We start from the raw sequence: 106,030 nt of genomic DNA on the forward strand, positions 1-106,030 counted from the left end.
TTCAATTCCCTGATTACACAATTAAAAGGGTAAGACTTGATAATGCTGGTGAATTCACATCTCAAACATTCAATGATTATTGCATGTCTGTTGGAATCACAGTTGAGCATCCTGTTGCACACGTACATACACAGAATGGTTTAGCTGAATCTCTAATTAAGCGCCTTCAGCTTATTGCTAGACCATTAATGATGAGAACTAAGCTACCTATCTCTATATGGGGACATGCTATATTACATGCTGCATCATTAATTCGTGTTAGACCTAGTGCATATCATAAATACTCCCCATTACAATTAGCATTTGGTCAAGAACCAGATATTGCCCATCTTAGGGTTTTTGGTTGTGCTGTATACGTGCCAATTGCACCACCACAACGCACAAAAATGGGTCCTCAAAGAAGATTGGGAATATACGTTGGTTATGTGTCTGCATCCATAATTAGGTATCTTGAACCTTTAACAGGTGATGTTTTTACAGCACGTTTCGCCGATTGTCATTTTAATGAAGAAGAGTTCCCACCATTAGGGGGAGAAAATAAACAATCAGATAAAAATATTGCATGGTGTGAACCTTCATTATTGCATCTTGATCCTTGCACAAAACAATGTGAAACAGAAGTTCAAAAGATTGTGCATTTGCAAGCTGTTGCAAATCAATTACCTGATGCATTTACAGATACAAAAAGAGTGACTAAATCATATATACCAGCAGTTAATGCCCCTGCTAGAGTTGAGATTCCAAAAGAGAATTCTGAAAATAAAGTCGCTCATGAATCAAAGACACGCCAGAAGCGTGGAAGACCGATCGGTTCAAGAAATAAAAATCCTAGGAAAAGAAAAGGAGCAGAAAATCTCGATCATGCTAGCAAAGAGAAAGGTGTTCCTGAAGAAACACAAGATAAAGAAAATACTCCAGAAGAAGAAATAAATGAGGTTAACCAAGGCAATGCCCCAGAAGAGGATATGAATGTAATTAATCAAGACAGTACCCTAGAAGAGGACACAAATGAGAATAACGAAGAAATCTCGATTAATTACAATAATACAAAGATTGTTTGGAATCGAGACACAATGGAAAATATTGACGAAATTTTCTCTTATGCTGTTGCATGTGATATCATAAATGGAAATGAGGATCCCGAACCGAGATCGGTTATTGAATGTCAAAATAGACATGATTGGGATAAATGGAAAGACGCTATGCAAGCTGAATTAGATTCTCTTAACAAGAGAAGTGTGTTTGGACCTGTTGTCCTCACACCTAAAGATGTGAACCCGGTAGGTTACAAATGGGTCTTTATACGAAAACGAAATGAGAAAAATGAAATCACAAGATATAAAGCTAGACTTGTTGCTCAAGGCTTTTCTCAAAGACCTGGGATTGATTATGATGAAACATATTCTCCTGTCATGGATGCAATTATATTTCGATATTTGATCAGTCTTGCAGTTTCTAAGAAATTAGAAATGCGTCTCATGGATGTTGTAACAGCATACTTGTATGGATCGCTAGATAGCGATATTTATATTAAGGTCCCTGAAGGATTTAAAATGCCTGAAGCATTAAATAGAAAACCCAAAGAAATATATTCAATCAAATTGCAAAGATCTTTGTATGGGTTAAAACAATCAGGACGCATGTGGTATAATCGTTTAAGCGATTATTTGATAAATAAAGGCTATGTGAATAACCTTATTTGCCCATGCGTTTTTATCAAGAAATCAACATCCGGATTTGTGATTATAGCTGTCTATGTTGACGATTTAAATATTATTGGAACAGACAGTGAGATCAATGAAGCAAGTGTGTACTTAAAGGAAGAATTTGAAATGAAAGATCTTGGAAAAACCAAATATTGTCTTGGTTTACAAATTGAACATATGCACAATGGTGTATTAGTGCATCAGTCAAATTATATAGAAAAGTGTTGGACCTTAATTGATTCAATCTCTTCTATTTTGACCATGACAATTAACACCAAAGGTTCTAACACTCTAATTAAGTGTGTAGGAACCCCCCGGAACACTCGAAAAGCAAATCGGGCATCTCTAGCGACAATCGAATTTTTTCGATCACCAAGCTGTCCAGAGGAAGTTGGCGGGCGCCAACATTAGTTCGCGGGAGCGAACTTAATCAGACATGAATAGGGGCTGAAGCTCGCGAGTGCCAGATTCAACAAGTGTTGAGGGCGAAGTTGAGTTCGCGGGCGCGAAGTGTACCTCGCGGGCGCGAAGTTTAAATCTCAAAAAGTTGAGTTGCAACGGTCATTTATTACACCCAACGAGGTGCTGACACTTCAGCAGAGGACCGTTGAGAACTTTTTCCAAGGAGCCGTTCGCGGGCGCGAAGTTAAGTTGGCGGGCGCGAACCTAGTCTGGCAAGGCATTCTTGGAAAAGTTGATTTGTTACTCTTTTGCAACACACAAAAGGAGTAACGGGAAGAATTGTTTGGAGGCCTATATATATCATACTATTGTGTATGGAAAAGGGTTGACAACCAAAGCATTCAAACCTCTCAAGCAATCTTCAAATCTTGTGTGAAAAACCTTTGTAATTTGTTGGTTTAAGAGTGAACCCTAGAAACTCATGTTGTTGTTTGGTTTGTAGTTTTGCCTAGAAAAACTATAGGTTGTTGTTGTTAGTTGTTGGTTTGGGTTGAGCCTTTGAAAACCTAAGTTGGGAGTGAACTTGTAAAAACTCCAAGTTTAGTGGAAACCTCTAGTTTGAGGGAAGTGGATGTAGGTGAGTGTGTTAATCACCGAACCACTATAAATATTGTGTGTTCTTCCTTCTCAAACCTCCATTAATTTAGTTTTAATCAAATCCGTAATCCGCAAAAGTTTTTAGTGGCAACTATTCAACCCCCCCTTCTAGTTGCTATTGGGTTACAAAAAGATCTTAAAACGTTTTGGTATGGATAAAGCAAATCCTTTAAGTACTCCTATGGTTAATCGATCACTAAATGTTGAAACTGATCCATTTCGTCCTTGTGGAGAAAATGAGGATATTCTTGGTCCTGAAGTACCATATCTCAGTGCAATTGGAGCACTTATGTATCTCGCTAATTGCACTCGTCCTGACATATCCTTTTCTGTCAATTTATTGGCAAGATTCAGTTCAGCTCCCACGAAGAGACATTGGAATGGAATCAAACATATATTACGTTATCTTCGTGGAAGCACTGATCTTGGTTTATTTTATTCTAACGATTCAAATCTAGAATTGATTGGTTATGCAGATGCAGGTTATTTGTCTGATCCTCATAAGGTTAAGTCTCAAACTGGATATGTATTTACAAGTGGAGGTACTGCAATTTCTTGGCGGTCACAGAAACAAACAATTGTAGCCACTTCCTCAAATCATGCTGAACTTATTGCATTACATGAAGCAAGTAGGGAATGTGTGTGGCTCAAATCAATAACACAACACATTCAAGAATCTTGTGGTTTTCCAGTCTATAAGAGTCCAACTGTTCTATACGAAGATAATGCTGCATGTATAGCACAAATCAAGGAAGGATACGTCAAGAGTGACAGAACCAAACATATACCTCCAAAATTCTTTTCATACACTCAAGAACTCATAAAGAATCAAGAAATTGACATCCAATATGTTCAATCAAATAACAATTCATCTGATCTCTTCACGAAGTCACTTCCTACAGCAATATTTAGAAAACATGTTCATAATATTGGAATGCGTCATCTGCGAAATACATGAAGGATTATCTATGTTGCAATGAGGGGGAGAAATTACGCACTGCACTCTTTTTCCCTAACTAAAGTTTTTATCCCATTGGGTTTTTCTTTAGTGAGGTTTTTAATGAGGCAGTACGACATAGCGTACTTTGGAACAAACATTTTGTCATCCAAGGGGGAGTGTTATGAATATAATGTGAATATGGTGTATGACAAAATTACCTATCCAATTAGGTGAAAAAATTTCAACCCTCCATTTTTGACATGCATGTAAATGCATTAATTACATGGTGGGTGAAATTGCCTATAAATAGGTTTCCATCCATGTAAATTTTACAATTGAAAATACTCATCAAAGAAGTAAAATTCCTCCCAAATATTTGCTCTCTTGTTGCATTATTGTGATCACTAATTATTAATTAGTTTAGTCTATAAACATTATTTATATTATCATTAAATTTATAACAAATATGATATTTATTTGTTGACATAAATGGTGGTGTGAGTGGTGAGGTGAAAAGTAGGATTGTTTTTTCATGTGTTGTTCGAGTTCTTAGGGATTTGATGACTTAAAGGGTACGGTTTGAATGTTGAAATATGTTTGCATGATTTAGTCAATTTGTCGGGCTACTTATTTATTTATTTATTTATTCAGGTGGTGTAGTTTTCTTTCTTATTCTTTTTGTTTTTCAATGTTTGATCTCTCCTCAACATATCCCAAAATCTTACTTAAATTATACATAGATCATGCTATAAATTATCATACATTATATTAATTAAAATTTAAATTAATAATATTAATAATATCACTTTATTGACATCATTGGATTTTAGTGTGTGTGTGTATGCAAATACATCATTGGACATAGCTTATAAAATTAAAACTCTTTATTAATAATATCCTTTAATTCAAAATCCATAAACTTTAATGTTCTTTTAGAGTAGTGATGTATATCTGATCAAAAAAAAAAAAGAGTAGTGATGTATATCTTTTATTTTACATAATTATTATTTTAAAATACTGAAGTTTACATGCACATTATAATATTTAAGGTGTAAATATTTCATATTAATTATTTTATATTTAGCCTAATCATCCAACAACCGTTCACCTTTTTGAATTTTTTTGTCTATATTTTAAACTTTCAAAATGTCAATTTTATCTTATTTCTTAATTTTTGTTTAGTTTCTTTTGTACCCATTTTTCAAAGTGTCCACTCTAAAAAAATTCAAATTTATCCTTCATGTATTAAGAACTAAAAATTGACATTATATGTCAAATATTGAGGACATTTGAACCCTTTTCAAGCTAAAATCTCTAATTTGAAAAAATTAGTACAATCGAAATAGAATTGATGATTTTAAAAATTAAAAACATAAATAAAAAAAGTCGTAAATCTAAAATATTTTAGAAGGATTAATCCTTTATATTCTATTTTTTAAACTTGTAACATGACAAAAAAAAATCAAATTCTATTGTTGTTTTGTGCTATTTATCAAATATATATAAAAAAAATGGAACCAAACAAGCACTTTTTAATCATGAAAAATATACTTGCTTGCTATGTATATATAAATTTTTGCAATTCTCTATATCCAATATTATAAATCAGTATCTATTGCATGTCAAATATTTATAATTCAAACTATTTATACATTGACGCGTATATTTGAATTACATAAATAAGTATTTGAAGTATTGTGCAAAGAATGAGGAGTAAGATAAATAAGTATTTTTTTGACCAAAACAAAAAGTGCAAGGACTTGCCTTCCTAACTATAACTACTCAACCTAATTCCCACGCACCAAAACATCCTTTTCCCACTCAGCTATATGCCTCTGACCATTTACAATTTACAAGCTGCATTGTCGGCAATTAGGAGTCACCGGACATTTTATAACATAGGGAATGAGCCAAAATATTAATTGTCGATTAAAAATCAGGCAATTTGAAAATTTATCAAATTTTAATAAAGAATAATGCTAATATATAACAACATTTTTAACCCATCTTTTGTTACCGCCTGACGTGTCAATCAAAAAGTGGATTGATTAAATTCTATTTTTGAGATATACACTTTAGAATGGAAATTGAACGATCCACTGATGGTACCTGCTCGTTTTCCTCTCCTAGCATGCGATATTTTTACTTTTATTTGTGAGTAAAATATTCATGAGATTCAATTCTGTAATCAATTAAATATCTTCTATAATTCGCCATCTTTTTCTACATTCTGTAGCCTCCAAAAGTAGAAGAATTGGATTGTTTACTAGTCTGGATAGTTGCCATAAACAGATGCACAAATTTTCACTTCAAGATGGTTAGGTGTGGTCTAATCTTTTTTGGCTTAATATATAGTTTGACCCCTGAACTTATACCCTTTTACCCATCTAACCTCTAAACTTAACGTCTCACCTATCGAACCTCTGAACTTGTTAAATAATCCGATTTGACCCCTGAACTTGATAAATTTGTAAATATTGAACCCTTCGTGTCCACCTGTCACTTGAAACATTCTAGAAAAAATTGTGTACGGAGGGGTTCAATGTTTACGTATTTATCAAGTTCGGGGGTCAAATCGGGTTATTTAACAAGTTCAGGGGTTCGATAGGTGAGACGTTAAGTTTAGGGGTTAAATGGGTAAAAGGGTACAAGTTCAGGGGTCAAACTATGTATTCAGCCAATCTTTTTTAGTGGGATGATGCATGATGATGGGATATGAGCTTTTGTGTTAGGAATTAGGACTAATTTCAAGTTGAATTTCATTAAAAAAGATAGCTACCTTTATTTGGAGAAAAAGAGAATTGAAGTAATTGACTATACATAGGATTGTTAATTAAAATATTTGGAAATAATTGACCAAGATTAGTAAGATCAACTATAATAATAACACCTAATTAGTAAAATAACCTAATTCAGTTTCATGAGATTATGCTATCCACTTCTCAAATAAATATAGTTCTAACGAGTCAAAGCTTAAAACTTTTTTTTAATTGAAAATCGGATTTGTCAAATAAAATTATAAACTATATGTATTTTATAATTTTAACATGAACTTTAATTTTTACAATTCACCAATTAAAAACATTGATCAATTTGACAATGTGAACATCAAAATCCGTCTTACCATGTCTGTTTTTTGGGTTTTTGATATTTTTGTTCCCCCTTTTAAGAGGAAATTCTAATTTTGTGCCCCAAACCATAAAAATTCTATTTTTGTGCCTGGGGACCCACCAGCCCGCAATGGGCAATTGCCAGCCCGCAATTGCTCATTGCGGGCTGGACTAATCCAGCTGATTAACAAATTAGAGAAAATTAGCCCACATACGGGCTTAACCCATTTTATTCTCAAAATTACAGCCCTGAGTTTTATTATTGAGAAATACGATGGTCATCTTTTTTCTTGTAAATATAACTTTTATTCTCTCAATATTATACTTTTTCAATTTGACAATTACGATTACAAGAAATTGGAAAGGATTTTCATGTCTTTCATTTTAAATTGATTTCACCGAGATTCTCGGCAAATATTTCTCCAATAATTTTAAATTTGTAAACCCTCATTCAAACCAACTGCTATTGTCTCAAGCCAATCCTCTTCGTTCAAACCAATATTTCTCCATTATTTTTTGCCGCCAACCAACTTCTATTGTCTCAAGCCCGCCGGCGTTCGTGAAACTACGCCAATCACCGATAGATTTGAAGTTGATGTCGTTCATGAAGAGGAAACAATTCTTGCCGTGGATTTCCAAGCTGCTGTAAGTCTTGAAGGAGCTGCTTTTCGTCGATATGGGTCTTGGTCGTTCGTCCTCTTTTCGCCGGTAGTCTTTCTTGTTCGAAACCAAAAAAATTAGGATTTCTTGAGTATTTTGGGGAATTCAAGATTCTGATAATGAGATGGCTGTTCGTCCTCTTTTCGTCGTTATTTTTTATATTGCAATTTTATTCTGTCAAACTGATAAAAAAACGATGAACGAAGGCGGTTTGAGTTGAACGAAGAAAGCAGTCGTTGGAGTGGGACGAAGATAGGCGAACGATGAACGAAAACGAACGATGAACGAAGGCGCGGTGGATGGCAGCTGTTGTCTTTTTTTTGTAATTGCGATATTAGCAATGATGTAAAAATAATTAAGGTTAACTATATGTTTTCTAATAGTTAATTAACAGTTAACTAACTTTGTATGATTTTTTATATAAAACATGAATATAAATTGATAATTACTTTTTTTTAGTTGCAGTTAACTAATATGTGACTAATAGTTAATTAACAGTTATTTTTATACGTATGATTATTTTTAAAATAATTAGAGGGTGATTATATGTTTTCTAACGGTTAACTATTAGTTAACTATATTTGTTTTGGTTATCTAAAACATGAATACATAATGTTAATTATCTTTTTTTATTAGTTATAATTAACTAATAAGTGACTACTGGTTAACTGACAGTTAACTAATTTGGTGTACTGTTAATTTTAGGATATATTATTGTTAGATTTATCTAAAAATGATTTTATGATGTTAATAGTTTTTTTATCTAAAAACCCATTAGTTAACTATTAGTTAACTAGCCACTGTTAATGGAATAATTACTTTTATTAAAAATTATAACAATTTCTAAATATAAATAAATCACTCAAAACTATTTAAAATAACTTTATTATTCTTAAATTTATAGATGACAAAAATAATTTCAATTTGGAAGATTTTATTTTAATTCAAGAAAAAACTTACCCGCTTAGAATGATGCGTTTATGATTGTCTTCTTTTGCTGGAAATTTATAGTTCGACAGTTTGGTTGAGTTTATGAATTTCTTCTTTTGCTGGAAATTATATTTTTTGTCAAATCAAATCAGTTATTTAAAGAATCCTTTAATCTCCTATTTTCATGGTATTTTATTAGCATTTAAGGATTTTAAAAGATCTAGAGTTATCATATCAGAATCTTTCCATAATACAATCATTCCATAACAGTTCCTATAATTAAGCATTTTAATAGATTCAGCACCTTTCCTATTCACCTATAATTTCCACCGTATTTTTTATATATACTAAACCTATTTGTGTAATTTATAATCTTTAAATTAATGTTGTCAACTTTTTTTTTGTCCACAGTAAATATCTAAATAAGTTTGCCTATGTTGGGTACTTGTTAATTTTTCTCAACAAATTAATCAACTGGATTAGTATATAAAGCAGCCCGCAATTACCAATTGCGGGCTGCTTTATGTTATTGTTTGGGGACTCTCCCCAAGAAATAGACCTGACATTTTCATAACATAAAATTTATACAATCTATGCCTAACCTTACATTAGTAAGACAAATAAAAAATAATGCCAATAATAATAACTCTACATTTACAAAAGCTGACCTGTAAATGGTATCCAATTGGTTAATTATTGTTCAACAATATAATTCGTACAATTGAATGCAAATCCTAAGAATTAATATTATAAGTCTTCCCATCACTGCATCGCTTTCAAATTTTTACGATAAAAATAAATCATTTTTACGATAAAAATAAATGTGGGTAATTAAATCCACAATTTCAAAATCGCTTTTAATTTTCTAAAATGTGTCTCACTCTGAAAAATTATTTAAGTGGGTAACTAAAATATGGGTGATTATTTTTTTTTAAATCCACATTTAAAAAAAAATTAATAAGCATTTTTACGACAAAAATAAATTACGACTGTTTTATGTCTAATATGAAAAGCGATTTTAACCGTGTCGGGCGTTTTTCCGTCTAATATGAAAGTGATAAAAAATAAATTAATAGTGTATCGCACAAAAGTTTTAAAAAATCATACATAACAATTAAAAGTAACCGTAAAATTATATGTAATAATCTTAATATTTATAAATTTCAGAATTAATTACTGATTAAAAATAATTTTATTTTTAAAAAAGTAAAGAGTTGTTCTTCATTCAAGCATTTTTATAGAAGAATAAAATTAGAAAGAAAAATGACATTGATGGGAAGGCTTAAAATATTTGTAGTACAGGAGCCACTTGTGGCTGCTTCTTGCCTTATCGCCGGTGTTGGTTAGTCTTTAGCTCTCTCATCCTCTTTTATCTTTTATCACTTTATACGATCTTAATTTTTACATTTTATGCAATTCTCGGCGGATTTGTAATTACCAATTGTTTTTTTTGTGTTTTATGAATTTAGCAGCGTTGTAGTAGTTCTTACATTTTGATGATATTCTAGAAATTTTATTTTTTAAAATGTGTCTCACTCTGAAAGATTATTTAAGTGGGTACTAAAATGTGGGTAATTAATTTTTTTTTTCAAAATCCACATTTAAAAAAATAATAATAAGCATTTTTACGATAAAAATAAATTACGAGTGTTTTATGTCTAATATGAAAAGTTTATTAAAATTTAATATGTAAATAAATTAGACATAAAACACTCATAATTTATTTTTATCGTAAAAAAGATTATTAAATTTTTTTAAAATATGGATGTAAAAAAAATAATAATTACCCACATTTTAATTACCCACTTAAATAATCTTTCAGAGAGACACATTTTAAAAAATTAAAAGCGATTTTGAAATTGTGGATTTAATTACCCACATTTATTTTTATCGTAAAAATAATTTATTTTTATTGTAAAAATTTGAAAACGATGCAGTGATGATAAGGCTTAAAATATTATTTCTTAAGGTTTGCATTCAATTGTACGAATTATATTGTTGAATAATAAGTAACCAGTTGGATGCCATTTACAAGTCAGCTCTTGTAAATTTAGAGTTATTATTATTGGCATTATTTTTTTATTTATCTTACTTATGTAAGGTTGGGCATAGATTACGAAAATGTCAGGTCTATTTCTTGGGGGAGAGAGTTACCCCAAACAAAAATATAAAGCAGCCCGCAATTGGTAATTGCGGGCTGCTTTATATACTAATCCGGCTGATTAATTTTTTAATCAGCCGGACTAATCCAGCCCGTAATGAGCAATTACGGGCTGGCACTAGCCCGCAATTGTTTATTGCGGGCTGGTGGGTCCCCAGGCATAAAAATAGAATTTTTGTGGCCTGAGGCACAAAATTAGAATTTTCTCTTAGAAGGGGGAATAAAAATATCAAAAACCCCTGTTTTTTTGATTCCCTGCCGGAAAAAAAATAAATTCTACAAGTGATTCAAACTGTAGAAAAACAAAAGTTCACGTCAAATTATTAAAATAAAATATTCGTATTGAAATTGGAAAACACGTTATAGTTTATAAATAAAATTATTTGAATTTAAACCATTAAGAAACCTAGACAGCCTAAAGGAATAAAATTAAGCAGAAGCAGCGGCACAAGACTAGAATATTGCATTTAATGCGGCATCAATTACTCAGTCTACGGTCCAAATTGCCACAAAACCTACACAATACAATTCAAGTTCAAACCATGTCTCTTGCCTTTACAAAAGAATGCAATCATGGCGGTATGGAGATGGCATTTGACAAATTCACTACAACTTTACAGCGAAAAGTAATAAATTAGAATAAAATTTTCAAACTTAGCCCATCAAAACTTAGCAGACTAGTCTACTTTCGTACCTCTTGCTGAAAAACTCCGTTATTGCATTTCCGTATTCTTCCTTCCATTAAGATTTATTTGTGTCATTTTAATAGATTTAAATTTCACGAACCACTAACACATACGATCCTTACACTTTATCACTACCTGATTGAGCCATACCAATTAACAATCAGTGCACAAGATTAATGACTGTTAGCAAATTGTTGTATTAGACTATTAGTAAAAAGATTATCTGCAAATACAATTGTAATTGTAACATTCACTCCGAGTTGCAACTCTATCACGAATTTTAAGAGTTGGTGATGTCATTCACGGATTATTATTATTATTTTGCAATTTTCTCACCATTTTGAGTTCTGGTTAATTTATGCTGACCTGGCAACCAAACTTGGAGGCAACGTAAGGAATAATTCGACTGCCACATTGGTATTAAATTCACCATAATTCAAAATGGTGATAGAATTATAAAAAATATGAGTTTGTAAATGACACCGCCAGGTTTTAAAATTGATGATGTCCTTACCAGGAAACTGCTATCTTGTCATACTTCCAGCAAATGTATCCACTCCAACAGCTATACACTGTCAGCAAGAAATCAAGAGTCACAATTTTGCTTAATCATCACGAAAACAAACTATATCGTCTAAAGTTTGAAACTGGCTTTTGCTAATCAAAGAGAAGTACACGAATTTAAACCAAGAAGACACATGCCTAGCCTAGCTTCCGAGCGCGACTTTTCTGATACATCGCCATTAACAGACTAAAAGTAGAGCTCAGTGATAATTTACACTGCGTTTTGCAACAAACAAGCTGGAGTGTCATGATAGGTGAAATAATATTACAAAGGGGACTGTCATGTCCATTGATATCTTCAAGGCATTCGGACTTGTCATGCCAGACAATTTCTATAGCATTCCCACCCAGACTTGTACAACTACAATCATTACTCATAAAATTTTGAATTCGGCACCATCCATTCATCATGTTAATTTAACCAAGCCAAGAAATCTCCAATATGAAGTGTGGATCAGGGGAAGAAGCACCACCATCTCTTCTTAGAGGATTATTGTGTGATTCAAGATCCAGTGAAATGTGATAAGATGAAGGAAAAAACGGAAAGAAAACAGAAACCGAATTCAGTGTATTATGAGACAAAATTCTTCAAATGCGTTTGTTAGGAATTACTTTTTCAAAAAAGACTACTAATTCGTATATTCATGATGGCTAGAATTTAAAGATGATTTACCGTGAAAATCACCTGAAATATTAGTTACAAATTACAAAATCCATGTCAGCCTAAACCACTGAGCTGTATTTCTGTCCAGAAACACTGGAGGATCAAAATTTCAATCCATTCTGAAATTGGAGAAAGAAAAGCAAACACAAGTTAAGCAACTTCATTTCATATAGATGGGCAAGATTGATCAAGCATGTAAAAATTAGAAAATACATATTAAAACATAGAACAATGCTAATTTTTTGACACAGACAAGTAAATTTCCATGCAACCACAACATAAAATTTCATAACCACTCCGATTACTATTGTCCCAAAGCATTAAGATACAAATCCTCCAATCTATCAGAAAAAAATTAGCATATATTTTGCAAGCTACTCTAATTTTACCTTTAGAGTGGCAACTACTGCAAACTCCAGTTGAGACGGCCAAAGTAATCATTTGACGGTACATCTTCCCTCATATTAAGAGTGACGGCGGAACTTGGCAGCAAATGTCAATAAGCACTAATCATGTGGAGAAAAATGCAAACTTCCTCCATAATGTTCTCCAACAGATGCCTGAAGATTTGAGTTTGCAAAAAAAAGACAAAAGGTTAGAAATTTAGCCATGTCTCACAAAGGACCCATGCCTATAAAATGAAGGCAATAAGGACGGCTAGGGTCACACAGTTGCAGAGTGAGTAAAAGTGTGGCCTCTTCATGTATTCTGATTCGTGTGATTGATAAATATACAATTGATTGATATATATATATATATTATATTACTTTGCAAGCAGATGAAAATTGATAGGTTGATGAAAGCAATTGTTACACACATTCAAGAATAAATGAAGTTACTACCACTAAGACAAGATATAATTTTATGTCAAAGCATAGTTTTAAGATGCCAGCAATCATACTATATCCTTATTCATAATGTCCATAAAATAACACAGCCACAATGATCATTGTTTCCACAAGTGCAAAGATGCACACCCATTTGATAAATTTAAAATTAAAAGGGGAAAGGATATGCTGACCTGAAGGTACGGGAAGACGATATCATACACTTGCACAAAGAACTTGGACTTTTTTGTTAACCTGAGGTAAAATAAAGCTTTAATCAAGTGAATTGGATAGAAAGAGAGAGAGAGGATCTCAAAAGGTATTATTACAAACCTCCTGAGAAGACGAAAACAAATGTAGATCTCTTCAATATCAGATTCTATCTTTAAGTTAATATACTGCTTGAGAAGTTCACAGACGTAATTTCTAGCTTCATCATCCCAACTATCATTATTATTTTCAATAGGATGACACATAGATTTAGAATTTGTGTGCTGCAGAAGAGAAGATAAATTCCCAGTTGAACCCAATGTGTCATATATCTCGGACATTTTGTGTAGTATCAAGTAATTAGTAGCCTTGAACTTGCCAACCCACCGCGGGGGATTTCCATTCCAAAGATCATTATTTAGATGAGAGTCCATGGGTATAGCTTCATTCTCAGTGATGTTTAATAATTCCTGAGGATTTTCTATAAGAGGAATCGTAGATGGATTTGAATTCAACTCCTTTCTACGGTGTGCAGGCAGCAGTCCAAGAATGTCAGCTTTCAATTCTTCAGGCAATTGTTGTAACACTGACGTATCAACCTGACTTAGAGATAAAGGCATTAAATCATTGTTACCAGGGCCCATTGTTTGAATGGACTCGTTGTAGGACCCAACAGCAAACCTAGGTGCTGCTGACAGTGTTTCCTCAACCATACTATGCGTTTCCTGAAAATATATACAAATGCACGACTCGTGAAAATGGAAACAACTTGCATGCCTTCCATTTTACAAAGGATAAAATGACCTTCAAGTGGCAGAACAAACTAGAGAAGAGAAATAGCACTAAGGCCAATGCAGAACATACTGATAATAAAACAAAGCCTAATGACTCAAAAAAAATCCAAATTTTTGTGACTTTTATCAATTACAACCAAAAAAATTTAAGTATTTTAATTAGAGTCTGATATGAAAAATCGTATTTCAATCGTAGTCAAGTCCACTCAATTGAATCAATTGAGTCTAATTTTACTTAAGTAGCAGCTATTGAATGATTGTTTTTTCTCGTATTTTCCTTTTTCTTGATTCAATTAGGCAAACTTGGCCACAATAAGAAAACATTCAAAAGCTGATATGATTCAATTGAATGAATTTAGCTAAAATAAAAAAAATCAAAGCAGGTTGTAATTGACAAAATTAATAATTTGGTTAATAATTAATAAAAGCACCAATGTCGATTTTCTAGGTCATTAGTCATAAAATAAAAGATATTACCTTCTTTCCCATCGCAGTTGGTTTTTGCGGGATAATATTGGATGCAAGAGGTTCCTCATTACAGCATGTTGCACCTGAGCGAAAAAATCCATGAGACACAGGTAGAATAGTTTTACAATAGCTATGCATGTGGTAAGACTGGTCACCTTCTTCTTGTTTATTCAAAGGGATGAATGAAGAACTGCTGCTAGTTTCACGTTTGCCTTTATTTTGAGCAATGAAATCGATTAATTTCCCTCCATAAATACCATTTAGTTCTGAAAAGACTTCTGGAGGAAGACTCTTAATTACACTCATATCAAGATCAGAAATGGGTGGTGGAGCTGGAACATAATTAAAAGAAGCTTCAATGTTAGAAAATATAGTTCACTTGATCAGAAACTCGAATCTGGTGAGAGTATAATTACCTGAGGTTCTTTGTAACCCAGGATCTGAAAAACAAAATAGTGCAATTCAAAATCATTAAAATGATAACAAAAAATCAAGGTAATGTCAAACACTACGTGCATCATGGGTTTAGCCCTATTTTGCATGACTTTATGAAGAACCAAGTGCGTCATAATAGTTTCAGGAGGCATGCACTCACAATCCATCACCCAGAAGGCCAGAACTAGGAAATACATTACAAGTTCTTTACTTGCCTGTATCAAACTCCACTTCATGCTTTATGTTTAGATATAATTATTGAATGTTGCAACTTCTAAATAAGCTAGTTCAGCAGAAATCTCCATTTAAAATTACAAATTACCTGAATTAGCTCTTTCATGAGATATGCTGCTGATACTATGTCGTTTCTTTGGTATTGCTGAGGCAGAGGTGAGCCATGACCTTAAAGTATTTCTTTCAAGCCCTTGAAACCAAGACAATTTTGATCCAATTTGCATGTCATAACCATGAGAGGAGTCACAACTAGAAAGCATAATCTACTTCATAAATAAGCAACTTACACGCAGATTTTATGACGAAACATTTTAATTATGCAAATGGAAATAGGACATCTGGTAACAATACTGTTGGATTAATTCAAAACTGTACAGAAGATACCTCTACTAGTGTCGGCATTTTCAAGTTTGGAGACTTGCAAGCCTACACCGCGAATGTCGGTCACATCTATGTGAATTAATCAAAATGTCAGCATCAATCTTCGAAGTGCTATTTTATAAAGTTAAAAAACTGTAAACGGTAAATCTGCTCAAAAAGAAAAGACATTGGACCAATTACACGATCCAATAAGAGGGCTTAATCATGCTAACTACACTATTTAGAGATATTGCTTATAGCCATAATAAAGTAGAAAGTGAAAAAACAGAACTGAAAAATTTAACTGGAAATCCATTATTCCTGTAAGTACTAAATTCTTTAAATTTCTGTCCAGAAATTCTCTTAGTTAGATTAAATTAAATTAGACTGGCTCCTCAGCTATCAATGCTATTTACAAAAAAAAAAAAAAAGCCAAGCTGATCAAACTTCTATTAGTTGTTAGCTTGTTCTTCGTTAAATTTTACAATTTAAAAGTGTTACTTTCAGGTTCCATCACTATATAAACATATCAACCATACTGTGAAGAGGTCAGGCCATCAAGTAAAGAAATAGGCAATATTTTCAACTTGACCGAGCTGACTTACCCAAATTGAAAAAACCAAAAAGTTGCTTTGTAATTCTTTGAAGAACCTCAACATCATCAGTAGCAATTGGAACCTATCAAATCATCAACATCCTCTATTACATACCCTAACATCAAAATACTTTTATCTTCATGTATGTGTTTTGCGCGTGTGCAGGTGCACTGCAAAAAGATGTGATATGGTTCAAACTTACCGTCATCGAGTGACAGAGATTCTCACAGTCCCCGCAACCCATATACTTTATAGGCTCCCCAGCATCATTTCTTCTCTTCTTTATCTAAATTATTTGACCCGCCATCACAATTAATTCTTGTCGTAAGAAATAAGAACTGCTCTAAAAGAAGCAAAGCAGTTCAAGGAACAAAAAGATATACCAAAAGGGACTCACTGAATCCAACAAACTGACTCAAATATTTTATTATTATATTTTCTGATAAGTACAAAAGGAGATGTTGTGGAATTAGGCAATACCTTGAGGGTAAAAGTCCGACCATGCACTCCACATCCCTGTAAGCGTAACGAAACTTCCTTGCAAAGGTTTAGGAGGAAATGTTGACACTGGATAATCAATTAATTACTTCTTTAGTTATTCAGTTTTCAAATAAAGTGAGAAGAAAAATAACAGCAAACCAAGATTCTAAGTTCACACAAATACCAACATCTTGCAAATTCTTGAACCTCACACCCCAATTTACTTCAGCACCTATAGACTTGCTTTCCTGTATTTGCATACATCATAACTGCTTCGAGAAAAGGATATGTACGCTAAAATAGAGTGATGACAACAAAAACATGCAATATCAGTTCTTCTTCGCAAACCTGAATCACTCCAACCAGCCGGTTGTCTATTCCTCTGCTATAATTCCAAAGCATTTCTCCAGTTTTCATGCCAAAATCCTTTTGAAGAGAGTCCTAACAATTGTATGAAGACACGTGCAGTAAGATTCTTAAGAATTTCCATATGGCAATTTATAATAATGCAAAATATAACTAGATGGAAAATTCAAATTTGTGAAGCATCTTTTCAGTTTTAACATGAATGGGCCAGAAGAGCAACCAAGGCATCAACAGTAAGATAGCAGACAATCCCTCACTAGATAATTCAAAGAGACAACCCAAAATACATGAATGAATAATATAATTAGAAATCTGCATGATCACTTATGAGCAGATTCTACCAAATATAAATCAAAACAGTACCGCCAGATCAGATAGACACATATCAGACAACAACCATTGCTTATATATTGAAGAAAATGTATTCCATAACACTCATTTGATTTCATTTACTGTCATGCTAAATATTGCTGGGGTCATAATGCTAGTAATTTAATATAATAGAGAGCTTGCTTGGTTATTTTGCTATAAACATGTTCCCTACAAAAGCACTAATAGAAAACCAAGTAGAGAAGAAAAACAAAGATGCAATGAACTTATATCAAAATTATTTCAATCATCTCATAGAACTTATAAAATATAAAATAAATTAGATATGAAAATTAAAATACATAAGAAAGAAGTGTGGTCATCACAGTTGTATCAATAGAAATATTTCCATCTCTGCACAGAAATTAAAAAGAAAAATCAGACTACTACTGGCTCTGACCTTAGAGAATAGACGCAATTGTCCACAAGTCTGAACATTTTTCTTCTTCAACTTCTCCTCCAAAACACGCCCTATTCCTGGAAGTGTCTTAATTGGAAGCTCATGCAAAAACTCATCCACCTGAGATAATATGCTAGTTAGTAAAATAAAATAGAACACAAAAAGGTTCCAATATTCACATACATGATGAGTCTTAAGTGCAATTAGATCAGCAGAACATCTAAGCTACCTTTGCTTCTCATTCAAGTCAGTTTTTGATATATTGAAGTACTTGGCAAGTTTTATGCAATGAAAATGTGACACAGGGTCACAGTCAACAATAGTTCCTTCACAATTTATGTATGGAACATTTTTTATAAAATGAGAACTAATGAAAAATGTAAGATTTCTACCCAGCCAATTCCTCTAAATAGAAGAAGCAAATCACATATATACAGGCATCTCATAATTCTAGTAATGCTAAATCAGAAAAAGAAAAAAAAAAGAAAAATTGAAGTCAACAAACAAGGATCCCATCAAATATATGTGTCCAAAATGAAGAAAAAGAAAATGAATCTCAAGAAAATGATCTGTCACATTATTGACAAATGCTATTATACACAGATTTTAGTCATGAAAATCTAAGATAGTGCACTCCAATGTAGTATCCGCAAGCATACCCTTTCTGGAGGGATATAACATTGACCGTTAGGTTTAGCAGCTCTAGTGGCAAGGCGAGACAACAGTATATTTCTAGCTATTCCAGCACCTGCAGTACATCCTGTCATCTCAAAAATTTCTTTTCTTATGGTTGATGCTAATAGTTCAGGATCTCCCCCTGACGAATCCGTGATATCTAAAAAAGCTTCATCACAGCTCACTGCCTGTGATCAAATTAGCGGAATAGCCAAGCAAAAATTCAGTTAAAACAATAAAAACAAAAGAATCAGCTTCAGTGAGTATACCTGCACTTTGTCACAGTGCTTGTGCAACACATCATAAAACTGATCAGCTACCTGAGAATTAGGCAACATTCATAAGACAGTAGAAAGAAGAAAAAAGAACACATTTGCCTCTCATAAATTAAAAAATGAGCACTTAAAGTGCATGAACTACCTCTTCATAAGCTTGAAAATTGTATGGAAGTATGATAAGGTGAGGACAAAGAGCTTTGGCATCTCTTACAAATATTCCAGCCTTAACACCTGCATAATAGAGCCAGTATATCTCTTGAATATATTGATATAAAATACATGCATAGCGGAAAAGATTAAATGCTGCTAAAGAGAAATTAGTCATCACGAAACCAACCATAAGATCGGGCAGGATAGTTAGCAGATGAAATTTCAGCAGTTCCTTTTGGATTGTCAGAATGGCATACAGCTACAGGCTTATCTTGTAACTCAGGATGGTTCCTAATAAGTACTGATACAAAAAAACAGTCCTGTAACGTGCATCATATCAGTATCTTTCAGCTAATGGAAAAAAAGGGGAAATAATATAACACAACTATTAGATCTCTTTTAATAAAGAATGCCAGGCAATTATATATAGATCAAGAATAGTACCATGTCAACATGCATAATTGATGTCTTCTGAGAATTATCATAAGCCTCAACAGACATGCTTCCGCACCTAAAATCACTGGACAGACGGGGAAAACGCTTGCGATACCGATTTCTCCAGGTTCCTATAAAGTGCAATCGCGAACTCTGCTTAAACCAAAACTTGATCAGCATATCGTACAAATGGTACCAGTATTCAAAACATAAAGACAAAATAATAAAACAATTTGCATGATGCCAAATTATTGACCAAAAAGCAATCTAGTAACTATGACAAATTAAAAAGAAAGTCCCAGAAATGGTACCACACTCAAAAGCATATATCTAAAAACATTCGCATGATGCCCACATATACAGACTGTGACCTAGCAACTATGATAAGTTACCAAGATATTAAATTAATAAAAAAGAGTAATTGCCAGTAAAAATGACTAATTTGTAGACAAAAAATAAAAGCATAAGTACCTTAAAGTAGTTCTTCACAAAATGGGGATCCTCAAGAGTTGAATGACGTGGATTAGAAGGTCCAGCAACCGCTGGACTTGGTGACTTTTTAATGCTGTGATCATCGTAGTCGTAGCTGCTGACTGACACGGGGAATTTATGGGGACTAGACTGAAGTTCATCCTTTGCACTGTTTTCATCTTCAGTGTTACTAGGGTCTTCAATCCTTAGCTCTGAGGATTTTGCACTGCTGCTGCTATGTTCCTGAAAGGCACAATCAGCATGATCAAATTGTTTATCTATTTGCTCTCCATCTTTCGTAGAATCACTATCACAAGGTAAGTTAGCATCTTGTGATGTGCCACCCTTCAAAGTTGCGTCCATATTTAAATCATCAGCAACTGCTTTGTTCTTCGTGGAAAAGAATACTGACAACTTTGGTTGATTATTAGCAAGCTGATCAAGTTGATAAGGAACCCCTAGAAACAGCAAGAAAGATAAATTACACCTCATTTCAATTATACTTAAGCACTTCCCCCTCCTTTTTGGCAATGTATTTTAATATTTCACGAACTTACAACTCAAAAGTTTATTAGCAGCTACAGAATCCACAATCCATGCAGGTTTAACAACAGGCAGCCCACCACTGAAAGACCTGCATTACAATCACCAACAAACAAAATTAAAACATAACATGCAAATCTATCTATTAACCAAACAAAGCTAACAAAATATTATAAACCTGATGTTTTTAATTTTGCTATCAGGAAGATTACTACATATAATATGCGTAACACGACGCCTAGAAAAATAATTCTCAAATCTCCCACCATACTCCAACATAAATCCTCGAAGTTCCTGAAACAAAAACTCGAAATATCAGTCAAACAAAAAAAACCATAACTTAACAATGATATAATATCTCCATATAGCAATAAATTAAAAGTAAAAAGATAATTATAAACTACTAAACCTGGACAGATGGAATCGTAAAACCGTCAACAAAAATCGAGACTCCATTAAATATTGAAGCAGACGAAGAATTTGAAGCTGCAGCAGTAAACTGATTTTGAAGCTTCCTATTCTTCACTTCCATATAACTGACACACACAAACTAATCATCAAATTCATAATTTCATCCATGATATCAATTAACTCAATTAAAATCAATTTAATAACATATTAATACAGATAAAATTTAACAAATTATCAAAATTATGCTAGATTTATAGTAACTAAAAAATTGAGAGGGAAATTAATTACCTGCCGAAGTCGGAGAACGGAGAGCTTCGAAATGAGGAACGAGAGGCGGAGAGCGAACTGGAGCCCCAAGCCATGCCTAGGGTTTTCTGTTTGCTATTTTTGCCGTTGTTGTTACTAGTGGAATTGGAATTGTTGAGGCTACGCTTTGATTTTTGGCCGGAATTAGCTGATCGGGAAGAATCGCGGCTCATTTTTTGTTTTCCGGCGAGAAAGCGCGAAATAAAAAGAGTGCTGGAGAAGGAAGATTGTACTATTGTAGCGTTTCTTCTTGCAGTTCTTTAAAAATGAAGCGGCAAAATTAAAATTTTAGTATATATCGTATTATTAGCGACAGTAGTTTCATGTTTTGGCGGCGTTGTATTATTTTCGTAGCTTCCGTTATGAACAACACCTCACTTTACCCACTCAACTTGACATAAAGTATCAAAAACATCCAAAACTCTAAAATATAATCAATTTTATCCTAAATTTGGCAAAACCGGCTCAAATACTCCCTTTATGCTGACGTGGCACTTAATTAGAGAGTGAGATTTATAAAATTCATAATTAATTTAATCACACTTAAATACTAATTAAATTCTAATTAAAATCAGATTAAAACAATTAAAACAAATTAAACTAAAGATCTTTTTAAACCCTTTTAAAAAAAATTATTTTTATAAAAGTGTTTTCTTCATTTCTTCAACAGATTGGTCGAAAAATTTTCCGGCCAATCTGTTGAAGAAAAGTTAGGTCTGTTGAAAAAGAACAGACCCAACATTATATCTGTCAAACGAGTAGTAGATCTGCTCCTCGTTTGCTCTTCAGCCTTAATTATAATAAATCACTCCTTCGGCGAGGAGGAGCTCTGCTCCTCTTCTTAGGCGAAAAGTAGCTCCTCCTTGCAAGAGAACAAAATATTAAAAAAATATAAAATGCTCCTCTATATTTTTAATATTAATTTTGATATATAAACTTTTAAAATAAAAAGCATTAAATTGTATTAATTTAAAATGTTAAAAAGATTAAAATCATTTTAAATTTTTTGCCATTAAAAACCACTTAAGAAAAAAACTACCATCAAAATCGGAGAGTTTGTCTCACTCTCTTAGGTGAAAGTGAGATGGGGGGTTTTATACCAATTTTGCCAATTTTATATAAAAGTAATCCATTTTTTTTTTTGCTTTGAACTTTCTTAATACTTTGTATCGAGTTGAAAGGATAAAATGATTTTTTGTTCATTATGTTATATATTCCTTCTCCCCTTACTAATGCTCTAAGCGATTCGAGATGCTCACGACCAATTTGACATTCGGCTCAATAAAATATCGTTTTATATCCGTTCGTAATTTAAACGAAGCAAGCTCAAATTTAATTTTATATTTATTACTTTAAATGAGTAGAACATGTGAGAAAAGTAATTTTTTTATTTGAATAATAATAATTGATAGAGGATGAAAATATAAGTTGAATCATTTTTCTTCATTCACTTTATAGGTAGAAAAAATCTATCTCTAATTAAAATAAAAAGATTATACTATATGTTCTTTTATCTTTATTAAATTTTAATAATCTTAAATTTACTCTTACAAATCTCAAATAAATAAAAATCAAAACATCGATTAAATTTACTCATAATTTTCAATAAAAAAATCAATTAGTGATTTTTTCATCTTTTTAAATTTTGCTTTTTGTAAAGATTATCAAAACAATTATTTTTTGTACAAAAAATCTTTATTTATATTAATTAAAAATTATTACATCTTAGTCCTTTTTTAAAAAATTAGGCTGTGATTAATTCAGTTTGCCCATTGAAACATGACCATTACACATCCCTAATCGAGATCTCTGAATAAAAGAAAAAAAGTTTTTTTCATTTAATTCCAATCTCTGCTGGTACTATTTTGTTTTATTTTAGTCACAACAAAGATAATAACATAGCAATAATAGATGTAACTATAAATATAAAATTATATAACAAAATGCTGGAACTATATTCCTTCGGCATATGCTTAGAATATTTGTAGGAATATGATGCTCACGATTCAATAACAAGTAGGCACAACAGGGAGCTATATGATTTTGAGCGGTTCAATTAATTAAATAATTTTTCAATTAATAGTGCCAAATAATTAAGAGGAAAATTTGAGGTATTATCTATAGTAAATAAAATACATTATAAAATTAAATTAAAGTAATAAATAAGAACATCAATATCAATTCATAATGTTTAATAGAATTAGCGTCATGGTAACGCATGTTATCCAAAATGCATTTATATACTAAAGTCAAATTTTAATACCTAACCTTATCAAACATCAATACAATCAATTCAAGCTAGCAAAATCAAGAAAATCAAATATCTCTATGTTAAGTCAAATTAATCAAGAACTCTTAACAGAGATTTTGAAAAGATTACCACCAAAATTGCTTATACAATTCAAATCTGTTTCCAAATCATGGCGCTCTTTAATCACAAATCCAATTTTCATTTCTATTCACACTAAACACATTCTTGAAAACACCACAAACAAAACTTCAATTCTTAGGCATTATTCTTGGAGTAACAAGAAAGAGATTTACACAATTCAAGAAAGCAATCAAGAACTTGGTTTTCCATTCAAGAGTTACTCGCGATTCTTCGATGTAATCGGTTCTTGTAACGGAGTTCTTTGTCTTTCGGATACTTATCATGTCTTTAATCATAAAATCATTTTATGGAATCCGACGATAAGAAAATATGTGATCGTGCCGGTACCTTGCATAAGTTCTGATCAAATCTTTATGTTTGTTCTTGGATTCGGGTTTGATCCGAAGAGTAATGAGTACAAATTGGTGAGAATCGTCTATCGGATGAGCAATAATGGGCGTAACGTAGACATTAGGCCTCGAGTTGAAGTATATGAGCTAAGCAAGAATGCTTGGAGATCAAGTAACAGTTTAACTGCTCCTAAGTATGTGATATCTGAATTATCACTTCAGGTTTTTCTTAATGGTGCTGTGCATTGGATCGGCTATAATCCGAGGCAAGCGGGAAGTGATTTTCGCGATCCAGGAGTAGTTTTGTTCGACTTGAGCAAAGAAATGTTCGAGGAAATGATGCTGCCGGATAGTTTACGCGGGTTATCCGTGTTAGATTTGTCAATTCTTGCTTATGGAAAATTACTTTCTCTAGTAGAGTACACTCGTAATTCTCCGAGCCAATGGATGCGATACGGAAGCTGCTCGATTTGGGTCATGAAAGAGTACGGAAATGTTGAATCTTGGAGTAAGCAATTCACCATTGATCTACAAGCTGGAGTAGGGAAGTTATTAGGCATTAAGAATGATGAAGTAATGCTAATGGTGGAGAGTGATGGAGAATTGGTTTCATATGATAGTAAAAATCAGTCAATTAATCATATTGGAACCAAAGGTATTGTTAAGTCCTTTCGTTTAGAGGCTTACGTTGAGACTCTCGAGTTGCTCGAATTCAACAGTCGAACGGAAAAATGAGAAGCCACCGGAGCAAGAAACAGCTTCTTGATTATGTTATCATGAATTTGAAAATTATTTTGCTCTAGAGATCAGTTTCATAGGATATAGCAAGCTTTTGGTGTTCTTACATTAACTAATCAAGTAATATGTACATGTTTTCTATGTTGCATAGAAACTTCTTTATTTTAAATAGGTTTTCATTTTTTTCACATTCATAAATGCTTTTGATCTCCAAAATTCTAGTTTAAACATTAAAAAAAATACCATTTAATTGTTCTGTTTCGACGTTTCTCTTTCCGTGTTACATACTGGCATGTTTTACCATCAAATGAAGCTCTATCTTTCTCCATTTATAGGCTCGATTTTTCATATTTCATTTTTAGAAGTGCTTTTAAAATTCCAAAACTATATTTAAAACTTATTTGGATATTTTTCATTTCAGCATTTTCATTTTTGTGATGCATTTCATGTTTTACCATCGAACTCCCAATATTAAATTATAATATTTATATCACTAGACTATGCCTGCAGGACTATATTACCAATTTTTAATTGTCATTATTATAGCAACATTTTTGCAATACCAACAAAGAAAATGAACCATAATTGACTTTTTCCAGCCCAATAATGAGAAAGATTCCAAATTTGACTAAATAAAACTTGATGTAAACACGTTTTATTTTGCCATCACTGATTTTTCCCTTTATTCAACCCCTACTTAATATTTATCTATCAACAATTTTATATAAAAAAATTCTTAAAAAAGCTACAGCAAATCAATTCTCTTTAAACTCATCAAGCAATCAAGAATGTCAGATCATATTCCTCAAGAAGTCCTGACAGAAATTTTCTTGAGGCTGCCCGTAAGATCGATCTTACGATGCAGGTGCGTATGCAAATTATGGTACTCTTTAATCTCGAATCCAAATTTCATTTTCTTGCATTCCAAGCAAATTACTTATAGCAAGAACAACAACACTGGCTATTTACTTATGAGGCATTACTCGAGGACTAACAAAAAAGAAAGCTTCACTTTACACTTAGACGATGATGATTTATTTAGTCACGAGTACCAAAATCTCGATTTTCCATTACGAAGTAGTTGGGATTATTTTGAGATTGTTGGTTCTTGTAATGGAATTTTATGTTTGACTGATAATCATTCACATATGTTGAAACGAATAGTTCTTTGGAATCCTTCGATAGGATTATCGGTAACACTTCCGCTTCAGCGAATTCGCTACCGAGTTCTAAATGTTGTTCTCGGGTTTGGATACGATTCAAGGACTAACGATTATAAGGTAATCAGAATTGTGTATAATAATTCCACTACTAATAATAGTTTATTGACAGAAGTTGAAATTTTTGAACTACGTCATGGGAAATGGAGAATCAATAGTCTTAAATCAGTTCCGACTTATGTCGTATCGAAATACTCATCACAGGTCGTATTGGAAGGAGCGATTCATTGGGTGGGATATTACAGTCCTGAAAAACTAACTATAGCAGTTTTTCTCGTGCACGATGAAGAGTTTAAAGAATTCAAAGTGCCGGATGAAATATCCGGGACCAGCGTGCAACATTTATCGGTCATGTTATGCGGCGAACTCCTTTCTATCATACAATACAAGAAAAGAAGAAATCATTTAGGGTATGAAAGTTGTTGTATTTGGATAATGAATGAATACGGTGCCGATGATTCATGGACGAAATTGTTCAACGTTTTCATCGGCGGCGTCGAAGGATTAGGGAAGGTATTAGGGCTTAGAAACAATTTTGAAGTTCTGGTAGTAAGGGAAAATGGAGAATTGATTTCATATGATCCTTGGAATCTAAGCATCAAATGTTTGGGAATATATGGTGAATCATGCTCTTTTTATGCAGCTAAATACATGGAGAGTTTGGTTTTATTGAAGAAATAATTGCAGCAATGCAATTATTTAAAAATTATACACAATGCAAAAGAAAATGGACAAACAGATATATGCATACACACAACTGAAAAAAAATAAAAAAATTGTGCTCAATGTTGATCATTCTTCTCATATACTATTATGTTTTGACTTAATAGTCCATTGGGTGAAATATTTCAAGGCTTAATTTATTCAAAAATCCTTATACTATCGCCTTTTATTTTACGTGATCCTTATAAAAAATTTACAGTTTTTGCTTGAAACTATCTGTTTTGTAATTCCGTCCAGAAAAAGACCATGTATACACAAAATTAACAATAAAGAGATCTTTTAAAACCAAAATATCTAGTAAAAGCCAAGCAAAATAAAAATTAGATTTAGTCAATGTGATGGATAAATAATTGTGAGAGTGGTCTATCATAAACTCTCACATTAGTGAACTCCATAAACCTAATTTATTAGTGTAGACCATTCTCACAAAAGTAAGATTTATAAAAACCAGTTGAATTTAATCGATCAAACGATTCAATAGTTCATCAATTCATATAATTTTTTCCGATTCAAAACGCTTGAACTACAATTTTAGTTTTTAAAAGGAACCAAACCAGACTGACATTCGATTCACAATCGAACCAGTTAAATCTGCCGATCCGGTACGATGCAATGAATATAACAAAGAAGCCAACTAGCCTTTTACTTAAAATGGCACTAACAGCTGGTCAAAGCTTAGAAACTTTACAAGTGAATGTCATGCTAAAAGGCCATTCTAGTCCCTACCAAAAACAAGTTAAGAAATAAAGATTCCTTCTTTCTTTCTAACTTTTCTTAGATTACCTTACTACATCTAATCTAAACCAAAAAAGGGTTTCAATTAATCCTTTTTACCTACACTTTTTTTTTCCGGGTAATTTTCATTGGCAGTCCCTCAATTATCATTTTCTTCCACCGTAGGCCATAAACTTTAATTCATAAGTATATTCTCCTCGATTTCTATTTTATATTAGTATTGTCCCTGACGTCACTCCAACTCTATTTCCGTCAAAATTTAATGATGTGACAAACATTTAAAAAGTCCAAATGGAACGGTACTTTTTTAATTAAAGTCATTCAATATGACTTTTAGCCCTTCAATTGTCCGTCACGGCATTAAATTTTGACGAAAACAGAGAATCAAAGACAATACAAATAGAAAATAAAAATTGAGAGAATACAATAATGGATTAAAGCTTAGGGACTATAGTGGGATAAAAGCTAAAGTTGAGTGACTATCGATGAAAATTACCCCTTGTTTTTTCTTTTTGTTTTTTATCCTTTTGATCAAAATTATATGATAGATGCATACTGGAGTTTCACTGCTTTGTTGATGAAGATGGTGAGAAATTGTTGACCATTGCCGGTGACCAGTAATCGGCACCGTTGCTGCTTGCCACGTGTATGGTGTATTCCACTGGAACCAAACATAATCCTCTGCTCCTCAATTCCTTTGCCAATTCTTCTCCATTTTTTTCACCCTCCTACAATTTATTTACCACAAGAAAACAACAAAAACGAACCAATTTTAGCAATATAGTACATCTCAGAGACTTTTTCACCATGGTCAAATTTCTACAGTAGGAACTATCAAAACCTTACTCTGATGCTTTAATACTACAAAACCGAACTGATTGAATTAGCGGTTAATTCGGTTAAATCGATAAAAACAGAAAGTCATAATTAAAATAAAGAAAAAAATAACAAAATTGTTAATTCAGTCAACCAAATTTTAAAAACTCTTAACCGTAATCGATCATTTTTTTCTATTTACCGAACCGTTCAAACTAACCAAATTAACCAAAACTGTAACCGAGCTTAATCAAATAGATCAATTAATCTGTTTTAAGTGACTATTTGCTCACTTCTATACCAAATCCGGTGGAACGCACAGAACTAAAGACAACAATAATTTTTTATAGAAATAAATTGAAAATAAATGTATTTTTTAATATTAAAAGCAAAACGCTAAAATATAAAACTCGGAAAATTACGGCGCCATATAGGATTATGTGATGATGTGGAGGCTCATAATTGTAGGTAGTACTTACAGGGTGGTGCTGCAGGTAAGGAGAGCACAGCACCTGAAGCTGGTCTTGTAAAAATTTGATGTATCCCATTGCTTCATGTAGTACTGATGCTGTATCACTCTGCAAATTTTTCAATTATTTTCACCACCAACAAAAATCCAAACTTTGTTCAACAATTATATGTAGTACGATATTTATTTTACCATCAATTTTTTTATTTTATATACTTGTGTGTATATGTATTCTTAATGAAATTGGAATCTTATTGAAACCAAAAAGATTTGTGATTAGTAAACATAATCTTGATTCATTATAAAATGGTAAGAACATGGGGTTAAATATTTATATGATCACCAAATTATACATTTCACAAGATATTTACCGATATTTTATTTATTATATTTTACTTATCAAACTTTTATTTTGCTTACAAAGAGAGGTAATTAATACTCGGTTAATCCGATCCAAAATAGCTTACATGGTTGACGAATTGTTTACGTGGCAAAGTTGGATACTGAACAATCCATCGGCTACGTACCACGCAAATAATTATTAGCCGGAATTGATTGGATAACCTTATGTTATTGGAAAAGTAAAAATTTGATCATCAAAATGAAATAAATGAAACGTTAGTAACCGTTTTATAAAAAATTATATAGTTCGGTAGCCGTAAAAATATTTAACCCTAAAAACATGGGTACCTTGCCATAAGGTGATACAAGCTGTTGTAATGCAGTGATTCTTTCTCCTAGTTTCGCTTTCCTTGCCTATATCAGATCATTATAAACAAGTTGAACACAAAAATATCAGACAGTAGTAAAAAAAAAACAACATGCAACAAAAAAGTTTTTAAACCATTCAAAATATAAAAAAAAAAAATCAAAGTTGAAATTAAAACCTTTGGCTGGGCAGTAGAAATGGGATTATCCATTTTGGTCTTTTTACTACTTCTCTGAGCTTTGGCTATGGTGTTACTCTTAGTTTTGCCCTGCACTGTAATATCTTGCCCTGTCCCATTCCTTTTCCTCTGCAAACAGTTGAAAATCTTGAATTATTCAGTACTACGCAAGATAGTACGATAACAAAAAAGTGTTCAAACAACAGTTAAAAAATACAGTTTTTTTAAGTTTCAAAAGGGTTTCATACGAGTTTCATAATAGTTTCAGATGAGTTTCAAATGAGAAATGACTCACGTTAGATTTAAACTCAGCAGCAGAATTGATATTAATGACATTGATGGTATTATTAGCAGAAGAAGCAGAAGAAGAGTCACTGCATGTAACTCCAGATTTCAAAGGATTATTATTTAGCAACACAACATTATTTTTTTTATCATCACGATCAGTTTTTTGATGATCATAATGATGACCAAACTGATCATCATAACCTCCAAAACAAAGCATTTTAGGAAACTTTACAGACGAGTCATGATCAAAACACTGAGTTGGGCCCACATGATCATGATCGTTAGATAACAGTAACTGAGAGAAACCACAGTGGTCCCGTTCTTCACTATCCGCCATTAAAACCAGAGAAAAGAAGGTAAAAAAAGTTAAAAATAAGTTTAATGTGGTTATGAAGTGGGTTTGAGAAGAGAGGTGAATTTGGAGTAAATTCCGAGGGAATAATGAAGAGTGTGCTTTGGATAATGGGGTGGTGATTTTGTGTTTCGCGGTCAAAGTTTATTACCGGACCCAAGAAAACCGTGGTTGAGTCATTCGAAGTAGTTTTGGTTGGTTCAATTTTGAGGTTCGATGAGGATCAGTATTTTGAACCAAACTCCAATTACAAACTAATTTTATAGTACTACTAGTTTGGTTGGACTAGACTGGTTTATTGTTCTAGCTTCATTTTTAAAATTAATTAACTAAAATGTGATAAAAAAAAGATTAACTAAAATGTTGATTTTAATCAAAATAAATCTATTAACTTAAATTGATTAATCCTGTCTAGCCAATCGACTATCGCTTATTAGCGACAATTTATAATTATTCACTAATTTTAGCTTAGTTTTTTTTACTCTCAAATTATAGGCATTTTTTTGGTGCCTTGCTTACCAAAGAGTTCTGTCGGTAACGTTGTTTGTTGGTAATGTCGTAGGTGATTATTCATTTAAATGAAATTGATATATTTTCATTGGTAAATTCCAATAATTCTGTATTATTTCACAATGACTACTAAACTTTCACTGATCTTATATAGCTTACAAGACTATTCTATTAATTTTTTTTTGACATGATACATTAGATATTCTAGACAAGTTAGTTATAGGACAATAGTTTTAAATTTTTCACTTTCGGACTAATCTTTTTTAAAATAGATAAATCTCTTATCATTGATTGATTTTTAGATGACATTGATGTCCACGTATCGTACAACTGTTCCTTTTTAACTAAGTTGAGTATTTTTTTTCAAAAAAGCTTACAATATTGTATGTATATGTTATCGTTAGTCATGCAATTTTGCAAATAAAATTGTTGTTATTCTTTGTCATGCTATCACTACTTTAAAAATTGATCTATAAAATCTAAAAGAACATATTCATTTTCATAACAGAAAAAAATTAATTTTCTCATTTCAAGGTGACAGACTAGTATTTTTAACTAAAATTATATTAATTATTTACAAAAAAAAGTTAAAATTATTTTAAAAAGTTTACTAAACAGTTTTCTGAAGAAAGCATCCTCGCGAAAGGAGCGTCGGCTAAGCAGTCAAAATCCACAGGATACAATAAAGACTCGATGTTTATTAAAGTCTCAGCTTACAAGATCATGAGTAACACTGGAGTGTTTATCCCACACAACCGTTGCGCCACGTCATTTTTACAACAAGTCAATGAAGATTTGCGGTAGGTAATTTTTTAATTATCACTTATTTTTTTGTCATTAATTTTTTCACATGATTAGTGCATGATTGGTTTGTTGCACGAATGACATGGAGAAACGATTATATCCAATAATTATTCGTAACACTGTCTTAGCTGGCAATAACAATAAAGTTGATATACATGTTTGCCACGTGGCCTCACAAAGGTATTACAAGAGTCCTATTCTGTGAAGAATAATGGAGAAAAACAAGTGAAGAGGAGTTCACCTTTCCGACATGTACTTGGTGTAAGTGATGGGACTTTCACTTTTTTCTATGTTTTCGAAAAGTGAGTCTTCTCTTTTCCCTTCTTTCTTTCTTCAGAAAATTTCTCTATTTCTTTATTTTTTTCTTTTTAGTTTGGACTTTAGTGTAATTTTTTTCTATGTAATTTTTTTATTTTATTAATAACTCTTTTCTCCGATTTTTAATTGTTAATTTTGTTTTTTTTATAATCAGAGAAGGAAAGCATTTGTGAGAAGAACTGGACTCACGACTTTGACAGTTTATTGTCTAACGCTTATCTCATTTAAGTTATAACTCGTTGATAATTGTTCATTTAGTTAAAATTGCACATATTTAAAAATAGACATTTTAGTCTAAATTACAAAAAATGCTAATATAATATACTAATTAATTAATATTTTATAAATTAGTTATAGCGTCATTTATTAAAAAGAGATAAAATTAAAAAATAATACTAATTCAAGTCATATTAAAATTTTAAATGAACAATTAATTATAGATAAATTCATTTGTCTACTTAGACGACTAAAAAATGGAGAGTAAATAACTCAAAATTAGGCTAATAGGCTAAAAAATCACCGTTTTTTTTTTCAATAGCATCTTGACTTTATAATTTCATCAATTTTATTCTTCTCGTATTTTTAACTTTCAATATCACCATTAATTGAAAAATTAGACAATTCCATTACTATAAAAATGTAAATATTTAAAACAACTACATTTAACAATCACATCATACTTTTGTTTAGGGGTGGGCATGGACCGGTTAACCCGTCCATGAGGGTAAAATATAAACCGGTCCATAGTAGTTCGGTTTTTAAAATTAAAAACCTAAACCTATTATTTAAACGGTTAACCATTTAAAACGGTTCGGTTTTTCAGTTTTGCGGTTTTTAACCATGTAGCCATTAAAAAAATAGATATAAAAAAGATAAAATTTATAGATAAAATTTTAAATATAGTCTAATAATTAAAATTTAATTTTTATTATTTTTAATTATTAAAATATAAATTTTATTTATTCCTATTTCAATTAGGTATATATATATTTTATTAAGAAAAATAAAGTTTTTTCAATATATATATATATATATATATATATAGTCCTAAAATAAAAATATATTGATAAATAATATATTTTTTAAATATTTTTTTTTGTTTAGAATTGTTATATATGTAGATTATAATATATATATATATATATATATATATATTATAAAAATATATATTATTTATAAACCGGTTAACCGGTTAACCGAGATTTCTAAAATTTCAAAACCTAAACCTAAACCATTAACCATAAAAATCAAAAATTAAAATCTAAACCTAAACTTTTGGACCGGTTAACCATATTTTTCGGTTTGGTTTTATAGTTTCGGTTCGGTTTTGCAGTTTGACCGGTTTTTTTGCCCACCCCTACTAGTTTTGTCTACTTGAACAAATTTAAAAAAGTTTTTCAATTTAAAAAAAAATAAAAAATTCCGATCCATCAAATATGATACATTTTGGCACCCCCGTATACTCACCATTTCACCTTTCATACTTCAAAGTATTAACGTTGCCTCACCTAAATACTAAATTTAAGTGTTAAGGGTTCTAGCCTGTGCTTCTCCACAGTCCACACTATGACCAAGTTGTTCACATTTCAAAGGATGTCTGTTAGGGAAGGAATAACTAGGACTTCAACCAAATCAAATCAATTTCTGAGTTATTCATAATTATTCAAAAAAAATAAACCCATTTAGTATCCATTTAAAGAAAAAACACTCCAAAACAAATTTAATATCACAAACTGTAAAACATAATAAAAACTCTGTTTTTCACTCATTGGAGCATTTTAACAAACACCTGGCGTGCAAAATATTCTCCTCTTCAAAACACTAACCACAGCATATCTTCTTCAACTCATCAGCAACTGATTCATTAACCGAATACTGCTCATAAAAAAATAATCAAAATCCAAAATAAATTTAACCATGAACACAGTGTCAAACAGACAATATATTTTACCAAAAAAAACAAGAAAATGACCTTGTTGAGGACCCAGATAGAGTGATTATAAGCTCGGCGAAAGTGCTCGTTGAGGGCAGTATCGTCATTTGCATCAACTTCCCTGAAGTTAACGAAGTTTTCGCGCGCGAATTTAGCGTAATAAGGCCTTGTGTCGGCCGGTAGTTGCCGTACTAGCCTGAGAACTCCGCCGTAAACTTTCAGTGCTTTCTGCATCTTTTGTTTTCTAACGACGGTCGTTTGCGGTTTGACTGAATATTTTTTGTGGCGGGAGGAGTGATTTTCCAGCTATAAAGATTTGATTAGTAGTATTAAAACTAAATTTAATTTTCTTTTTGAAATTTAAAATATTTAAATTTACATATTAGATGAAGGGAAGTTCTTACCTAGACCCGGTCCATAAAAAATTTATTATGAAAACATGCACGAGATACTAAAAATAGACGATTTTGCTAAAGTGCGAGTTGCTCTATTTGCAACGCGCCTAATAAATATGTTATTATTGCGAGTACGAATTTATTCGGACTACAATTATATTACAAAGTATTTAATTATTAAATCAACTTGATACTCGTAGTTCTTTAAATTTATGATGTTTATAAAAATATAGGATTTAAATGTATGTATGTATGTCAACAAACACTATAAATATATAATAAATATAGATTTTATTAAAGAACAATTATAATATTAGAAATCGTAAAAATAATTCTAAAATATAATTTATGAAAAGATTATATTAAAAAGGAAAATATAAATTATTTTAAAAGTCTTATTTTTATTTTATTTAATTATTGGTTGTCTAGAATATTTTCATGAACTAGAATATAATTTTAAATTTTAAATAATTAAAATTTAATTTCTTATTATAATAAGAGTAAAATATAATACATTCAATCATTTAGATTAATGTTTAGAAACAAAATATTTCATATATGTTGTATTTAAATTATATATTTATTTATGGGCTTTTTACACAATCAACCAACATTGGCTAAATCTTTACTTTTATACGGGTCAGATTTTCAGCTATCTAAACTACCATGTGCGGACACAATTCTTATTTTTATACGGATTGTATATATTCAACCCTAATAGTAGAGACATCATAATTTCACTTTTTCTCTCTCCTCATTATTCAATTCTCTCTTCCCCTCAACTCAATTTTCTCTCTCTTTACTTATGTTTCTTTCTTTCACTCTCAAGTCACCTCTTTTTTACCGTTTTCCGCCGTCTTCCGCTGAGCCGTCCTCTATTCCTCCGCTCCTCCGTCATCGTTCTCATCATCGTCTTCTTCGTCATCTTCGCCAACAATATCATCTCCTCTACTCGTCGTCGTCATCTATTTAAATTCAGATCTACAATTTATTCATTATTCTTCTTCTTCTTTTTTATTTTCAGATCTACAATTTTTTACTGTTTTTTCACGATTAAACATGTATACAGATTATATTTAAAGAATATAATGCTGATTTCATGTTATGTAAAATAAATTTATGATTATATGAAATAATTTTTTGTTATTTCTTCATTTTGTTTTTGTGTTTGGTTGTATTTCTGTATTTATTTATTCTGCAGCTCGTTTTTTTGATGATGGTTGATTACTGAATTATTATAATGTTACAGTGTTGTTGATTTGTTGTTGATTTTGTGTTGATAATCAGTTGGTATTCCTTGATTTTAACATCGGAAAAAAATTAATTTTTTTTGGCAAATTAGATAACTTTATCCGCAAAATAAACTAAATAAAATAAAATTTAATAGAGACTAGATAATTATATGTTAGCATTATCATGTTGACATGTTGTTGATTTCTTGTTGATATTTTATCGATTGTCACAATTTTTCAAAAAGTTATGTTTTATTTTATTCCTTATGTTGATTCGTTGTTGATTTATTGTTGACATTATTTTGATATGTATTTCAACTTTTTTTGATTTTCAATTTTATGTTGACATGTTGTTGATATACTGTTGATAACATGTTGATTTTTCAATCATTGAAAGAAAAATAAAGTTAGTCTTAAATTGATGTATTAATGAACTATTGATATGTTTTTGATAATATGTTGATTGTTTTTTACTTAAATCAATCAATATTCTCATTTTACAAACATCTTGACTAAATTAACATTAATTGTTGATTCTTTGTTGATTAATTGTTGATATTATTTTGATAAGTATTTTAAATTTTTTTGATTTTCAATTTTATGTTAACATGTTGTTGATATACTGTTGATAACATGTTGATTTTTCAATCATTAAAAGAAAAGCAAAGTTAGTCTTAAATTGCTGTATTGATGAGTTGTTGACATATTTTTGATAATATGTTGATTGTTTTTGGCTTAAATCAATCAATGTTCTCATTTTACAAACATCTTGACTATATTAGCATTAATTGTTGATATCATGTTGACATTATGTTGATAACTTGTTAATATGATAGTAGTAATTCTACTAAAGAACAATAAAGGTACAAAATGTTTAAAATAAATGAATCAGATAAAGATGTTAGCAGAGTAAGTAATCAAAACAATATGAAAAAACAACAACAATAATTCAAATGAAAAAATAAAATTATTCTTACATATAAAAATAAAAAAATATTAAATATACACCAGCACAACAGTTCACAAATAAAGAAATCTATTTCAAAATATATTTTTTCCTCAATTCTCTTTGCAGCTGCACAGTTTCTTCAAAATCACTTGTATAATTGTTTTGCATTCCACCTCTCATACCTAACTAAATTTCGACAAAGACGGTTATGATACAGTTTCATTTCATCTAACGAAAGTTTATTTCACAGACAATAATATCTTATTTGTCAATGTTAAAATAAAAAGAATCAGTAGATATCAACATAATATCAACATAAAATCAACAACACTGTAATATTACAATAATTCAGCAATCAATCATCATCAACAAATCGTTCTGCAGAATAAAAAAACGCAGAAATACAACAAAACACAAAAAAATGCAGAAATAACAGAATTTTATTATATAAAATCACAAAATTATTCTATATAACATGAAATAAGTATTAGATTCTTTAAAGATACTCGTTATACATGTTTAATGGTGAATCAACAGTAAAAGATAAACAAATTACAGATCTGAAAATAAAAAAAAAGAACAAAAAATTTCAGATCTAAAATTAAAAAGATAAAAAAAAGATGGCGCGGCGAGACAAAGGCGGAACGATGGAGGCGGAACGGTGGAGGCGGAACGGCGAAGGCAGAACGACGAAGGCAGAACGGCGGAACGGAGGAGGCGTAACGGCGAAGGCAGAATGGCGGAACGGAGGAGGCGGAACGACGGAAGCGAAGGAGCAGAAATCGTGAAAATTTTCTTTCACAGCTCAAAAGAAATCGTGGAGAAGAAGAATGATTGAGAGAAATAAGAAAAATCGTATAAAACAAAGAAATTTGAAGTACAAGTTATTAAAGTAAGAAAACGAGGTAGGTAAAGTAAAGATTTAACTTGTCCTGTATAAAAGTAAATGGGCTGCCAAAATCAATATTTTATATAAAAAGCCCTTTATTTATGGGTCAGCCCGGATGATACTTGGTTATCATAACATCTCAATGTTAACCCGGTCCAAAACGAACGGGCCTGGATGATACCAGGTCTGTACGAGGCCTAGATTTAGCTTTGGATATTTGATCGGAAGATTCATTTATTACAACCTCAACTTATCAACTTTGCCAGTAAAATCGGGACAAGAAAAAGAAAATCAAAGCGCCTATGTTATTTTATAGCACTATCATCGCTATCTTTATCTTCATCTTCTTGAAATTAAGGTTAAATTTTTACTCTTTTTAGTTTTAAGTTTAATTTCTGTGTTTTTTTTATGTTGTTTTATAATTTTTCTGCTAATTTTAAGCTGTGATGCTGATCATATGCGTGTTAGTATGAGTGTTAGTTATGGTGAAATTTAAAAGAATTATCTTTATTTAAAAAGTATGTTATGTTATTTAGCTAGACTATGGATTAAAAAGTTTGCTCTTTTAAATAATTATTGCTGTTAATGTATTATGTATGATGGTATTGGTAAGAATGATTTGATATGTGTTACCATGTGTGATGAAAGTTTGAGAATTTAATTATTGTTTGGTAATTGGATTATGTTACATTGATTCTGTGTTTGATAGCTTTTTCGATATGTTTTATTTTATGTAATATTTTTTATGGTTTTTCATAAGTTGTCTTTTAAGCTAGCTAAGTAGCACGAATACTTCATTCGATCAACTTTTTCTATTTCGAAAAGTGTTGGAAATTTGGCGCTTTGGACCGTTTTCAACTCAAGAAACCTTAAAATAGCATTGTTTCGTTGTGTGATGAAAGTTTGAAAATTTGATCATTGTTTGGTAATTGGATTTTGTTATGTATCGTGTTTGATAGCTTTTTCAGTATAATGTATGTATATTTTTATGGTTTTTCATTATTTGTCTTTTAGGCTAGCTAAGTAGCACGGGTACTTCATCCGACCAACCTTTCCCATTTTGAAAACATGTCGAAAAATTGGCTTTTCGGGCCGTTTTAACGTAATAAACCTCAAAATAACACTGTTTCGCTGTGTCCGTATTCAAGTGCCTAGTTTTCTCGTATACATGTTCGATGTCTCCGTATTCAATTGTCCAGTTTTCCCATATACGTGTCCGTGTTACATAGTTCATAAGTCAACTACTGAAAATTAGGCCATTATGATACTGCTATTGTCAGTGTCTAAAAAGTTCACCAATGCAAGAATGCTCCTCCACTATTGTACGGGGTAGGGGGAGGATGGATGCAATTTTATGCAGCCTCCCCATTACATATTTACGAAAAGGCTGTTTCCACGCCCCAACCTTGTAACCTTCAGGTCACTGAATGACTAAGGAGTAGCTTTACCACCACATCAAGGCTTGTCCTTCTGTTGTAGAAAAATTGATAGTTTTCCCTTTTAAACCGATATGATTAGCTGGAATGGATTACTAAGGAGACAAATGTTTGTTATAGCCATTGGTATCAAATCAACAATTAGGCTTTATCTGAAAATCTAAGGCAATTTTGTCATTCTAATGTGTGTCGTATTGCCTGCAGTATATTGATGTCATTGGTCATTGGCCATGTTAGCTGTGAGTATGTTTGGGAGTAGTATTGGAGGAAAGATGCAAACAGGTCTGTTAGGTTTTTGTGTGGTAATAATTATTTATTATCCTAGTTTAATTATGCTATAGGGGTTCCTACAATCTATCAAGCAATATTCCGATAAAAAAAATACATATATGAATGCCAAGACATTGTATATTTTGGTGTTCACATCAATATCTTTTTAATCAAAATATTGATCTGTATTCCAAATTGAAAAAAGTTGATTGTTCATGTCTGACGTTGTTATTATTTAATGTTCATGTTGTAATTGCAAAAAACGCTAACGTTCATGATTTAATTTACTTTTAGCCCTTTTTGAAACATCTAGGCAAAATAGAATAGGGAATGTAAAGATTGAAACAAAGTCGAGCATATTGAAAACAAAAGGAAGAAATGTTGATATACAAAACTAAGTTTTTAGCTTAAATTTCTATTGCTATGCTTCATTTTTGTGATTTGTACTGTTTCTCAGCCTTAGATTCTTGTTTTTAATTTTAATGAGTGAATATATTGTGCAATTGCTTATTCTTCAGTACAATCTTCGGATTAGATCACACTGTGTTCTAAAAGCACCTTAGTTGGATTGGAATTTATAAAGCTAGAAACGTAAAATGGCTGTGTAAACATTGGTGGGTATCAATTCTAATATTTCTGTTTTATGTGAGCAGAAATAATCTTTCCGAGTCGAGGGATCTTGAAGATTCTGAAATGAATACCTCTGAAGATTCTGAAATGAGTACCTCTGAAGATTCTGAAACCAGCGCCTCTCAAGACTCCGACCACATCGGCGACGAAAACTCCAAAGTTAAGATGTGTTTTTGTAACCATCCTGCTAAATTACGAGTCTCTCATACAATCAGAAACCCTTTTCGATTATTCTACAATTGCCACAAGTACTCCGATGTAAGTACATCATTCCTCGATCTGTAAAAACAAGCAAATTTTCTCGTCATTTATCCGTGCTGATTATATCATTTTTTGTTGCTACCAGAATTGCGGATTTTTCCAATGGGTCGATGAGCCAGAATTAACCGGCGATACACATGTTGACGAGCTAAATCTCATCCGCAATGAATGTATTCGATTACAGGGGAAACTTGAAGAAAGCGAACTGGAACGGAGTCACGATAGGCATGCTTGGGAAAGGGAGAAAGTCGAGCTAATGTCGAAATTCTCGACTATTCAAACTGAACTGGATGAAATCAAGAAAAGAATTGAATTTGCGAATGAGTCCGATCTTATGCCTCCAATCCATAAATTATCCGACACAGATGAAGACGATAATGTTATTGAGATTCATGCTATGTAAGGTAGAATTAGATTTCTGTTGCAGATGTAAAATCCTTTTTTGCTTTGCTTACAGAGTTTTTATTTCTCTTGTGAATATATTTAGTGTTACTATGCAAAATTCTATGAATATTGATTTTTAGGGAGATAGGTATGCAAATTTTGTCGAGAAATTTCAGTTCAGCTCCCTCTCTTTTTGGCATTACACTTGTACTGCATAAATATTGCTCCCGAGGCATTGATACTGCATAAATTTTAGAAATTTGAGTTCAACATTGCCATGCTTTCTAGACAAGCTTGGAGACTTATTAATTCGAAAGACTCTTTGATGTGTAGAATGTTTAGAGCTCGTTATTTCCCAAATAGTAGTTTCCTTGATGCTAAGTTGTGTTCTAATCCTAGTTTTGTTTGGAGGAGTATTTTTTCTACTCAACCGGTTATGAAATTGGGTGCTCGGGTTAGAATTGGAGATGGCAGGTATACTAGAATTCGGAAAGACCCTTGGTTTTCAGACGGAGATTCTGGCTTTCTTGTTTCTCAGCCTTTGTTAGGTATTGAAGATGCCATGGTCTGGCAACTGCTTTCTACTTCAGGTTTGGAGTGGGACTCTGATATTCTTCATGATGTTATCGAGCCTGTTGATCGAGCACGTATCTTAAGAGTGCCGTTTAGTAGAAGGGAGGTAAAGGACAGTTGGGTTTGGATTTTGGACGATAAATATCGGTTCTCGGCTAAAAGCATTTATAGAAGTTTGGTTGGAGAGTGCAGTGGCATCAGTAGCTCAGTTTGGTTTGGTCTAATATTTGGAGATTGGCAATTCCTCTCCATGTTAAAAATTTTCTATGGAGGATGGCCTCTGATTTCCTTCCTACTGCCGAGGGTCTTGCCTCTAAAAGAGTCTTCATCAACTCTAGCTGCCCGCTTTGTGTTGATGGTTTTGAAAATGCTGTTCATCTCCTTAGCTGCTGTTCCGTAGCTGCAGATTGTTGGAGAATGGCGTATCTGAGTTCCTTGGCTGGTTCGAACTTGGATGTTTTTTCTTGGTGCAAAAATTGTCTTCAAGATCTGGAGAAGGAGAAGAAGGAATTGGCAGCTATGGTGTGTTGGGGAATCTGGACAAACAGAAATAAGATGGTTTGGCATGGTGTCAAATCCAGTCCAGTGGATTTAGTTAACCAGGTTAGTAATCAGCTAGTAGCTTGGTCCGGAGTGAGAAGGAGGACGGTTTCAGATGTGTCCAGAATCATTGACAGAAATGATGGTTTGGTGAAGTGGAGGTCGCCGGCGACAGGTTGGATTAAGGCGAGCACAGATGCGGCGGTCTTTCAGCAGGGCGAAGGGATCGCTGTTGGTTGTATTGTGCGAGATTTGAAAGGAAATATCATTCAAACAAGACAGCAGCAGTTTCTTGGAGATTTCTATCCGAGATCAGCAGAGTTAATCGCAATTAGAGAAGCTCTAAGTTGGTTGAAGGATTGGCACAACGTGGTGATTTTGAGTCGGATGCAATGGATGTTGTTTTGGATATTAAATATCCAGTTCCTGCTATAGACGATATTATTCTCGAAGATTGTATTGATTTATCGAAGCAGTTACGTGATTTTTCTTTTTCTTTTGTAAGACGATTTACTAATCGAGCCGCGCATGTTCGAGTGCAAAATGCTCGTTCCTTGTCAGGTTATCGGATTTTGCTTTCAAACTTCCCCGAATATTTTACGATTGTAACTGATTCGGACATTGCTTAATAATATCACGAGTATTGATTATCAAAAAAACAAAATTAAAATTTGAGTTTGATTGAATTCGACTTGATTATATAAATGTTTCTAGTATAAAAATAAGAGTCAGTAAATTAGTTTAAACTCGATTAGGCTTGTGTGCTTGTCTAGTGCAGTATTTGATGTTCGAATTCGAGTAGTTCGAACTTTGGGTAGACTCAATTAATGTTTGATTGATTTTGAATATTTTTTAATTAATTTTGCAGAGCTCTTAAGTTGAATGGATTCAATTACACCTGTATGCATGGAATCAAATTCAACAATGGTCGGTTTGTGTATTGTATTTTTTTTAACAATTTGGTTCGGCTTGATTTTAAATTTGAAAAATAAAAATACTAAAAATTTCGAACTATATAATTATATCGTAATTTTTTAAAATTAATATTTTCAAAAAATAATACTACTTTCGTATGTGTTAAAATGCTAAAAATGTATTATACATTACAATTTAACGTAAATTCATTTATAAATTTAATATTTTTTACTTTATTTTTCTTTAAAACTTTTAAAAGAAATAATTGTACTTCTTTTCCATAAAATCAAAAATCATACCGAACCGAACATAATTCATAATTGTATCCAAAAATTTGATCCGGGTTTTATTTTCTTAAAAAACTGATCAATTTTGATTTTTTACTGCCGAACCGAACTAAATTAAGGTTTACACACCCCTAATTACACACATAATAATCCAAAGTAATTATTATTTCCTACAATAAGAGTTGGTAGAGACAAAATAGACAGTAGCTGGTAGATTTGTTCTTTATAGTACTATTTATGGAAGCTAATTAATAGAACCACTTTTACAAGTGGGAGCAAAAGAAAAAAAATCATCAATAAAATAAAACCAACAAACAAAAGTATATATGGTTAGATTAGGTGAAATGAAATGAATGGTGATAGTTTTAAAGGCAAGCATATCATGGGTCATATTATCCATAATTCTACATCTAAAAAATTAAAGTTTAAATTTGTAAAATCCTTATGAAATTAAAATGGAAGGCATAAAAAGAATTTCTTTTGATCCTTGTTCTTGTCTTGTTTTCTATTTTAAATTCCTCTAGTTTTATTTATTAATATTGAATACTTGTAATACTTCTAATTTTGTAGATATTAAGTTGCTTGTCATATAAAAGCATTAACATTGTGATTTCAAACATAAAAAAAAGGGGCTAATTCCATAAAAAATCACGAACTTTACACGAAATTTCATTTTAATTACGACTTTTAAAAGTTGTCATATAAAACCATGACCTTTCATTTCTTATTAAATATATCATCAATTATTTTCCGGTTTAGTTTTACCTTTCATTTTTTTCCAAATCAGCCGGATTCCGGTTGTCACGTCAGAAAAAATACACTTAAAATTAATTTTGTGATATATTTGAAAAAAAAAAATGAAACTTCATGATTTTATATGGCAACTTTTAAAAGTCGTGATTAAAATGAAACTTCATGTAAATATCATGATTTTTAATGGAATTAACCCAAAAAAAAAAAACAATTTAGATAACTAATGTCAATAAAATAGAAATGCACAGTCTGAATTTTAATAAAGTTAAAATAAGAAAACGAGCAAATTCTTATTCCATCACCTAATTGCGCCTCATTTTGTTTTCGTGTCAAATGGTTTAATATCTATAAAATTAAGAGTCAATTCTAATAAAATACTAAACGTTTACGAGTTTAGTTATAACCAGACCTTTCAAAATCAGCTAGTTGATCCCATTTTGGGATATTTGAAATCTTTTTTAGCCATTCGCGAAAAAATATCAAATTTTTTGTAATGAGTTAAACTAGCCAATTTTAATTGATTTTGCTAGAAAGGTTTCAAATATCCCCTATCATTCAAAATCGGCTATTTTAACTTATTCAGGAATGACAAATTTTTCGGTTTGATTCACAAATGGCTGAAAAGGATTTCAAAATCCCAAAATGGACTAAACTAACCGATTTTAAATTTTTTGGTTATAACTGACAAAACCCGTAAATGTTTGGTATTTTAGTGAAATTAACCCTAAAATTAATAGTAAATGACTCAATATTGACAGATGAAAATGGGGTTTTTTTCATAAACAACCAACATTTGGTAAATTATTACTTTTATACAGACAAGAGTTTTCAATATGAAAACTACTGTACACGCTGAAAAATATTACTTTTATACGGATCTATATATATAAAATATTACAAGTCAAATCCTCGTAAATGAATAATTTTCTCTCTCATCACAATTAATTTTTCTCTCCTCTCTCTCAAATCATCTCTTTCAGCTCGTGTTTGCTCCATCGTTTTCAGCCGCTATGTCCTCTGTTCCTCTGCTCCTCTATCATCGTTCTCATCATCGTCTCCGCCAACGCCATCATCTCATATGATCGTCGTCGTCATCAATTTTGATTTCAGATCTACAATTTATTCATTGTTCTTCTTTTTCTTTTTCTTTTTTATTTTCAGATCTACAAATTTTATACTGTTTTTTCACCATTAAACATGTATGAAGATTATATTTAGAGAATAGAATGTTAATTATATGTTATGTAAAATAAATTTGTGGTTTAATAAAATAATTTTTTGTTATTTCTGCATTTTTTGTGTTTGGTTGTATTTTTGTATTTTTTATTCTACAACACAATTTGTTGATGATGGTTTATTGCTGAATAATTATAATGTTACAGTGTTGTTGATTTTATGTTGATTTTGTGTTGATAATCAGTTGGTAATTGTTTGATTTTAACATTAAAAAATTTTATTCTAGAAAAATATTGGTAAATTAGATAATTTTGACCGTGAAATAAATTAAAAAAAATAAAACTTAACTGAAATTAGATAATGATATGTTAGCATTATCATGTTGACATGTTGTTGATTTCTTGTTGATATTTTATTAATTGTCACCGTTTTTTAAAACTATATGTTCTATTTTATTTTTTATGTTGATTCGTTGTTGATTTATTGTTGACATTATGTTGATAAGTATTTCAATTTTTTTTCATACTAAATTTTATGTTGACATGTTGTTGATTTGTTGTTGATTTATTGTTAACATTATGTTTATAAGTATTTCAACTCTTTTTCATATTCAATTTTATGTTGACACGTTGTTGACATAATGTTGATAACATGTTGATTTTTCAATCATTGAAAGAAAAATAAAGTTTAGTCTTAATTTGTTGTGTTGATGAGCTGTTGAAATGCTTTTGATAATATGTTGATTGTTTATGACTTAAATCAATCAATGTTCTCATTTTACAAATATCTTGACAAAATTAGCATTAATTGTTGATATCGTGTTGACATTATGTTGATAACTTGTTAATATGATAGTAGTAATACTACTAAAGAACAATAAAGGTACAAAATATTTAAAATAAATGAATCAGATAAAGAAATTATCAGAGTAAGCAATCAAAATAATATGAAAAAACAACAACAATAATTCAAATGAAAAAATAAAATTATTCTTACATATAAAAATAAAAATATATTAAATATACACCAACACAATAGTTCACAAAATATTAAAAGTTTATTTCACAGACAATATTATCTTATTTGTCAATGTTGAAATAAAAACAATCAGTTGATATCAACATAATATCAACATAAAATCAACAACACTGTAACATTATAATAATTCAGCAATCAATCATCATCAACAAATCGTTCTGCAGAAAAAAAAACACAGAAATGCAAAAAAATGCAGAAATAACAGAATTTTATTATATAAAATCACAAAATTATTCTATATAACATGAAATAAGTATTAGATTCTTTAAAGATACTCTTTATACATGTTTAATGGTGGATAAACAGTAAAAGATAAACAAATTACAGATCTGAAAATGAAAAAAAAAATCAGATCTAAAATTAAAAAGATAAAAAAAAGATGGCGCGGCGAGAGAAAGGCGGAACGATGGAGGCGAAACGGCGGAGGCGAAACGACGAAGGCGGAGGCAAAACGACGAAGGCGGAACGGCGAAGGCGGAGGCGGCGGAACGGCGGAGGCGAAACGGCGGAAACGAAGGAGCAGAAATCGTGAAAATTTTCTTTCACAGCTCAAAAGAAATCGTGTAGAAGAAGAATGATTGAGAGAAATAAGAAAAATCGTATAAAAGAAAAGAATTTAAAGTAGAAGTCATTAAAGTAAGGAAATGTGGTAGGTAAAGTAAAGATTTGGATTGGGCTGTATAAAAGAAAAGAGTGGCCGATTTCCTGTATTTCATATAAAAAGCCCATGAAAATGCAAGGAGTCAATGTCAAAATTCGGACAAATACAAAAATTTAAATATTCATTTTGCTTAAATAAAATTATAGATAAACGGAGCATAAACATGAGAGTAAATAACAGGATATTATAAGTGGTTGCTCTACAAACTTCTAATTACTGACTGTTTATAATTTTTATATATTATATATTTACTAATCGTTTCTATCTTTGAGTCAACATTTTTATCTTTTCTGTAATTTTTTCCAGGGAAATCGTCATTAAAAATTAATTAATTCAAAATATAATAAATTCAAAGTATTAAAAAAACAGTTTAATGATAAATTGTGAGATTATGAACTAAATTGCAAAGGATAATTGATTCTGATAGAGCCTATTAAAAAAATAAAATACAAAAATAGATTCCATTATTATATGATGATATTATGGGAGAATACAATTGGCTTAATACATAGTTTGACCCCTGAACTTGTACCCTTTTACCCATCTAACCCCCAAACTTAACGTCTCACCTATCGAACCCCTGAACTTGTTAAATAATCCGATTTGACCCCCGAACTTGATAAATACGTAAACATTGAACCCCTCCGTACACAATTTCTTCTAGAATGTTTCAAGTGACAGGTGGACACGAAGGGTTCAATATTTACATATTTATCAAGTTCAGGGGTCAAATCGGATTATTTAACAAGTTCAGAGGTTCGATAGGTGAGACGTTAAGTTTAAAGGTTAGATGGGTAAAAGGGTACAAGTTCAGGGGTCAAACTATATATTAAGCCGAATACAATTGGTGACATACAAAGGTATGGGGACATGCACGAGAAAATGAGCATCTCAGTCCCAGATTTGTTTGCTGTCTAACTTTTTACTGCAAAATCAGATTTCTGTTTCAGATCCACTTCTCACTTTAATGACAATTTCATTTTTCATTTTATATAATAGAAAATATCTTTATATAGATTATACAAAAGATGCATATGTATAGATCAACAAATTTAACGTTAAAATCACTAGTATTATTTTTCTATTTTTAGAAAATTTTACAAGCTGGATTATTTTATGTATTTAAATGCTCTCGGTTTATGTACGAATTTCTCGCTTATTAAAAAAGTATGTTTCTAGCGGAATGGGTGAGCAATGACTTCTTTTTCCTTAACTAGGAGTTTCGATTTCAAATCCTATGTGTAAAGAAATTTTATAAAATGATTGAAGAGTTTTATCCTATTCAATTCGATCCGAATTAATCAAGACAATAGTTTTAAATATCAAGCGATATTAACTAAAATTTAAACGAGATCTATTACAACAAAGGCCTTGTTTGTAGGCAGTGGCAGGAGAGGTGAACCAAGTTCACCATGTAGAATTATGAACCACTCATTTAATATTTGACACGTGACGTTATTATTTGTATGAACCGATTAATAAAAGACACAATTATTAATGATTATTTAATATATTTTATTTAGAATTAATGTCCCTTTTATTAATTGGTTCATATAAATAATTATGCCATCATATAAATAATTATGCCACGTGTCATGTATCAAATGGATGGTTTATAATCTTACTTGGTGGATTTGATTCACCTAAAAATTTCTCCAGTGGCGGAGTCGCATAAAGAAACCTTGTGCCCTCAAACTTTTCTTTTTGTTCATAGAAATCCTTTGATTTTTCTTAGATATGTTTATTAAGTTTACATTTTTTCTATTTGGCCCTCTAAAATCTAGTTTTGGCTCCACCATATGTAGGCGTAACTTCCTGTAAACGCAAAAGATTATCTATCTAATTATGCTCTTTTTTTTTAAAAAAAAAAAAAATCTGCTCAAAATAAACATTTGCAAAAGAAAATAAAATTAAAAAGTACCACAAATCTTTTGTAAAGTTATAAACTTTCCATCAATAAAAAAGCTATACTAATATTATTTAATCTTTGACGTCAAGCATGCAACAGAAACATGACTCGGCTCTGTAGCACATCTGATTATTTATTTAAATGAACAAAAAATCTCATTAATTAAGAATACTAGTATAAATATTAATTAATTATCCATCAACCTCATTAATAAAGACAGTGTCTAGTATCTCACGTGAAGATAGTACTACTATTATCAATATTTTTAAAACCGAATCGGACCAGCCGGTCAGACCAAATTAATCGAAGATGGATTAGCTACTGGGCCTGATTAGATCAAATATTTAAAAATAAAACATCAGTTATAAACAGGATTAAATTTTAAACTATAACATGCTATAAAATGACTTTTTTATTCTTTAGAATTTTCATATTACATGCTATATTAATTTTTAGATTTTTTGGAAAGTTTATTTTATAGGAATAATATTATTTTTGCATTTTTTTCACTTAATGAAATTTTGCATTACATGATTTTTCGTTTAAAAATTAATACTTAATTATTAAAAAAATTTAAAAATAATGCTATTTAATTATTTATTTTAGTTCAATTTATAGTACCACATAAAGTGATAATAATAAGTGAATAAATTTAAGGAGGAAATTGAAGCAATATATATATATTTTTTAAAAATAAACAAATAAAAAACTATCACGTCATATAATATAACAAAATGAAATAAGATAGGTGATTTAAATAGTATTTTTTGAAAATAAAATTAAAAAATTTGAGATAAACTAATTGAACCAATCAAATCGTACACCGCTTGAAAAACCGGTTCGATCTCTTATCCGGTTTTAAAAAAACATCTCTATTTACTATACAGATTCTGTCTGCGACTCTACAGCCGCGTTATCAGTTAATCAATTTAAAGTAATTAATTTTTTTTTAATTTCTTTCCAAAATCTTTTTAGATGCTTAATGGTCCTATCAAGTGGGCCCTACTTTCCGACACAACACACCGTTTGCATTGATTAGCTGCTTCATTTCACTTCACTTCCTCACTTGTTGTTGCCTTATTTAACTGAGAGATAGTTTAAGGAAGAAAACTTGAAATAATAGAGAGAAAAAATGGCGGATGAGGATGGAGAATGGGTGGTTGTGCGGCGGCCGGCGGAGAAAGATTGGTGGAAACCGACGGTGGATGACGGTGGTGATGATGATGATGATAGGCCATTGAAGGTTGTTTTCAGAGAGCCAGCTAAGCATTGGACTGATGCAATTCCGATTGGAAATGGTCGCATTGGTGCTATGATTTTTGGTGGCGTTTCTACTGAAACTCTTCGAATTAATGGTAACTTTAATAACCATATTTTTTAGAATTCTTAAAAGTTGAAGGAGAAGATTTTTTTTTTTTTAGAAAATTTGAGGGGGGCGGTTGCCACCTCAGCTGGTTCCTCCCCTGATTACCCAGATAGCAAAATTTGTTCCTTGGAATTGATACTATCAAAAAGCTTACAGCTCTTTGAATTAATATTTTAATGAAAAAGCTTCAAGCTTTTTGAATAATGTTGTTGTTTGTAGAACAATGTAGAAGATTAAGGTTAGTTTAATGTTCTTTTTGGTGTGTATTAGTAGAAAAATGTTTTAAGGTTTTTGTTTAGTATACTGTTGGATTACTTGCAAAGAGAAAAAAGAAGAATGGTTTTAGTTTGTAATTGAAGAGGCTAAATAATTGGTTGCAAATCGATACAACGATTGAAAATCCGGTGAAAATTGATAACATGGAAGCCGGATTTCCGGAAAGGTGTGTTTTGACGTGCGAGTGACCGCCAACTCCGGTTTTCGCATCATCATTTCCTATGGAATTTTCAATCGGTGTATCAATTTGCTAAGAAATGGTAGTTGGTGTATATATTTACTAACTTTTATAAAATGTGACTAAATTGCAAAAATATGTATAGTTCGTGAATTTATATATAAATAGCCCGCTCATTTTTTAGCCGAAGGGATGAAACAGTGGTTTTGCTTTTGTGAGTTACATTAGTTTAATTGTTTAAAGAATTATGTTTTTAATTTTCTTTTTCTGTCAAAAATTGGTAAAGAAGAATTTAAATCAATTGAATTATAGATTTTGTTGTATGGTTCTTGATGATGTTGTGGATATAATCATTATTATGTTCATTTCTTCTAACTCACCATATATTATCTGGATTCTTTTAGAGGATACTCTTTGGACCGGGATTCCTGGAAACTACACTAACCCCAATGCTCCCGAGGCACTAACACAGGTTAGAAAACTTGTCTATGATGGGAAATATGCAGAAGCCACTGCAGAAGCGGTCAAATTGTCATCCATCCCTTCCGAGGTATATATGAATTTACTAGCCGAAAGACCCATATTACCTTAATTCATGTTTGCCACGAAGAACAGGCCTTTTGTTGTTAGTAATGCTCACTGTTAAATCATTTTAATGCATTTATTTTGTTCAATTACAATAACAGTTCAGTTTTCTTTAATATTTTTATCTCTGACTGTTAATTTTGTTGTGAAGATCTATCAAGTACTTGGTGATATAAAACTAGAATTTGATGATTCCCATCTCAAATACGACGTAAAGACATATCACAGAGAACTGGACTTGAATACTGCCACAGCAAGAGTGAAGTACTCCATAGGTGATGTGGAATATACGAGAGAACATTTTGCTTCTAATCCTAATCAAGTGATTGTGACGAAGATTTCCGCAAGCAAATTGGGGTCGGTATCATTTATAGTGTCTTTAGACAGTGGGTTGCATCATCATTCATATGCAAAAGGTGAAACTCAGATATTTATTGAAGGCATTTGTCCTGGTGAAAGGGCTGCACCACAGCTGAACGAAAGTGATGAGCCCAAGGGTGTTAAGTTTACTGCAATTCTTAGTGTAAAGATCAGTGGGGCTAAAGGAAAGATAAATGTTTTGGATGACAGAAAACTGAAGATAGAAGGTTCAGATTGGGCGGTTTTAAGTCTAGTGGCTTCATCTTCATTTGATGGACCTTTCACGGTACCTAAAGAGTCCAAGAAGGATCCTAATTCAGCGTCCCTGCATGCATTAAGTTTAGTTGAAAGTTTATCCTATAGTGATTTGTATACACATCATTTGGATGATTATCAGGCTCTTTTTCATCGCGTCTCGTTGCAGCTTTCGAAAAGCGCAAAGAGCATATTAGGAAAAGGACCTCTGGGTGTGAAGAAACTTTCTAAAAATAATTTATTCTTCAAGGGGACCAAAGATGATACCATCTCTACTGCGGAGAGGGTCAAATCTTTTCGAAATGACGAAGATCCATCCTTGGTGGAACTTCTGTTCCAGTATGGCCGATATTTGCTTATTGCTTGTTCAAGGCCTCGAACTCAGGTGGCAAATCTACAGGGAATATGGAGTAAGGATAATGCGCCACCGTGGGAGTATGCTCTCTCTCCCTCTCTCATATTTGAAATCAATACATGTATGAGTGTATATATGTGTGCATGACTGCGAATGTATGAAAAGGAGATAGTACATATAAGTTCACACAGTGCATATGAGTTCGAATTTGTTACGTTGTTTACGTGTTGACATTGATTACTCCATGTGAATGATTTATGTGATTTTAGTGCCTAATGATCGACCTGTTTTTCTTTCCCTTTTATACAACTTCGAGGCTTGTGTATAAATTTCATTCCATCAGTAATCAGCACAAGTTGTTAAATCGTACATTATTTGTATATTGATGGTGATCTTTTTGACCCTTCTTCTATTACAATTTCAGCGGTGCTCAACATCTGAACATCAATCTACAAATGAATTACTGGCCTGCCCTTTCTTGCAATCTTCGTGAGTGTCAAGAACCATTGTTTGATTACATATCTTCTCTGTCAATCAATGGAAGTAAGACAGCAAAAGTAAGTTTTTATTCAATTCATATATAACAAATGAAGCTGTCCATAGGATTTTAATTGATAAGTTCAATTGATTAACTTCCCAATATGCAGTGTTCATAGTTTTCATTGCTTGTAGCTCTACTTAAGAATTTTAGAAGTGCAGGTGAACTATGAGGCAAATGGTTGGGTGGCTCATCAAGTGTCTGACTTATGGGCTAAAACATCTCCTGATCGAGGTGATGCTGTTTGGGCGCTATGGCCAATGGGTGGTGCTTGGCTTTGTACTCACTTATGGGAGCATTATACCTACACCATGGACAAAGTAAGATCCTAGTTATCACTAATTCATTATCTGCTTGTTTTTCGTAATAAAATAAGATATTAGTTGAACTCAAGCCATGCTACATCCATGAGTTTTTCTTCTTCTTTACAAGTAACAAACAACCTAATGTCGACTTAATGCCCTTGATTGAGTTTCCACATTTGTTCTTGGAAGTCTTGTTCTTGTATGTAGTTTATAGGGTTTTTTTGATGAATAATTTATAGGGATAAATGCTAATGAAATCATGAACTTTGCGTGTTTTACAATTAAAACACGAACTTTAAATCTTGGCAATCTGACCATGAACTATCAATTTTTGCAATTTGGAATGCAGAGCTATTTTCCGATCAAATATGCTGACGTGGACACGCTAAGTTAATCGAAAAATTACCCAGTGTTCTGAATTGCAAAAAATTGATAGTTTGTGTCTTACATAGCCAAAAATTAAATTTCGCGTTGCAATTGCACAATACACTAAAGTTCATTAATTTCTTTTGCAAGTAACCCTAATTTATACTTATAATATTTATTGCAAGTTTCTTATTAATGATTGTGAATGTATGCTTCACAACTAGGATTTTCTAAAAAATAAGGCATACCCTTTGTTGGAAGGATGTGCAACATTTCTGCTGGACTGGTTGATAGAAGGACCCGGAGGGTATCTTGAAACGAATCCATCAACTTCACCGGAACACATGTTTATCGCTCCAGATGGTAAACCTGCAAGTGTTAGCTATTCAACAACTATGGATGTGGAAATCATACAAGAAGTGTTCTCTGAAATTGTTTCTGCAGCTGAGGTTGTACCTTTATTTTCTGCTGAATATACATTTTAGTCCGTCCTTGTTGACTCCTAGTCCTTTTTTTAACTAATATACTTTTTACTTACAGATTTTAGGAAGAAAACAAGATGAACTTGTTCAAAAAGTCCTCGAGGCTCAACCGAGACTTAGACCTATAAAAGTTGCCAGAGATGGTTCCATCATGGAATGGGTACGCATCTTTGCTTAAGATATTTAACTAGAACTTAATGATCACTCATTAACTATTCACGTTATCCTATGCACTGGATATTATGAAATTTTAAATTTTTGGGGGTTGAAAAGTTCTGTTTATTTTCACAGGCTCAGGATTTTGAGGACCCGGAAATTCACCATCGACATGTTTCTCACCTCTTTGGCATATTCCCAGGCCATACAATAACTGTTGAGAAAACTCCAGACCTCTGTAAAGCTGCTGACTATACCCTTTATAAAAGAGGTGAATATCTAATAATTCTGTTCATAACTTGCATCTAATAATTCTGCACACAACTTATTGTTGTAACTTGTAAGTATTGACTATTGAGTGCATATTGTGTAATTGTTAAAAAAAAGATCTTAGAAATTTGACAAAAAGAGAACAAAAAAATGTCCGCTTTGACTTGATAAAATGACACATTATTGAGCTGTTTATCTTTATATTGCTGCTGTTGCAAACTTGCAATAAACACATTCGATTGAGAACTTATGCACTACTAAATTTCTAAAGTAGGTCTTGCATAAGGCTAGCACATTTGTATAAGTAATATGATGGTAGTTATTAGAAACCTATATTGCACGGAAACTTATGGAGTTCTACATTTCAGCATTTATTTGAATTTCCAGAAAGCTTAGAAAATTCAAAACTTAAAAGTTAAAATCTACTTTCGTAAAAATAATGTCAATTCGTTGTTTCCGGTTTTAGATTTTTTTTTTTCCGTGCAACATAGTTTGAAACTAGTTAGCTTTTCCATGTAGAGAAGCATTAATTTTTAAGTTTCTTGCACATTTTAATTGCTTTCTACGTAGCACTGACATTTCATTCAATCAACATTTTCTATTTCGAAAGCTTGTCGGAAACTTTTCGGAGACGGAACTTCATTTTTAAAATAGAAAACCTTAAAATAACAGTAGTGTCCATGTCTAAGTTGTTTTCCCGTATTCGTACCCTTTCTATATAGATTGCTTTAGATTCATTAGGATTTCATCAAAGGTAAATCCTGCCTAATCTCAAGTTCCTTTTATTAATATTTTCCAATAATGCTTATACAGGAGAGGAAGGTCCAGGATGGTCAAGCATGTGGAAAGCTGCACTATGGGCACGCCTACATAACAACGAGCACGCTTATCGGATGATCAAGCATTTGTTTGACCTGGTAGATCCAGATCGGGAAGGCGAGTATGAAGGAGGTCTATACAGTAACCTGTTCACATCACACCCTCCTTTCCAAATCGATGCGAACTTCGGGTAAGCATAATTTTTTGTAGTGATGATAAATAGATGGTACAGCTCGATATCTTGTGCATTAAGGCATCTTTTCGAGTATCATTGATTGTATGCTTTGCTTTAAAACATTATAATAATAATAATAGAAATAATTAAAATAATAGTATTGCAACACAAGAAACAATGTTGTGAAGAACATTGCCTTAGGTGATAAACAAGTTTCTGGTGACTTGCATTTAGGAGTATGCAAATGTCGAACCAAACTTAATAACATTATCAAACATAGTATAAATTTGATTCTGTTCGATTCAGTTTAATGTCATAAAAGAATTCTAATTTTTTTGGCTGGTTCAGTGTTGGAAGTAAAAAATATTTTAGCTCAAATTTGATACAAACCAAACCAAAAAAATCAATTGAACATATACTAGTTTGGTTTGGTTTGGTTTGGATGCAAAAATATAACCAAACTTATTAACAGAATCAAATAATATATATATTTTGTTTTGTTCGATACAATTTGATATTATAAAAAAATCTAATTTTCAGGTTGGTTCGGTTTTGAAAGTAAAAAAATGTCAATTAAATTTGATACAAACCAAACCAAAGCGAACAAAAATATCAACTGAACCGACTAGTTTGGTTTGAATTAATTTAAATCCTTTTAAATTCAGTTTGATTTGATTTACTAAATTAGTATTAATCAAAAATTTCAGTTCAGTTTAAAACGAATGCACATGCATACTTACATTTCAATCCATATTGCAACTTCTGGTTGCAGTTTTCCAGCAGCAATAGCAGAAATGTTGGTCCAGAGCACAGTAAAAGACCTATACTTACTCCCGGCTCTTCCTCGGGACAAATGGGCGAGCGGTTGTGTCAAAGGACTAAAGGCGCGAGGCGGAGTAACAGTCAACATATGCTGGAAAGAAGGCGATCTTCATGAAGTTGGTCTTTGGTCAAAAGAACATAACTCTGTTATTACTGGATTGCATTATAGAGGAATCACAGTGAATGCAAATATATCATCTGGTACAGTATACACGTTCAATCGACAGTTAAAATGCATAAAGACATACGCTTTATCTCGAGCAGCTTCGTGCTAGAAAAAGATGGTATTACACAAATGATTTTGTAATAATTCTGGAAAATGAACAAGGAGGTCTTCATTTATCTATCATTCTTTCATTGATCATTAATTACTCTCATTTTCGCTTATGCATTACACTGTAAGCACAATTCTGTTAAAATGGTTCAAAGATTTAATATCATTCAGTTATTGATTCGTATTCTGTGAATCTAAATATATCGACCCCAGTCCGAAAAGTGACTCGTGCCTGGACCTGTTACACGGTCTTTCTATATGACGTTTTATGTAGTTGTTTCTTCTCTAATTTAATTGGTGTGAACTTGAATCTAATGTAGATGATGTAGGATCAAAATTATGTATTATCTTTAAAGAAAAATGCTTAAAATTTTACAGTTTAAATATGAAAATGAAGTGTAAAGATGAATGACACTCATCAATGATATCCATTTCTCAGTTACTTTATAACAGACTAAGGGCCTGTTTGGTTCAGCTGTTTCTTATAGCTGATAGCTGGCTGTTGCTAATAGCTGTTGGCTGGTAGCTGATAGCTGATAGACTATATGTGTTTGGTGAAATTTGATTAGCAGTTGTTGTTTATATATAAAATGAGTGTAAAGGACATAATTTTTATGTTTATTTATTAATTTATAAATATATTATATTATATAATATTCAATAAAAATATTAAAAATTATTTTTTTATTACAAGGAACGTTTAGTTTAAACTTATTTAAATATTGTTTTTGATAAAATTATGATTTATTTTAAAAAATAATTAAGTTATAGTTTTGTTAATATAAATAAATAATATTAGATAATTTAAAAATAATTTAAAAATAATTTAAATAACTATTTAAATAACTATATATATATATATATATATATATTAAAAAACAATATATCCTAATAAGTAGTTTTATCTAAATAATTAAAAATATTGAAAAAGCTATCAGCTGTTGGCAAAAATCTCCAAAATGGAGCTTTTCAAAAAGATAGCTGTTGGAAGTTCAAAAAGCTCAAAAAAACTTTTAGAAAATTCTCACCAAACACTCTAGTGGAGCTATTTGAAAAGTAAAAGCTAAAAGCTCTACCAAAAAGCTGAACCAAACACCCACTAAAATACATGCAACTTTTAATGTAACACCTACGACTATTAGTAATGTTTTATTTTTTTTGTATTTAGAAGAAAGAAAAGAAATGTAAATTTTTAAATAGAATAAAGGGTGAACGTGGTCCTAAATTTATGATCTATAATCAAATAACTCATTTTTATCCACTTTTCTTAATTAAAGATAATAGTCGTTATTTTTAGGTCTATCAAGAACAAAATTGAACAGATTCACATGCTAATCTGACTAATTTTATCCCTAATTGAGGATTGTCCTGAATGACCTAAAAAAAGAAAGTATTATTTTTAATTGATTATAGTTGATCTCGAGTCACAAGTTTAAATCCCGCATTTAAAATATATGTCACATATCTAATAATTAGAATAATAGATTGTATATGGGTAATAATTAACTGTTATTTTAAGTTTATAATCCAATCAAAAAAAAAAAAACATCAAATACTTGGCGCTTTTTTCTTAACAGAAACTGAACAAAAACAAAAACGGACAACGGACAACAACAGAGACATACCACCAAAGCTTGAACTCCCTGTTTTTTCATTTTAATATCTCTATCCATTTTCTCTTACAATCACACTACTAGTAATAATGGAAGATACAGATTGGATTTTAGTAGAGAAACCCAACTGTACAGATTCTGAGAATTCAACTAACAGTAAGCCCTTAAAGATTACGTTTAACGAACCTGCCAAGCTCTGGACAGACTCGATTCCAATCGGAAACGGCAATCTGGGCGCTATGATATGGGGCGGCGCGCAATCTGAACTTATTCAGCTCAATGGTAACAACCCCTTTTCACAATTTTACTATTTAATTCAATTTTTTTTTGTTTTTTGTTTTTATAATTGGGGAGGAGAACGCTTGAACGCGCGAACTTAACAGAATGTTGCCTAGCGCTTATACTATTTGAGCTATAGCTTATCGGTAAATTTTATAACTTTGATTGATATGTTTTGCAGAAGATACTCTTTGGACTGGAATTCCAGGAAACTATACAAACCCTAATGCTCCTGAGGCATTATCAAAAGTCAGAAAGCTTGTTGATGATGGTCTGTATTTGGAAGCTACAGCTGCATCGGAAAAGTTGCTTGGCAATGCTGCAGATGTATGTATTTCGTTTACTCTATAGTTAGAATTGACAAAAGTCGAAAATTTTTGGAGTTTCTAGTTTGTTTTTAATGCATAAAGTTTAATTGCTCCAATAAGTTCATTATAAATTTATAGTGGTTTTAACTTTTAGATTTAATGTTTAAGGTTTATCAACTACTTGGAGATATCAAGATAGAATTTGATGATTCTCATCTTACATATTCTAAAGAAACATATCACAGAGAGCTGGATTTGGATACTGCAACAGCAAGAGTGAAGTATTCTGTTGGTGATGTAGAATTTACTAGGGAACATTTTGCATCTAATCCTGATGGTGTGATTGTTATGAAGATTTCCGGAAGCAAATCGGGGTCTTTATCTTTTACGCTATCTTTAGATAGCAAGTTAGATCATCATTGTTACATAAATGGCGGAAGTCGGATTATAATGGAAGGGAGTTGTCCTGAAAAAAGAATCCCTCCAAAAACAAGGGTGAATGAAGATGCAAAAGGAATTCGGTTTTCCGCTGTTCTTGATTTACGTATAAGTGATAACATAGGTGTCATACATGTTTTAGACCATGAGAAGTTGAAGGTTGATGGTGCAGATTGGGCATTGTTGCTTTTAGTGGCTTCATCTTCATTTGAAAGTCCATTTGTTCAGCCTTCAGATTCAATGAAAGATCCTACTTCTGAGTCGCTTGGTGCTTTAAAGTCAATAAAAAATCTGTCATATTCCAATCTATATGCACGCCACTTAAATGACTATCAGAATCTTTTTCGCCGTGTCTCATTGCAGCTCGGGAAAAGCATTAGTAGCTCCATCCTTATGCCTTTTGTAAATGCCTTCAATTTTCATGAGAACAAAGATGATGAGGTTCCAACTGTTGAGAGGATCAAATCATTTCAATATGATGAAGATCCATCCTTAGTTGAGCTCCTATTTCAGTTTGGTCGATATTTACTTATTTCTTGCTCACGGCCTGGAACTCAGGTGGCAAATCTGCAGGGAATATGGAACAAGGATCTTGAGCCGAAATGGGAGTAAGTTTCGTTTCCCGCTTCTTAAACTTTCTACTATATTGAAAGAAAGTATGGATTTTCTTTTTAGCAATTAAAGTTATGCTGAAAGTAAGTAATATTTTTCAGCTCTGCTCCTCACTTGAACATCAATCTTGAAATGAACTATTGGCTGTCGTTACCTTGCAACCTTAGCGAATGCCAGGAGCCGTTGTTTGATTTTATCAAGTCCCTCTCAGCCAATGGAAGTAAAACTGCACAAGTAAGAATAGTCTCTGCTTATATTTCATACTTGAAAGTAGTTGTGAATTCATTTAAGTTACTACTTTGTTTGGAAATATTAGATACTTCTGCCAACTTAAGCCTTAAAGTTTAACAACAGAGGCTTGAAAGTTATTAATTTGAGTGATTCGCAAAGTAACAGATTGACTAACAGATGACTAATAAAGTTAACGGTAAGGGTTAATTTGCACTCAAGTTGGAGACTACAAGGGGTTAGTTGCACCGCAAGTTACCATAAAGGGTTAAATATTCTTGGACTATGGCCATAATAAGGGATTATCGATATCTTTTATCAATATAATAGAAATCTAAAGTTCGCAATTATGTAGAATCTTTTTTGTGGAACTCTCATGTTCAAAAAACTAAGTTCCTTACGGAGCGGTTTGATCTTAAAGCAGCTATACTTGATTCTCTTTCACTATCCTGTTCGTAGTTAGTCTATGATAGTAGAACCTATGCGTTGGTCATATACGACTCTTTCTTATGATATTTTATTTTCGTTCGAAGTTCCTCATTTACTTGCAGAATGTTACAGGTAAATTATAAAGCAAATGGCTGGGTTGTACATCATAAATCTGACATATGGGCAAAATCATCAGCAGATAGAGGAGATCCTGTGTGGGCACTGTGGGCAATGGGTGGGGCATGGCTTTGTACCCATCTCTGGGAGCATTATAGCTATACAATGGACAAGGTGAGATGCTAAAGGTATATTAGTGGTTAGTACCAGTGATTGAATAATTAGATCGACCGGCCTGTTGAACCAGCTGAACCGGAAAATACTAGCTGTCCGGTCCATAAACCCCAACCGGAAATCTGGTCCAACTAGATCGGACCGCTAATAGATTCATGAATAACACCTTCTTATGGAACAATGATTACTTTATTCTTTTCTTTTTACCTGATACTATCTTGTCTGTAGATTTCTTACTCTCTATCCATAATTTTCTACACTATTAGGATTTTCTTGAAAGTGTTGCATACCCTCTGTTGGAAGGCTGTGTATCATTTTTGCTGGACTGGTTGGTTGAAGGTCATGAAGGATATTTAGAAACAAATCCATCAACATCTCCAGAACATATGTTTATTGCTCCAGATGGTAGGCCTGCCTGTGTAAGCTATTCATCCACCATGGACATGGCAATCATAAAAGAAGTTTTTTCTTCATACGTCTCTGCTTCCGAGGTAAAGCTCATAAACTGGCCTTCGTAATTGCTTTTTCGTGTTTCATCATTCATCAGATATTTACTTATGAACAGGTTTTGGACAAACAAAGTGATGTTCTTTCTCAGAAAGTCCGTATGGCTCTACCAAGGCTTCGTCCTACAAAAATATCTGAAGACTGTTCTATAATGGAATGGGTAAGTGAGTAGCATATCATAGTCTTAGGTGTTTTCGTCTGCTAAACTGCCGAACTTGAGCGGTAAATTTGTCTCTGGTGGGACAGGTACAAGATTTTACGGATCCTGATGTGCATCATCGACATCTTTCACATTTATTTGGCCTATTTCCGGGCCATACAATTACTCCTGATAAAAACCAAGATCTCTGTAAAGCTGCAGAGAATACCCTCCATAAACGAGGTTTGTCCATGTAACTAGAGTCGTTGTTGTGGTCTTGCAATATCTGCAGGTCTATTCTGCCATCAAACTGAAGCTTTAAAGACGCATGCTGAAGAGTTTATCGCTTAATGATCGTAGCTTCCCTAGTATAAATAATTTGCTTAGGAAGTTAGGATAGAATCTCCACAATGTTGGTACTCATATTTTTCTTCAATGAGCAGGAGAGAATGGTCCGGGATGGTCAACCGCATGGAAAACGGCGTTATGGGCACGTCTCTACAACAGCAAGCATGCTTATAAGATGGTTAAGCATATGATTAAGTTGGTAGATCCATATCATGAGGTAGCTTTTGAAGGTGGACTCTATAGCAACTTATTTGCAGCACACCCTCCTTTTCAGATTGATGCCAACTTTGGGTAATTTACTTTGCACTTTCAGTTACAATGTGTCGAACTAACTGTAACCACCAAAGCATTGGAAAACTCGAACAAAGCATAGACTTATATATCAGTATGTCTCCAGGACTTGCACGCTATAGGCAATTAATACCAAAATTAACTGCTTTTATCAATATGCACCCCTCATTTTATAACGGAAGGTGTAGATTGAGTAACTTGAGGGGATCCGAATCCTATAATTAAGCTTCTTAAGTTTGCAGAGCTACGATATCTATTTTAGTTCTTGTGAGTTCAAAAATTAGCAACCAACATTTGAGTTTCTGCAATATTTTGGTTTCAGTTTTACAGCATCAGTTGCAGAAATGTTAGTCCAGAGTACAATGCAGGATTTGTACTTGCTTCCTGCACTTCCAAGAGATAAATGGTCAAATGGATGTGTTAAAGGACTCAAGGCACGAGGCGGGTTGACAGTACGTATATGCTGGAAGCAAGGCGAGCTCCATGAAGTTGGTCTTTCCGTAAAGAATATAAGTTCGACTCATCGATTACATTATCGACGAAGAACAGTAACAACAAGCTTATATCCTGGAATACTCTATACGTTTGATGCACAGTTCATGTGTGTGAAGACTGCATCTTTGCCATAATTGGTCTTTCATTGGTAGAAGTACATGTTATAGTTTGATCAAAGTGTGTGAGAAATTCTAACATAAATTATGTCCAACTTGTCATCAGAAAACAAGGTTTATGCAAGTATTTTTCCTGTTTTCATGTATATATCAAATAAAATTGGGTCAATTGCTAATTAATACACAGAATTTATCCTAATTTGCAATTACAACACGAATTTTAAAAGTTGGCAAATTAGTATACCAACTTTTAGTTTTTGGTGTACAGAGTTTTTAACGAAATAAATAAATAATAATAAACAACTTTATCACGATAAATAGTAATTAAAGAATAAAAATTTATCATATGCTATTGGCTAATGTTCAGAAAAAACCTCCACCTTTTAGTCCCTTTTCGATTGCACCCTGACGTTGTAAAATCACCAAATATACCCAAATTCACAACTTTCGTTTTCAATTCCACCCTAACCTAATTTTTTTGACACAGTAGCAGCCATGTCAGCTCATTTTGCTTACTCATCCGCTGACATGGCTGCCACGGTGTCAAAAATGTCCTCAAATCTACAAACCTTAAAAATCATAACCTAAAACTAAAATCCTAAAAATCTAGGGATTTGTTTTACTCTTTGTACATTTTACCATCTTCTTTGTCTATTTTCTTCCCCTGCCTTCCATCAAACTCTTCTTCTTCTCCATTTCCTTCCACTTCTGAGTCCAGAATAATCACTTTTACCTCTTAACCCATCACCACCATAATAATCCACCATAACTATTTAACCCATCACCATGCCCATCATAACTATTTGACCCATCTCCTGGTTATAATTATAATCAAACCACGACTCATACACACCAAAATTCACAAACATTCCATCATTTTGATCATAACCCAGAAGCTGGCCTAAGAGCACCTAACTGAGATGAGTTTTTGGGAGTGGGTATGCTACATACGAACGATTTCACAGACGCTTCCTTCCGCCGCGTCCTCTCCTTTTGTCGAGCTTTGATTTTGATAAAATCTCTACCCCGTTAACTTTTTCTGCGATTAAATAACAACTGATCATTAAGCAATAGATAAAACTAAATTTGTTTCGTCGGAGGAAAAATGCTGACTTTGTGCATCGGAACTCAACGAGTCCTCCGAATTCAAAGAGCGATTCATCATGCTTCGGTGACCATCTTCTGTCCCTCCGTCATTGTCCTACGTGGCACAATCGGCACCGGAAAATTTGGTACTCCAGATCTGTGAACGATTCTATGCTGCTCGTAAACACGGTGAGCTGCACCGAGTCTCGGGCCGAAAATATCAGATTGGGATGAGCAGAGAGATGAGTGGTTAAAGAAGAACCCTAATTTCTCTAATTTTATTGGGCCAAATAAACCTAGGGTTTTGTTAGTTACATGATCTTCACTGAAACCGTGTGAGAATCCAGTTGGAAATCATTACTTGTTGAAATCAATTAAGAACAAAATTGATTATTTTGGACTCGGAAGTGGAAAAAAAATGGGGAAGAAGAGTTTGATGGAAGACATGTGAAGAGAGAGAGAGAGAAAAGATGATAAAATGTAAAAAGAGTCCCTAAATTTTTACTATTTAAGTTTTAAGTTGTGATTTTTTAAGTTTCGTAGATTTGAGGACATTTTTGACACCGTAGCAGCCATGTCAGCGGATGAGTAAGCAAAATGAGCTGACATGGCTGCTACTGTGTCAACAAAATTAGGTTAGGGTGGAATTGAAAACGAAAGGTGTGAATTTGGGTATATTTGGTGATTTTACAACGTCAGGGTGCAAACGAAAATAGGCTAAAAGGTGAAGGTTTTTTCTGAACATTAGTCTATGCTATTTAATTTCAAATTTGAAACCAATATAGAATAATGCTAAATATAGTACAAAATATAGTGTTGTATTGAAGTAAAACTTAAATGGTAAATCATAGAATTAATACCATATTTTAACATTTCATTGGAGATACTCTTACATCAATATTACATAAGACTACATTTTAAATTTGATTTTTCAGTAACTTCGTTAATTGATAATAGAAATTAGATTAAAACTAAATTTTTTTCTTTTTACTCATTCATGTTTAAATTAATATTTTTCCTATTTTTTTAATCAATTTAAAACAAATTTGAATAAAAAGTTAACATTGCTCTTAAATTTGTGACTCAAATTAAATAAGTAAATTTTAATATTTTTTGCATCAATTAAACCGAAAATTCGTGTTTTCAGGATCAAATAAGTCATTTTTAATTTTATCAGTCATTTAGGCTCCCAAAGTCCCTTAATTTACATCAAATAATCCTAAAATTATACACCTCAAAGTGGCCATATTGACCTAGAAATGCAAATTTAGGGTTCTAATTGACTCAAATGATCTTTTTAACCCTAGAAATAGGCTTAATCATTCAAAGATACTCCATTTTTTTGATATTTTTTCGTTTATAGCTATAACTTTTAAAATCTTCAATTCTAGCTCATTTTTTAATTTTCATTTTCAATTGTAGTCATTTGTCCAAATTGGAGTGAAAAAAAATTTTATATTACTTTATATTGTGTCAATTTGCGTTTTCATTACAGTAATTTTTAAAAATGAAGCAATATAAAAAATTTATTTGAACTTTTATTCACTTCAATTTAAACAAATGACTACAGTTACAAAACAAATTGATTACTAGGCTAAAATTAAAAAATTTAAAAGATGAAATCATAAAAAATTAAAATAAAAAAGATTTGCTATTTTTGAATGATTAGGCTCCGAAATATAAGTTTTTATATCTAATTTACATCAAAAAATTATAATATATTTATTTAATTTCGAGACACAAATTTGAGAGCGGTATTGACCATTTAATAAATTTATATTTGGTTTAATTCGATTTTTGATGGTAGAAATGAATTTCCCGCAAAACCTATTCCTTAAACCCTAACCATAAACCAGGCCACTCGTGTCTTCTTCTTCATCACATTTTCTAATTTTATCAAACAATTTTAGTTTCACGTGTGAAATTGGAATGGCTTGGCGCAGTACAGGATCGCTCTCACGAACTTTCATCTCCGCCGCCCGGGCTCCGTCTCGCATCTCTTCGGCGCCGCTCCCTCGCGTCCATCCATCACCAGCCGCCGCCTCTTCCCGCTTTCAGTCGCGTCGCGTCTCATTTGGTCCTTCTAGGTATATAATTCTTGAAAACTAATTTTAGGGTTTTATTGCTATAGATCTAATTGGTAATGTAGTGTTGAATAACATGTGAATTAAATGATTTTTAATTGCAATTTCAGTATAATAATATGTCTAGGAATTTAGCTGGGACAGTTTATTTGTGAAAAATGTAGTTATAATTATAAGTTTATCAAGCTTAAATAATCGGGCTCGATTTACTGGAGGATGTCTTTTTGATTGAATTATTGTTTAATTATTATCTTGTACTTAAGATGTTTTATTTGGTTTAACATTTTTGCTATATATAATGTTGTTTTTTCGATTTTGGTGTGTTTTTTTAGGAACTTGGGAGAAATTGGATGTCTGCAGTCATTTATGCCTTTGTATAGCACAGTAGGCACGAACAACCTCACTTCACGCCTCAATGCTAATTTGCGGGCTTTTTGCGAGCTGTCTCATGGTACCTTCTGCCGCACTTGTCCAGATCGCTAGTAGTCTCTTTGTGAGTCTTACTGTTTCTAGGGAAATAAAAAATGTAGGAGCAGATTTCTCTGAGTTGCTGTCTGTTATTTAAATCGTGAATAACTTCTTGCCAATAGAATACCCATGCCGTCTTTTGTCCCATTAAATTGTTAAATAAATGGCTGATTGATGTAACTAGAATCAAACTGGCTAGGTTTTCTTACTATTTATAAAAAAATTGTTAATGAGAAGAATTGGGATTGGGATTTATAGGCAATGGAAAAGACGGGTGATGCGCGTGGACTTTCAGTCAGCTAAAGGTGCAGATTGTTTCCAGAATTGTAGGTTTCATTTTTTTCCTCCATGTTTCTTGTTCTTGGAAAAAATAAAATTGCAATCGTGTTGAAGTATTAAATAAGAGTGTCAATATAGATCAGTGGATGTAGGTGCTGAGGCATTCAGTAAAATGCTATGTTTGTTTGACCGGATGTTACCGACTTATTGTGCTGAGAGTCTAACTTTCCTCGTGGTTTGATTTGTTTTGTTGAAGAAGTTAATTACTTATTTCTGCATGGAACACATTGGAATTTCAGAGTGAAGAAATTGTTTGCATAATGTTTTTAGATAGATGAATTTCATATTGTTTTTAAAGATTATTTATCTAGTCAAGATTATTTTATGTTCATGTTAATTACAGTTTGCACACTTCAAATCCTGTGTACTCTTGGTCTTTGTTTCCCTTTGAAAACTAGATTGTATTTGCTTGGGAAGAATTCTATTGCTATAAATACATTATGCTCATTAAGGCTTGCTCATGCAGGAAAACACATTGCTATGAATGCATATTTAGACATTTGTTTTAAGTTGATGCAATCTTAGAGCATATCCTTAGTACAATGCTGATATTTTAGCGAGTAAAAATCTTTTGCTGTGACTATTTAACTCATCACACTAGTCATGATTTGTTGAACAAACACTGAACTTACTCTCTTGTGTAATTTTATTAAACAGGAATTCCATATGATAGTATGAATGTCGTAGGTTTTAATTGAACTTGCTTATAAGAAACTGAGATCCATGCTGAAAAGGATGGACCTGTAAAGCAAAACAACCATTCAGTTTCTGCTTATTTTATATTTAGAAGCATCATTGCTTGATTCTGATTATGGTACAGAACTGAGTGCCTGTTTTAAATTCTGCTGTTTGAGGCTTACGAGATCGAATCTTGAAATGCCTACTGCTCGAATACAGTATTTTCAACACCATTTAAAAACACTTTCTTTTTTCACTTCTGATGAGACACCGAGCCAAGAAGATGTTAGCCAAGAAGATGTTAACCTTTTGGTCATGGTGTAGAATTGAGGGCCTGTTTATAATTCTGCTGTTTGAGGCTTATGAGATTCAATAGTGAAGTTCCTCCTACTGCTCGAATGCAGTATTTTCTACTGCATTTAAAAACACTTTTTTCCACTTCTGATGAGACACCAGGCTAAAAAGATACCTTTTGGTCACTATGTTCTGGTTACTCAACTTTCTGGCAACTCTATGGCCATCTTAAGTTCATACGGAGTATATGCTTATGAAATTTCTAATGCCTTGTATTATACTAGTTCTTTTTCGGAGGGTTTACAACTAGGCCTTTCTCATCCGGAACTCCAGTGATTTTGATCTATTTGTTCCATTTCTGCAGGTACCTGAAGTGCATTGGATCAGCCCCGCAAAGTTCATCAAGAGTGTCAATGAAGGCAGAAAGAGGGATGTTAGGTATTTTTTGTCTAGGAAATACTTCAATAAAGAATTGCTTTTTTGAAAATTTCAGAGTTACCTGCTTTTAGGATGACCAAATCAAAGGTTTTCTGTCTGGTATCTATAAGATTGTGCCAATAGATAATATATTTGCTGGGATTCTACAACTTTGTTTTCCATTAGCAAACTTTATCTTATTCTTTACTTTATAAAGTTTGATGGGTAATACCGACAAGTGCTTGTTGAGAATGCGGTTGCGAATTGATAGGAGGAATCTTGGTAAAAGCTTGTTACGTTGCTCGTGTTTCTGGAATTTTCGGTAACTGAAACTATAACGAAAAGAAGCTAACAAGCATTGTAGAGGTATAAGCAGCCATTTTTCAGCATATTGTATGATCTGCATTCATAGCCTTGCATATATTAAGAACGTATTCAGATGGGTTTCAAATATGTTTTCTTCTTTTCCAATATAGCTGTCTAGAAATACTGTCAAGCTAGAATTTGATTTTAAAGTCTAAAATTTTGACTTGAATATGGTTCGGATTTTATTTTATGAGGCTCGAATTCGATATGATATCTGAAAATAAATTTGACCTGGTTATTCATATCAAATTTTAGAATAAAAGTATGTACTATTATAATTATGTATAATTATAAAAGATAATTAGACAACTAATCAAATTTTGGATGCTTGCGGGTATAATGAGTCATTTATTTTGCATATCAAATTGATTTGATTTTCTTTTCTTGAAATTTATACTTCACAGTAAAGGGTTTCAAGATAGTCATGATATGCTAACACATTTGTCTAACATTAAAAATAGGCTAATAGTCTGAAAAAACCTCCACCTTTTAGCCCCTTTTCGATTGCACCCTGACCTTGTAAAATCGTCGATTGCACCCAAATTCGCACCTTTCACTTTCAATTGCACCCTTACATATCAAAATACACACCTTTTGATTTCAATTACACCCTCAAGCATCAAATTAACCTCTTTTTCAGTACTTTATATTTTAACTTATATTTTAAATGGTCCTCCACGTTATAATTATAACAAAAAAGCCCTCTTTCCTAAAATTTCAAAAATTAATAACATCCAATTAGACTAATAAAATTCACTAGCCATAAAACAATACCATCCACAAAATCAGAACTAACCCAGTATATTCAGCTAGAAACTAGACTGATCATTTCAAAACAAAATCAATAACCATTGAACAATCAACAAATTAAAGTTATTAACCATTCTAATTAAACACAAATAATAAACAGAAAACCCAATTAAAGAAATGAAAAGATGACGACGATGATGATGGATTCAAGACTCTAAAATATGTGTATGAAGATCACAAACATGTAGAAAAAAAGAAAATTAAGAAACTGAAATGTTCGAATGAAGAATGAATCAAATAAAAGAGAAGCCATTCCATGAATTAAAGTAACCAAAGAAAGAATCCTATGAAGAAAAGGGTAGAAAGGATTGTTTTGTCCACAATCAACAGAAGAATCACCCATTATAGACATTGCTCAGACGTGCTGCGCTGATGTTCAGGTATTTAATGATAATAAAACACTCCTCTGAGTTCGTTTCTTGAGTTTCAGCTCTTTTCTTTTCTGGGTTTTAATGGAACAATTAGAGCAAAATCTTGAAAACCCAGATGACGATAATTAAAAAAGAAACGAATTTTCTTAATTGAAAAAAGCTCTGTTGGTCTTTCTCCCATGAAAAACGAACAGCCCCTTCTTGAATTTTATTGGGTTTTAAAAATCTTGAAAACCCCTGATGATTATTATTAGGTTTGAAAGAAATTTGGAAAGAAAAGTTTTTTATTTTTAAATAATAACATTAAACACTATTTACAATATATGTTAAAATTTAAAGTATTGATTTGAACTTTTTTCAAGTGAAAAGATGTCAATTTGATGCTTGAGGGTGGAATTGAAAGTGAAAGGTGCGAATTTGGGTATAATCGATGGTTTTACAACGTCATGGTGCAAACGAAAAGGGGCTAAAAGGTGAAGGTTTTTTCAGACCATTAGCCTTAAAAATAACATATTGGGATTGAAATTTCGTATTATACAATTTTTTTTCCGATTATTAATTTGTTTGTGACACGGTATAAATATGTTTTATTAATCCGACCCAATGTTGGATAAACAATGTATTGGCACTTTGCATGATTCATAATTGACAAATTTATTGTAAATCAATCTATTTTCCCGAAATTGATATAATTATGTTTGCAGTAGTCATTGAATATGTTTTTTTTTAATTAATAAAAAAATTGTCAATTGGAATATATCATGGTTCTGATAAATCAATTTTGAGAAATGGGATATATTTCTAACGAATTGGCCAAAATATAATAGATTTACGGTTTGAATAGATTTTCAAAATGTTCTTTTTTTTACTTTTTAATACAATTAGGTCTTTGATTTTTATATTGCGTTCATATTTGTATTAACACGATTCCTAACCGTATTGACAGAATAAGTCGATACGATATAAATACGATTCACCAACCCATTTTTACATGTCTATTAATAGTTCGTGAATCGTCCCGGTTACAGCCGGTGTTGCTGTTGTGCACATGGGTTGTCTATTACTTCAAATTTCGTCCGATTGCCATGATCATGCACGAGGGCTGTTGCTGTTAGTTCCTCCACAACGCCCCTACTCTCTTTGTGAGGAGGAACTGGTGCTTTACACCAATTACATGGGGCCTTATGTGTCTCTAATGACTTGTTATGTCTAAAAATTAGGCAAAACGCATATATGAATTTTTATACTATTATACTTTTTAAATTAGGCGCATTCATTTTTATTTGTCAAATTTGAGTCCTTACACTTTAAATTTTTAAATTATTAAATTAAATCCCACCGTCACAAGAAAAAATATGCATACTCCACGTGTCGTTAATGAGACTAAAATAAAAAAATTATTCGTTTCTATATTAGAAAGTATGGCTCAATGTATATAAAGGTAATAGAAGATTTCAATTCAAAAAAAAAAGTAGTAATACAAGGACCAAATTGTACTTTATGCCTAAAAACTAACTACATAGTTGCAAAGTTGGTGGGTCAATTTTCATGGATGGTGATCTCTATAAGCTCCAACGACCTCATGTGTTGTTTGGCTTTACATTGAAACTACTTTGTGTCTTTTCAAATAAGCATATAATATCGCCAAAATGGCATTCTAAAAGCATTACAATTTATCTTTATATGGGTTTCATTATTGGTGTTGCTGCTCATATGGGTCATCTATACCACATAATTCGTAGAGTACCAATTAATTCTAAAAAGTATTCTCTAAGAACCGAATCAAACTGAATAATTTAACCAATTTGATCGGGAACCAAAAAATCAATTCAGTTTGATTTTTTCATAAAAATTAAACTACAGCACAACCTCTTTAAGCCAAAAAAAAAATCATAGAACTTAAAAACCATTAAACTAGATTAATCGTAAAAATTATCCGGTTCTTTGTTTTCTAGAGTTTAGGGTTTCGGAAAATTTGGTGGCATCATTCGGATGAAACAACGGACATTAGACGGAATGGAACTCTGACTCTTTTGTTACTAAATGGCAGTTTCCACATTCCAAGCACCTTAGCAGAGGAAGATGGACCCATGTTTGCCATAACTAAAATGGTTCAGTTGATAATCGCTAAAAGGACAGCTCATATTGGGGCCATTTGCAGCTTGTGCAACCCCTCCATTTTTGCAGAAAAAACGAATTCAGCGAAAAAGTTAAAAGAAAAGATAAATTAGTCCGGTCTTTGAACTTGTAGACCGCACTCATATAAATCAAATTTGGCATATTTAGATATTTTTTAGTTCATAAAAAAGCAAACAGCAAAATAAGTACTTGCTTGCACTTGTGGAGCTATGTTACAAAGTGGTCCACACAAAGCCTCCCTCCTTCAAATGAAGGATGACAGATTGATGGCTCTTGGAGATCCCGAATTGCAAAATAAACTTAATTTCCAACTATTTAAAAACCGGCGAACATTTAGTTGAATTGAGGCAATTCTTACCTAATCCGAGCTCATCATGTATCCTTATCAGAAGAAAATAGTCTATAGTTAATGGACAGTGAAATATTCGTGAGACCGTGGACACCAGGTGAAAGAAAACCGAAGCAGAAATAAAGGAAAACTTCGATTTGATTCAGTTGGTTACCGGTATATATATATTAAGTATGGTGTTGTGTATCAAATAGAGCCCACAAAATTGTGTAAAGGCGCATACGTAAGGTGGCTCTGATGTATATACATTACGGTTATTTTGGTTTATCAGTTCTCTGAAAAGGAGAATTGAACCAAACAAATATAACTAGTTAAAAAAATCACTGTAAATCAATTCTAGCACATCCCTACACCTGAACTAGAGGGTATATCAAATCGATGATGTTGGAGCTTTAAAGAAAAATTACCCTAAAAAATTAGCCTGATTGAAGAATTGTGGAAGTCTCGAGTTAACATCTCCACACTACCACATTCATCTGTTTAGATGAGAATTTATCAATTTTACGGTGAGTGTAAGGGAAGAATTGCCGACATTGACTTTTGTACAAGAAAATGCACATTATTGGATAATAATTCAAAAAAGTAGCCAACAACAAAATCTTCCTTAGTATAGTTCATAAAACTAGCCAACCGACCAAATCTTCCTTGTTAAATTCTATTGGAGAAACTAACATTGAAAGTGCACAAAAAAGCTAGAACTATATGAAAATGACATTCCACTTGCTACTTTGCCTAGTATTCTATCATAAGCACTAGCTTATTCCACCCTCTTGGCCTTAGCCCCACCATTTCCATTCTGTTTTTCAAGCACTTGAGAGAAGTACATATTTGACACCATATTACTGTCAAACAAATCATAAACTTTAGCGAGTTTTGCAATTTTAATACGAACTTTCAACTTTGACAGTTTAATGAGGTTGGATACTCAAGACCTTAGCCCTTATTGCTGCCGCTAGAGCACGAACTATAATTTTTTTTACATTTAGGACCATCGAGCAATTTTACGGAAAAAAAAATGTTGAAATGAAATATATAACGTTATGGCGTCCACATCAATATCTTTTATGTGGAAATTGATTGGTGTTCCAAATTGCAAAAAATTAGTAGTTCATGTATTAAATTGCCAAAGTTAAAAATTCATGTTAAAAGTGCAAAACGCTAAAGGTTATGATTTGTTTTGCAATTACCTTATTTTCAGCAACTCCTTCAACAACTTACAATGCATCCTAAAAAATATGCTCCTCTCATAACTTTCACTAGTTTATTTATGGTGTTCCTAAAGGACATGCATTAAAGGTAAGGGCAAAACTGGATTTTGGAGGCACCAATTGGAACTTAGCAAAACACTACATAATTGCCTATCTTTGGCAGGACATGAAACCTAATAATTTAGTGGACGCACAAACTTATTTTTAACCACACAATTAGCTGTCTAATGTGATTCATGGCTAAAAGATGCATACAAAGCTAATCTACTAAAGCAAAAAAGCTAAAGTTAAGAAAACTAGCAAGAAACAGATTGGAGCTCACTGTGTTTCATGTGTGGGTTCTCTCTACCGTCCAATGAGCACATTTCGCTTCAAAATAAATTCATCTTACTATCAAAAGAAGACAGGCATCATGCACATATTCTCTATCCATTATCATATTCAATAGCTACACTATCAAAATAAGATTCAGGGTTCACCTGTGCACGAAGGAGGCACGAAGCAGACGTTTTGCAATGACCATTTCCATGCCACCGGCGAACAGCAAAGGAACGGTTATAAGGCTGCAACAAAGCTCAACCTAATAATACCCTTTTACAAATTGTAGCAAACAAAAATATTCAAAAAGATCAATCTATCTCTAACAAAATTTAAGCACTATGCCGAACAGATCTATCTGCACGAACAAGGATGGATAAAGGAACGAAAGACAAAAGATATGTGTGCATCCATTAAGAGTCAGATAACACCAACATAGAATGATATAAAGTTGACTACAAGCAAATGTGTTGACAACAATTTAGTGGACGAAGTCCTAATTTGCGTTCATCAACTTACTTTTTACAAGATGTTCACAATCACAATCACAGACTCGTTCTTATCTCCTAAATTGTTCTAACATGAACCTACTCAATCAAAGAGGAGCACTTTCCAATTCAAATCGAACCAATATTACTTGAATGAACATTTAGAGAGCTATTTTGTTTCTTTCTCTATATATTTTCTTCTCAGGATGCTCATAGTAGCATTAAATCTTTCCATAACAAATAAGGAAGAGTGTGCTTAAAAGTCATTTAAAATTCTATAGAATTGGCCATATTAATTCATATTCTAATAATAGAGTTTCCAAATAATTTTTCAAGTGTAAGGAACATTTCTAAAACGGGGTAATTGCAAAAGAAATCATAAACTTTAGTGTGTTTTGCAATTTAAATAGAACTTTCAGTTTTTGGCATTTCAAAATACGAACTGCTATTTTTTTTGCAGTTTTAAACGCGAAATAATTTTTCAATAAAAAATGCTGATGTGGAAGTCGGGGAAAATATATACTCTGACGTCCATATCACCATTTTTTACATTAAGAAATTTCTCGGTCTCACATAATAAAATATTTAGTTAGATTAGAATTGCTCCAAACGTAAAATTCAATTCATTACATTAGAAATGAATCCTACATTAATTTCTTTAAGATACCAAGAAATGAATTCTTCTCTAAAATTCATTTAAAAATTAAATAAAAACAAACATTATGTAAAAAATGAGCTCTAAATCTAATCTTCCCTACAAAAATTTCATAAAGAACTCAAACTCGCTTTAAGTGCAAGTCATGCCATGTGCAATTGCATATAGGACATGTACATTGCTACTGTCATAAATCCCCAACAAGAAAAGACTCACGAAGATACACATGTTGTGAAGCATACCAATACTACAAAAGGCAAGATATAGTTCCATTACAATTGTTTCTTTTATGACCATTATTGGTAATCCTTTGGGACCCGTAATCCACTAATAAACACTAACCCTACCATTACTACATTCAATATTGTTCTTCATCAGCACTGAAGCTTATTATTTACTCACTTCTCTAGATAGGAAAATGATGTTCAATACCTACCTGAAATGACAGAATTTACGGAACTTTTGTCTTTGTCCTGTTGCTAGCTAGTGTGCACTGTGCGTCAGTTGATGCGGGTAAGACTCTAAATCTACCTGGGGATAAAGAACACAGTTCGTAGCTACTAGTTGATCAATTATTGGTGGTAAACATATGGAGATCTTCTTAGATTGCTATAATGGGATTAGAGAATCCCTGATCTTTACCTTTATAGGTTAGGTAAATGCCTAGCAAGAAGACAAATACAGAGATATTAACACCTTGGTTTAAAGAACCAAATCAGACTGACCGGTTCAACCAATTCGACCGAAAATAGGGGGCCAGTCTTAAACGGTATAGAATAGGAGAACATTGAACTGATTAAACCATAAAGACCGGTTCGACCGAAAATAGGAGGTCATTCTTGTTTGATTCTTCTCTAAAATTTGAATAACGGTTTAATCTCTCTAAACCAGAAAGAACTGCAAGAACTGGAAATTGCTGAACTGATTAAACCGCAAAGACCGAATGGTTCTTTCTAAATAAAATAGATGTAGTGTTGTTTTTATTACTAGTAATTATTTACTAGTTAGAGTATGATCCATTCTCTAGTTAGAGTTTGTATACATGTGTTTAAATTTGAACTTGTTTTAGAATATATATACATACGCTATTTAAATATCTTTATTTTTTCTTTAACTTATTGAATTGGTGGTTGAATCAGTATAACCGTGAACCAGTGGCCTCACCGGTTCAGCCACCAATTCGGTTTTTAAAACATCGATTAACACTCCATAAAGGCATATGTACATGAATAGATCTATTTAACTACATGTATCTATGCATCTATCCATGACCTAAATCAGGTAGGCATCTTTAGAGCTAGCAACTACAGGCATAAAAAGTAAAGCTAATGGATTTACTTGAGAATAAGGACTCATGGTAAGCAGTGTGGTAATAAAATGATCTTGGCCCTAGATTGTTCACTTAACAATGTAAAGTTGGTTTCATTTAAAGAGAAAAGAAAAAATAAGGAGAAAGATATTAGTGGGGAATCCTAAGCTTGATGGGAGTAACAGTGAAGATGACCCAAGCGTTGTATCCTGAAACACCAAGCATCATCAAGTGGGTCACTGAACTGAAGTGAGAATAGAATTAAAATTAATCAATATAACTATCATTAATGTGATCTCCTTTTCACATTATTTTCTCTCTTCAACTTTGAACTAACCTCTTCAGACTCTCTCACAACACTTCCACCCTTTCTATCATTCGAAGTCCATCTACGCAGAAAAAGAGGACATGATTTTCGAAAAAGATGAAGCTATTGAAATATTCACCAATCAACCCCATGATGACTTAAAAATCAACAACAATAGTTATCAAGGAATTGAAGAAAGAAACCAAAGAGAGTGGCTAAATCTAAGCCTAGGTGGGAATTCGGTGTCAGCAATAGGAGAGAGCTCTATCTCGACAGCGGGGGATTACGATTCACAGGCAGGACCTACTTCTAGCAAGGTTTTCTCATGTAACTTTTGCAAGAGAAAGTTCTATAGTTCACAGGCACTTGGCGGTCATCAGAATGCTCACAAAAGGGAAAGAGGTGCAGCCAGAAGATACCACTCACAAAGAATGATGACAATTATGGGTTTGCCCATGAATACACCCATGGGCAGATCACTCGGAGTCAGACCCCATTCGCTTGTGCACAAACCAAGCAGAGAAGCAAGTGGAATGACTCTTGCAGCGAGATTCAACGAAGCTCATGCAGGGTTCGGAATGCCTTGTGTGCCCTTCACAATGGAGGAGGCCATGGATATAATATGGCCTGGCAGCTTTCGCATGGATAGACAAATACCAGAGCCACCATCAGAACCAATCAAGCTTGATTTAAACCTTCGACTTTGAAATATTCCGCTACTATAGTTTAGATCTTATCATATTACTTCTATTAAAGTAGTTTTCAACTTGTTCATCCATCAAATGCCAAAACTAATATAGGAGAGCAACCAAATCTATCCAAAATTATCATCTGCAAAAAAAAAAGTAGTTCTCCTTTGTAAAGCTAGACGAAATATGAAGAATTAATGATCATCCAGGTATAGCCACAGCACAACAGAACCTGTTATCTACCTGCTCTTCAGTTGCGTACAGAGAAATACATGTGGACCAAGTATGTAAGGATTTTTATTAATCTTGATATAACATAAAAAGTTTTACCTCCAACTTACCTTTCTTAAAGTTATAGCAATTTCTGTTCTGTTAAAGTTTAGTTTCAGGGGACGTGTGCTGAACAGATATCATTCCTTTGTAGTTCTTATCCTATTTATTTTTGTATATTAAGTACGAGCATGTGAAACTATCTGAGCGCCTTTGACATGTTTATGTATATATTCCTTAAATAAAGCACCTCATTTGTTGCTCAATCATCATATTACTCAAAACTACACAAATGTATGCATGAACGAGGGAGTGGAAACACAAAATTGTTATTTACTATTGAGTACTATGGCGGTCTTGGTAGTTGTTACAATGTAAAGAATTTTTCGAGAAACAAAAATGGCTAAAAAGGAAACATCAACAGTATACCTACAGAAACTGATTATGATCTGATCCTTGATTACCATGCATAATAAATGGTTCAGTAAAATACAACAGGCAAGCTTCACAATTGCATCTAAGCTGCAATTTCAAGGTAAGATAAAAAAAGTTCAGGGACGAATCAGAGTATTGCAATTAGCCACATACAGAGCCCAAATGTTTAAAATAATTGAAGGAGAAGGGAAGTGCAAGCAATAATCTGAGATCAAGCATGCTACTGCTGCACCCTTATTTTTAAATGACATACCTTTCACTCAAGCTAACCTAATATTTCCTAAATATTGCAACCATTACTAATGCTCCAACAACTAGAAAGCAATTAGCCATGTCCCCTCACAGAGGGCACATAAATTTAAATGTTCAATGCCCTTGTGAGATGGAATGAAGATGCCATCCTTTTTCTTGCTATCGATTGATCATCCCTAACTACAAAAACTGATTTGGAAGAATTAACAAATATCCTTCCACTCGATAGATAAATAATCCAGAGGTATTATCATTCAAACTTGCTCCCTTCTTTTATTCCTCCTCAATTCATGTCTTTCATGGCCCTTCCACCTTTGTGCAACCTGTCTAACCTGAACCATTTTCTCTTAAAGTGCTGTATTATGTTCATTTTCTAGTTCCAATAATTTCCATAGACAATTTCAATATGCGGATTAAAAGGTGACTATGCTCATTCTAGAATTATGATTTCTTATCTACGAAACAGAGCTTCATGCATTTGAATCGTTTTGCCTTGTCAATCCTCTAGGTCCACTGGTTTGCATTCAGAACATTAGTTTAAAAAATACCTTACGGCAATTCATTAAATGGAAATGATTTAATATCTATTTTCATACTTTTGTATTTTGTAATTTATCTCATCTAAATAAACTAAACCTTGGACCAATCTATGCACCGTCCTACTTCTGTATCTTCCTACCACTGTACTATTTATTCTTGTTTTGCACAAGCATAAAAACTTAATTTGTTACAGCTGATGCAACACTACAAAAATATTATAGTTTCCCAATATTCCTGTTTTGGTTCTCTAGGAGTGACTTTTCCATACTCTCCTTCCATATAAGGGGTAAACGCATGTTTTTCTTTTTTCACAAACTCATGATGCTTTCCAACCCTTAGTCTAACACGACTTTTCCACGGAAGTTATCCCCATACTCATTAAATTCATTTATCATGTCACATCAATTATATCTTCTGATTTCTTTGCTCCTATTTCTGCCATCGCCAGGACAAATTTTACATAAAAATGAGTCTTGTTTATTTTTCCAAAAAACAACCTTTCTTTTTTTGCTTTTTCATTTTCCTATCTCCACAAGTTAATTTGTTATAAATTAAAATAGATATAACATGTATGATAAAAGAAAAGCATGTGCAAAAATAATCCACTTGAAAGAAAAATAAATTATCCACGGCCACAATTAGTACAACTGTTTATGCATGAAGATAATCCACAGCATTACAAATTACCATGGACTTTAAGCTTTTGATTCCTATGCATGATGACAGGAATCCTCTGGCTGATGATGCTTGGATCACTATATGCAGCAGAATCAGAAGGATACCCTTTCTGCACCACCACAATATGAAACAAAATGCATGAAAAAAAATGAGAATTCTTGTTATGACATTCGGCATGCAAGGATGGATGCAATCAGGATGCGTATATGAGATCAGAGCGTAATTGAGAGAGAGAGAGAGAAAGGTTACATCAGAAATGGACTGGAAAGTGGCTTCTCTCCAGCAACTTTCCCGAAGAATGGCAGGGTTAGCACCACCACCGCCAAAAATGCATTGCACACGAGTCTCCCTTAGTCTCATTAAGACTCCATCAACTCTAAGCTATCACCAAAAAATGCAGGGGATGACATAAAGAAAGAACATAATAAGAGTTATCTTTTCTGAATATCCTATTGATGATATCCCTTTCTAATAGAATATATTAACGCTTTACTGGTTATATTATATATATTATGTTTTTTAAGACTAATCATGAAAGTACATTACCCACGTGCTTCATACTTGCATGCAAGTGCAGACATATACATGTAGTGAGAGAATCAATTTTTTTAATGAACAATTTGAGAGAAAATCAGCTAACTCACCCAGAATCGCAAAAGAAGAAACCAACAGCTTGGCATGACTCTCTGCAAATCCAAATAAGATGCGTTAATAAACAGATATTGAATTGCTTTCCTATATCTAGCATCAAAATCATTGTATTTACCACTTTCACAGTTAACAACGACACTCCATTATCAGCAAGCTCGTCTTCATACAAGACTACCTGTAGTTTTAGATAGATCACTTCAATCATTACAGGCAAGCAAATCAAAAGAGGATGAAAACAGGAACTTTATGATGGAGGCCCTTTGTCGAGTTGAGTACCTCATCATAGAAAAGAATAGGCTCGTTTGATGCCAGAGAAGCCGCGTCAATTTGCTCTTCACAGTCCTCCCAATGAAGACTTGAGCTTGCCTCCATGATTTCCCCACTTCCATTCTGATTTTGATACCAATTATGGTAGAATCATTATTAAAAGGCTTAAATGCACCAAAAATCACCAACTTTTGCGTGTTTTGCATTTTTAACATAAACTTTTAATTTTGGCATATTTAACATGAACTTTCCAATTTTTGCAATTAAGACCACGTTTGTGTTTCCTTTGCAAAACGATGACGTTTTACATCCAAAACGGTCCACTGTCTTAATTGCAAAAATTGGAAAGGTCGTGTACTTTTTGCCAAAATTAAAAGTTTATGTTAAATATGCAAAACACGCGAAAGTTGGTGATTTTTTGTGCATTTAAGTCTTATTAAAATAAAAATGATATAAACATCAATAATTAAACACCAGATTCTGAACTCTATATTATACCCTTGTTTATGTTTAAGAAAAGTTTAATTATACTGAAAAGAGACTAAGGACAAAGGAGCCATATCAGAAAAGGGAATCTTAAGTGAAATCCACATTGAAAGTGCAACATTAAATAACTACCAAGACTGCCCAAACATAAGTTGTAAAATAAAGCAATTAATTCTATTAAAATAGATAGACATATAAATAAGTATGCAAAAGAAAGAAAGAAATAAAGTCAGAGATATATACACATGAAATATACCTTAAAAAAGGGAAGCAAAGATGAACTAGAGAAATCTAGAAGTGAAATTGATGAATAATGTAATGATGTAATATTCAAAAACATGAAGAGAATAATAAGCCTCCATAAAAGAGGTCCTCAGAAGAATGCCCTTAAGGCACTGAGCAATCTACTGCCTGGTCCACTAATTCTTTTATTTTGATGCGACTACAATTGAGAAGAAGTTTTACTAAGTAAAAGACAAGAAAAAACTAACCTTCTCAGGATCTACCTCAATTGTTTCACTTCCACAATATGGTGTCGTGAATGTATAGTCATAATCTAGTATCACCTGCTGTGATGGTTTGCTGCAAATTCAGAGTACGGTAAAAAGTGAGGCAATGACAAACTTTCAGTTGGTACATGCTTCTAAGTCAATTTAAACATTACAACTGCACCAAGGAGGAGGAGGAAATGGAAACTGAAACATATTCAGAAGAGGTGAGAAACTGCAGCAGGTCAAGCTACATATATGAATAGTGAAACTGGATAATCCATGAAAGGGCTTTGTAGATATGGAAGTCACAATTCGAAACTATTGTCTACTTCCCCATGCATACACTAATCATTTGCATTCTAGTGAGTGACAAAAACCTCATTTAAGAACATAACTGCAGAGATATGAGAAGTTGGATGACAACTTTCTAGTCAAAATTTAATTTCACATGGAATTTATAAGAGTACGTAGTACATACTGTGTGCTAACTTCCTCACAAAGCTAAGATTAGTTTTTAAAGACAGATTATGATGTCAGCACAGCATTACATTCACGTATAACTTTTTACAGTCAATTACTTCTAAATTATTGTATTTTTACCACAATATAAAATAGAAAATATGCCAAGTACTAAAATGATGAATCTACTGTAAACAGTGGGAGCTTGAAACATCAATAGAATTTTCAGGATGATCTGAGTATGGAACATAAGGTCTTGAAGCCAGCGTACTTAAATCCAATAGCAAAGGTGCTGCCAACATAGCCCATATTTAAGACAGCACCGTAGAGGTGGAATTATGCAAACCATTACACTAAAATAGAGTAACACGATCACAAATGCATATTGCACGACAAAGAACAGATCGAGCGCAACAGTTACAAAATTATGTTGACTTCCAAAATTATTCCCTAAACTATTCAAGGTCAAATTGTACCTAAAGAATTGATTCAGTGAAATGGATCATATCCTATAGAAAACAAATTATCAACTGTGATTCTCTAAATTTGGAAGACACAAAAATGAAAAATGAGACGTACAAATTTACCTTCTGAATTTCCATTGTGCCGCTGCAGGAACTTCAACAGGGGGCAAAGCTTCCTGCTTCCAGCCCTTAAGGGCATCAAAGGCATTGAAATGGATTTTAATCCCACTATCCGCATGTTTAAGCACTAAAGAGCTATCGCCAAAAACCATCTCCGGTAAGTGAGACGTCTCAAGCTTTTGTTCCCACCTACAACAAGTTCATCAATCATCAATTCCCTAAGTACATCAATTAATGCAAAACTAATTTCCAATATTCGGACAAGAACAAAAAAAGACGATCTTCTGACGTTAAAAAATATCACTCATGCTAAGCACTAGCACACAAAATAACAATTACGTGGGTAGCACAGACACTTCATTCAATCAACATGTCCCGTTTCGGAAACGTTTCAGACGCAAACCTTCATTTTTTACATAGAAAATCTTAAAATAACAGCATTTCGCCGTGTCCAAGTGTTCCATTCCGTGTCCGTGCTACCTAGAAATTACCGACTCATAAAGTAATCTTCTCTAATCATCAAATGACAATAATAAAATAACAATTTCGCTTTGTAACCTACATTTATAGACACAATCATTTTAAACAAGTACTAATTGGTTAACCAGTTCTAATTTTCCCCAAAAATAATCAAATCATAATCAATTTGAATAAAACCTAACAGTCAAATACACAACATGACAATTTATAAGCTTTGCATAATAAACTTATAATCTATTTTTTACATGTGAGCATAATTATTCATTTAATTCTACGATAATGTCTATAGAAAACTCAATAAAATTAAAATTAAAATTACAAAAAAAAAAAGAGATAGAGAGAGAGAGTTTTTTAACTGTTCATAAATGGAGGAGGTGAGTATAGAGCCATTGTGAGAAACTATTTCCCAGCCATTTATGCGAACACCGCGACGACCGTCGGTTAACAGCTCAGCTCCGGCGGATTTTAGGTCGTTCTCGTCAACTTCTACCGCCATTTGTCTCGCTGTTATGCCTTTTTCCGTCCCTTTCCGTTTGATCTTTTAACTAAAGAAAACAGAATCAGACACAAAAAAAGAAAAGAAAATGGCTTAAATTGTAATTAAACCCGTGGACTTGTACGAAAATGTCATTTAATCCAAAATAATTTTTTTCCTTTTTCTTTGTTGTTATTTTTCTTAATTGTATTAGTATATGTTGATTAGTATGGTTTACCTTTCTAATTTGAACCTAATCAATCCTGCTGGCTTCAATTCCATTTTCTACATTTTCATGTTAAACATATTTAAATTGAGATCATATGTATGAATCAAAGTAATTCTTCTTTAACGCTTTTAAAAACCCCAGCCTCTCTTCTCTCTTTTTTTTCTCTGTAAAAAACCCTAGCCGTCCATAACTCTTTTTTCAATTCTTCTTCGACTGCCGTCAATGGTTTAGATAATGACATTGACGGTAGCCATATTTTCTTTTATGTTATTTTAATTTCTATAGTATAATAAGTAGCTAAAATTATTTCATTTTTTTTTATGGATTAACATTTATCGACGAAGCGCAATAATTGAAATTTTCACAAAACAAGAACCGAAGATAAATTGGAGATCTTTCAACAACAAAGATGAAATTATTTATGGGCTATAATAGTTTTTTTATTGTTTTAATATTGTATTTTGTTTTGAGAATTCTATTTTGTCAAGTGTTTGTTGTCCTTTCTATGTGAAAGGTTGTTGTCCCTTTTTTATGAAGAGTTTTCATGTGCTGGTTGTATCCGATGTCATGGCTGTAGTTTCTGATTTTATAAATCAGTTGGTGATGGTGAAGATAGAGCGAAGAACGGTATTTTATTGGCGAAACAGTTAGATAATTTATTTTTTATTTCCGTAAGCAGATCTACGAATCAGGCAGCATGTTGTCTGTTCCATGTCAGGTCATCGGGTTTGGTTTTCGAATTTTCCCGAATTTCTTACAAATGTAACTGTTTCATATTCGATTAATGAAGTTTGATGAATTTTCAAAAAAAAATTGAGATCATATGTATGGATCTAAACTCAATCTATTTAGACGTGTTTAATTATCTAATAAATATAGAATTTAATTTTTTCATTTAAATAAACGAACTCAAATTATAACTAAATAAAGTATACAATTCTATATTTGACCTTAAATACAAAATTAATTTCATTATTATATTCACAAAATATAAGTTTATGTACAAAAAATTAAAGAAATTTTTTAATTAAGGCTAATGAACTGAAAAAAACTCTGATCTTTGCTTTGGTTTTTAATTCTACCATGACATTGTAATTTTTTTAATTTTACCCAATTTTGAATTTTAAGTTTTCAGTTGCACCACAAGGAGCAGCTAATGCTCCTCGAAAGAGAAGCCGAAAGTAAAAAAATAGAAAAAAGAATTTGTTGGTTTCCGGTGGAGTGCGGTGGTGGATGGGTTGGGTGATGATGGGTGACGAGCGGAGTTTGGTCGATGAGTTCGGTGATGGCAATTCCGATTAAAGTTGGGTGAGACGTATTGAAATTTAATGAATAATCATAATTAATATTTTATTTAAGATTTATTTGAACTTTTTATGTTTAAGGACTTGTTTAAATTTGTTCAAATGAAAAAAAAATATGAAATGGTCCTTAAATGTAGTTGTTTTATATATTTTAATTCTTATAATAATAAAATTATTTAATTTTTCTAATTCAAAATGCAATTGAAAATTAAGAATTTGAAATAGGATAAACTTAAAAAAATTACAACGTTAGGGTGAAATTAAAAACCAAAATAGAGGTTTCGATTATTAACTTTTAATTAATTGGTATCTAAAAAATTATTTTAATCTAAAAAGATATTTAAATAATAAAAATATGTTATTTTAAACAGAAATATTTACATAAATCTATTTGAACCGTTCATTTGTTGTATGACACGTGGCATAAACTAATGTGATAAGCAATCAATGAACATCATATTTATTTACATTATATCACATATAACAGATTTCTAACTCATTGGTTTGATAATATATAACATTGATTGATAATATTTTATCAAAATTAATATAATATTTATTAATTGACTCCTATAATAATTAACATCACGTGTCATATGATAATTAGAGGATTTATAATTTTATATGACAAATTATATTCATCTAAAAATTTCTCAATTTTAAAGGCTTCTCATTATTATTTTGTGTTTTATAAAATATATCTTATTTGTTCATTTCTAACTGGTACATGAATATTATCAATATAATTGTCAAATTTCCTGTTGTTTTATTATTCAAAATTGGTCAGCTAAAGGTAATATGAAAAATAAAATTGGTAAACTAAAGCTAATTGCTGGGACTACGTGAACTAAAGCTTAGTATTGCTAATTACATGCCAATTAAATTGAAAACCAAAAATCAATTCTGGAGTAGATTGTTCATCATTCACAAGTTTAGGGGCAAACTGTGATTTAACATTTAAAACAATTAAACGGGTAAACCTGAACTTGCCAAAATCCAAAACAGCAAAATCAAAGAAAATGAAGTAAAGAAAAAAGAAAATATAAAAAGAACAAACACTCTGTCTTGCTCTCTAACGCCGCCGTAGCCGCCGCCGGAAACCTTCTCTGTTCCGCCGCCGTAGCCATCACTTTGTTAACCATCGAGTTCTCGTTGCTTTGGTATTCGCCTCTCTAATTTTCTCTTATTGTGTTCTTTTCATATTATTTCTCACTTTTTTATGGTTTCATTACTAATTTCTCTGTAATTCTATAAATATAATTTTTATGTAAGTGGTAATGAATCGAATTAAAACTAGTTTGAATCTGTTTCTTAGTGCATTGAACTTTTTTATCTACTTGTTAATTGATGATCTGAGCTGTTTAGTTGTTTTGCGTGTTAACTGTTTGATAATATGCCTCAGTGAAAAATAGTATTTTAATTAACGTGTCATGCCTCAGTGTTAACCGTTTCGCCGTGTCTGTGCCCGAGTGTCCCATTTTCCCGTGTCCGTGTATGTGCTGCCTAGGTATTTAGTAACCAAACCAGTCTAAAGCTTTTGTACATGTATCTAAGTTCTAACCTTTTTGTGTCTATGCTTGGCTTTTCTCTTTAGTGTACCTTCTATCCGAGCTTTCATATTTTGTGTCTTGGATTCCTCGGATTTTATTGAGAATTCTGTTTATAGAATTGTTGATTTGATGGTGGCTTGGTGGGGGATTTATCATCACTTTAGGAAAGATTTTTCTACAAATTTCTGCAATTAGTTATGACCTTCTCTTAGAAATTGTGTTATCGGATGTTTATTGAATGTTCCACTTTGTCGGTGTCGGTTCAGGAGCATTTCCTATTAAACTAGTGGCTTTCTTCAATAAGCCAATAATTTCAAATGAAGGTTTATTGTTTCAATTTCATGTGATTAAGAAGCAATCTCTAACTTGTTTATTGTTTCTAATCTTCACATTGAAATTGCAATCATGAGGAAGTCTTCATCAAAAGATATTTACTAACATATTTTTCATTTTGTAGTTCATCAGGATTTTGTTTTCATGTTAATATTGCTGTTTATTAATCATTTCAGGAAAGTTCAGGTGATCTATTAGCTTATTAAACATAACAATGGAATCCAAATTCTTTCGATTTCTTAAGATTGTGGGAGTTGGATACAAAGCCAGAGCTGAAGCAGAAGGACGACTCTTATATCTCAAGTTGGGATACAGTCACGAAGTTGAGCTCACAGTTCCTCCTGCTGTCCGAGTTTTCTGCTTTAAAAACAATGTCGTTTGTTGCACCGGAATTGACAAGCAAAGGGTACACCAGTTTGCTGCTTCTGTACGTAGCTGCAAGCCTCCGGAAGTTTATAAAGGCAAGGGTATAATGTACATTGACGAAGTGATTAAAAAGAAACAAGGAAAGAAGTCGAAATGATATGGGCAAGGAAAGAAGTTGTCCCGGCAACAAATTTGCCTATTCCATCAAGTAGAGTACATTCACTTTTTGGTCTGTAAGCCGAGTTCAGTTTCTGTGGCGGAAATCATCACATTAATTAAGTTTGAAGAGATATTTAAATAGCAAGGAGGTTATCTTTAATGCAATAATGAAACTGGTTTTCTGTTCTTACTACATGCTGGATTTATCATGTTTCATGATAAGTTAAACAAAAAACATTCATTTCAAACTATAATTTACCGTCTTGATTTTTCTATGCCAGCCATATTTTCCGGTGTGACATAGGAGCATAAATTGAAGAAATTGAGTAAAGCAAAAGACAATAATGAACTGCATTCCTCTAAATAAGTCCCTATATGAAAGCAAAGTTAAGCATCGTAGTCTAATGGTAAACAATGTGTTTAAATGAATAGTTGTGCTATACCATTTGTGCAATAAGTCAATAAGATGTTTCCAATGTTAGGATATTTAATGATAAAAATAAAACGAGCTTTAAATATTAATATCACATTAACCTGTTGCATGAATGACGTGGTACAACTGTTGCGTTGAATATTCACTCGATCTATTTAACTCGTAACATAAATTTGGTTTGTTTGAATTTGAGCAACAATGACTTAAGGGATAATATATTTTTGTAATGAGGATGATTAAAATACAATACGGTCGGATTCCTTCACGATGTGGTGCTATGGTCTTACTTAAGCCGTTAAATATAATATATATTTTTTTATCAATCATTGTAGTAAAATAATTTAATTTTTTAATAAACTTAATTTATTCTTTATTCAATTTACATAAAAAAAACTACACACATAGAAGGTAGGAAAAGAAAAAAAATTGTCGTTGGAAAGATACAAAATCACTATTTAATTTATTTTTTACAAATTAAGTATATATTATCTAAATAAATTAAATTGTCTTTATTATAAATTGTAACTCAATTTGAGACCACAATTTGAGACAAGAGAGTAATAATTTTAGATGGATTGGGTTTATGTGATAATAATTTCACTATTAATATCTCTAAAAATAAAATCAAAACCACATATTTTACATTAGATTCACTATATTAAATTTAAAAAATGAGTAAAATATCTAGACCAAAAAATAGCCAATGAAAAATTTGGGATTTTTTTTGAATGATCAAAAACCGAAATGCACAAAGCAAAACTGAAATCCAAAAGTGGCGCTAACTCAACATTTTTCAAATCCTGAAACTGGCGGCATCTTCTACTTCTTCCGATCTTCTCTACTCTATATTTATCTCAATTAACCCTAAATTTCTTCAAACCCTAATTTTTTACTATAATTTCCATTTCCAAATCTTCTGATTACTTCAATTTTAATCAAATGGCTGAAAATCGCATTGATTTTCAGAACGATTCTCGCCAGTATTCAACTCGCTCATCATCGTCAAGGAAACGCGCGTTTTCTGATGCTACTGACGCGCTACAACCCGCCAAAAAACGAGTTCATTTGGGGGAAATCACTAACAGAGTCACTGTTACTGAGTCAACTCGTAACTCGGGTGTTGACTCGAGTAATCAATTAGGAGGAGGCGGTGCTTTTTCTAAGGTTACTGATTCGCTACAACTCGCTAAGAAGCGAGTTCAGTTGGGAGAAATTACTAACACAGTCACTGGCACTGAGTTAACTCGTAACTCGGATGGTGACTCGACTCCAGTTCAACAGCAGCGGCGGCAGGAGAACCAGAAACAACAAAATGATGGTGATGATTTGGAAGACGATTCATTGACTATTGAGTTAACTCAGAATTCTGATGTTGAAATTAGTACTCGGAACACAACTTGTGAAGTGAAGAAATGTGAATCTGAGATCTCGTTGAGTAGCGGATCTAATCGAGATTTGGCGTTAAAGAAATGTTTATTTTCGTCGTCTATTTATGGACATCTTCATTCTTTGGAGGTATAATTTACTTTACTTTAGTTAGTTAATTCTCTGATTTTTAGGGTTCTTATTCATTAAGTTTTGTTTTAGTTGATTTTAATTAATTTAGTTAGTTAGATAATTCTCTAATTTTTAGGGTTTTTATTCATTTGGTTTTGTTTTGGTTTAGTTAAATTAATTAGAAATGCATCAAACAAGATTTGATTAGAAATATAAAATTTTCAAACTTCTTTAATTAGAAGTGATTAATTGGATTTTTTATGCAATTATGAGAGTGAAGACTTCATTTTAGTGAGAAATATCAATTTGGTGTGATTATTTGTTTGACTCAATGATTTGTTTGTTTTATAGTTTTGTTTTGGAACTCATAGAGTTTAGGAATATTATTTATGAGAAAGATGAGATTAACATTTGATTAGGAAGTGGGATTTACTCTTGTAGTATTGCTGAATTGGATTTTTGATGTTGTATATTAAATGAAATGGCAATAAAGGAGGATGTTCATTAGAGCTCTTGAAATCACTGTTTTAATCTACTTCGTAACAGGAAATCTAAGAGACCATGTCTGCTTTAACACGTTAAATTTTGTACTGGATATGGTTTAATGTGAAGATCGAAAAGAGAAATTATGTTAATTGTATTACTATTCAGTAATGATGTCCTCAGGATATCGTTTTTTGGTATATGGTAATACCTTAGTGTGTCAAAGGATATGATTTATCAATTTAGTGACTAAAAATGAGGATTTGTCATACAGATGGATGACAAGAGGAGATGCTCGTCAAATTACATGACTGCGATACAGACTGACATTTCAGCTAAAATGCGAGAAATTCTAGTTGACTGGTTGGTGGAGGTTGCTGAAGAATACAAGCTTGTATCGGACACTCTTTATCTCTCAGTGTCATATTTAGATAGATTCCTTTCTTCACAAAACTTGAGCAGGCACAAGCTACAACTCCTCGGTGTTTCGTGCATGCTTATCGCCTCGTAATAAATAACCTTTTTCATTTTTGTTTTGTTATATTAAATTTTTCTTGTTTTCTATTTTAAGGCTGAAGCTATTGCTTGTTGACAATGCAGGAAGTATGAAGAGATTAGTCCTCCTAATGTGGAAGACTTCTGTTACATAACAGATAATACTTACTGCAAGGAAGAGGTTCATATCTAACCTCAGATCTTTTGGTTTTTGGATATACCGAGTAACAATTGTAGTTATTTTTTTCTTCAAATTCTTGCAACTGAACCAAAATTTTAACTGACATATTTTGGTTGGTTGATTGATGATTTGCAGGTAGTCGATATGGAGAAAGATGTACTTAAATTCTTGAACTATGAAATGAGTACTCCAACAGCAAAAAACTTTCTAAGGCAAGATTACTGCAATTAGTAGGATTTTGTAGATCTGGCAATTCATGTGTTTGCGGGTCATAAACATGTCCTCTGTTTTGTGTCTGCTTTAAAATAAACACAAACATGGCACAATTAATAATCATGTTTGATGTATAAAACTCAAGTACGAAATAATTATAATATGAGATACATGACACGACCTGTATAAACATGTTTAATTAAATGTGTTATTGGGTTAACTTGTTTAACATGACACCTCTAAACTCTGTCGGGATAATGAATCTATTGTTTAAGTCTCACCCAATAGCTTGAGCTTTTGGGTGAATTAGTTATTTGACAAACTCGTTTAATAATTTGCGTGATATATAACAGTATTTAATATAAAAAAAGATAAAGCTATTGTTACCTATTAAACTAATAATATCATTATTATATATAATGTAAAATCATATAAATATGGTTACGACATAATAAAATTTATAACTTTAAATCAATTATAACATTTAATCATATTTAAATGGGTAATATGTTTCTTTTATCAGTCTGGACACAAATGAATCGTGTTATAAATGGATTGACCTGTTTTTGCCACAAGTTTGTTTATATTGTATTCAAACCGCTCCACTTCATATCGTGTTATACTAGATTCAAACCCGCTTAATGTCATGTCCTGTCTAAAATTTTAAGGTCTAAGATTTAGTGTTTGAAGATCTTTTTTGACTCGCATGATTACTACTGCAAGTCTGCAACTAACAAATATTTCAATGTTGTATTTTCAGGATTTTAGCAAAAGCTGCTCACGAAGAATCCAAAGTAAGCAAATCATTTTCTTTTCTAGATGCTAAATGTTTGTGCCTATTCTTGCTTGTATTTCCTTGTATTTTCATTAACTCTATAGTGCATGTAATTTTCAGTCTCCTGATTTGCATTTTGAGTTCTTGAGTTGTTATCTTGCGGAGCTAAGTTTGTTAGACTATCAATGTCTCTGCTTCTTGCCATCAGTCGTTGCTGCATCAGCCATTTTCTTTGCAAGATTTATAATCAAACCGACAATGCATCCCTGGGTAAGACTTTTATCAAATATATCATTTGCACCTTGGGCTATGCAAGCGGTCTTTCAGTTCTTTTTGAAAGTAAAAATGTGAAAACCATTTTTTTTAAAGAATTAGAAACCAAGCTTAATCGTAGTTAAATGGAAAAAGTATTATACATTTTAGCAATTATATACATAAGTTTTAGCAATATAAGTCAAATTATGGTATATTTTTATCGTTTGGTTTTTCAGTTTTTTAAATTTAAAACTGAACCGAATGTAAAATTAGTAATACGCAAACTGAAATGACCTGTTTTAATTTGGTTTGGTTTTTTGGTTAATTTGGTTCTATGCACACCCCTATTTGCACCTAAACAGAGGAGATTTTGTTTGTGGAAGAGATTGTAGAAAACATTAGCACAAAGTTCAGTAATTTGGTAAATTTGGTCTAAAGATTTCATATGTTTATATATCATACTTGCTCAGTATTACTATACAACCTTGGCTTTAAATAAAGGCCACAACGTTATGTAAAGACTGTTATTTGAAGGATTTTAAACTTTCTGTTACTGTTTTTTTACCATTATCTAACTGTTTTTGCACTAAAACGGCCGTTAATTGAAGCCTTTACCTTTAAATAACAGTGTTTCATAGGAAAAAATCTATTATTGGTTTTAATTTTTCATATTTTGTATTCTGTATATATTATACTTTACTGTCTTGTATATATATTAAGCATTTTATTTTATTATGAACATGATAATATTTTTTTTATGCTATAAAATAACAAATTAAGCGGTTATATCTATATTTTTTTATCAGATATTTGTATTGTTTAATTCCATTCAACTTCTCAAAAACCCATTAATTCCGCATACTTTAATCATCATTTTTTAAATGTTCCTTAATTGACCGTTATGTAACACTACAGAAGTTATACGTTTCTGGTACATACGGCTGCGACCGTTACTGCGATTTAAATCCATGTATACGACGTAATCATTTCATCAGATATCAGTAAAATTATAGAAATCTCAATTTTCAGGCAAAATTAAGCTGAAGAATATTGAAAGAAAGATGATCAATAAAGTTGTTTTATGTGTTTGAAACTGTTGCTTTCAATTTAATTATTTTGTATGTTTTGCAGAATGCATCATTACAGCGGTGTTCAGGTTATAGACCATCCGACTTGAAAGAATGCGTTATTGCCATTTCTGGCCTGCAATCAGAAAGAAAAGTAGGTGCCACGAGAGCTGTAACGGTTAAATACTCACAGCATAAGGTATTTCTCTTTTATTGCCTTCAGCAAATCTTTTACTTGGATACCAAGATATACTGGTGTAAGAAATTTTATAGGGCTACTCGAAGTTATTCGAGATTGATTCAAAATTTTTGAGTTGAGCTCGAGCTCAACTCGAGTTTATCTCGAGCCGAGTTTGAGTATCAATTAAAGAGGCCTGGCATGCTTGCAATCTTAAACGAGCCTCTTACATACATAAATAATTTTGGCTTTTATACTTTTAAATTTAAGTGTAAATCATCTTAATCGGTTAAATTCCATATTCTATCATGAAAAGATTTAAATGCATCAAAGATGATAAGTTTTCAATAATTATTAATTTTTTGCTATTAAACTTGATCAAGCTCGAGCTTGAGAAATTCGGGCTTAAACTTTTATCAAATACCGGAATTCGTTTACATCCCTGGATAAACTAAAAAATGGTGATTTCACTTTTAGCTAAATGCTTTTCTCGATTAGTACATTGGATATTGGATCTAACAACGTTTTGCAGCATTAATTCATTGATTTGAAGATAAGAAGATTGCATCTTAAAGTTCCTTTTCTTTTCTTTTCTGAAACAGTTCAAATGTGTGGCAACACTCTATTCCCCTTCCGAAATTCCTGCTCATTACTTCGATGCGATAGAGGAATAAAAACTCACAAAATTCTCTTAAAGTATCAAATTTCAAGGAGTTCAAGGGATCAAATTGAACAGTTGAACACCTTGTTTGCTGCATTGATGAATCCACACCCAATTCTGAACTCATAGATTTGCTGTAATTAATTATTTCGGTTTTCTCCTAGCGGCTTTTTTCTCCGCATTATTACGGATGCGACAATAATGGGAAGCAGAAGAAGAAGAAGATTATATGGATTTAGGTAGAAAAAGATATGCTGAATGCTGTGTCAACTTCTGGTTGTTAGCAGGTTGGTTTTGGGTGCTTGATTGTTGGGTTTAGCTAAGGAACTTTTTTTACCTTCTGTAGATGATGTTAATTAGAAGAAATAAAAAAAAATTGTATTCTTCTACTAAATAAACATTTTTTTAATGCTATATAATTGTCAATATCAAGCATTTGATGTCTAAAATTTTAGAATTTTGCATATTAAGATTGGGGTTTATCAGTGATGTTATTTAAAGAGTGCAAAAAGCAGAAATGTCAAGCTCTCAAGCTCTTGCTGAATTAAATCTGTATCAGTAAAATCATACAAAATTTTGAAGCTACAGAACTTTGAAGTTCTTATCTTGATTAAAAGCAATTTCATTGAATCAGCACTTTCATCAGATTAGCATCTTTCAATAGGAATATAGGATGTATTCAATTTGAACTGAATTAAATTCTTTCTTTTTTAAACCAAACAAGTATAAATTTACAAGAATGTAATAAATTGAACTAATCAGTTCGATTAATTTTTTAAGTTAAAATTTGAAATATCCCCCCCCCCCCGGCCTATATAAAGATTGAAAAAGTATTTATTAAGATATATTTTTACACTTTATTCCTTTCTATAAAATTTATTTTAACATGCTTAGAAAAAGAAAAGTAAATGGGGAGATTTAATGTAAGATTATTTTAGAATTAAAAATAAACCTTTTAAATCCAAAATGAAGAGAGCCGCGTATGAATTAAACTTGTCGATGGAAGAACACCCCATGTAGTTTGCCGCCATAGAACTCAACGGTCAAACCTACTTATAATGTCTCGAAATAAAAAACGGAACTTCTAAAATAAGACAGAATATAAATCTAAACCAATCTAAATTTATCAATTAACTTTAAATTAGTTTGTAATCTACCATTGCAAAGTGAAAGAAGGTGCAGCAACTAATTCTCATGTAGTTATGGGATCAAGAAAACAAGCTAAGATGAAATTTGAAATAAGCAACTGACCGATGATGGAAAAATGGAGCACTATCAAATTACAAACAACAATAACAACATTGCATTAATACATCTTTCTTGCCTAGCATACAAAAATATTTTAAATTTAAGCAACAGATTTACGTCTTGTTGCTCTTCGTCCACCCGCACTCGTCTCCTGATCTTTCGACGAATTATCTGAGGGTGTTTTTGATTTCTCTTTTGTTGTTTCCAAATCCGACACATAATTATCGGAATCGTGCTTTCTCTTTCTAGGTTTTGGGGTTTTAGATTGTTGTGTACTGGTTTTCGCAATGGCCAACACAATTTCCCTTCGAGTATTAGTTTCCCTTCGAATATTAGTTTCCCTTCGAGTCTTAGTTCCATCTTCGACATAAATTTCCACCAAGGCACCATCATTCTTAAGTGATACATCACTTTGAGCTCCACTGTATTCGGAATTTCCACCAACTGTTTCGGGCCGTGGAGAGTTGGTTTCCGAAGTTGTTTTTGTCCTTGCGTCGGTGGATGATGGATGGTTGAAGCTCCACCGAGCATTCATAAACCACTTGTTAACCTGCAAAAATAAAATTATTCTCCATAAACTCGACAAGGCAATGAAACACTATTTTAAGAAAAATATATAATAAAATTTCAGTCATTAACAATAGAAAGTATGACCTGGTGGAACGTAATCCCTAGTTCTTTAGCCAGACTTTCTTTTCTAGCTCCGTTGGGATATTGATTTTCCTTGAAGGATTTGTACAGTCCCTGCAAAGAGAATGATTGAGAAGTAAATCTTTAATGTGCCTGGACGATGTTACCAGTAGGGATGTCAATTGTGACCAAACCGAATCAAACCGAATTAACCGTAACTCCATTTCTCCAATTTTTCTTAACTGAACTATAACGAAATACTCCATCCGTTCCAAATTGATAAGCACTATTTCAAATTTCTTTGTCCCAAACTAAAGACACTAAATTTTTGTTTTCAATGTAAGTGTCAAATTTACCCTTATTAATGATAGTAGAATTCTCTGGCAAAAAGAAAACGATAGTAGAATGTCTTGGAAAGACAACAAAATCACAAAAAGGTAAAAGTTACAACTATATTAAATATGGGCAAGTGTGGTATTTTTTTATAAATTAACTCATTTTACCTAGATAATTTAAATTTCTTAGTACCCGTGTTTGTCCTAAATTGCCTATCAATTTGGAACGGAGAGAGTTTATATAAACTGAATTATAACCGAACCAAATAATTATTTGGTTTGGTCGGTCAACCAAATAACTGAGTTTCATTGAAATTTACTAATAAACAATAAAATAATTAATTTTAGTGTTAATTTTTAATTATATACAAATATAGAGAAAAAGGTGATATTCAAGTCCTATAAAAAAATTACATAAATTGCATTATGTATATATGTAATTCGGTTAGTTCGGTCGGTTGAGTTAATTCAGTCGACTGGGTTAGTTCAGAAATCATACCGAAAACTGAACTGAACCAAATTATCCAACAAAAATAAAATTATCAACCATAACTAAACCGAATTAACCGAAATCTGAACCAAAATATTTTTTTTTATTTGCTGCAGTCGGTTAATTCAGTTATGAGTACCCCTAGTTACCAAGAAAATAATGAATTTGCATAACTTTATAGTAACCCGTGATAATGATGAAACCTGAACTAGAACAATGAGAAAGGTAAAAAACTTATACCCCGGTATCTAATTATCAAACAATTTATGATCCGACAAACATTTAATCGAATAAATACCTGGGTTACAGTTTCTCCAAGTCTTTTATACACAGGAGGCCTTTGGCTATTTCCTTTTGAGGTATTTGTGGTCTCGTTTCCGTCCTGCTCTCCTTTCATGATCGTTCCAGGAGCATTTCCATTTGCTGACGTTGAAACTGCTTTTGTACTTTTCTTCCGCTTCATTGGTCCAACAGTATCAGTAAAATCTTCATCGTCACTCGATGATGATGATGATGGGGCATTTCCATATGTTTCCTTTACAGATAGAGAGACAAACAAGATGAGTAAACTAGAGAGAAGGGAAAAAAGGATAATAAATAAGCGTCGATAACTAAAAAAATGTACCACTTCGGCACAATTTGCAATTTAAAATTGCAATCGCATGCATTACCTTTTATTTGTTTTGCAATTTAAAATTGCAATGTCATGCATTGCCTTTTATTTGTTTTGCAATTTCATGCAACATGGTCATCTGATTTTAATGTGGCTAATAGCTACAAACTATGTACACATGATCTCCTCCAATTAGATCCATCAACTCCGGATGACGAGATTGCATGAAATTATAATGAATTGATAGATACCGTTCATGCAATCACATAATTTGCTAAAGGTCGTGTATTTTTTAGTAATTAATCCAAAAACTAATACTTCGAAACAAGTTTGAAGTTAAAACAAAGGTAATCAAATAAGAAGAAAACTACAGGAAAAGCACTACATACAAAAGAAGGTGGACGACTATCTGATGAAATGCAAGTAATTTACATGTTTACCATTCCAGTTAAATCATGAGAGCCCAGAAGCATCATTATCTTTTGTAACAGTCATAGATAAATGATATTAATTGCAGATAAAAATTCATAAAAAAACTTCCCTTCATATATTTATGAAGTAGAGTTACTTATAGCCAGTATAGGATGATTTAAATCTATTCCCAACATCCGTTAATAAATGTCTTTTCTTTTTAGAAGATTATTTTTACTTCAAAATATGTTCTCACACTTGACCGCTATTAAATGCCTTTTAACTAGTTTTATCCTAATTTATTTTTCTTTACCGTTAATGTAGTTAAGTAATCTAACAATTCTTTAAAAGTGTGATAGTGTCATCCAATATTGTTTTCTAAGAGATGGGCTAATTATTAGATTCTTCAGTCCGTGTGCAAAAACCTAAAAACTTCATTAAAGAAAATGAGGGAGTATTTATTCTGATATATGGCTGCATCAAAGTAATTTGTAAGCATTGCCATTATTTTTGCTGCCAACATATTATGCATAATCGCATTAGAGAAATAACTTATTCTGTAGGAAGTCTTGTTAAGCATGCGCGAGTATGAGAAGGAGGGGGGGGGGGGGGGAGTTTACAAATATATACACCAACTACCGTTTCTTAGCAATTCGATACAACGGTTGAAAATCCGATGAAAATTGATGATGTGGAGCAACTGTTTCTTGGCAAATCAATTTGCAAATTGAAAATCCGGTAAAAATTGATGTGGTGGAAGCCGCAGTTGGCCACGTCATTCACACGTCAAAAGACACCGTTCTAAAAAAACGACTTCCACATCATCAATTTTCACCGAATTTACACTGTTGTATCAATTTTGCCAAGAAACGGTAGTTGGTGAGTATATTTACCAAATTTTATAAAACATGATCAAATTTTAAAACGTGCATAGTTAGTGAGTTTGTATGTAAATAACCCTCAATTTTTATCGCTAAAATGTTTCTTATCCTTTCAATTCTTATCAATGACGGGAAGAACATCCGTTTAATAGCAGAGTAGGAGGGTAAGATCTAGTTAAAATAAGTAGTTCATGTTCAACATAGCTATGTCAGATATGTGACGAGTCGGGGCACATATGAATGAAATGGAAACCACAATCAAAACAGAAGATGAAAGGAAACTCACATCATAAAGTATTTTGTAGTCCAATCTCTCGACATTTCTTTTTGTATTAATAGGAGTATATTCGTCTGCACTAAGATTTGTTTCTGCTGTGGATAAGAGCTCATCATGTACATTTTGCTTCTTTTTCCGACCACGTTTAGATTTTTCGCCTGATAAATCATTATTATCAACAGCAGCCGCAAGATCCTCAGAGTCAGAAGTAAAATCGGAACTTGAACTTTCCTCAGCGACATTCTCATCAAGATCTGGAGCATCAGGATCATAGGCATCATCCTCTGAATCTTCAGAAGAATGTCCAGGGTGTTGTTTATCACCCGGTGTAGTCTCCAACTCATCAGACGTGAAGTCAGAGTCAGAGTCATCAGAGCTCGACTCGTCTCCCTGACTCTTCTCTTCAATGTCTGGCTTGTCCGGGTCGAAATCATCATCATCAGAATCATCTGAAGGAAGACCAAAGTTCTGATCGGGGTTTTCTCCAGTTGCTGCAGCCTCAGGGAAAACCTTCTGCAAATCAGATAAGAGAATGAAAGGAATAACACAATCAATGAGTTTGCAAAGGAACACACATGAACAAAGGGTGTAATCGTGTAACCGAGTCCAGTCAAGTCGCAACACACCCAAGCTTGAGCTCGACTTGACTCTAAAATTTAAAGCTCGAACTCGATTGAGTTTTATTTTAGGAACTCGAACTTGAATTCGTTAGAATATTTGAGACTCGAACTCGACTCGATTATCTGTATATATTTTTAAAATTAAATTTAAATATAAACATAAAGGTACTATTGTAAATATATACAATCAGCAAGGGTAAAAAAGTAATTAAGCAAGCCTGATTAGGCTCACAAGCTTATCAATCCGAGAATTTTGGGTGGAGACCGCTTTATTTACCTCCCAATTGTCACTGATAGATACATTTGCTCCCTGAGAGACATTAACCAGCCCAATGCAGTCAGCTTTGCAATCACATCCGGGGCATAACCAACCCTCATCATCCGGAGGAACTGTGTGACACAAGAAGAAAGGAACAAAAGTAGTAAATTAAAGCGTAGAGTGACGGGCAAAGATACTTAACCATCATTTGAACTTATGGCTAGCAAGTGGGCAAATAGAATTTACTGTCTTCTTTTAACAACGGTGGCATTAAACAATACTGATGGAACCCTCTGTCACAGGCACCATCACAAAGTATTATATCATTATCAGCAGTAAAATCTTTGGATCCACATTTTGCACAGAAAATCTGCCATAAAAAGAATTTTTTTCCAAGCATTAATATCATATTTAAGCATCCATTTTTAAAAACAATATGTAAGAACCTAAGAAAGGGAGAATTCGAGCAATGAGTTCAAACAAGAATTTGATGAACAAAACTAGGAACATAAATTAAATATTCTTGAAAAATATCATACATCCTCGCTGCTAATTTGTCCATCGGTGTCGAATAATGATTCTGGGAACCTTCCTTCAGCACATAGTTCATCAATACGTTGAAATAAATCCCTTATTTTTGATTTGCGTCGTAAAATTTCAGATGTGGCTCTTTGAAGCTCCTTCTCAGGCTTTAATTTTTCTAGGCTGCAAAATTAGAAAATGGCGGTCAGTGCAACATTAGAAATAAGTTATTCCTATACGAGAATGGCCATAAACAATCATAGAGGCCAAATCTGTATATTTGTCTGTCTTAGAATAGTTAAGAATATTGACTCTGTTACATGGGCAAATGTATATGATTTTCATTTTTCATTTCATTTCAAAAGTAAATGTTGTAAACATATATGAACTGAGACAGGTCTCAAGGAAAAAGGAGTTTTATTGCTTGGGAATAGCCACATTCTTCCAAGTTGGAGCCGTTGGACACTTCAGTCCAAAGAACTATGCCAGGGATAAAGACATAAATGAACAGTTTTTCTGCAGAGAGTTAAATAAAGTTTCAACAATAAAACCAAAAATGATAACCATCTCTTTTAAGACAAAATTGACAAGGTAACATCATGTTGTTTGTCAGAATTTGACATTTTCCTCTTTCGTTGCATTTACGAAACCTGAGACCGAGAGACTTTGTAAAAATGGAAAAGGACAGCCAAAGGTTTGTAAGAATACAAAGCAATAGGCAACTCATTGTTTATTTGATTTTGACTGATAATATTTATTTTTAGTTCAGGACCTGAATGTCTCTTCATTTATCCAGACATATGGGTCGCCAATTTTCCAATTTGAGGTGCAATTTTATATTGCCCTCCTGATCAATCTAATAGGGTGCCCAGTTTGGTCACATGCTAACATAATCAATTTAAATTTATTTCTTGCTCAAAATTGAAAGAGCAGGATCCATTCAATGAAAGACAGTGGACAGATTACCAAGTCAATAATATCGAACTATAAAATGGAAATTTGGAATTTAAAAGTGACAGACAGTTCATTCATTAACACAGATTCAAAATAAATTTCCAAAATCATCACATACATTTTCATATATGACCTAAATTGGGTTTAACATCATCACATAGACTTTTATTTTTGATATTATCTTATTTGAAAATTTTCTTCTTCCTTTGGTTCAATAAATATGTCTATGATAAAACTGGAGGCAATTGTAAAGAAATTAAAAGAATCGTCATGAGTTTACGTATGATATACAGATACAAAGTTAGTTCAGAGTTCAGACTGAGTAAATGAAAACTGAATGAAACTCAAAACCACCTTTTAAGATTCAGTTCAAAATTAAAGGAACATTTCAAGAGAGTACACACCTTAGTCCTTTCCAGCCTTCAGCAGAATAAGCTGTAATCAGGCTTTGTTCATAGTTAATCCGATTCAACAAGTATCTCAAATGCTTTCTGATTCTTGAATATTCATCAGGCTCAATTTTCTCGCCCCGCTTCTTTTTCTTTTTTTTCCTTGTCTTCTCTAAGTTGGAGCTCACATTATGCTGATCTGCACAGGATTCGGGAGCTTTAGGTTTTTCTTGTGATCTTGACCGCAGAAGTCTATCACTTTGTGTTAAAGATCGTTTGCTATTATTTTTCCTTGATTTTACAATAGCATCTTGAGATGGTGTCTCCACTTGATTCCAATGTTTATCCCCAGCACCCTGAGATGTTTCAATTAGTGCAGATGCCTCACCACAAGCACCATCTGAATGAACCTTGAGTGTCTGTCCGGACATAGATAATTGAGAATATGAAAGCACAGCATCATTTGGTGCACTTCCAGAATTAAGCGACTCCTCTTCTTTAAATGTTCCATTAAGTTCACTTATTACGGTTTGAAGCTTACTGTGCGTATCTTCCAAACCAGAATCAAGTTTCGGTCCTTTTACACTTAGTTCAGGACATAAAACCTTATCCGTCAAACTACTCTTGCATCCATCTTCGGAAGGTGGGTCCAAATTTCCAGTTGGAGAAGCCTCTATAGCATCTTCCGAAGATGCACTCTGCGGAACTACAGTATTAGTATCACCACATCCCGGTGTTTCTTCTGATAAATTTTGTTTAGCACACGAATAACCTTTCAAATGCGGACTTGCTTGTGACTGAGAAACACCCATGTGCTCCGCCGCGAACATTAATTCTAATAGCAAATTTAAAGTCAGCTATCTCCTATCTATATCAACTTCACCTCAATGTTAAATATATCATAAAAACGACGTAAAACCTTCCTATATAACTACAATTACTTATCCTTAACATATATCACTAATTCCATAAACTTGTATATACAGCCAAAAGAAAATCAAACCTATGATGAAAATCCGCCCTCGCGCCTCAATCTCTTAGCTCGAATTCTCCAAAATCGGCTGTCAAAGGAATAAATTACAACACTCCCGACACAAATGCGCCATTAAAAAAACCGTACACCTGAAGAATAAAAAAAAACATCAGATATTAAGCCAAACATAAGCCAATTTAATCATCCACAACATTCACATAATAAATAAATAAATAAATAAACAAACACAAAACAGAAACCCTAGCTGCACTACATTAATTTATCTGCACATTAAAAAAAACCATAGATCTTATCAATCCTTCGCATTTAAACATACATACATACATAATTATTAAATGCAGTATTATTAATAATAAACATACGAACTAAGCTTCAGCTAAAAAATAATTCAAATTAATTTCAACCGCCAAACATTATTATATAGCTGAAATCAAACAGGAAAATAATTTACAAAATGTTGAAAGTTAGCTGACCTTAAGCTTTTAATTTTTTTGGCTATGGAGTTTTATTTTTTAAGGAATAAAAAAAAGAGAGAGAAATTGTAATATCCGTAAGAGAAGTAAATGAAAAAGAAAAAGTAGAACTAAAAATAGAAATGAAAAGAAACCTGTAAATCTGGGCCACCGTCGCTCTGTGAGCGAGAGGGTTAAAGTTTCAGTTGAGTGCGCTTGTTGCGGTATGTATCAAATGATTTTCCCAATGCATTGTTGCCTGTGTTTCTTCTCATGGGCTGTGGGCCTGAGTAGAGTGGGCTAGTTATTTTAGGGAAAATTACCCTCTATACCTAACTTTTTGAAAATTTTGCAAAAATACTCCTTTTTGGTAGTTTATTAGTAGATTATTGGTATAATCTACTAATAAACTACCAAAAAGGAGTACTTTTGCAAAATTTTCAAAAAGTGAGGTATTTATGAAAAGAACCCGTTATTTTATGGGAAGTTTATGTATTTACTTAAAAAAATAAAAAGAGAAAATTAGCTCAGGTACTAGCTTTGGCTAAATTAATGTGAATATTACGGGAAGAAAAGTTCAAATTGACTTTTACGATTTCTATTTTTATAATCTCAATTTTATATTTTTGATTTGCAAAAAGATACTTTTCAAATTAACAAAATACTATTAACATAAATGGTAACCTCCCTCTTCAATTGCATGTATCCATTTATCAATGATATTTCCTAAATTCTCTCCCTAATTAACTCATCTTTCTCATTCACAAAATCTTTCCCATTTTATTTTATGTTTTGATTGAAAAAAATTTGAAATGCCGAATACTAAATCTTCCTCAAATCAAACTCCTTCCGAAAAATTCCAAACAAAGAAAATCCCAATGACTAAATTGAGGAGGGTTGCTAGCAAACGGAAAGTAGAATTCACTGAGCCTCCATTTTCGAGTAAGAACCGTGAAGTTCTTACTAATCAAGAAGACAATAGTAGTGATTTCGAGGCTTTCACGGTCACCGACGATGAGAAGAACAACACAGTGGTTCTTCTTCCTCTCTCTGTTAAGGTATTTCAAATTTTAATTATATATTTTTAACATTCAATTTTAATTGTTTATCAATTTATTATTATTTATGTTATTGTTAGGTGTTTATGTGTCTGTTTTTTGTTTGTTGGTTTTGAATGTTATGCAAAGGGTATGATTTCTATATTTTAACAAATTATTGAATAATATGTAGAAATAAATTTAATATAATGGTTAATTTATTGTTGTTTTTAGGTATATTATATGTTTTTTTATTTTTTATGTTTGCTGGTAGTGTTTATGATTTGATACTTGTTTATGTAATTTTGAAATAATTACTTACAAATATACTTGTTAACTAACGGTTATTTAATGGTTAACTGATGGTTTGTTTACTAGTGTTTTTGAATGAAGGCGGTTTGAGTTGAACGAAGAAAGCAGTCGTTGGAGTGGGATGAAGATAGGCGAACCATGAACGAAAGCGAATGATGAACGAAGGCGCGGTGGCTGATAGCTGTTGTTTTTTTTATTGTAATTGGGATATTAGCAATGATGTAAAAATAATGGTTAATTATTGTAAGGTTAACTATATATTTTCTAATGGTTAATTAATAGTTAACTAACTTTGTACGATTTTTTATATAAAACATGAATATGTATTGATAATTACTTTTTTTTAATTACTATTAACTAATATGTTACTAATAGTTAACTAATAGTTATTTTTATACGTATGATTATTTTTAAAATAATTGAAATTTGATGTTCAGTTGTTTTTTTGTTATATTTGAATAATTTTGAAAATATTTAGGGGGTAATTATATAACGGTTAACTATTAGTTAACTATACTTGTGTTGGTTATCTAAAACATGTACTTATCATAATGTTAATTATCTTTTTTATTAGTTAAAGTTAACTAATAAGTGATTACTGGTTAACTGACAGTTAACTAATTCTGTGTACTGTTAATTTTAGGATATATTATTGTTAGATTTATCTAAAAATGGTTTTATGATGTTAATAGTTTTTTTTATTAAATTTAATTTATTAATGGTTAATTACATGTAAACTGACAGTATATCAGTTTTTTTTACAAATAAATGAATTTATATTGTGTATTCATATTTGTTGATTGTTTATGATAAGTTGATGAATTTCTTGTTTTGCTGGATTTTTTTTGTTTCTCAAATGCTTGTTGTTTTCATTTTTTTAATCATTTTATTTTTTTGGTTTTCCTTTTGCCGTTTATGGCATATAATTCAAATTATCAGTTACTATAATTAAGGATTATTAAAGATTCTTTGAATATTAATTACTATATATTTATGCTTTGAGATTTTGTAGGAGATTTTGATTCTTTTAACCACTTCTTTCCTTTTTTATAGTTGACAGTAATCCTCAAATATTATAAAGTTATTTGTGCAATTTAGAAACTTAAAAAATATATCATCAATTTTTTTTTTGGTCAACAGTAAAAATCTAATTAATTATAGCTATGTCGGGTACTTATTTAAAGAAGCCAAATAAAAAATATCTATACTTTTGTCTTAATACGGAAAAATTATAAAAAATACCTCACGTTTTTTCTAAATTTATATTTTTATTCTCGGTATTTGGATTAATTATGATTATATTTTTTATCATATAGATATCATTATCATATCAGTAATCATAATGTTTTTGTAAAATTATTTTAATTTTATTCTGTTACCATATAGGTATCATTATCATACCAGTATCGTCATCTTTTTTTGTAAAATTATTTAATGTATATTATCATAATATTATTATAATATATTGTCATAAAAATTATCATATAACATTATCATAATATACTTTATTATAACAATATCATAAATATTATCATGTCGTTATCATGATGTACTTATCATAACTTTATGGAGTACTGGCAAAACAAATCCCAGTGTTTTTTAATTATTTCTAGTGATTTAATCCTAATATTCAAAACGCTATAAACGAGTCTCAATCTTTCCTGTTTTTGCATTTTGTAGTCCACTTTTAATTTCCAAGAAGAATTTGAGGCCTAAATCGGAAGGAAGACGAGTTGGAAGAAAATAATGGATTTGGCATGTTTGATGTTAGGTGTTTAAGTTAGACGAAAAAGAACAGTACCATTATGTTCAAAATCAATCAGTGTCCTTTTGATCAAAATGACACCGTTTCGTTAAATAAAAATTCAAAAAAGCTGGCGTTTACAAGTCTTGCCACGTTGTCCATGACCTAGCAATCCGACATTTCTCGTACGCAAAAACGTGGTCGGAAATTAAAATTGGGGCTATAAAATATAAAAAAATTGGAATTTGTTTCGTAACGTTTTAAACGTCAAGATTAAATTGCTATTAACATAAAACGTTGGAATTTAATTTGCCAATACCCCTAACTTTATCATAACCTTTTATCAAAACATCATCATACAATCATTATTAACCTTATCATACTATTATCATAAACCTTAGCATACTATTATCATAATCTTATCGGCTTAATTACTTAAAAACCACCCACCTTGAACTTTTTTTTCGTTTATACCCTGATCTAGGAAAAAATTCATTGATACCCTGACGTATGTATTTATGTTTCACCTCTACCCCGAGACACTAAATTAACCTCTTTTCATTAAAAAAAAAGTTTAAAATAGTTTTTCATATTTAATCTAAGCTAATTAGAGATTAATTAGAAATGAATTTTTCTCTAAATGAAGGACTATTTTAAACTTTTTTTTAAATGAAAAGAGGTTAATTTAGTGTCTCGGGGTAGAGGTGAAATATAAACACATACGTCAGGGTATAAATGAACTTTTTCCTAGGTCAGGGTATAAACGAAAAAAAAGTTCAAGGTGGGTGGTTTTTAAGTAATTAAGCCTAATCTTATCTATTATCATAATTGTATCATACTATTATCCGAACATTATCATACTATTATCATAACCATATAATGCAAAAATAGTTTACATATTTTATCATAAAAAATTACCATTCGATAATGTTATGATAAAAAAATGATGATTTTATGATACTAATATGATAATCAAGCACTGATTTTTTATAAAACATTACTATTTTCTACAGTGTTATGATAATGTTAGTAATACCGACATGACAATCAAGAACTGTTTCTGCAGAAAATCATTTTTCTGCAATTTTTTAAATCTGAAATCGCAAAAATTCAAGGTCAATTCTCTTAGGTCTGGAAGTTAAAATAAATTGTAAAAATCACTAGGAGTTAAAAAAATATATAAAATACGGGGCGACGACGGAGAAATGACGAAGAAAAAAAATGAAAAAAAAAAGCAGACGAGGAGGGGGGGGGAGTGTTTAGAATAAAATAAAAATAGGTATTAATATAATAAAAAGATACCGTAAAGTAAAAAAAAGTGCTAAAATGTGAAGTACTTTCTCTATTTTTTATTTGTTTAGGTAGAAAATCATATTATTTTTAAAAAGAAATATTTATCCTAAATCTTTTCTATTATAAACCCTAAACCTTAAGCTTTAAACCCTAAAAATTAAAAGTAACATA

At 32.1% G+C, this 106,030-nt stretch overlaps 14 protein-coding genes across 25 annotated transcripts; 9 read left to right on the forward strand and 5 right to left on the reverse strand.

The window, feature by feature from the left end:
• Positions 1 to 10,980: 10,980 nt before the first annotated feature.
• LOC126660625 (DNA repair protein REV1) lies at positions 10,981 to 21,558 on the reverse strand. 5 transcript variants are annotated; one of them, XM_050354197.2, is made up of 27 exons: positions 21,271 to 21,558; positions 20,981 to 21,107; positions 20,750 to 20,865; positions 20,586 to 20,662; positions 20,029 to 20,486; positions 19,567 to 19,710; positions 19,310 to 19,442; positions 19,115 to 19,203; positions 18,964 to 19,014; positions 18,679 to 18,882; positions 18,020 to 18,139; positions 17,233 to 17,325; positions 17,073 to 17,132; positions 16,885 to 16,971; positions 16,607 to 16,690; positions 16,414 to 16,486; positions 15,833 to 15,898; positions 15,537 to 15,638; positions 15,196 to 15,219; positions 14,935 to 15,111; positions 14,789 to 14,862; positions 13,641 to 14,242; positions 13,502 to 13,562; positions 12,870 to 13,040; positions 12,502 to 12,599; positions 11,767 to 11,824; positions 10,981 to 11,387 (listed from the first exon to the last, which is right to left on the reverse strand). In XM_050354197.2, the coding sequence occupies exons 1-24, from the start codon at positions 21,459 to 21,461 to the stop codon at positions 12,987 to 12,989; spliced, it is 3,267 nt and encodes a 1,088-aa protein (XP_050210154.1). In that variant the 5' UTR covers positions 21,462 to 21,558; the 3' UTR covers positions 10,981 to 11,387; positions 11,767 to 11,824; positions 12,502 to 12,599; positions 12,870 to 12,986. The 5 variants fall into 5 exon arrangements, with proteins under 5 accessions (XP_050210154.1, XP_050210155.1, XP_055959939.1 ...); XM_050354198.2 differs by having other exon boundaries at positions 12,490 to 12,599; XM_056103964.1 differs by having other exon boundaries at positions 11,928 to 12,599.
• Positions 21,559 to 23,580: 2,022 nt separating this feature from the next.
• LOC126659972 (F-box/kelch-repeat protein At3g23880-like) lies at positions 23,581 to 24,916 on the forward strand. Its single transcript, XM_050353307.2, has one exon. It carries the CDS (start codon positions 23,617 to 23,619, stop codon positions 24,742 to 24,744), a length of 1,128 nt encoding a protein of 375 aa, XP_050209264.1. The 5' UTR covers positions 23,581 to 23,616; the 3' UTR covers positions 24,745 to 24,916.
• A 541-nt stretch (positions 24,917 to 25,457) lies between these two features.
• On the forward strand, positions 25,458 to 26,699 carry LOC126661131 (F-box/kelch-repeat protein At3g06240-like). Its single transcript, XM_050354924.1, has 2 exons — positions 25,458 to 26,027; positions 26,172 to 26,699. The coding sequence occupies exons 1-2, from the start codon at positions 25,536 to 25,538 to the stop codon at positions 26,646 to 26,648; spliced, it is 969 nt and encodes a 322-aa protein (XP_050210881.1). The 5' UTR covers positions 25,458 to 25,535; the 3' UTR covers positions 26,649 to 26,699.
• Positions 26,700 to 27,309: 610 nt separating this feature from the next.
• On the reverse strand, positions 27,310 to 30,409 carry LOC126660048 (transcription factor bHLH113-like). The gene is made up of 5 exons (XM_050353372.2): positions 29,893 to 30,409; positions 29,598 to 29,726; positions 29,401 to 29,466; positions 28,721 to 28,819; positions 27,310 to 28,153 (listed from the first exon to the last, which is right to left on the reverse strand). The coding sequence occupies exons 1-5, from the start codon at positions 30,220 to 30,222 to the stop codon at positions 27,989 to 27,991; spliced, it is 789 nt and encodes a 262-aa protein (XP_050209329.1). The 5' UTR covers positions 30,223 to 30,409; the 3' UTR covers positions 27,310 to 27,988.
• A 3,082-nt stretch (positions 30,410 to 33,491) lies between these two features.
• LOC126660984 (LYR motif-containing protein At3g19508) lies at positions 33,492 to 34,103 on the reverse strand. Its single transcript, XM_050354721.1, has 2 exons — positions 33,842 to 34,103; positions 33,492 to 33,744 (listed from the first exon to the last, which is right to left on the reverse strand). The coding sequence occupies exons 1-2, from the start codon at positions 34,034 to 34,036 to the stop codon at positions 33,691 to 33,693; spliced, it is 249 nt and encodes an 82-aa protein (XP_050210678.1). The 5' UTR covers positions 34,037 to 34,103; the 3' UTR covers positions 33,492 to 33,690.
• A 3,295-nt stretch (positions 34,104 to 37,398) lies between these two features.
• LOC126662216 (uncharacterized) lies at positions 37,399 to 42,047 on the forward strand. 4 transcript variants are annotated; one of them, XM_050356120.2, is made up of 3 exons: positions 37,399 to 37,625; positions 39,627 to 39,861; positions 39,950 to 42,047. In XM_050356120.2, the coding sequence occupies exon 3, from the start codon at positions 41,095 to 41,097 to the stop codon at positions 41,794 to 41,796; it is 702 nt and encodes a 233-aa protein (XP_050212077.1). In that variant the 5' UTR covers positions 37,399 to 37,625; positions 39,627 to 39,861; positions 39,950 to 41,094; the 3' UTR covers positions 41,797 to 42,047. The 4 variants fall into 4 exon arrangements, with proteins under 4 accessions (XP_050212077.1, XP_050212079.1, XP_050212078.1 ...); XM_050356122.2 differs by having other exon boundaries at positions 37,446 to 37,625; positions 39,950 to 40,557; XM_050356121.2 differs by lacking the exon at positions 37,399 to 37,625 and adding an exon at positions 37,719 to 38,985.
• A 7,156-nt stretch (positions 42,048 to 49,203) lies between these two features.
• On the forward strand, positions 49,204 to 55,866 carry LOC126661093 (alpha-L-fucosidase 2). The gene is made up of 10 exons (XM_050354858.2): positions 49,204 to 49,455; positions 50,325 to 50,470; positions 50,657 to 51,555; positions 51,900 to 52,032; positions 52,175 to 52,333; positions 52,909 to 53,133; positions 53,225 to 53,326; positions 53,458 to 53,593; positions 54,406 to 54,601; positions 55,359 to 55,866. Exons 1-10 carry the CDS (start codon positions 49,233 to 49,235, stop codon positions 55,681 to 55,683), a joined length of 2,544 nt encoding a protein of 847 aa, XP_050210815.1. The 5' UTR covers positions 49,204 to 49,232; the 3' UTR covers positions 55,684 to 55,866.
• A 1,432-nt stretch (positions 55,867 to 57,298) lies between these two features.
• On the forward strand, positions 57,299 to 61,922 carry LOC126662158 (alpha-L-fucosidase 2-like). The gene is made up of 10 exons (XM_050356048.2): positions 57,299 to 57,577; positions 57,756 to 57,901; positions 58,051 to 58,928; positions 59,034 to 59,166; positions 59,722 to 59,880; positions 60,147 to 60,371; positions 60,446 to 60,547; positions 60,634 to 60,769; positions 60,970 to 61,165; positions 61,488 to 61,922. The coding sequence occupies exons 1-10, from the start codon at positions 57,385 to 57,387 to the stop codon at positions 61,792 to 61,794; spliced, it is 2,475 nt and encodes an 824-aa protein (XP_050212005.1). The 5' UTR covers positions 57,299 to 57,384; the 3' UTR covers positions 61,795 to 61,922.
• Positions 61,923 to 64,648: 2,726 nt separating this feature from the next.
• LOC126662207 (protein NONRESPONDING TO OXYLIPINS 2, mitochondrial-like) lies at positions 64,649 to 67,358 on the forward strand. 4 transcript variants are annotated; one of them, XM_050356109.2, is made up of 4 exons: positions 64,650 to 64,949; positions 65,279 to 65,397; positions 65,673 to 65,740; positions 67,090 to 67,358. In XM_050356109.2, exons 1-3 carry the CDS (start codon positions 64,792 to 64,794, stop codon positions 65,690 to 65,692), a joined length of 297 nt encoding a protein of 98 aa, XP_050212066.1. In that variant the 5' UTR covers positions 64,650 to 64,791; the 3' UTR covers positions 65,693 to 65,740; positions 67,090 to 67,358. The 4 variants fall into 4 exon arrangements, with proteins under 4 accessions (XP_050212065.1, XP_050212066.1, XP_050212067.1 ...); XM_050356110.2 differs by having other exon boundaries at positions 65,673 to 65,719; XM_050356108.2 differs by lacking the exon at positions 65,673 to 65,740 and having other exon boundaries at positions 64,649 to 64,949; positions 65,279 to 65,439.
• A 7,773-nt stretch (positions 67,359 to 75,131) lies between these two features.
• On the forward strand, positions 75,132 to 76,487 carry LOC126659657 (zinc finger protein 4-like). Its single transcript, XM_050352970.2, has one exon. The coding sequence runs from the start codon at positions 75,564 to 75,566 to the stop codon at positions 76,167 to 76,169; it is 606 nt and encodes a 201-aa protein (XP_050208927.1). The 5' UTR covers positions 75,132 to 75,563; the 3' UTR covers positions 76,170 to 76,487.
• A 1,751-nt stretch (positions 76,488 to 78,238) lies between these two features.
• Positions 78,239 to 82,300, reverse strand: LOC126659506 (TIP41-like protein). The gene is made up of 8 exons (XM_050352799.1): positions 82,101 to 82,300; positions 81,268 to 81,453; positions 80,222 to 80,312; positions 79,254 to 79,367; positions 79,093 to 79,152; positions 78,971 to 79,012; positions 78,576 to 78,707; positions 78,239 to 78,435 (listed from the first exon to the last, which is right to left on the reverse strand). The coding sequence occupies exons 1-8, from the start codon at positions 82,238 to 82,240 to the stop codon at positions 78,325 to 78,327; spliced, it is 876 nt and encodes a 291-aa protein (XP_050208756.1). The 5' UTR covers positions 82,241 to 82,300; the 3' UTR covers positions 78,239 to 78,324.
• A 2,425-nt stretch (positions 82,301 to 84,725) lies between these two features.
• Positions 84,726 to 86,353, forward strand: LOC126659675 (60S ribosomal protein L6, mitochondrial). Its single transcript, XM_050353000.2, has 2 exons — positions 84,726 to 84,912; positions 85,812 to 86,353. Exon 2 carries the CDS (start codon positions 85,850 to 85,852, stop codon positions 86,156 to 86,158), a length of 309 nt encoding a protein of 102 aa, XP_050208957.1. The 5' UTR covers positions 84,726 to 84,912; positions 85,812 to 85,849; the 3' UTR covers positions 86,159 to 86,353.
• Positions 86,354 to 87,270: 917 nt separating this feature from the next.
• On the forward strand, positions 87,271 to 92,833 carry LOC126661230 (G2/mitotic-specific cyclin C13-1-like). The gene is made up of 8 exons (XM_050355047.2): positions 87,271 to 88,108; positions 88,848 to 89,080; positions 89,174 to 89,249; positions 89,385 to 89,461; positions 90,223 to 90,256; positions 90,358 to 90,507; positions 91,624 to 91,758; positions 92,340 to 92,833. Exons 1-8 carry the CDS (start codon positions 87,533 to 87,535, stop codon positions 92,409 to 92,411), a joined length of 1,353 nt encoding a protein of 450 aa, XP_050211004.1. The 5' UTR covers positions 87,271 to 87,532; the 3' UTR covers positions 92,412 to 92,833.
• Positions 92,834 to 93,620: 787 nt separating this feature from the next.
• Positions 93,621 to 101,721, reverse strand: LOC126660390 (homeobox protein HAT3.1). 2 transcript variants are annotated; one of them, XM_050353863.2, is made up of 10 exons: positions 101,629 to 101,721; positions 101,031 to 101,149; positions 100,043 to 100,862; positions 98,702 to 98,867; positions 98,409 to 98,532; positions 98,181 to 98,293; positions 97,293 to 97,796; positions 95,400 to 95,636; positions 94,301 to 94,390; positions 93,621 to 94,196 (listed from the first exon to the last, which is right to left on the reverse strand). In XM_050353863.2, the coding sequence occupies exons 3-10, from the start codon at positions 100,855 to 100,857 to the stop codon at positions 93,747 to 93,749; spliced, it is 2,499 nt and encodes an 832-aa protein (XP_050209820.1). In that variant the 5' UTR covers positions 100,858 to 100,862; positions 101,031 to 101,149; positions 101,629 to 101,721; the 3' UTR covers positions 93,621 to 93,746. The 2 variants fall into 2 exon arrangements, with proteins under 2 accessions (XP_050209820.1, XP_050209821.1); XM_050353864.2 differs by lacking the exon at positions 101,629 to 101,721 and adding an exon at positions 101,495 to 101,587.
• Positions 101,722 to 106,030: the final 4,309 nt, after the last annotated feature.

The sequence above is a fragment of the Mercurialis annua genome, linkage group LG8, assembly GCF_937616625.2.
Source record: "Mercurialis annua linkage group LG8, ddMerAnnu1.2, whole genome shotgun sequence".
NCBI lineage: Eukaryota > Viridiplantae > Streptophyta > Magnoliopsida > Malpighiales > Euphorbiaceae > Mercurialis > Mercurialis annua.

Bases quoted from the DNA above. Each gene is read 5' to 3' on its own strand.
- LOC126660625 (XM_050354200.2), bottom strand. From the start codon at position 21,461: ATGAGCCGCGATTCTTCCCGATCAGCTAATTCCGGCCAAAAATCAAAG. The intron at 17,133-17,232 runs GTTTGCGAAGAA...ATGCAAATACAG, and splicing joins GGCTGGTTGGAGTGATTCAG to GAAAGCAAGTCTATAGGTGC. The intron at 15,639-15,832 runs GTATCTTCTGTA...CTTGGTTTCAAG, and splicing joins AAATGCCGACACTAGTAGAG to GGCTTGAAAGAAATACTTTA.
- LOC126659972 (XM_050353307.2), top strand. From the start codon at position 23,617: ATGTTAAGTCAAATTAATCAAGAACTCTTAACAGAGATTTTGAAAAGA.
- LOC126661131 (XM_050354924.1), top strand. From the start codon at position 25,536: ATGTCAGATCATATTCCTCAAGAAGTCCTGACAGAAATTTTCTTGAGG. The intron at 26,028-26,171 runs GTAATCAGAATT...TACTCATCACAG, and splicing joins CAAGGACTAACGATTATAAG to GTCGTATTGGAAGGAGCGAT.
- LOC126660048 (XM_050353372.2), bottom strand. From the start codon at position 30,222: ATGGCGGATAGTGAAGAACGGGACCACTGTGGTTTCTCTCAGTTACTG. The intron at 29,727-29,892 runs GTGAGTCATTTC...AACTGTTTGCAG, and splicing joins CTGCTGAGTTTAAATCTAAC to AGGAAAAGGAATGGGACAGG. The intron at 28,154-28,720 runs GTAAGTACTACC...AATAAATTGTAG, and splicing joins CTTACCTGCAGCACCACCCT to GAGGGTGAAAAAAATGGAGA.
- LOC126660984 (XM_050354721.1), bottom strand. From the start codon at position 34,036: ATGCAGAAAGCACTGAAAGTTTACGGCGGAGTTCTCAGGCTAGTACGG. The intron at 33,745-33,841 runs GTCATTTTCTTG...TTTTATGAGCAG, and splicing joins CTATCTGGGTCCTCAACAAG to TATTCGGTTAATGAATCAGT.
- LOC126662216 (XM_050356120.2), top strand. From the start codon at position 41,095: ATGGCCTCTGATTTCCTTCCTACTGCCGAGGGTCTTGCCTCTAAAAGA.
- LOC126661093 (XM_050354858.2), top strand. From the start codon at position 49,233: ATGGCGGATGAGGATGGAGAATGGGTGGTTGTGCGGCGGCCGGCGGAG. The intron at 50,471-50,656 runs GTATATATGAAT...TTTGTTGTGAAG, and splicing joins TGTCATCCATCCCTTCCGAG to ATCTATCAAGTACTTGGTGA. The intron at 53,594-54,405 runs GTGAATATCTAA...ATGCTTATACAG, and splicing joins CTATACCCTTTATAAAAGAG to GAGAGGAAGGTCCAGGATGG.
- LOC126662158 (XM_050356048.2), top strand. From the start codon at position 57,385: ATGGAAGATACAGATTGGATTTTAGTAGAGAAACCCAACTGTACAGAT. The intron at 59,167-59,721 runs GTAAGAATAGTC...AGAATGTTACAG, and splicing joins ATGGAAGTAAAACTGCACAA to GTAAATTATAAAGCAAATGG. The intron at 60,548-60,633 runs GTAAGTGAGTAG...CTGGTGGGACAG, and splicing joins ACTGTTCTATAATGGAATGG to GTACAAGATTTTACGGATCC.
- LOC126662207 (XM_050356108.2), top strand. From the start codon at position 64,792: ATGGCTTGGCGCAGTACAGGATCGCTCTCACGAACTTTCATCTCCGCC. The intron at 64,950-65,278 runs GTATATAATTCT...GTGTTTTTTTAG, and splicing joins GTCTCATTTGGTCCTTCTAG to GAACTTGGGAGAAATTGGAT.
- LOC126659657 (XM_050352970.2), top strand. From the start codon at position 75,564: ATGATTTTCGAAAAAGATGAAGCTATTGAAATATTCACCAATCAACCC.
- LOC126659506 (XM_050352799.1), bottom strand. From the start codon at position 82,240: ATGGCGGTAGAAGTTGACGAGAACGACCTAAAATCCGCCGGAGCTGAG. The intron at 81,454-82,100 runs GTTAAAAAACTC...AACTTGTTGTAG, and splicing joins ACCTCCTCCATTTATGAACA to GTGGGAACAAAAGCTTGAGA. The intron at 79,368-80,221 runs GTTAGTTTTTTC...TATCAAAATCAG, and splicing joins TTGAGGTAGATCCTGAGAAG to AATGGAAGTGGGGAAATCAT.
- LOC126659675 (XM_050353000.2), top strand. From the start codon at position 85,850: ATGGAATCCAAATTCTTTCGATTTCTTAAGATTGTGGGAGTTGGATAC.
- LOC126661230 (XM_050355047.2), top strand. From the start codon at position 87,533: ATGGCTGAAAATCGCATTGATTTTCAGAACGATTCTCGCCAGTATTCA. The intron at 89,250-89,384 runs GTTCATATCTAA...GATGATTTGCAG, and splicing joins ATACTTACTGCAAGGAAGAG to GTAGTCGATATGGAGAAAGA. The intron at 89,462-90,222 runs GCAAGATTACTG...TTGTATTTTCAG, and splicing joins ACAGCAAAAAACTTTCTAAG to GATTTTAGCAAAAGCTGCTC.
- LOC126660390 (XM_050353863.2), bottom strand. From the start codon at position 100,857: ATGTTCGCGGCGGAGCACATGGGTGTTTCTCAGTCACAAGCAAGTCCG. The intron at 98,868-100,042 runs GTGTGTACTCTC...CTAATTTTGCAG, and splicing joins GAAGGCTGGAAAGGACTAAG to CCTAGAAAAATTAAAGCCTG. The intron at 95,637-97,292 runs GTGAGTTTCCTT...CTATCTGTAAAG, and splicing joins ACTACAAAATACTTTATGAT to GAAACATATGGAAATGCCCC.